This window comes from Solanum lycopersicum, chromosome 7 (assembly GCF_036512215.1).
Source record: "Solanum lycopersicum chromosome 7, SLM_r2.1".
Classification (NCBI taxonomy): domain Eukaryota; kingdom Viridiplantae; phylum Streptophyta; class Magnoliopsida; order Solanales; family Solanaceae; genus Solanum; species Solanum lycopersicum.
Genome location: NC_090806.1, coordinates 62,237,757 through 62,352,509, shown reverse-complemented (window position 1 = coordinate 62,352,509; position 114,753 = coordinate 62,237,757). Strand labels below are relative to the sequence as shown.

The following is a 114,753-nucleotide window of genomic DNA, read 5'->3' as shown; positions in this document are numbered from 1 at the left end:
TATAAAAAGAATTCGCATATACTATTCATCTAATAAAAGTAAAAAATTAGTTCTAGATTTATAATTTTTTACTTTTAATTTTTTTAAATAGGGGTATATGTGATTCTTCTAGCAAAGTTCAATGTATATTTTAATATTTTTCATATATTTTTGATTTCTTTGATTATCATATTTTTGAGTTTCTTATTGGTTTTTTTTTCATTATTTAATGTAAAGGAAAAAAATTAAAATTATATTTTTTGTGGCTATATTAAATTTAAGACTATTTTTTTGTATATTTAAAATACAATTGGGGCATTTAAAATAAATTTCACAATAATATTAGTGAAACACAAACAAATTTGATCATCAAAATAATAAATTTAAATTGATAATTAAAACAAAAAAGTCAAAACAAAGATACGTGTGTGAAGAGAATCAAATATAGCCCATATGCATTATATCTTTTTTTCTAAAAAAATATTAAGATTAACTTTTTTCACCTCCATTAGAGAAAAAAAGTACATATAAGCTATTTGTGTAATAGTAAGGATATATTTTAGTCACTTTCATAGCGAGAGCTAATATCAAAGTTAATGGATATATCATGCCATTTTTCCTTATTAAAAAATATATTCATTACTATCGTTAGGAGAGATATTTTTCTTATTAGTACGATATTTATTTTGAGAAAATACTTTTCACCACATCAACACACTCTTAATTAAGACTTATTTATCATGTGTTGTTTTTCTACTATCCTTTGGTCTTTCCCAATTCATCCAAGGCGTTTGATGGCGGATTACATTACTTAGTAGGCATTTGGCTATATAATTTTGGACCTTAAATTTTAAGTTTGACATGAAATTATTAGTATTATTGATACATTTTAATAGAACTTCAATTTTATGTTTGTGTGAATTGTAGTTTATAAATTAACTCATAAGTTTATATTTTTTGATGTCCTTACGACACGACAAGAAATTACCAAATTCAATACACTATGTTTAATGGGTTATAGATCTAATTTTGGATAATTTTATTGAAGAAAATGAAGGAATTAAAATAATCACCTATCCGCAACATGATATGAAATTGAGAAAAGACGATTTCTTAAAATTGTCCGTAAAATTCACTTAGACACTTCAACTAGAACTTGTATCTATTGGACACCTTTACTAATTCGGATTTGAACTTTTTGAATATTTTTGTGACAATCAGCTAAAACTATGAAATGTGTGTAATACACTCGCGATGATGTGAAAAATTGACAAATCAATTACATACATGTGGCATTTTGATGGAAGAAAAAAAAGAAAAAAGAAAAAATTGAAGTGTTGTCATCACTTTGAAATCCTATTCTTCACCATATCCCCCTCCTCCACCATAGTTGTCATCACCTTGAAATCCGCTTAACCTACTATTCTGTTTTCAGATCTGTTTTTTTTTTAAAAAAAAAAAGTTGAAAATAGCAAATTGCATCTACATAAAAATTAGTCAATACATGAACCTACAAAATATGAACCATTTATAATTTGAGATATCAATAAAATCATTGACTACATAATCATCTAAGTAGATTCGTTTTTTAATTTTAAATCTAATTTGTTAGATATATTTTCTATAAGAAAAAAATGGAAGAAGAAATAGAATAGTCATTGTATGAGTCTATATTTTTTTCCTGCAAATAAGATCACAATATCAAACAAATTTAAAGAAAATGGAGAAAAAAATTATAATGGTATTTCGATAGTTGAATATGATAGAGGTGATGGGGAGGGAGGAAGAGGAGGCAGGAGAAAAGAAAAGGGTGGAAGGTGTTGGTGGCAACATCATCGGCGGAGATGGTATTGGTTTTAGAAGAAATGGCTAAGGAAGAAGGAAGAAGAAAGAGATTTAAAAAAAAATACGTTCTGACGCGCTGAATGGATGTGTATTACAATTTCCTTGTCATGTCAGCGAAAAGTGTCAAATAGGTACTTATTCTGAACAATAAAAGTATTTAATAGATATTAGTTTTAATTAAAATATCTAAATGAACTATATAGACAATTTTAAGGTGCCGCATATAACTTTAGCCTATGAAAAAATAACTAAAGATTGGATAATAACTAAAGCCAACAAAGTAAAACTAAAATATATAAAAAGTAACAACAATTAATGTTCATGGGAGAATAGATGGTAGGAAATGGAAAAAGGGTTTCGTTACTTATTTGCACATGCAACAAGAATTAATGCTACTTAGAAAATAGTGTTGGTAGGATATGCAAAAATATCAAAAATTTTGAAAATTATAAAAAATAATATAAAATACGATGAGTCATATTTGGGTACCTTTGAGATTGTTTAAATCATAGTTAGCAATTTTAATGTAGTAAAATATAATAACAAAATTAAAAGGTGGCAGGGAGACCAGCTTCTTTTGTGTTCAAACTTCATGGTACAATGTGCAAAAAATTATTTTGGGTTCAAACTTCAGAATAATGTGCATTGAGGTTCAGTATATTTGATTAAAATTTTAATACACTTTATCATAAAGATCACTGTGTTTGTTTTTTTATGGCTCACAAGTTAAGGGTATTGGAGGAAAAAAAGAAAGGAGAATAGAAAGAAGCAATAATAGTAATGACTAATTTAATGTAATTTTCTTATGGTTTGATGATCAAAACAATGCATATATATTCCTAAAATAGTTGTGTTTCAACGTGAACATAATTTCAGTTTTAATTTTAAATAGCACAATAAGAGAGAGTTGTTTGGTGGTTAGCGCTCCTCATATTCGTAAAATGTTAATATAATTTTAACTTTAATTTCAAATCGCATGACAAGAGAGAATTACACAGATGGTAAAGGTTCCTCACTTTCAACCAGCAAAAAGGTTAGAGTCCTAGTGAGGAAATTAAAAATAAAATTCAAAATAAATAATTTTAAAAAGATTCAGATCACATTTAAAATTTAAAATTCTCCTAAAAGTATTATTATAAATTCCAAATTGTGATTTTTGTTTTTATATATATATAAAACTTGGCTCATAAGTTTATAATTTACAAAAAAAACTATCTATTATTTTAACCACTCTATAACAAAAAAATGGCTCACATGATTAAATTGTTGAAACATGTAAAAAATTATATTAAAATATAATAATTACTTCTACTGTTGACTTTTTGGATAAGTGAATATTTGTAAAATTATATGCATTTGAAAATTTATAATATAAAATTTGTTAATGGAACGCCGATAATTTAGTGCTTTGTGTATTGTATTTGGTGAGATTATATAAGACTGAAAATTATAATAGCTTACATAAATTGAAAAAAAATGACATATTCAAAATTACATATTTAACTAACATTTTAATTTTAAATCAATTCGATTTCAAATCATCACGTTCAAACCGGGCATTAGGATGAATTAATTTGGATCATATCGAATTGATTAATTAATTGTTGTTGGATATATTATAGTTTTGTGTATGTGTTGACTCTTTACGTAAAATCACACTTTGCACTTTCAGATCAGTAAATTTGTTCAATTCAATTATTGCGGTGTATCTCTTGCACTTAATTATTGCACAGATCACAAGCATATGCATGTGGTTAAGAATTTATTGAATATACTAGTGCCTCCGTTTCTATTTACTTCTATGTCTCTATTTATTTGTTTATTTTGATATATTATGAAAGAACAAAAAAATTTATATTCTCATTTAAATTTTTTGAAAATTTTCAAATTTTAATTCATCCTTTTCGAAATCATAATTAATAGAGGTGAAATTGTAACTTTACTATATTAATTATTGCTATCTTAATGTGCGTATCATTTTTAAAATGGACAACTAAATAGGGACAGGGGAAGTAAGTTTTAGATTCATTAGTTAATAAAGAAACGTGGAAGATTTCATTGGAATCTACAACGACCTTTTCTTGAATTATATCAATTCAATAAATTTTTGGCTTAATACATAAATACATTTTAAAGTTAGATCGCTAGATATTTCTTTCTTTCAATTTTGACGATATATAATAAGATACTAAACTTGTATAGAATTGTATGTGTAGACACATGTGTCTTACATGTGTTGTATATGGCAATTTCGCGTCCTAAATGGTGTTTCGTACATATTGTTATGCACGATATGTGTTTACTAATTTAATTTTATACAAATTTAAGTGTCTATGTTGAAAAATATAAATTTCAATTGAGATTAAATTAAAAATAATATTTATATATTATAGATTAAAAAAAACGTGTTAAGACGTGTTAGGCTTGTGTTTCCAAATCGATACGTACACGACAGTCTTTTATTTCGATTGAAGAGTTGGACTCACATTTTTTCCTTTAGATGCGTTTGTTTTCATAGGCATCATGCATAAATGACTGATGAACCTAATACAAGTTTGGTTTAATACATAGACAATTTCTTAAATTCGTTGAGAACTTTCATTTAGATATTTGAATTATATTTACTTCAATTGAGCACATGATAAAATATTGATATGATACACTTTTAATCTAATTTTTTTATAATAAAAAAAACTTTTTCTATGTGTTCTCAAACTTCTATAGTTGTTAAATTAGTCATACAAAATATGTGTTTCCCTCTATTTATACACATCAGTCTCAATTTTAAGTAATTTACTTATGTAATAAACATTCCTTCAAAGACCGGATAGATCTAAGTCATGGTAAGTAATCTCTTGCAAAACCTTTTTATAAGGCAGGTTGCAATACGTCCCATAGTTCTCTATCTAAGATAGATAGTCCAAGTAGGTTTCTAAGGATAAGAATTAAGGAATGTCGGTGTCAGTTCAAATGTGATAATATATACAGAAAACGTCTAACAAAAATATGTTCAACTGTTCAGTTCAAAAAAACCCATAATTTAAGTGTCAATGGCTTCATCAACCGCTTTGTAATACTTGCTCTATTTGGGCCTATAAAAAATCATATCAAAAGCTCAACAGAAGTTCAACTAAATTTTGCTATATCCACATTGAAAAGATTCAGTTATTTTATTTAGCGTACAGAAAGGCATAAGCACAAATACATGGCTGCGTCAATCTAATTAGCAAAATAAATGTAGTAAGTACAATATCAGCAAAAGCCTGAAAATTGACAACAATTCAAAAGCCAACTGTTGACAATATCTGATAATTTACACGAATTAACTAACCTATAAAGCACTACAGAAGAAAGGATCCACCACAAGCAGCATATGCTTGAATGGCCAATCTACAAGTGATATACATTACAGTAAGAAATCCAAAAGCTGAAAGAATAAATGACTTAGGCCACAGCATTAGGAAGACCGTTCGTGAGTTTCAAGTTGTATACTGAGATCATCCAAGCCGTGACAACCTTGTATCCGTAATCCATGTTCATTAGCAAGATGCAGTAAGCAAATGAAGCATAAATGAGGAGATATTGCATCGACGGATGTTGATGCTTTGCATTCGTTTGGAAAAGCAGCCAAGATGTGCTTGAAAGATACACCTTCTTCCTGCACATTACCATGTGAATCATTCAGGATATAGATGTCTGACAAACATGCTAAAAGGTAAATGGATAAAGCCCCGTCAATTAGAATGTTATGCTGATCAATGATAAGAGAACAACCCTGGAGGAACTGCTTAACAAAGGGAGTCTTGAACCGCATTAATTAAATAAAATTGGCTAAAGAAATTGTCATAAAGTCAGCCAATTTAGTAGTTCATTTATAATCTCATTAATGACTATGCAGTTATATTCATTTGCTTTACAGCTTCCCACCCTTTTGAGGGATTTAAGTTGAATACTGGAGTAAATCAAGTATGTAAATTTTCTAGATATTTCATCAATCAAATTCAGACCTTAACAGACTATCGTACAATTGCTCTGGCACACCCTTTTATTGTTTAAATGATAAACAAGTCTAACTAATATCGGATGTTTAGCTTCCAATTGATTGCTTCCATATTAGATGTAATCAATTAGTTCAAAACTGCATATCCAACTAAGATAAATGAATATCCACTTGTCAACTATATTATACTACAGAATGGAGAAAAAAAATGGATCACTTGCTCATCTCCTTAGAACTATTTTCACTTGCTACTATTTAAGAAGAGCCAATATCAAACGTTTGACCTTAACAATCCCTGGTAAACACTAAGTAGGTGTTTGGACATGATCTGATTGAGATATAAGAAAAGTTGTATTTGAAGTTGAAGAAGGGGTATTTGGAAGTTAGAAATTGTGATTGGACATGAAAACAAGTTTAAGTTTCATATGTACAAGTTGAATGAAAACATGAAAAACTCAAACTTCAAATTTGAAGTTAAATAGCCGGTCAATTTGATAAACAAACAGTTGCTTGAAATAATCTACAAATACCATTTCAAATTTCCGAACCAAAATCTATGGCAAAATAATAATAATACTCTCCTTATCAGTTGATGTGGCACTATCACTCGGCATGGTGATGAGAACGAATACTAAATTTGTTGTATATAAGAGGATATTCTACATGGGAAAAATGCATAAATTCACTAGCAAGAAGTAGAACACACTACCAGTGAAGTAAGAAGTTTGAACTCACCTCAACTGATGTTTGATTCAATTGGTCCCAAAGTGTTTCCTTAAGTGCTTGAACATCTACTTGTTTGGATGTTTTATCATACTGAACTTCAATCTTGTTTACCTGTTAATTCAGACAAGGTCACTAGATGTTTCAGTTTGCTTCAAAAGAAGCCCTCCATCTAGCAAATTCTACAGAGGAACAACATCCCCTAGTAACTGTGCAACGAAAGATTTCTGTCGGAATAAGTTTCCATTTAGCAAGCAACATGAACATTTTGACATTTTTCCTCCCACATATTAAGTGACAGATAACACAATTTGACGTTTCTTCTCTTACGTTTGCCTAAAGAATAAAGGAACTAATGCTTATTAATGCTGCAAATGTCCTTGATGAAGTATATTTTCTTTTCAACATAAACAATGACTTATTAACGATAGTACCAAAGAGCCACAAGAAAAAAGAAAGAAAGAAACAGGTACAGCAAAACCTTAATAGAACAGCTAAGGTGCAAATTTCTTAAAAGCAAAAATCAGTGACAGGGTTTGAAGTGCCTGGTACTCATAACATGATATTTGGTAGTAACTGGTTAAGTACAAGTTGATAAATGTTTAAGTCATAGTTTTGCAGGAGATCTCACTCAATTGTATATATCATACTTGATCAATTGTTGGCCTAAGCGTCGAAAGTTACACTAGGAGGAATCGAGATTGCAGAACCACAAACATATATAGTCAAGATTTGCAAACAGGAACAAACCTGGCGGGGTTGAGAGACAAGTGTACTTGATTCCTCCACATCACTAAATGTGTTGCCATCATCAAAAGCCTCAGGAAATCCACCATCATCATCCCAAGATGGCATGGCTCCAAAATCTTCACTTTGTTGACCAGCTTCATCTACACAAAGAACCATGCAACTCAAGTCACATAGTAACAATTTTTTCATCTGCCACAATACGTGACATTCCGATTTTTTATGAAAACTGGTAAATATACAGCAACAGGAGTACGTTAATTCTATAGGCAGTAGAAGACACAACCTATGAAATAGTCAAGAAGCCAATAGAGAGCATTCATATCTAGGAAAGTAGGATTTACAAAAGACATCGCAAGAACTCTTCTAAATTCAACTCAAAAGCAGATGAAATCATTTAAAGCACTTAATTGTCAAAAGCCACAGTAGTGTCACTGCTCTAGTAGGTAAGATGACCTAGCAAAAATGCATTTGAATTCAAATTCAACATTTGCAGTTAAAAATCAACTGCAAAAACAGAATCTATCACTCATTAATGTTATACATATCCATAATTATGTCCATGTACAAAGTTTTAACAGTTGATGGCCATAAAAATTATCTCACCTGGGATTTGCTTTCCTCTCCTTCCAAGGCACTAAGGCAAGAGAATACAAGCAATCAGAATGTATTTTTAAGGTAGTCAGCAAATAACAAACTCATCAAAGTGACGAGACTTACCGTGACATTGGGTCGGAGAAACAGCTTCACAAGATTCTCAGGTTGATAATGACAATCTTCTGGAAGTAATCTGTTACACGGTGTTCTATTTGCTGGAAGGAGTAGTAACTTGGGATTCTTTGGAGGAGCAAAGACATGCAATAGATCAGTGTCCAGTACTTTTGTAAAATCAATTTCAGGTTCTGCTTTTCTGCTCTTCATTTTCTTAGTCTTAACTGGTGATCCATCTTCATTGGAAGGCTCCTCTGAGACTGTCAATGTTGATGACATATCAGACACCAAAGAAACATCAAACCTCTACAGATTTCTTCCATGACTGGAGACAGAAGACGATTGGAAAAGTTAAAGTTCCTCCCAGAAGTCCTATGGAAGCTTACCTTTCACCTTCCGGTACTTCCAATGATCAGGACCAGCCCAGGAATTGTGCTTTGAAGAAAATCCTAAACTTAAAAACAAGTAATCATCAACTCTCTCAGATCTGTCATCATCCTCAGCATCAGGAAAAGTAAATGGCTGACTGTCCTGCAAGACAAAGCACAAAGAAATACCAAGTTTTAATGTTCTCTTTTGAAGGGTATTACAAATAAGAGTTGAAGGCAACAATAATAAAGTGTGTTTGCCACCTCCTGTTGGTTTGATGAAATTTGATCAACATCGTGAGAGCCTTGTTCCGACAAACTTATTCCATCATCATGATCCATCGGCCACGCTCCACAATTGTCAAATGCATCATCATCCACATCTGGGCCAAACGGTTCAGAATTTTGTTCTGGTGAAATCTGGTCAGAAAAATCTGTTTCAGCTGGCACCGGCATCTCTCCACTAAATTGACAAATTATATGCCTCAGACTGGGTGATATCTCGTCCTTCTTCAGCATATTCAACACCATTTCTTCAACACAATCTATACTTACAGAAAAGGTTATACAATCAATTGATAGTTGCTCACATCCAAAAGCTTCCAGCATCTAAAAGGAATAAGAACCCAAAACCACATAATATTCCAAGCCACAAACCTTTAGCAAAAGATACATCAATGGAGTCTGTTCTATCATGCAGAACTGCTTCTGGTACTGACTTCCCAGGTATCTCAAACGAATCAAAAAAGACACGGCAATTACCATAGATTCCTAAATTATTCAGTAAAAGACCCTTTGCACCACCTTCATCAAACTGAGCTGATGTCTGATGATAAAGAGGATCTACAGCAAAAGCAGCTGCAAAATAGACAGTTTAACCGTTTACAAAACCACTAAAGGATAAACTTAGACAAGAGGCAAGTATCAAAGATAGGAAGTGTGTATACCATCAAATTTCTTCACGTTGAGAGAGTCAAATGATGACTCCAGTGTTGATAAAGGTGATAACTGCAATTGCCAACGCAAATTAGTATAGGAACATAAAATTATTCTGCATTTGTTATCACTTAAATAGAGGAAGAGCGTAAACCTTTCTATCTTGCTCTTTTCTTATATGGCCTTCCTGCTGCTCATTTTCAGCATTAGCACCCTCTGCAGCAGGATCTAGCATACAAGTAAAATATTAAAGAGGCAATAAGTATTAAAACATCAAGTCTGTGTGTGGCTCAGGAAACAGTCAGCACACACCCAAGAAGAAGGCAAATAGGAAGTGACGAAAGCAAATAAGGTTGAGAAATATTTGGAATCATAAACTAATTATATTCAAAAAAAAGAAAAAGCTAAAGAGTCATTCCAATATCTTGAATGTCTTGGCTTGACAAAGCACAGAACTTCAAAATAAAAAATAAAAGAGGAAATAAATTCTGATAGAGACCAAGTATTCTTCAGGGATTATTCAAACTAGAAAGAGACGTAATTAATGGATCAAGTGTCTAAATGAATTTAAATAAAGAGAACAAACATAACATCCCAGCAATTAAATTGAAGGAAAGCTGGCAATGACGTGCAATTGTTTTGACAAGGCATTACCTTGCCAGAAATCAAATAAGAGTTCATTGTTTACACAAACTAAAACCTACCTTGTTCATTTGCATTACCAACACGATTGATTCCTCCAAGAACTTTATAAGCCTCTGAATGTACTGAGTCCACCCTCATTGAATAAATCTTAACTCCAGCCTCAAGAGTACAACTTGCCTAAATCATGAAATTACAAGTAGCAACAAATATGTAAGAATAGGATGTTTGTGACTGCAACATCAGAATGAGCTATGATCTTAAGGTTAGCACGGTTTGCAGTTTCTAGGTTACACATGTAATGGGATGACATCACATCAATTGGCCTTCTACTCTTCATGTAGGAGACTCAAGGGAGCAACATAGAAACATGTTTAAGCCAACTTTCATACATAAGTTTGAAGGATAAAACCCAACCTCATGAGTTTCCAATGATAACATTAAGAGACTATGCTTAATTAGAGAAAATGCATCATAGACATGCTTCAATAAATTTCTAAGGCAGTTAAACAGCTGATGAATATCTGTAACCAGAAACTAAAAATTTTACAAGAAATTACCTTCTGGAAGTTGGTCTCGGAATCATTCTCTTGTTCAACTTTAACTATCTCGCATAGATGATCAATTAGACCTAGCTCCCAAGTATTCTTCTGATTAATTTTCTGTATCCAATAGTAGTTCCAAAGTAAATCAAAATCTCACCAACAGCACTCTAAAATCAAATCACACATGAGAAACTAAAAAACAAGTGAAAAACAGCAGAAGTGATACATTTTCACTGGCGAGTTTGATGCAATTCTGGAAGAGTTCGAGAATCTGCTCCTTGTCAAGACAAGGATCTTCAGATGGAGGAGGCGCAACAGGGATGGGCTTACGACGGATGACCGCAGCACGGGCGGCGCGTGCTTGAGCGCGTTCGAGCTTGTCGTCATTGGAGCCCAAGACGAATTTTGTCGGAGAAAATGGACCTGGACCTTTCAGTTTGGGATTAGGGCTTATGATTTCCGCCATTGCAGTCGTCAATTTATAGATCTAGTAGACTTACACGTTACGAGAAGTGAACCTGAGAAGTGGTGCGTGCGCCGGTGGAAGTTTCCGGTTAGAGAGCGGTGAGAAGAATGGGAGCTTCTGGTTGCCGTTCGGATTGGGAAAGTGATTTGTGATTTCCCACCTTTTTCAATTTTGAATTTGCGACGCTGGCGGAAAGCAGTGAGCTCTTTTCATTTTTGTTTATTTACCCGTCAAATAGGGCTTCATGAGCAGGGTGCGCTTTCGGTTATTTAGTTCGATTTAATCAAATTTTAGTTTGATTTTTTGATATTCGATTTAGAAAAATTTACACTATATTTCATATCAAACTGGATTGATTCGATTTGATTTAGTTTCATGTTTTTAAATTGATTTATCGGTGTAAATACAAATAAAAAAATATGATAAAGTGTTAAGAGTTTTATGTATTTAATTTATAATTAAGAAGATATAGCATATATGATTTTTTTAACCGGAAGAATTCAAATTTTATTTCTGTTTCAAGACTTTCGTGGGGGTTGAAACTATAATCTCTATCAAAAGCATATGATATATTATTTATTTATGAAAAAAAAATATGGACATGGAGTTTAGATTTTACACTTAACTGTTTTGTCATTGAGGGGTTGTTTGATACGTGGGATTAATAATGCAGGGATTAGTTTTATCAAATGTTTGGTTCATTGTTTCTTACCTAATATTGTGTGTGATTTAAATGTTTACAAAAAAAATCTTTCCAATTATACAGTAGAGTTATTATGAATTTTTTTATTTCATGTAATTGAGTCAAGGTAGATAATTAACGGAAAATATTATTTTTTATAACATTTTTAACTACATATGAGAATAAAAAAATTTATCGTCATGATCACTATTTTTTCACGTAAAGTATTTGAGAGAAATAATTTTCATCTTAATAAATTGGAGTTAATATCTCAAAAGGTCACACAACTTAATGATTTATAGAGAAAATTTATTGAACTTTGTTTTGTATGAATAAATTTTTTTTTAAAAAAAACTCTTTACCGTAAATAAAATAAAATAAAAATATAAAATAAATATAGCAAAATAAATTAAACTATTTTTATACTTTAGATGTGTGTGTGTATATATGTGTGTGTGTATATATATATATATATATATATATATATATATATATATATGTATGTATGTATATATATATATGTATATTCTTGTTTTAGATTACTTGTGTAATGTTTAATTAACTTTCGTTAAGAGGCAATATTTTACTTATGAATTGTTTTTAAATTCATACATCAACATTAGCATATTATTCGGATTATAATATTTTATATTAATAATAAATAGATTCAAAAAGATAAATAAAATATTAAAAGGGATTTGAGGGGGTATTTTAGTCTTTACTTAGAGTAATCCCATGGTATTAGAGCTAATACCACCAAATGGAAGGTATTAGTTATACACCCTCTAATACCATGTAGGGTGCATAACTAATCCCTAGATTGATAATACATAGACCCAAAATTCCTACCAAACATAGTATTAAATAATACCATACATAATATTTGGACTATTTCTCCTTATACTCCCTACCAAACGACCCTTAGAGTTTTGCTAAAATTTAAAAATTGAAATGGGCTAGGACCCAGGTAAAGTTGAAAATTGATATAGGCCACGTAAATTTTTGAGTTAAAATATACAAGTATCATTAAAAATTTAATTTAAATATTTTTAAATTTATTTAATAAAATTTCGGTTCTTCGGTGCACTAAAATTTTGGGACCCTTACATCGAATTTCGAATCGAAGAATTGAAGTTTCAAAAATAAAGAACTGACATCGAATCGAAATACAGAAGATTCAACACCGAAAAATCAAAATAGTTCGATTCGGTTCAATTTTTCGATATTTATGCCCACCCTTACGGAGCTAAGTAAGGGATTGTGCATCCGGATAAATTAAGTAGCTTTTTTGTAGGCTTTATATTTGTATTAAAAATTAAAATTAATAAATAAAATTCTGATTAGATTGACTAAAAAGTTAGTCAAATTTATTTTAAATTGTTTTTTAAATTTCTATTATATAGAAGAGTGGAGTGGGAGGACGATTAAGGACAAAAATGTAATTTGACGCTAACAAAAATCTATTAAGAAAAATAAGAAATAATTTTGGAAACATCTTTTCATATATGAAGTGAATAATGATCAAAGACAAAAATGTAATTTTACACTAACAAAAATCTGCCAAAAATGATAACAAGAAAATTAAATAGTTTTGCAAAAATCTTATGTTATTGTTATTACCATTAACTTATTTTGTTATTACTTCACTTTTTATTGTGAGTTATTATAATATCTATTTTATTATTACTCTATTTTACTATTACTTTAATTTAATTTTTAATATTTTTTCAAACAATTATGCTTATAAAAAATGTTTACCTTTTATATAAAAAATTATCATGAATTAATTATTTTCATCTTTATTTTTGTTCTAATTAATATATTTGAAAATAAATAAGTGTGATAAAATTAATAAATATTAGATTGAAATTAAAGAAAAAAATGTTAAAAAGTAATTTTACAAATAAAAATGAATAGGATGGTATATTTGTGTTAAAGAAGACCAAAAATAAAAATGTAATTTCATGCAAACAAAAATCTACCAAGAATGATAACAAGAAATTAAGTAGTTCTACATCATCTTTAATTATGAGTTTTTGTGATATCTATTTATTATATAAAAGTAAATAAATTATGATTACACTTAGCTCTTAATAATGATATATCAAGTATAATATTAAGTAAAATCAATCAAAATTAAAACTAAAATTATATTTTAATTTAAATTTTGTGTATTGAAATATTTTTTAATTTTATGATCTTAAATATACTATATAAAAAATTCAAAAATTCAGAAGTTATTTTCTTTTTGAAATGAAATTAAAAAATAAGTTCATCTAAATAAAAAAAGGAGGGAGTCATAAAAAATGAAATATAATAATTTGAAAATTTTAATTCTTCGTTTTAATTTCTAATTTGTTACATATTTAAAAAATTACATAAAATAGAAGTTTAAAAGCACAATGTAATAATTTAAGATATTTCTAGAAAAAAGATAGTTAAATAACATAATGAAATTTGCTTGACTCTTTTTTTTAATCGAAACAAAAAAAAGTAGCATATATTTATTTGAAAATAAACGTAATAACTAAAAAGTACTATAAATCACAGTATAATGGCAAATAAAAATATGTGAGAACTATATATGAAATTTCGTTAATTTTCCTAATATCACTTGTATTACATAAAATGAAACAAATAGAGTAACATATATTATTCAAAAATGACATATATAAAAGGTATATAAATTAACAATTAAAAATATTTTTTTAAAAAAACACATATAAAATATTTAGTTCGCTTTTTCAAATTTCATTTGTGTCACATAAATTAAAAGAAAACAAACTCACATATGTTGGATTTGCGCTAGCGCAAACACCTAATATCTAGTAAATTTTAAATGACTTTACAATTATTATTATTTTTTTTAAAAAGTAGGTTTGCCCTATTTTTATTCTTTTTAATTAAAAGTCACATTTTTTATTTTTTCAACTTAAAAGGTAGTAATATTTTTTTATGAGTCAATCCAAACAGATTCCTCTCCATTATTTTTCTTTCCATTTCTCCAAGTTCCCACTTGAACGGAAGCCATATGTTGTAATTAAAAATCAAAGGTGGCCATTTTAACTATCAAATAAATTTCCATCTTTCATTTCTAATTATGACACATAAATTTTATTCAAATAGAAACATAAAAAAAATGACGAAAAAGTAACGGGAGGAGTCTCAACCTCCCCGTTGAGGGGTGAACCCCACTATCAACAAAGAAAAAGTGTCAAATATATTTCTTTATCATCACAATTTATTTTTTATATTTTTTTGTTCAAATATACTCCTCACAATATACTTAGTACAAACATTGTTTTCAGGCTTAAAATTATTCATCATTTATACTATGGTAGAAACATAATTTTCAGGGTATTAAAATAATTCATCATTAACGAATTGCTAGTTGAGCTAAAGCTTTGTTTGGTAGACTGTCAAGCAAATATTCTTCTTCTTTTTATATACAAGGCAAGCAGCAATTGTTGAAACCGTCAAAACCAACCTCATTGCTATTGAGCAAAGCTCTAAAACATGAACATGAACTAAATCGACTCTATGTAACAAGATTTGGATTTTTTAAGACAAAATATATATATATATAGTCTTTAATCGTCTAATTAACAATTCACAACGCAGGTTTGATTATGGCATAATTTGTGTTAACTAATGGATTAACATCGCCTTTCAACATGCGCTCAATCTCTTTGACAAATATTTCCATTGCAAAGGCAGGTAAACACATAGGAACCACAATCCCATTTTCACCATTCTTGTTTCTAAATGGTATGTAAAAACTAGCCATACCAGGAAAAGGTCCTACTCCTCCTTTAGCTGGTCCCCCATACACTGGCTTCCCCCATCCAAAATCTACTTCTCCGAATCCCGCCCGAGTCACGTCTGACACGAGAAAAGTCCGAACCACAGCGGAATGAGGCCTTCCATTAATCACCATCAAATCCGCTACGGATTTCATGTATTCTTCCGTCACGTCCGACTTAGCCTTCTTCACTAGCTCAAGTGCATATCCTAGTGGATTTTTGACCAATTTCTCCGCGGTCGCAACTGCCACAGGGAACGCAAAGGCGTTGCCGTAGAATCCATTAGGCAAAGGTGGATTGAACTTGAAACGCGCATTGACAAGGCAAAGTACGCGAACTTCCTCTGCAGGATCTGGTTTTAGGGAAATTGTTCGACAGCGCCAAATTACTGATGTGAGTAGTTCAAAGGTGGAACATTTGCGCAAATGAGGAGGGAGAAATCGACGAAGTGCTGAGACCTCAGAAGGGCCAAAAAAGAATGATTTGTGAACCATGTCATCTAATGGGATAATTGTACCCTTTGTATCAGGAACTTCATCGTACTCATGGTGTGTGCATGTCACTCGAGGCGGATTTCGCGCATTTAGCAATTCCCTGCTCCAGACCGGGAGTGTAGATGGAGCAGATGCCCCCCGTGCCATTTCGCCAACGGCAGTCATAAATTCAACAAGACCGGTCGCATCACTCATCGTGTGGTTTAATCGCACTGCAAATATGAAACTACCACACTTGAGACGTGTTACCTGCATATAATTCATTGACATATTCATCAATTAACAATCAAATATAGAAAATTAACCCCCCAAAAAAATTGTCTACCTGAATTAGAAGCAGAGGACAGTTAAGAACTCCAGCAGAGCCAGGAACATCATAAAGGAGCTCTTCCAAACACGGAAATGGAGGCTTAAGTTCATCTCCAAATTGTTCAAGCGTAACATCAGCATCCGCCTCCACGAACATAACTCCTTCCCCGGAACAATCCACCATCAGTTTCCGGCCATTTCCTTCCCGGAGCCGACCAGCAAACGGATAGTAAAAAACAAGTGCTTCAGCTATAGCCTTTTTAATAACTTTTACAGGTTCATTATAATTTCCTCCCATGGAAGAATCCAAATCCGAATACGAATCCTTACGATAAAAGTTAATTACCGGAATTTGGAAGCGAAGACCTTCTTGATCATCAATGTCTGATAGAAATTTAGATTCACGTGGAGTTGGCTTTGCTGGAGCAATTAGCTCTGCTTTTTGCCTTCTCACTGTGAATACTAATTGTGATGAGGATTGCTTAATTGAATCCATCGAAGATGATGATTTTGGATAGTGTTTGTGTACATAATTTCCCAAAGAGCATAAGCTCTATATAGAGCAAGTAACACGCTACTTGCATGTTAAAATAAAGGTAGTTTATAATTACTACGTTAATCTTAATTTTATCTGATGGCTCTTAGAGGCATAAATTATTTATAGTTCCACAAACTATTGTGGCTTATTTTAAAATGCGGTGTCAAATCAAGGAGTTATCTAAGAAATAAATCATATACCTATAAATCAATCACAAAACAACACACTAGTAATAGTTCAACAAGGTAAGTTTGAAGAGTGTTGGGGGTAAATAGTTATTTCTAATAGAATCATTGCTTTAGAAAATTATTTTCAAAACAATTTTAAAATATACAAGCGATGAATATCATCATGAAAATATTGAAAAAGAAAAGTACACATATATAGCTAAGCAATAAAAATAACCAAAGTAACAAAAAAAGATAGTAGGTGACTATAAAATATCATATTAAGGTAGAATGATAAGTTAATAAAACTTTTTAGGGTATTAAATACAAAAGATAGTATTTTTTTCGTTTTAATTTATTTATTATATTTTGACATAAATTAAAAATGTGTTAATATATTAAAATATAATTTAATTTTGTACCTTAAATATGTCATTTGGAGTTATAAAACTGAAAAATTGCTAAAAAAAAAAGGAGATATTTTACAAAAATAAATTTTTAAAAAATATAATAAATAAATTAAAACAAGAAAATACTTATTTTTTTGCAACTCGAATTACAAAATAAATTAGAGTAACGCATGAAAATGGTAGTCAAAATCAAATTTCACGGCTGCTGCATTTATTGACTCTATATGAGGATTTGAAATTTGACTAATTAATATAATCATCTCGATTCTAATGTATTAATTAAAAAAAAATTCATACTCAACAACCGATTAATAGTAATGACTTATTTTTAATTATTTTTTTTTTCAAGTTGATTTCTTCAATTGGTTATAGTCCTTTTTCAAGATTTAGAAAAGGTATGTAAATCTAAATTTAGTGTTGACGAAAGTTTAAACTTGTATGGCTTCATTTAATTAATAGGAGCAATAATATTGTTATACTACGTACTATCCTCATTTCAGTTATAAGTCAATTATTTAAAACATGCCCACATGATATAATTAACTAACATATTGCATATAAATTTTCGAACTATTTTCTTGACTACTAGTTTTAAGTCAAGAAGTTATTACGATTTTGAGAGTTAAATAATTTTTATTGATTTTATTTGTAATGGTAATACTTATTGTAATTTTTCAAGTATTAGATATTATGTTAAATACATAAGTGGACTTCTGAATTTGCATATATTTTAATTCTATTTAGACACTTAAATGACCGTCTTCTTTCCGAATATTTTACCCACTCAAAAAATATTTCTATCAAACGTTGGACTAATTTGTTGTGTAATTTACCTTTTCTAAGCGCATGCACATAACAAACTGTATGGCCTTTAATTTGCCAAGACATTTTGGATCCATCCTATCTTGTTTGTGAAAATTATAAGATGACAAATTATAATTGAAATAAAGTGAAGAAGTTAAAATATCTTCCGATGCGTATATTTCGCTTTATGAAGGATATTTGAGTTTACTATATTAAATATTTTTCACCGATTCAATAATAATTTTCTTGACTTGTCCCCTTTAGGAGACAACAACTTAATCACAAAATATAACTCAATAAATTCTAAACAAGAGTTAAATCTAAAGCTTTACAATTAATCAGAACTTTTTTTCGACTAACTTTTATATACTCTATTTCTCGTCTTTAAAATAAATAAAGATAATAAAATACGTAAATAGTGAAAAATAAATGACATAGAAAAAACGAAAAATGGAAAAGTAATATAGAGATAGTAACATTAATAGTTGACCACTGCACATTCTGCCAGGGAACACAACGGAGGACCATTACATTCACTTCACAAAGATGTCATCAACTGACAAAAGAAAGTAATGCATCGAAAAAAAAAATGTAATTACGCAGGGAAGGAATTGGTAAAAGCACTCTTAACATAAATTAAGGATATTAAAATGCTTTACAAAACCAAGTTAAAAAGAAATATTGCATACGATTAACATGTCAAAGTGCGGGTTTGATGATGGCATAGTTTGTGTATTTGCCTAATGGATCTTCTTCACTTTTCAACATGCCATTGAGTTCCCTAACGAATATTTCCATTGCAAAAGCAGGCAAACATACAGGCACCACAATTCCATTTTCACCATTTTTGTTTTTAAATGGTATGTAAAAACTCGCCACACCAGGGATTGCTCCTACTCCTCCTTTAGCCGGTCCACCATACGCTGCTTTCCCCCATCCAAAATCTACTTCTCCGAATCCCGCTCGAGTCACGTCTGACACCAGATAAGTCCGCACCACTGTGAAATGAGGCCTTCCTTTCATCACCATCAAATCCGCTACGGATTTCATGTATTCTTCCGTCACGTCCGACTTAGCCTTCTTCACTAGCTCAAGAGCATATCCTAATGGATTTTTACACAATTTAGCTGCGGTTGTGACTGCTACGGGGAACGCAAAGGCGTTCCCGTAGAAGCCGTTAGGTAAGGGTGGATTGAACTTGGAACGTGCATTGACAAGGCAAAGCACGCGAACTTCCTCTTCAGGATCTGGTTTTAGGGAAATTGTGCGGCAGCGCCAGAGGACTGATGTGAGCAATTCAAAAGTGGAAGATTTGCGCAAATGAGGAGGGATGAATCGACGAAGAGCTGAGACTTGAGAAGGGCCAAAAAAGAATGATTTGTGTACCATATCATCTAATGGGATAATTGTACCCTTTGTATCAGGAACTTCATCGTATTCATGGTGGGTGCAAGTCACTCGAGGTGGATCACGGGAGTTGAGCAATTCTCTGGACCAGACAGGGAGTGTAGACGGAACAGAGGCCCCGCGTGCCATTTCACCAACAGCAGTCATGAATTGGACAAGACCGGCTGCATCACTCATTGTGTGGTTTAATCGCACTGCGAAAATGAAACCACCACACTTGAGACGAGTGACCTACATATATATATATATATATTCGTTAATTAAACATTCAAGTATTGTAAGTTAACAAAAACTTTTAACTATTGGCAGATGGATTCACTATTTAAATTTTGATGGATTCAAAATTCTTAGTACCTGAATAAGAAGCAGAGGAGAATTAAGAACTTCAGCAGAGCCAGGAACATCATAAAGGAGTTCTTCCAAACACGGAAATGGAGGCTGAAGTTCATCTCCAAATTGTTCAAGGGTCACATCAGCATCCGCTTCCACGAACATAACTCCTTCCCCGGTACAATCCACCATCAGTTTCCGGCCATTTCCTTCCCGGAGCCGACCAGCAAACGGATAGTAAAAATCAAGTGTTTCAGCTATTGCCTTTTTAATCACTTTTACAGGGTCATGATTTCCTCCCGTAGAAATATCCGAATCTTTACGATAAAAATTAATAACGGGGATTTGAAATCGAAGACCTTCTTGATCATCAATGTCTGAGAGAAATTTAGTTTCACGTGGAGTTGGCTTTGCTGGAGCAATTAGCTCTGCATTTTGCCTTCTCACCGTGAATACTAATTGTGATGAGGATGGCTTAATTGAATCCATTATTGAATAAAAATGGAGATATGAAGAAGATTTTGGATTAGTGTTTGTGTACATAATTTTTCAAAACACAAAAGCTATATATAGAGGTAATAACAGGGGTACAATAATGTATGGCAATTTTCAGGAAATTGTGCGACACTGTGGAAGTAAGTGGTTTTGTTTGTGGTTAGAAACTTTTTGTTAATTATTTAAAATATAAATTAGTAGCTAACATGGTAACGGTTGTTATGGTACAAAAAATTTTAAAAAAATGTGTCACGAAAACTTTATCTTAGTAAAAATGATTTGATTAATTTCATTGTGATAAGTAGCTAACATGGTAATGGTTGTTACAAAATAAAGATTAAAAAGAAAAGTGTATCGCGAAAAATAAAATATCTTATTAAAAATGATTTGATCAATTTTATTGTAATTTCTAGTAGCTAACATGATAATGGTTGTTACAAAATAAAGATTAAAAGAAAAGTGTCTCACGAAAAATAAAATATCTCATTAAAAATGATTTGGTCAATTTTATTTTAATTTCTAGTAGCTAACATGATAATGGTTGTTATCGGATATATGTGTGTGAATTTCAAACATTATTCATGGTAATGGCTGCGGACTACATTGACTTGAAATAGACTTGCCACTTTGTGTGGAAATGATTCATTTATTTGTGGAAGTGTTCATATTATACTAGGCAGGGATGCACGGGCCCAATGTTAAAAAGATTATTGCGTGTCTAATACTACACATAGATATATATATGCAGATGGATATGCAAATTAACAAACAAGAGGTGCACATCCATGTAGAAGAGTAACCATATTAGCAGTAATGATAGTTGTTTTATGGATAATTTAGAACTAATCCATTTGGAAAGAACATTCAAAAATATATGAATAAATGACACTCCATTAGATCAAAACTGAAACTTTTAAGTTGTGATAGCTCATTGATTATGCAAGATGATAGCAAATAGAGTCACTGATGTCTAAAGTACACTAATATTTTTACAATTTGATTACCAAAGGATGAAATCTTTTTATAATATCCAGTTGCAGGTCATACCCTATATCTTTGCACACAAGATAGAAAAATAAAAAATCCAGAGAGTTCGTTGACAACCTTCCCTGCTCTCGCTTTGGTTGCGAGAGAAAGGAAGGGGCTGATTTGATAGTGCGTACTGGTGTCGATGCAATACTCCTTGCTTTCAGAGCTGAAAAGAGAGTGTGAAATAAATGAAACCAATTGAATAAAAGATACGTATATTGGCCTAATCGCCACGTTCTCTAGATGGTGCTTGAATTTTGGTAAGTGTGTGCACATGCACTATTCATCCGATGTTTTTCCAAAGGCCAAGAGATCAACATAAACTACTTCAATGTGCACATTCATGTGAACCAACGTTGTTGGCTTGTGCATATAATTTATCGACAAGAGAATATTAAAACACACAAAATATACTCTTTAGGCATAATAACTAAAAACAGAACAATCATTAGTGCAATAGATAATACATTAACAATTTCATTAGTACTCTTCATTGAACAAGTGACTAAAGAGGGAGGATAGTAAATTAATAATAGATTGAAGCATGCAAGATCTAAGTACATGGTGAACGTTTTAGGTTGTACTTGATATCAATTTCTCAAAAATAGTCAGTAAAAGTGTACGCCATCAACAACATAAGTGTATGCCATCAACATCTTCAAAAACATATAATATATTTTACTGGTAACAAAAATAAAAATGATAGGTGGGGAAATAGAGTCTTGACAAATGCATGTAGTTTAGTTAATAAGTTCATGTGTGACTTATAGATCACGAGTTTGAGTCGTGAAAGCAATCAGTAATGCTTTGATTAGGATAAACCATTTACACCACACCATAAAACCGTGCACAGATACTTTATGCATGGAACTACTAATTAATATTCAAATATATATACTGCATACTGCATACTAATCAATAGGCACTAATTTAAGTTGCAAATATAGAAACAACTTCTAAAATGTGTTGCGACTCCAATCAATTACTACTGAATTTATTCAATGTTTGTGAGAGATGGGAGGGTTTGAGAACTATACAAGATGAGCTGAATTTCATTATTTACATATTAATTAGAAGCATATATGATTAGAGCTGATATAAGTGTTAAAATTCATACATAATTATTAACTCACATCGAAGCATTAGATAATACACTACTCATGCACTACTGAATTAGGAAGAGAGTGAGTGCTACAACAAGCAGTGTCACATAATCTCAACTTGCCACTTTTACTCTAACCTTGTTTCACACGATTATATAAGCTATTATCATATTTAGAGATTTAATATTAGATATAATTTGTGGATGCATATTATTTATATTGAAGTGGAAAAGTCCTGTAGTCTTATTGACATAACTATAAACTACAGAGAAATATTAGCAATAGGTAACAAAAATGAACCCTTTCCACAATCATAGTCACCCCCTACACCATATCCTTAGAAGATAGACTTAAAAATAATAGAATATCTCACCAAAACAACTGAAATTCAGTTCAAAACAAATATGCTATAAGAACAACAACTATGTAACAACATCTCCACTGTATTTCCTATACAAGTTGGTATTATCTTGGTGCATTAAAAAAATATAAAGTATTGGAAGCTCTCCCATTTCATTGAGGTCTCAGTTATCATTAACATATCTATTTGCATATCACAATATCATATATCAAGTAAAATAAATAAGATACAGAGCTTTAGGAGACAAAGATTTAGAGCTCATAATCTAGTGCCAACACCTAGATTATGTAACTTTGATTTATTTAGAAGATTTTACCGTCTACAAAACTCAAAACATTAGAAATAATAACAAGTAGTTCACTAAATGCCAATTTGTTAATCTCAAAATGAATTATTGTTCTTGATCTTACCTTTCTTGTCACCTTTCAACAATGATATATTCACGATGAGGTTATGATTCCACCATAATTTCTCCACAAATTAGTGAAATGATGAAATATGCAAGGATTATAATTATTCTAGAGTCCTCCCTTATATTAGTTGTAGCAAAGATCAGACTCGATCCAACTTCTCAATCAATTGTGACTACTTCGTGTATGCGCCTATTTCTCGTAGCTCTGCTCCTATCCCAAAACCATTCACCCTCATATGATCCTATTGTTTCTGTAAGTTCATTTTTCTTTTTGTAATTATAATTTTACAGTTATACTAAGTACTTACATTTAAGGATGCAAAAATATATTCTCTTATATCTATCCGTGGATGGAACACAACATACAAATAGTATACAATACCAACCGTAATTTTCTTGAGTAGTCCCCATAGCTATAGACTATAGTCATATTTCCTTGCTTTAATTCAAATTTATTGTGACCTTGCACCAAATGATTGCTAAATAATAAATTTTATGTTGTTTAACTGGTAAAGATGCTTATACAATTCAACAAGTACTTGGCTAGCGATGGAATGAGAAAAAAGACGTTGGTTGTGGCGATTGAAGAACTACATAGAGATGCAGGTGCGCCTGTTAACATGCCCAAATTTTGTATGAAATGTTGTTTATGCCCTTCATATATATTTTATTTGTTTTGCTTTTTCCTAATTTTGCTTTTGATTATTAAATAAAAAGCTCAAGAATCTATGAGAACTTGCAAGATAGGTGATAGGGCCAGGTCAGTGCCTTATGGTGAAAGATATTTGGTGACATGACATGTTTGTTGTCAATCAAATACTCAAAGTGGATCTGAAAACTATGGTTTGCTAATATTCTCTACTGAACTCAATGAAGATAGAGAAAACTAATACACAACGAAAAGGGAGATCAAAATAAAAGACGGAAGAAAACATTAACGGACATACCCGTAAATGACATTCTCGTAGAGTAGTTGTATATCCTTAACTTCACACTGCAAGTGAAAATAATTTCAAAACTTTAATGCAATGAGATGAAGAAACTCCAAGCTAAACCCATAACAATGAAAGATTAAAATTTATAAACCTAGAAAGTTGATTCACTTGGAATCAAATCCTTAGTAAAAAAATTTTCAGTTAATTACACCATAAACCCATATGAACAAAAAAAAATTAAAAAAGAATAACGAAGAAAGAGGAACAAATTAATTACTGCAAGTGATAAAAAAAGCTTTGAAATGCAACATGGACGAATAAAAATATCAATTAACAAAACAAGAATTGAAATTGGGTACTGACGAAATAGTATCCTGAAAATGAATGTTTAACCAGAAAGAACAAAACTTAATGCTTTACCTACTAATTTTATCCCTCCAAAACAAAGACTACTGGAAATTAAAAACTTGTATAAACAACTTGTATAAATGACTTTTCAATGGAGATGCAACTACAAAAATTTTTCGCCTTTCAGTTGTTAATATGATCTCTTATTTTAAAGATGGCAATGGAGACCAAAAAAAAATTGTTGACCACACCTTTCACTACTTCTCAAATTGCTCTAGTACTGGTGTGAAAAGGCACAATGAGTTCATCTGCATCCTGCAAATCAACTATCAAGAAGAAAGCACACCACCAAAAATCAAAACCTAACAACAAAAACAGAAATTCTAGCACTGAATAATTCAACATGTTCAGTTTACATAATTCATAGCAAAATCGACCAACTACATGAAGTTGAAATGGAATTAAATTAAATCCTAATGCAACTATGCAAGTACCGAACAACAACAAAAAAGTACTATACTATATAAGCTTATGTTTTATTAGCAGCTAACGTTGAAGCTAAGACTATGTTGCAGTCTATTTGCTTGGCATCTCTACTTCACTCTCCAAAACTCCAAGACTCCATTAACGGCAATTCAAAAATCCACAACACTACCCTACTCCATTCGAGCTCAAACAAGTTGTTGTCTTTCTCATCAAAACCAATAAATCTCTCACTACTCTTACTTTATTGGTTTATATCTTGTTCAATGTTCACCTAATGAATATAATTTGTGTCTCAGAATTCTAGGTGCGTTGTTGAAAGTGTAGAGTTGGGTGAATCTGTTGTTGTACCTGAGATGACGGTAGACACTGCTCCATTAGTCTCTGTGAACGTGATGTCCAACGAGAGTATTAAGGAAGAAGAAAACAATGGCATGATCCATGCTCAATCTGCTGATGCTGTTGAAGAAGAAAACAATGGTCTGTCCCCTCAATCATCAAATGAACTTCCAAAGCAAAATGCTGCATCTGCTGAAAAAATTGGATTATCAGACTCCAATGAAACAGGAACAGTTTATCCATCCAACCCCAACGAATTACTGGATGTGCCCCAAGTAACAGTTCCAAGAGAAACTGAGGATCAAGTTTATTTTGCTTGTCCTAAGGTACATTTGCTTTTTTTGTGTGTTTTATTTGGTAGCAGCTTTTTGATAGAATTGTTAGTTGTACTTGAGAATAGTCTTGTTATACTAATATTCGGTTAATTTTGCAGCACTGCAATGCTGAGTGCAGTTTTTCTCAGTTGTTAAGAGATGAATTGTTGGAAAATGTGGAGGAGCTTAAGGTAGCAATTCTAAGTCTTAAAGAAGATATTGAGAAGACACTGGATAAGCTGGAATCTATTTCATATTGAGCAAGCTGATGATCAAGATGTTAATTTTCATGTTCTAGTCTTATTTTGCTGTTAATCTTATTGTTATTCTTCTGTTAAGTTCCTTTAACACATTCATTTCAGAGTAGGAACAAGTTAAACACCTTGTTGAAAATAGAAATTCCAAAATATCCTTAATAATAGCAAGAAAGCTCATAGAGGTATCTAATGTAGGACAAAGAGCAAAATCGGAATAAAGGGCGTAAGAAACCATCAACGAACATACCTGTGTTCAAATTCGTATAAGTAGTTCCAGATCCTTGAATTTGCTAAGAAGACACATCGATAGTTCAAATTCTGGCATAAGTAGTTGCAGATCTTTAAATTTTCACACTGTAAATGAAAATAATTTCAAAAAGTTAATGCAATGATGTATGAAAAAAATTCAAAGCGAAACCCACAACAGTATACGACTAAAATGAAGAAACCCAAAAAGTTAATTCCAATGGAAAACCAACATATACAAACAGAGGAAGTCCAGAAGAAGTATGATGGAAAAAACAACTAAAATTAAGGAACCCAAAAAGTTAATTTCGACAAAGAACCATCTATGAACATATAAGATTTAAAAGAATTATGATGAAGACAGACTAAATTAATTGTTGCATGTAATAAACAAAGCAAAAATCAGTAACGAAACAGAAAAAACACAACCACATAACAAAAACTGAACATCAACACTAAAACCAACTGAAAAAGAAGAAAAAATCATCAATTTTGGGGAAAACAAAGAAGATCACAAAAAAGCCAAAGAAACAATATTAAGAAGCTTACCTCAACAGATTGCTGGAGAAAGGAGAACTTTTGGTGTGCATAAACCGTAGTCCGCATTGATGTATACACTGAAAGCACAACAACAGGACACGTAGCCAAAATGGAGTACTAAAAAGACTAAAATACCCTCAAACCTATGAAGCAAAAACGTCAATTCAATAAGGGGAAGAAACTCGAAGCCAAACACACAAGAACCCAACAAATTGATTCCGATGAAAACCCCATACATGAACGGAGGAAGTTCAAAAGAACTCTGAGAAAGAAAATTCAAAGCCCAAATTAATTACTGTATGTGACAAAACACAACAAAAATCTGAAACAGAAATCCAAAATAAAACACGGAAATCATAATCACCCAGCCAAAATTGAACGCATACAGATGAAAATTATTGGGACTTCCAAAACACAAGGAAAATTGGACATCAATAACATGGAAAAGAAGCAAATTTTCACACACCTAGATCAAATTTGATATATTCACACACCTAAATTTGATTGTCGAACTTCAATTTTGAGGAAAAGAAAGATGATAAAAAAAAACTCAATGAAAATATGGAAGAGTCATACCTGGATGAAATGCTAAAGAAGAATCTTGCTATGCACTGAATTGATGAAGACAGACACAAAGTGAGGTGCAAATTGATGGTACATGAGGAAGACACGTAGTTTTAATAGGCAAGTGAAGAGACAGAAATACCCTTGACAGCAATGAAACAGGCATGTTGAACAAGCCTTTTCTAATATAAGAGAAATTCAAGGACGAAATTTCTCTTGAGAATTAATATTTGTATTTAACTATCTTAATTATAAATATATTGCTATTTTGATTTGTTTATGAGCTATATATATGTTTTATTTGAAAATAATAAAAGTTCGATTCTTTGATGATTAAAGTTTGAGATCCTTACACTAAACACCAAATAAAAGAACTGAATTGTTGACAAACAAACACTAATGTTTTGTGACACTCATTTCTCTTTAGTCCTTTCTAAAAAAAGAATATTTTCTTACTATAGTTAGAAACAATTAATATTAAAATTTTCACTTATTTTTAATCAAATAATTTATAATCACAAAAATATCTTAAATTGTTTTAATCAAAGTTAAAAAGATATATAATTTTAAATATTGTATCAAATGAAATAATGATCCATAAAGTAACATAAGAAAAGTACTTAATTACTAGCTGACAGGGAAATGGTTGTTAGAAACTTAGAATCTATTGTCTTGAAATTGACTTGTTACTTTATATGAGGATTATTTGAGAAATATGTGTTAGTGTTTTCATACTCTAACAACCAATTAGTAGTATTGGTTTGTTTTTTATTTTAATTTTGTGTTGATTTCTTCCAATTGGTTAAACTCCCTTTTCAAGTTCTTGAGAAGGTAGTTATATGGAAGTGTATGGAAATTTCTCTGTGTCGAAGAAAGTTTAAGCTTGTAACTTTAATTAGGTAATGATTAACTTGTGAGTAACTTACCTAAATCCTATTAGTTTAGGAGTTAATTACTTATATACACACTAATTTGTAATATTATGTATTCTATCAGATTTTGGTGTCTCCATATACATGATCTCGAATGCATACATGAGTCAAATTTAGATGTATTTGTTTTACATACATTGTATCCAAGTGCATTCACATGCATCTGGATACATAGCAAATCTAGCTCGCCTCCCTCGTCTCTCTCCCATCTCACTCGTCACTCTCTCATGTATCTTGTATCTCATATATATGTGAATCACTCCAGATACATAGTATATATACACGTATTTAGTGCGTATCTAATGATATTTGCATGTATCTGGGATACATATAAATTTCACTCGCCTTCCTCCCAATCTCGCTAGCCTCTCTCCCTATTTTTGTGTATTATAACAAAAATACATGTATCTAAACGTAATATATGTAGAAAACTCTAAAATAGTAAGATATGTAATTATTTAAAAATATAGATAATAATAATATATATGATACGATATAGTAATTTTTCCCTAACTTATATTGGAGTAATATTTGTATACTTAGTATTCTTACTTCACTTGGAAGTCAATTATTTAAGGCTAAACGCATGTTATAATGGCTAAAAAAACATCATTTCAAAATAAAAAAAAAAAAATCAACTCATGATTCGTGTGAAGACATTGTTCGTATTAACTATCATATAAAAATATTATATTAAAGAATAACTAGTTATTACTTGTTGATTAATAAATATTTATAAAATTATGTGTATTTAAAAGTCCATAATCACATAGACTTATTTATAAAAGAAACATGAAGACGTGAGATTTATCAATGCGGACCCTGTCAATATGGATTGACCCACCCATCCTGGCTAATTCATACAGGTTTTGCAATTTGACGGGTCAGGTCGGGTTAACTCATTTTTCTGTGAGCCAAAAAATGATTGGCCCAATCCGTAAGTGTGTAGGCTACGGACTTGTCGGGCCAGCCTCTTTTCTTAAAAGTATATTTTTTATAAGTTTTAAAATTAAATTATAAATTAAAATTATTATCATAAATATCGACAAAACAATATTACATGAGGTTAGTATTACTATTTGTTAAATATACAAATTAAATTATCTATATAATATTTATTAAATTTGATTTCAAGTAAATAGATAAATAGAAATATTAACCTAATTGTTTTCTGATGATGATAATAAAACATAAAAACTATGATAATGTTTCATAGGCTATTGACCTATGTAATGATTCTCTAGAAATTTTAGGAATTTTTATTTTATGTTGTACATATTATTTGTATTTAAATTCTGATATTTCAAACTTTAAACATATTTTGACTGTAGACTCCTGTTATTTTTAATACTCTATTTTTATTTTTTTAATTAATTTAAGTTGGTCGACGAGTCGGTTCTATCCATATTTGTCAAGCTCCACAAATTGACAGACTTATTCAGGCTAGACTAAAAGATTATTTTCTTAAATGAGTTCAAAAAATCGTAGCTCACCCATATTAACTCACAGGTTAAGCAAGGCCGACCCAACTAGCTTGACATTGACGGCTCTATTTATGAACTATGATTTTGCTTATTTAGTAAGATTGTATAAAAAATTATGAATTTTAATTGTTTCACAATTTTGAGGAGCTTTTGTGTTTATAATAAAACATACAACTTAAAAATTTAATTTAACATATCTAAATATAACTTTAACTCCATATCAATTTAATTTCATATTATAATTTTATATCGAAAGCAAACCCTTAGATAGCTGAACATACTATATGCAGAGTGTGCACTTTATTTTCCCAGGAATATAACTTGTCTGCCTATTGTTTGAGTCTTGAGACAATTATTAATTGTAACTCTGACTACAGTCTACAAACATCAATAACTTAGATGGTGTTTTCCTTTTGCTAATACATCAAATCTTTAAAGCATGGTTAGATTAAGTTATATAAGTATTAGTAATCTAAGATTATCTTCTGTTTTATATAAAATAATACATAAATTTTTTCATAAATTATATATATATTAGTTACTTAAGTTTTTAAATAATCAACTAAATACCGTATTAATTTTACATATGAAAAAAGAAAACTTACTTTTTAACTAGTTATCAAACGTGACATTATTTATGCATAATTCAATATATGTATAACGCTTATGCGAGTTTTGTATGTTAGTTTTATTTTATATTTTAAAAATGGCTAATTGTAATTTTAATAACTAGTAATTGATATGGTAAATGGTTGCTATACTTGCTAGGAACTCTCTTGTGAATTTCATATTACATTGACTGGAAATATATTTGATACTTGAGGACTTGGAAAAAGAAATACAAGTATTTTCATTCTCAACAACCAAATTATCTTTAATTAGTGGCGCATGAAACCAAAACAAGGCTAAATGTTTTCTTCTTTTACAAAATTTTACACATTTTATTCATTAAACTCTAGCAAATCTTCTACGAACAATAATTATATATTCAATGTAATCTGATAAATAAAACTTGAAAATGATAAAATATACACATATTTTACCTTTAGGCTCTACCATTACATAAAAATAACATTTCTAATAGATATATCTTCGACTTAAAGGACTGTAGATTTTCTGACTCAAAGGAATATAACTAATTCATCATTCTTAACACACACACACACATATATATAAAATAAGACCAAAGACCCAAAGCTTTCCAAAAACTTGACCATAATGAAAAATAAGAAAAAATAATAAATCAATAATAACACCATGCAACATATATATATATATATATATATATATATATATATATATATATATATATATATATATATATATATATATATATGTTGCATGGTGTTATTATTGATTTATTATTTTTTCTTATTTTTCATTATGGTCAAGTTTTTGGAAAGCTTTGGGTCTTTGGTCTTATTATAAAAAATGCTGTCATCTATTCAAAGTATTTTCGTTGCAACTATATGTTGGTTGACTTCTGTTCTTTTAATTGACTCTTGAATTCCCAAAGCCAATTGAGATAAGGGTATAATATACCTCAAAATTTTGTTATTTGGAGTTGATATACTCCATGTTATAAAAGTGACTCATATATACCCTATAAACGGCTCACATATATTCCTGTCCTTGCAAAATAAGCTCACATATACGCTTTCTTTAACAGGAAGTATAAAATTAGTTTTAGATTTATATTTTTTACTTTTAATTTCTTTAGAAAATTATTTAGGGGTATATATGATTTTTCTATCAAAGTTCAAGGTATATTTTAATTTTTTCATACATAAATTATTTTTTGACTTCTTTTATTATAATTATTTGAGTTTCTTATTCTTATTTTTTTCTTTCATTTCTTAGTGTAAAGAAAAAATATTTAAAACTATTTTTTTTGTCTATATTGTAATTTAATTTTTGTATTCGAAAAAAATAATTTGGTCATCTACAATAAGTTTTACAAGAATATTAGTGAAACATAAATAAATTTGATTATCAAAATAATAATTCTAAATTAGTCATTGAAACAAAAAAAAAGTAAAAAAAATAAATTGACGAGAATTAAATTTATTCGTTTGAGATTATATTGTTTAGAAAAAAAAATAAAAAATTAGATTAATTTTTTTTTCATTTCCGTTAGAGGAAAAGGGTATATGTGAGTCATTTGTTTATATGTAGGGATATATATGAGTCATTTTCATAATGAGAGATATATCAACTCCAAATGACAAAGTTTAAGGGTATAAATATTATACCCTTTTCCCAAGCCAATTCGGTAAAGTAAGCATGAGTGAAAAGGCCATCACATTAATAAAAATTAGTTCTCTTCCAGTTTCAAAATATTTGTCATATTTTATCTTCCAAAAGTTAATTATTTTCTGATTGAAAAATTAAATATATGTTTCTGAAAATTACATTAAAATACTATAAATTTTAAATATTTTTTGTTACATCAGTATAAGAAAAAGTATACCTAGATAAAACTTATACAGTTTGATTTAAAAAATTATATTTTAAAATATTAGATAAAATTATATAGTTTGATTAAAAAAATTAAATATAATAAGTAAATTGAGACGGAGCAGGTACTAGTCTACTAGTTCTAAATTCCTGGAAACTTAACCGAATCTTCCAAAAAATAATAATAGAATTTAAGTTATATATATATTTACGTTGCAAACTTTTCTTTGTACCATCAATAAAATTTTAGTTTGTGATGTTATTTTTTTTAATCAAGTTATAAACTATTAATGTTCATCATAAAAGAAATTCTTATAGTTACACAATAAGTAACCAAATTATCACTATAATAAAAATGATTATTAGCAATAATTAATTTTTAATTACTATTAAATATGTATTTTTAGTGATAATTATCACTCTTTGTATATGTTCCTAAAACTTTTAGCGATATTGGTTCTAATGACACTCAATTAATACCAACAAAGGCTTTAACACTCCTTATTAATGTCAATATTTGATATCACTACAAGAAAATTATGAATTATATGGAGATTTTCTTGAAAATTAGTATGAAAATTTGCAGGAAAAAAATTTTCAGCGAATTTTCATACTAAACCGTAAGAAAATCCCCATATAATTTACTTTATTTTTATAGTGTATTGCTAAAATTATTTTTTTATATAATATATATAAATATTTTTACAATAACATTAATTCAATATCTATTTTGTTATACTTCTTCAAGGAAACAAATTCTTTTCTCCCTTTACTGTTCTTGAACTTCGTAAAGTAATAATTATCTTATCTTATCTACTTATCATCATATATCAGATGTCATTCTGACAACCAAAATAACTTCATACCTGAATTGCTTTAATACAAAATGTTCCACTTCGAATCAAGATTTTCTTTATTTGGATTAAAATTAATCGAGTCTCGAAATAAATATGTCAAAAATATTTCTTTTTGCTATTGTGCCATGTCCACTTACCACTGTCTAAGCTCTGTTATTCGTGGACATAATTATTGTGGGGGCATAATTGGGATGCAAGACTTTTTGAAATATGGGTTGAGCCCACTAGAAAAGATTTAAAAAGCAGCTTTATTAATGTGGGAATGTTTGTTGCTTACGTATTTTATAGAAAGAAATTTATTTTATTTTTAATTAGAAGTTTTGATTTCGAATTTTAGGTTAATCAACATTCTATTGAGAGTGTTAGCATATTCAGTGAGACTTTAATACTTTGCTCTAAAACTATGTAAGGAACACAAAAAATAACCAAAAAATTGTGAGTGTTATGAAAGTATATAAATTTAGAAGAAGAAGAAGAAAGTAGGGAGAAGAGAAAAGACTTTTTATTTCTCTTGAAGTATATTCAGGATTCATAGATCTTCCTCAAATCTCTTTACAATGAAGGAAAACCCTTTATTTATAGGGAAAACCTTACTTGGTCCCCAAGTAGGATTCCTAACCATATCCTACAAGGACTCTACATAATTAGACATTCACTATAATACAAATTGTTTATAACACTCCCCCTTGAATGTCGGTAGATTATGTCCCTCGTTAAAACCTTACTAGATAAAACCAGTGGAAAAAAAATCTAGTGAAGGAAAAAGAGTACATATATCTAATAATACGCATTATGGATGCCTCATTAAAAACCTTACAAGGAAAACCCAGTGGGACAAAACCTTAAAAGGGAAAAAGAGTACATCGCGTATTAACTCCCCCTTATGAGAACATCAATTCAGAGATTAGAATCTTCGTTTTCCAAGCTTGTACACCATCTTCTTGAAAGTTGTAGTTGGTAGAAACTTGGTGAATAAATCAACAATAATATTACTTGAACATATCTTTTGCATGTTGATATCACCATTCTTGAGAGATTATGAGTGTAGAAAAACCTTGATGAAATAAGTTTTCTTCTATTTGCTTTTATGAATCTTTCCTTCAGGGTCAAAGATTTCTGCAAGTTCCTTACTTCAACTTCTTTAAACAAATAATCTATTGCCAAGAGTTTCAATTCTAGTCATCAACTTGCAATATGCATTTTGAATCTATTTAATCCTTATGAGGATGATAAACAAGTTTTCCAAAAACTTGTATATGCGTTAGATTTTGAACCCATTGAATATCTTCATATTAATTTTGTCAAGTAATGACATTCAATATTAGATGTATGATATCTTCTAGTGCCTAGATTGCAAGTCAAATAAGCTTTACGCTTACCAAGATGCATCATTCCACTTTTCACTTGATAATTATTTCTACACAAGCATACTTTAATAGATGTAGAATTTATATCCTCATTATATTTTACAATATTGCGCGCTATTGTATCAAAGATATCGTCAACGATATATCATTTTGTATCAATTCACAGTATGACAAAACTTATTGAGATCTCATCACTTCATTATTTTTAGGTAGCTACCCCTGTCATGAGGTTTTATAAAGTGTTGTGTCTTAGGCTCTCCAAGAGCACATTATCTTCTTATTATGATCATTTTGATTCTTTGATCCTCCACCTTTTCAAGGATTATTTTATTTAGAATTGATTAATCTATCATGCTTCATGTATGTCATAGACTTTATCCTTAAGGGACATTCAATAGGAGTATTTACAACTTTTGTGTTGCTTCTAATCTCCCCCTTATGTTAGACAATCTAACATATATCTCAATCTTTTGGAGAATCTATCTTTGTGCATCATAGTATATTCATAAATCATATATTGCACATCAAAATTATAAGATGAAAACTATTTGGTCCCTGACCATAAACCAATTAACAGAAAATTTGATCATAACTTATTGGTTTGATTCATACAATTATGTTTGTATGTAATATTATATTTCAGATCAACACGTGAAACTTTATTTTCATAAGCAATGATTCACTATGTGAGACATTTAGTGTCACATCATCTTGAGTATTTATCAATATTACCAAGATAAATTGTCTTGATTACATATTTTGAAATTGTGCTCTTAACTCAATTATTTTTGCACAAACAATTTTGTGAATGTCAAACTACTGGTTGACAACAAAGGCACATGTGATTATCTTATTGATGCATCTTTTTATCATATCACATGATAGGTAAATAGACCCATATTCACCTTTTATACTTTTCAGAATTTAGGGATTTAGTCCTAACTTTAGTTGATCCAATCAACTTTATCACGAGAACAAGCAACGTAAAGAATTCTTGAAGAATCTTCTAGTTTTTCAATGTATGTCCATTACTCAGTATGCACATCTTTGGGATGAACAAATTATTCATGCCATCTAATAAAATTAATAGTACTCGTAAACTCCAAGTTTACTACGTCATGTGCCTTTTGCTTTAGTAAATTTCTAATTTACTATTATATGAGTAAATTTTAATTTTAATCCAAGAGTAATTTTCAGATTTATTTCTTTTCAATTAATTCACCCTTTAGGTGAGTCATGATCCCATCATTGAATGAACTAATCTGAAGAAAATTGTGCATGTGACATATTATTTGTGCCAACATTTTTGCAAACATCAAGTTGCGAGATGATAATAGGCACACATGAGACCATATAGAAGAAGTATTTATTAGGACCATTAAATGTCTAAACAATCCACTAGGTGGATGACTAGGTCCACAAATATTTGTAAATGTTCCTAGAACGCAGAGAATTCAATCTCAACTTTCGTTTATGATGGTCTCACAATTAGCTTGCCTTGCTAACAATCATTATAAGAAGACTCACCATTTAAAAGAATTTTTAGGTTCTTCCATGAAGGTCCATTTTAATTTTTCATAATTAGCCTAAACATTATAGACTAACGATGTCCCAGACAATCGTGTCAAACTAAGAAAGTATAGGAATAAGTAAATTTCTCATTTACCATAGAATGTGCCTCAATTGTACTATTTTTTATCCAATACATGCTTGAAGATAAAGTATGAAACTTTTCTATAATATATGTTCTTAGAGACATTCTCGATGATACCACGTCATTGATCAAAGATCGCAATCTTTCACATGCCTAGCATGGTGGCTTACACCTCATTCTCTTTAGAGAATGGATCAATATTTTAGCATTTATCAGAAGTTCTCATTCTTCATGAATGGAACACAAACACGTGAGCTTATCAAATTATGATAGCTTTAGTACCTCATTCCATATTTATGTGCATTATTCAATCACTTGTCTTCTTTCAGACATATTATGCCTAATATTACATTCACTTTTGTAATGGAGTAAATTCAGTAAATTTCATGACTCTTCATCTAAAACACATTAGTTTTTCTTTAGTCATTATTATATCATCAATATGGTGCATTAAGACTTAAATTCAATGTCTTATCCATATAAAAGTGTCTTAGGTCATAAATTGATGGATCTTGAACCCAATATCTTATCATCATGGTGCATCAGGACTTTAACCCAATGTCTTACCCTCTTTTTGCGATTGGACATAAATCATATTCTTTTGGTGCGATAAAACTTTAAATCTACTGTCTTACGCATAATGAGGCTCAACCTCAAGCCTTCAAAATAATTATAATTTTATCACTTTTGATGATAATTAATATGATCGTACAGTATAATTACACACAAAATTGAGATTATTGATTTATTATAATCAACATTAGTAGTTAATAAATATAGCTTAATAGATCACATACCTCATATAAAGGTTGAAAACTTCACTAAATTGTGCTTATTTAATTAAGAAAATAAATTAAGGAATTCTTTTTCGAGTCGATTAAAATTAGACGTATAGAAAGTCGACAAGTCCCTTTAAATACTTACTTTAGATAGTACCTCCAAATCTGTTACATAAATAATATTAACCTTAAGATAAATCATACCTTGAAGATATAAGAACCTTATTGCATAACTTATGCAAGCTCCCTTTTGCACTTTTCTCATCTTCTTCATCATTCTTTAAGAATAGAACAATCGTGTTGATAACCTGTTATGAAACAATATAAATTTAGAAGAAGAAGAAAGTAGGGAGAAGAGAAAAGACTTCTTATTTCTCTTGAAGTATATTCAGTATTAATAGATCTTCCTCAAATCTCTTTACAATGAAGGAAAACTCTTTATTTATAGGGAAAACCTTACTTGGTCCCCAAGTAGAATTCCTAACCATATCCTACAAGGACTCCACATGTCACGACCCAAATCGGGCCGCGACTGGAACCCACACTTACCCTCTTGTGTGAGCGAACCAACCAAATCTAAACCTTAACATTTCAATGTACTATCAACATAAAGTAATGCGGAAGACTTAAACTCATTAATAAAAACCAATTCAATAACTATTATTTCCCAAAATCTGGAAGTCATCATCACAAGAACATCTACTTCAAATTACTAAATCTAAGAGTTTCTAAGAAGCTAAAAATACATAAAAGCTAGTCCATGCCGGAACTTCAAGGCATCAAGACATGAAGAGGAAGATCCAGTCCAAGCTAGAAGCATTAGCTCACCCTGATATCCGGAGTAATGAAGACTGGCTAAAGTTACTGTTGAGTCGAAGATGACGGCACGTTTGCTGCACTCCACAATTAAACAAGAAGAAAACATAAAAGTAGGGGTTAGTACAAAACACGGGTACTGAGTAGATATCATCGGCCAACTCAAAATAGAAATCAATATATACCAAGTAATATCATAAAATCAACTATGATACTCAACATGTAGCAACAACAAGTACGATGTCATAATCAATTATCGTCAAGTTCACACATGAGGACTCAAGCCTCAATACCATACTCATTTGGGAATTATGTTCATTAGATTGAGTATATTAACATCTTTCAAGATTTATTATCTTTATTTTGTCTTGTGTCGGTACGTGACACTCCGCTCCCTCATATTCATTAGTCCTCTTGTGTCGGTACGTGACACTCCGATCCCCTACATCTACGTGTCGGTTCGTGACTCCCGATCCACTAATTCTATGTGTCGGTTCGTGACACCCGTCCCACTAATTCTACGTGTCGGTTCGTGACACCCGATCCACTAATTCTATGTGTCGGTTCGTGACACCCGTCCCACTAATTTTACGTGTCGGTTCGTGACACCCGATCCACTAATTCTATGTGTCGGTTCGTGACACCCGATCCACTAATTCTATGTGTCAGTTCGTGACACCCGATCCACTAATTCTATGTGTCGGTTCGTGACACCCGTCCCACTAATTCTACGTGTCGGTTCGTGACACCCGTTCCACTAATTCTATGTGTCGGTTCGTGACACCCGTCCCACTAATTCTACGTGTCGGTTCGTGACACCCGTCCCACTAATTCTATATGTCGGTTCGTGACACCCAATCCACTAATTCTATCCTGGTATCGGAACATGGCACCCGATCCCCTAATCTCCTTCTATAAATTCATCAAGCCTTCTTTCTTACCAAGGCATCATCAATCTCATTATTTTAGTTCATCACGTCTTCTTTTACACCAAGGCCTCATTATTAACAAAGAGATTAGGGTTTTTCAAGATTTGGGATTCAATAACTTCATCATGCTTATATAATCACAATTATATAATTACATTCATGCAAGCATACAATTAAGCACATAGCAGGGTTTACAATATCAATACATATCATTCACTATTAAGAGTTTACTACGAATATCGTAAGAGAAACCATAACCTACCTCCACCGAAGATTTTGTGATCAAGCAAGCAATTCCTCAAGATCTTTGCTATCCTCTTCGTTTCCCTTTTCTCTCGTTCGATCCCCTCTCTTTTCTTTTTGTTCTTTCTATTTTTCTTATTCAAACCCTTTTTCTTTTACCCTAATTAACATGTAATTAAATGTAAAAGATGACAATAATAACCCACAATTTAACTCAAGGTTACCACTTTTATCCCCCAAGAAATTGAGTTATTAATATAAACCCACGAAATATATAATTATAGCAGGAATAGTCCAAAACGCCCCTTTAAAACTTAACCAGAAATCCGACTCCGACTGGGATTACGCAACCTGTGACGGCCCGTCGCGCCTGCGATGGTCCGTCATGCAGGTTCGTCAGAGACTCGATTTCCTTAAGGAGTCTGTGACGGCCCGTCGTACCTATGACGGTCCGTCCTGCACTTCCGTCACGACATTCAGAGAATCGTTCCCTGTACCAAATTCTCAAGAGTTGAAGTGTTTTGAAACGGCGAATCACGACGGTTCGTCGTGCCTGTGACGGTCCATCCTGCAGGTCCGTCACAGAGTTCAGAGAGTCAATTTCAGCCCTTAAATTTCAGAATTCCCAAGTGTTTTGGAACGAGACACCCTCGACGGTCCGTCGTACCCATGACGGTCCATCGTGAGGTCCGTCGTCTCAGCCAGTTTTCCAGAAATAAAATCTGATGCTCAAAACGACTAAACAGATCGTTACATTAGATACCAATTTACCCATCGTTCGTCCCCGAATGATCACAAGAAGATAAACAAGGGTGAAAAGGAGTACCTGAATCTGTAAACAGGTGTGGGTATCTTTCTCGCATATTAGCCTCTTTCTCCCAAGTGGCTTCTTCGACTGGTCGATTCTTCCATTGAACTTTGATGGATGCAATCTCCCTTGATCTCAACTTGCGAATTTCTCTATCTAAAATAGCAACAGGCTCCTCCTCATAAGACAAATTCTCATCAAGCAAAACGGAATCCCAACGGATGATGTAGTTTCCATCCCCATGGTATCTTTTCAACATCGACACATGGAATACTGGATGTACTCCGAACAGCCCTGGAGGCAAGGCTAACTCATAAGCCACCTCCCCTACTCACTTAAGTACTTCAAAGGGACCAATATACCTTGGACTTAGTTTACCTCTTTTACCAAACCACATTACCCCTTTTATGGGTGAAACCTTCAGCAAGACTTGCTCACTCTCCATGAACTCTAAGTCTCTAACCTTTCGATCTGCATATTCTTTTTGCCTACTTTGCGCCGCTAGAAGCTTTTCTTAAACAGATTTCACTTTATCTAACGATTCCCTCAGAAGGTCAGTACCCCAAGGTCTAACCTCGAATGCATCAAACCAACCAATGGGGGACCTACATCTCCTACCATACAATGCTTCAAATGGAGCCATATCAATGCTTAAGTGATAGCTATTATTGTATGAAAACTCCGCTAAGGGTAAGAAGTTATCCCAATGGCCACCAAATTCTATCACACACGCATGAAGCATATCCTCCAACACTTGAATCGTTCGCTCAGACTGACCATCGGTCTGAGGATGGAACGCGGTACTAAGGTCCAACCTAGTACCCAATTCCACATGCAATGTTTTCCAAAACTTAGAAGTAAACTGCGTACCTCTATCTGATATGATGGATAGTGGAACCCCATGCAATCGAACGATTTCTGAGATATAGATCTTGGCTAACTTCTCGGCATTGTAAGTCACCTCAACCGGAATAAAATGAGCAAACTTAGTTAACCTATCAACAATCACCCAAATAGAGTCATACTTACCCATTGTCTTTGGAAGACCAACCACAAAATCCATTGCAATCCTTTCCCACTTCCATTCCGGAATGGGCATTCTCTGAAGTGTTCCTCCGGGCCTTTGGTGGTCATACTTTACTTGTTGACAGTTTGGACATTTGGCAATAAAATCCACAATTTCACGCTTCATTCTACTCCACCAAAAGTGTTGCTTTAGGTCACGGTACATCTTGGTTGCACCCGGATGTATCGAATACCTTGAACTATGAGCCTCTGTATGAATAGTGTTGATCAAATCATCGACGCGGGGTACACATACCCTTCCCTTAATTCTCAGAACACCTTCCTCATCAATTTGTGCTTCCTTAGCCTCTCCTCGCAATACTTTATCTCGGATCCGGATCAATTTCTCATCATTAAACTGCTTTCCCTTAATCTTGTCAAGAAAAGAAGATCTTGCCTCCACACAAGCCAACAATCCTCCCTTGTCATTTACTTCTAACCTCATAAGGTCGTTAGCCAGAGTCTGAACCTCTCTAGCCAATGGACGTCTAGAAGCTTGCAAGTGAGCTAGACTTCCCATGCTTCCCGCCTTTCTACTTAAAGCATCCGCTACAACATTCGCCTTCCCTGGATGATACAAAATAGTGATGTCATAGTCCTTCAGTAGTTCCATCCATCTCCTCTGTCTCAAGTTCAAATCTTTCTGAGTAAAGACATACTGTAGGCTACGATGATCCGTGTATACTTCACACTTAACTCCATATAGATAGTGTCTCCATTGCTTTAATGCAAACACACTACCGCGGCCAATTCCAAATCATGAGTTGGATAGTTATGTTCATGCACTTTTAATTGTCTTGAAACATAAGCAATCACATTCTTCTCTTGCATTAGCACTGCACCCAAACCCGAATAGGATGCATCACAATAGACAATGAAATTTTTACCTTCCACTGGCAAGGTGAGAATTGGTGCAGTAGTCAACAGAGTCTTGAGCTTCTGAAAGCTTTCCTCACACTCATCCGACCATACAAATGGGACATTTTGCTTAGTCAAGTTCGTCAGTTGGGAAGCAATGGAAGAGAATCACTTGACAAATCGGCGGTAATAGCTAGCTAAACCAACAAAGCTCCTTATTTCTGACACATTAGTAGGTCTTACCCAATTCTTCACTGTCTCAATCTTAGAAGGATCCACCATCACTCCATCCTTAGAAACCACGTGCCCCAAGAAGGACACTGCATCTAGCAAAAACTCACACTTAGAGAACTTGGCATAAAGCTTTTTCTCCCTCAACATTTCCAATACCATTCTCAAATGCTCCTCATGTTCCTTCTTACTTTTAGAGTATATCAGTATGCCATCAATAAATACGATCACAAAGAGATCCAAATATGGCTTAAAAATCCCGTTCATCAAACTCATGAACGCAGCAGGGGCATTCGTAAGACCAAAAGACATCACTTCAAATTCGTAATGCCCATACCTGGTTCTACAAGCAGTCTTTGGCACATCCGTTGCCCGTATTTTCAATTGATGATAACCGGATCTCAAGTCAATCTTAGAGAAGACACAAGCACCTTGTAACTGATCGAACAAGTCATCAATGCGAGGAAGAGGATACTTGTTCTTTATGGTTACCTTGTTCAACTGCCGGTAGTCTATGCACATCCGAAAACTCCCATCCTTCTTCTTCACAAACAAAACCGGAGCACCCCAAGGAGATGCACTTGGTCTAATGAAGCCTTTGCTCAACAACTCTTGAAGTTGGGCTTTTAACTCTCTTAACTCCGCGGGAGCCATTCTATAAGGGGGTATAGAAATGGGGCGAGTACCCGGTTCAAGATCAATACAGAAGTCAATATCCCTATCTGGTGGCATACCAGGAAGATCTGCAGGGAACACATCCAGAAACTCACGGACCACGGAAATCGACTCAATCGAAGGTACTTGGGTAGTGTCATCCTTGAGATGTGCCAAGAAAGCTAAACACCCTTTACTAACCATTTTCTTAGCACGAAGAAAGGAGATGATACGCACCGGATTGGAAGTGTAGTCACCCTCCTACACTAACGGATCTGTCCCAGGCTTGGCTAACGTCACCGTTTTAGCATTACAATCCAAGATCGCAAATTGCGGAGAAAGCCAAGTCATACCCAGAATTACATCAAAATCAACCATTTCTAAGATAACCAAATCTACATAAGTGTTGCTCCCCATAAAGTTCACCAAACAAGACCTATATACCTTTTCAACTACCACAGACTCACCCACCGGAGTAGAAACACGAATAGGCATGTCAAGCAATTCACAATGTAAATCAAGAACATTAGCAAATGCGGAAGATACATATGAAAATGTAGAGCCAGGGTCAAACAATACAAAATCCATGCAAACACAAACTGAAAGATTACCTGTGATGACAGCATCTGATGTCTCCGCTTCTGACCGCCCAAGGAAAGCGTAACAATGGGCCCTCTCACCTGTCTGTCCGTTGCCCCTACCATGTTGTGATGTAGTGGCTCCAGTTTGCCCATCACCCCGACCGTTTTGGTGACCACCATTACCTCGACCACTGCGTCCTCCAGAATGACGACCTCTTCCATGACCACCTCTACCTCTAACATTTGGAGGTCTGTAACTCTGTTTTGGACAATACCTCTTAATGTGTCCAGTCTCCCCACATCCATAACACTCTCTGGATTCAATCATAGGTCTTTCAGAGAAGTGTTGACCGGTCTGAGGTGGTCCTCCAACTACAGTCTGTAGTGAAGACTGAATTGGTCGGACTGAGTAACCTCCTGAACCCTGTCCTCTAGAGTAAGAACCATTAAACTCACCTCCCTTTCGAAACCTTTTTGATGTAGTTGCCATGGTGAAGTCATCTGGCTTCACTCCCTCTACCTCTATCACGAAGTCTACCACTTCTTGAAAAGATTTCGCTGTAGCCGCTACCTGTAAGGCTGAAATCCGCAACTCTGATCTCAACCCCTTCACAAAACGGCGAATCCGCTCTTGTGGACTGAAACATAGTTGGGTGGCATACCGGGATAATGCACGAAACTTAGCCTCATATGCAGTAACCGACATCCTACCTTGCTCTAGGCTCAAAAATTCATCTCTTTTCCTATCCCTCAAAGTTCGGGGGATATACTTCTCCATAAACAAGCTAGAGAATGATGCCCAAGTCATAGGTGGTGCCTCTGTTGGTTGACACTCAACATGTGACCGTCACCATATTTTGGCGTTTCCTTGGAACTGATAAGTCATAAACTCAACACCAAACCGTTCTACTATACCCATCTTGTGTAGTAGATCATGACAGTCAACCAAAAAATCGTAAGCATCCTCAGATTCAGCACCCTTGAAGACTGGAGGTTTCAATTTCAAGAACTTACTGAAAAGTTCATGCTGATCATTTGTCATTATAGGCCCAGTAGTCAGACGAGGAAACGTGCCTATTTCCAATGGAACATTCATGCGGGGAGCCATAGTGGCTGTATGTTGTACCTCTGAAACCGGAGGTGTTGGTGCAGGAAACACTGGAGGTGCCTGACCCTGATCAGACAACCCACTAAGATAAGCGAGAACCTGATTGATCATCTCTGGGGTAGGTTGGGGTGGTAGTTCCTCATTCTGCACTTGCTCAATTTCCCCTTCCTCACCCTCTCTTACTACTTCTTCAGTCGGTGGAGGAGTCACCGCCCTAGCATCAGATGGTCTAGGTGTTTGTCCTCTTCCTCTAGAGGACGTCCTCCCACGACCTCTACCACGGCCTCTTGCCGCTACTCTTCCTCGAGCTACAGCCCCAGTGGCTGGCTCAGACGCATCTTGTCTTGCCGATGTTGGTGTTGGCGCAGTCGTTGCTCTAGTTCTAACCATCCGCGAAATAGAGTGAAGATGGTCAGATACCAATTTGTATCACCTAGATACCAATTGGATCCAAGTAATAGCACGAACAAAAGAAAGAAAGAATGAAATTTTCCTAAAGTCTTATAGCCTCTCAAAGAAAAGTAAAGGCGTCCCCCTACCGTTCCTTAAGACTCTACTAGACTCGTTCTTGTGTGATGAGACCAACGGACCTAATGCTCTGATACCAAGTTTGTCACGACCCAAATCGGGCCGCGACTGGCACCCACACTTACCCTCCTGTGTGAGCGAACCAACCAAATCTAAACCTTAACATTTCAATGTACTATCAACATAAAGTAATGCGGAAGACTTAAACTCATTAATAAAAACCAATTCAATAACTATTATTTCCCAAAACCTGGAAGTCATTATCACAAGAACATCTACTTCAAATTACTAAATCTAAGAGTTTCTAAGAAGCTAAAAATACATAAAAGCTAGTCCATGCCGAAACTTCAAGGAATCAAGACATGAAGAGGAAGATCCAGTCCAAGCTAGAAGCATTAGCTCACCCTGATATCCGGAGTAATGAAGACTGGCTAGAGTTACTGTTGAGTCGAAGATGACGACACGTTTGCTGCACTCCACAATTAAACAAGAAGAAAATATAAAAGTAGGGGTCAGTACAAAACACGGGTACTGAGTAGATATCATCGGCCAACTCAAAATAGAAATCAATATATACCAAGTAATATCATAAAATCAACTATGATACTCAACATGTAGCAACAACAAGTACGATGTCATAATCAATTACCGTCAAGTTCACACATGAGGACCCAAGCCTCAATACCATACTCATTTGGGAATTATGTTCATTAGATTGAGTATATTAACATCTTTCAAGATTCATTATCTTTATTTCTCTTATGTCGGTACGTGACACTCCGTTCCCTCATATTCATTAGTCCTCTTGTGTCGGTACGGACACTCCGATCCCCTACATCTACGTGTCGATTCGTGACACCCGATCCACTAATTCTATGTGTCGGTTCGTGACACTCGTCCCACTAATTCTACGTGTCAGTTCGTGACACCCGATCCACTAATTTTATGTGTCGGTTCGTGACACCCGTCCCACTAATTTTACGTGTCGGTTCGTGACACCCGATCCACTAATTCTATGTGTCGGTTTGTGACACCCGATCCACTAATTCTATGTGTCGATTCGTGACACCCGATCCACTAATTCTATGTGTCGGTTCGTGACACCCGTTCCACTAATTCTACGTGTTGGTTCGTGACACCCGATCCACTAATTTTATGTGTCGGTTCGTGACACCCGTCCCACTAATTCTACGTGTCGGTTCGTGACACCCGTCCCACTAATTCTACGTGTCGGTTCGTGACACCCGTCCCACTAATTCTACGTGTCGATTCGTGACACCCGATCCACTAATTCTATCCTGGTACCGGAACGTGGCACCCGATCCCCTAATCTCCTTCTATCAATTCATCAAGCCTTCTTTCTTACCAAGGCATCATCAATCTCATTATTTTAGTTCATCACGCCTTCTTTTACACCAAAGCCTCATTATTAACAAAGAGATTAGGGTTTTTCAAGATTTGGGATTCAATAACTTCATCATGCTTATATAATCACAATTATATAATTACATTCATGCAAGCATACAATTAAGCACATAGCAGGGTTTACAATATTATCAATACATATCATTCGCTATTAAGAGTTTACTACGAATATCGTAAGAGAAACCATAACCTACCTCCACCGAAGATTTCGTGATCAAGCAAGCAATTCCTCAAGATCTTTGCTATCCTCTTCGTTTCCCTTTTCTCTCATTCGATCCCCTCTTTTTTTTTGTTCTTTCTATTTTTCTTATTCAAACCCTCTTTCTTTTACCCTAATTAACATGTAATTAAGTGTAAAATATGACAATAATAACCCACAATTTAACTCAAGATTACCTCTTTTATCCCCCAAGAAATTGAGTTATTAATATAAACCCACGAAATATATAATTATAGCAGGAATAGTCCAAAACGCCCCTTTAAAACTTAACCAGAAATCCGAATCCGACTGGGATTACGCAACCTGTGACGGTCCGTCGTACCCATGACGGTCCGTCGTCTCAGTCAGTTTTCCAGAAATAAAATCTGCTGCTCAAAACGACTAAACAGGTCGTTACACCACATAATTAGACATTTATTATCAAAACGACTAAACAGGTCGTTACACCACATAATTAGACATTCACTATAATATAAATTGTTTATAACAGTGAGATGTTTGTGATGAAAAGTTTTTACTTTTAACAAGTAAAATGTTTTTTATTAAAGATAATTTTATATTCAAAGTTAAAATTTAAAATTTAACTACCATCCTGAGAGTTCAATAGTACAAACAACAAGTTATTTTTTTTAGGTTAATTTTTAATACACTTTTGCCTGTTACCCAAAATCTCATCAACCACCTCATCATTAGGTTACAAGAGGGTTCATCAACCCCCTTTGACGGAAAATTATACTATTTGTATATGGTTAAAATAATATTTTGTGTATATATAGTAGATGTTGAACCCTCTTTAACTATTTAGTGTGTCTATTTTTACGAACTTTGAACCCCTTTACTGAAAATTTTGGCTCCGCCACTGCACATGATCCTCTTATAATAAATGTTAACACCATGTTAAAAGTTTTCTTCAATTGAGTTCAATCCATCTCTAGGAGTTACAAAGTAGACCTTGAAAATGACAAATAACCTATTTATTTAGGTTTTGACACGAGTTAATACTATACATATGTTCAATCGATCTCTAGGAGTCAAGTAAGTGTCATACTACGACTTTCCTAACACTCTAAAAAGAGATATCAACCACTAAATAGGAGAATGAATGCAGCAAGGTATAACGATCCAAAACGGATAAGTATGAATGTAGCTAGGTATCACGTTCAAAAAGTGGAAGTGATGACACTTGACTATTTCTATCAAGACAAGACAACCTCAACCCAACGAAAATAAAAGAAATACAAAAAATATAAAGCAAGAATAAGATAAAGAGGAAAAACTTAATCTTTATATTAAACCCCCAAAATCTGATAGCTACATGTACTAAGTCATTAAATACATAAAGTGCGAAAATAAGAAATAAGTACATGTCTCAGTCTTTGTTTTTCAAATAAAACAAAGTATGAAGAAGCGGAAAAAGAAGGTCACCGAAGTGACTAGCAAGTAGCAACTACATCTCCAAATCCTTGACAAGCCTCGAAATAAGAAGAAGGAGAAGGAAATCACACGGGTTCAAATTCGAAACCTACACAAGTTTAGAAGCAAAGGGTGAATACCAACTACAAGATACCCAATAAGCAACCCAATAAAACAATCATCTAACTAGAAATTGAGTACCCCTTACATTCCAATAGAACCTCTTCAAATTACAACCTAGACTGAAATCAGCCCAACCTAACAGTTCTAAAATACACAACTCACGAGGTCCAATATCCACAGTTCATTAGTCACAAATCAACCATCAAACAAATCAAGTACATCAATCTCAGTGTCAAGTAGATCAATCACACATAGTAGATACATCAATCATAATTAACAAGTAAGTCACACTTAAGCATCAAATGCATAAAGTCACAATAATCAGACTCTCGCTGAAACAATTTCCATTAGCAAAATATCACTACCTGAAACCATTACCCATCGACGTTATATCAAATGACTAAACGAAATCATTTTCCATCAAATTTATATTAAATCACTAGTCAGAACCATTTTCATTGACTTTATATCAAATCACTAGTTTAAACCATTTCTCATCGGCTATATCAAATATCTAGCCGAAATCATTTCCCATAGGCTTTATATCACTTGCCGGCAATGACCTCCGTATCATAAATGCTCGTCGAATATAACCTCGACATCAAACTATCACATGTCTCATTATAATTTTCAATAATCAATGCACACAAGCAATGTCATGCTACTTGAGCAATTCATGCAATTTAAGTCCACATTCATGTTATCAAGTGTTTCATCAATCAATCAATAAGGGTCACAACAAGGCAATTCATATCATCATGTTTATCACATAATCTTTTCAATTTAAGCCATTTTTATTCATTAAGATTTACCAGGTGAACAGTTAACCCTTCACCTCATTTTCATACTCCCAACATGCAAACAACAAAGAGAATGCACGAACTTTACTAGAATACAAAGTTTAAGAGATCACTTGTCTTGAATCAATCAATATTCGCTACAAGTGTTGAGTCTTCCACTCCGAATCACTTTCAAAGTCACACAATCTATATACAAGCAAGTATTCACAATCACTTTTCAGAAACCACAACACCTACATCAATTCTTTTGAAAAATGGATCAATCAACACAAAAAATCAACTCAAATAATAAGATTTGAATTCGAAACTTAATACTTGAATACATTACTCAAGACTTTAAAAACTCATTTGGGAAAATCATTTTGAAAAGGGACTAAAAATAGTTTACAATCACAATTTTACTAAGTTCTTAGGTTCTTGAAGATAACCCCAAATTTCTCATTTCTAAAGCTTGATTTGAACAGTTAATTCCATAAATTAATGGGTAATAGAAGATTTAGATTTGAGAATCATTATCCATAAGTTTTTCCTCGAAAAACGGATTCAAATCACCACCTCAAAGCACCCAAAAGTAAAAGATGGTGAAATGGATTGAAACTCTAATTTTAGAAAAGTATTCTGCCCACGTCTCAAATGCTCATCTCGATGTTGACCTAGAGTCACACGATCGCGATGAGTAAGACAATCACTCACTAAAGTTGATCATCGGCAAGATCCATATGATCGAGATGCACCTCTAAATGATGCTACTCAATTGCGATCACCAAAATGGTCATGCACCATAACTTGAAACCAACCAAACTCTTGACATGACCCTTCATATTCATTCGGAACTCCTTATACACAAACTACATATGAAAATCAAATTTATTCTACATTCTGGACTCAATGGAACTGTTACAACACGAATTCGCTGTCTCGTTGACCCAACATCTGTGAAAATTACAAGAAACTAACTCAACGCCCAAATATGCTAAAAACAAGCTCGAGGTCTCTCAAAAATCAACCAAGACCTCACCTAATCCTAAAATCATCCCTCCAATCTAATGGAACTCTCAAAATTTTGATCCGAGCATCCAAACCTTGAATGTTGATGAAAGTCAACACAAAGCCTAACTTATCACATTTTACAACTTAGGATCTCAAATCCTCAAAAAGACTCTAAATATGAAACTCCAATTAGGTTTCACATTTTTAGATTGATAAAATTGACGAATTTTCGTTCTGACACTCAAACTCCAAAATACACCAAAAATCACTTTCTTAACAATTTAGTCTTTCAAACTCAAAACGACAAAACTCTCTACTATAAACTCCAAGTTCAAAATCAACTTTTCAAAAGTTAATCATAAAAGACTCAAGGTCATGATCGATAGGAGCAAAACAATAATTTTATGGAACATTTTAAAAAATGACCGGTCGAGTCATTAAACTAGGAGAGATACTACAATCAAATATTTCATCATGGGCATAGTGTAAATATACTTAAATATGTCCGGTTCCTTTATGAAAGATCGAATTCTCAATACTATGCAATGTTGCTTGACTGTCACAATAACCGAATCAAACTAATATTTATCTATGTAAATTATGAATTTCATTTTTGATAGTCATTTAGAATTAAGGAAAATAAAAAAAAAACAAGTGTAATTTGAATGTTTATTAAAATTTTGTAGAAAAATATTATGTTGTTGATGTTGGTCTTCGAAACATAAAAGAATATCTAGCTCCATATAAAGGAATGTGATATCACTTGCTAGAATGCAGGGGAAGTGAAAGAGAGCTTAATAATGGCAAAGAGTTATTTGACTATATACGTGCCCACTTTTCGTAATGTAATTAAAAGACGTCAAGAACATTTGGTGCGTAGATTTAGAGTGCTATGAAAAGGCATGCAGAACTATGAATTAGACATGAATGTGAAAATAGTAGTTGCTTATGCCGTATTACATAATTTTTTACAAGAAAATTAAAATAGTGACAAAATATTCAACGAATATGAACGTGATAATATGATTACCGATGAAAATAATAATATTATTTCGTCTTTTGAGTCATCTTATCTAGAAAAAAAACTTATCGAAAAGAGATTATTTATAAAATGTGAGAAGATTCTTAGAACTTGGAGCCAAATGCTAGCTTCAATTCAGAGTCATTGCCATCAATTTGTATTCCGGTTTAATCCATACTTATTCAGGATAATTAACAATTTGGCAAACTAACGATATGATGCATGTTTCAATCCCTACAAAGAGTTTTCGATGCCTACACGAAAATTATATATACACATACATTACAATACAAGTAATCAATTAATTGCAAAACAAATTTGCAATTTTAAGATGGAACGTAAAGAATATTTCATTTAATTTCATTGAACCTTTTTTAGTAAAATTCGAAGTCTAAAGTGCAAAAAAGTTTGATAAAAATTTCAAAAGAGTAAATTAATATTTTTTTTTAACTAAAGGGGTAAAATCACTACAGATAGTAGCGACTTTGTTTTCACATTGTTACTCCCGTTAAAATTAAGATTGCTGATCCACGAGCGATTTTCTCCAAAATATTTTTTCAGTTTTTTAAAGAATATCGCTACAAGTGCAACGATTTTGGCCAAATTTTTTTTTTAATATAGTCGCTGCCTTAGGCAGCGATTTTGATGTTTTTTTTATTTTTTTTATAAAACAATTCACATAGTACTACTAATTAACTCCACTTCACCTCTTCCTATTTTCATGGTGATAAAAAAAAAACCACCAAAAGTGCTGCCAATGCAGCCAATTTTTTATTTTTTTTTAAAAAACCACCACTTTATAAAATAAAAATAATGTTTTCACCAAATGCAGCGATTTTTTAACCTTTTAAAGACATTTTCTGGCAAAAATACCGCAGTGCAATAATATTTTTTTTAAAAAAATTGAAAATATTTTAGAGAAAATTGCTCATGGGTCAGCAATTTTTAATTTACGTGCGATATGATCGATGATCTGAATGTCAATAATTCAACATATAATTTTAATTTTACCTTCTATTGTACTTGATATTTTAAACTTCAACACCTTGATATTGAATTGAAAATTTAATATCCAAACTTGGAAAATTCTAAGTCTTTGAAGTCATTTGAAGAAATTAACACCAAATTTCCTTTTAGAAAATAAATACTTTTGATAGTAATTTCGTTGTTGAATATGAACACTTCCACAAATAAATAAATCATTTCCACACACAAAGTGGCAAGTCTATTTCAAGTCAATGTACCATGAAAAATGTTGAAATTCACGCACATATTTTCTATAACAACCATTATCATGTTAGCTACTAGAAATTAAAATAAAATTGACCAAATCATTTTTAATAAGATATTTTATTTTTCGTAGTATACTTTTCTTTTTAATTTTTATTTTGTATTAACTATTATAAAAAGATATTTTATTTTTCGCGATACACTTTTCTTTTTAATCTTTATTTTGTAACAACCATTACCATGTTAGCTACTTATCACAATGAAATTAATCAAATCATTTTTACTAAGATAAAGTTTTCGTGACACATTTTTTTAAAATTTTTTGTACCATAACAACCGTTACCATGTTAGCTACTAATTTATATTTTAAATAATTAACAAAAAGTTTCTAACCACAAACAAAACCACTTACTTCCACAGTGTCGCACAATTTCCTGAAAATTGCCATACATTATTGTACCCCTGTTATTACCTCTATATATAGCTTTTGTGTTTTGAAAAATTATGTACACAAACACTAATCCAAAATCTTCTTCATATCTCCATTTTTATTCAATAATGGATTCAATTAAGCCATCCTCATCACAATTAGTATTCACGGTGAGAAGGCAAAATGCAGAGCTAATTGCTCCAGCAAAGCCAACTCCACGTGAAACTAAATTTCTCTCAGACATTGATGATCAAGAAGGTCTTCGATTTCAAATCCCCGTTATTAATTTTTATCGTAAAGATTCGGATATTTCTACGGGAGGAAATCATGACCCTGTAAAAGTGATTAAAAAGGCAATAGCTGAAACACTTGATTTTTACTATCCGTTTGCTGGTCGGCTCCGGGAAGGAAATGGCCGGAAACTGATGGTGGATTGTACCGGGGAAGGAGTTATGTTCGTGGAAGCGGATGCTGATGTGACCCTTGAACAATTTGGAGATGAACTTCAGCCTCCATTTCCGTGTTTGGAAGAACTCCTTTATGATGTTCCTGGCTCTGCTGAAGTTCTTAATTCTCCTCTGCTTCTTATTCAGGTACTAAGAATTTTGAATCCATCAAAATTTAAATAGTGAATCCATCTGCCAATAGTTAAAAGTTTTTGTTAACTTACAATACTTGAATGTTTAATTAACGAATATATATATATATATATGTAGGTCACTCGTCTCAAGTGTGGTGGTTTCATTTTCGCAGTGCGATTAAACCACACAATGAGTGATGCAGCCGGTCTTGTCCAATTCATGACTGCTGTTGGTGAAATGGCACGCGGGGCCTCTGTTCCGTCTACACTCCCTGTCTGGTCCAGAGAATTGCTCAACTCCCGTGATCCACCTCGAGTGACTTGCACCCACCATGAATACGATGAAGTTCCTGATACAAAGGGTACAATTATCCCATTAGATGATATGGTACACAAATCATTCTTTTTTGGCCCTTCTCAAGTCTCAGCTCTTCGTCGATTCATCCCTCCTCATTTGCGCAAATCTTCCACTTTTGAATTGCTCACATCAGTCCTCTGGCGCTGCCGCACAATTTCCCTAAAACCAGATCCTGAAGAGGAAGTTCGCGTGCTTTGCCTTGTCAATGCACGTTCCAAGTTCAATCCACCCTTACCTAACGGCTTCTACGGGAACGCCTTTGCGTTCCCCGTAGCAGTCACAACCGCAGCTAAATTGTGTAAAAATCCATTAGGATATGCTCTTGAGCTAGTGAAGAAGGCTAAGTCGGACGTGACGGAAGAATACATGAAATCCGTAGCGGATTTGATGGTGATGAAAGGAAGGCCTCATTTCACAGTGGTGCGGACTTATCTGGTGTCAGACGTGACTCGAGCGGGATTCGGAGAAGTAGATTTTGGATGGGGGAAAGCAGCGTATGGTGGACCGGCTAAAGGAGGAGTAGGAGCAATCCCTGGTGTGGCGAGTTTTTACATACCATTTAAAAACAAAAATGGTGAAAATGGAATTGTGGTGCCTGTATGTTTGCCTGCTTTTGCAATGGAAATATTCGTTAGGGAACTCAATGGCATGTTGAAAAGTGAAGAAGATCCATTAGGCAAATACACAAACTATGCCATCATCAAACCCGCACTTTGAAAAGTTACTACTATATGAGTTTGTTTTATGTGCCAAATTTTACATATAGCTTTGGTATAATTTATTTTTTGTTTGGTGGGTTTGGATGTAACATATTTGTAAGTTTGCTTCTTTATCGTATGATCCTCTTTTAATAGTCAATTTGATTGAAAATGTTTATCAGCAAATAAAGCCACTTATTACTAATGAATGCCCCTAACAACAGATGATAACGTACAAAAGTTAAATTTTTCAATATTAGCAAGAGTTTGTTTATTTCAAAACATGTATACTTACTTGAAATACGTCTAACATGCATTGACATGTACATGGTATACACACAAGCATACACTTGTATACATAATTATTGGATGTTGTATATCGTGTGTAAATTGTATGTACAACGATGCATAGGGTATACAATAAACAATGCCAAATGTGGATAATGTGTATCACTTGTGTATCACGTGTATGCCACAGTATATATAATGATACAAGTGCCATCAAGTGACTTATTTCGCTACATATAAGATCGATCCTTACACATAACACATCGACATATTATTTTTATATCATTTTTTCGTGTATATGTTAATATATGTACATTGGTACCCACGATATACCATCGATTAAGTTCATCATACGATCGTTTCACCACTACCACCACCGCGAAAAATAACGAGAAGAGTTTCATCGGGAATTAATCTGTCCAAAATTTTGATCTCTCTTCTTCATACTCTATTTTTAATCAAACACTTCATTAATTACTTCCTCCGTCTTATTTTATATGGCATTTTTCGCATTTCGAGATTTAAAAATAAGTGTATCTTTGACCGTAAATTTTTCATAAATCATTTTAACATTTTGAATTATCAATTATTGTGACTTATAGTGATCTTTACGTAGTTTACAAATATATAAATTTCATTTCAAAAAATTTGAAGATTATATACACAAATGTCAGGTCAAAGTTAAACTGTTTGATTCTCGAAAAATGAAAAGTGCCACATAAAATAGGAAAAAAAGAATATTTATTTTCGTGTCCGATCCATTAATAGTGTATTAGTGAGTGTGTATCTAAAATTTAAATTAGAAGGGCTTGAAGCTTGACTTAATTTTATGGATTAGATTCTGACTTTGATTGATGAGTTGAAACAATTGTGGGTTCAAGGGGTTGAAACATTTGATGTGTCTCTTAAGCAGAATTTTAATTTGCGGGCTGCCTTAATGTGGACTATTAATGATTTTCCAGCATATGGAATGTTGTTAGGGTGGATGACAGCGGGAAAGTTAGCTTGTCCTTATTGTATGGAAAATACTAAATCATTCACTTTGAAACATGGTCGTAAAAATTCTTGGTTTGACTGTCATCGACAGTTCTTGCCAATGGATCATGAGTTTAGGAGTATGAAAAATGCATTCAGAAAGAATTCTGTTGAACAAGGTTATCCTCCTCCAATCTTAACTGGAGTCAAGTTTGGGAGAGGGTTCAAAACTTTCCAAAGGTCGCAAAAGAACAACCCTATAAATTTGATGGATATGGTGTTGCACATAATTGGACAAAACAAAGCATATTCTGGGAGTTACCGTATTGGAAGGACAATCTTCTTTGACATAATCTTGATGTCATGCATATTGAAAAAAATTGCTTTGATAATTTATTTAACACAGTAATGGATGTCACTGGCAAGACAAAAGATAGTGTTAAAGCTAGAATGGACTTACCTGAATATTGCAGGCGAAAAGAGTTATGGTTGCAAGAGAAACAGAACAACAAGTTCTTCAAGCCTAAGGCTAGTTATTCATTTACAAGGGATCAAAAGCGTAAAATTTGTGAATGGGTCGAGCAACTTAAGATGCCTGCTGGACATGCTTCAAATTTAGGAAAATGTGTTGATATGGAGCATGGAAAATTACATTGTATGAAAACTCATGATTGTCATGTCTTCATGGAAACATTACTCCCCGTTGCATTTAGTGGCTTGCCTGATAGAATTTGGAAACCTATGACTGAAATCAGTTTGTTCTTCAAGGACTTGTGTTCTAATACGTTAAGGGAAGACAACCTAGTTCAGATGGATCAGAATATTCCTGTAATTACGAACAAGTTGGAGAAGATTCTTCCACCTGGATTTTTCGATGTGATGGAGCATCTTCCTGTACATCTAGTGCATGAAGCACGCCTTGGAGGTCCGGTTCAATATAGATGGATGTATCCTTTTGAGAGGTAAATATTTAACTATTAATATTTTTGTATTAATATGTTGTTTAAATCAATGATAACAATTTATAATATAGGACTATTGGAAAGTCTAAACGGGGCATGAAACAAAATCATAGAGTTGAAGGCTCAATGGTTCAATTCCATCTTGGTAGGGAGATAACTAATTTTGGTTCTTATTATTTTAAAGGAAGTGTGTCATGCTTTCAAAATAGACCCAATTTCCATGACGATGGTGGTGAGACTATGAAGCCACTATCAATCTTCAATCAACCAGGCAAAGGTTCAAAAAAACGCACAAGGAGGAATCTTAGTGCCATTGAGTTGCAGTCTGCATCTGCACATGTCTTATTGAATTGCCCACAAGTTAAACCATTTGTTGAGTAAGTTTTTTTTCTCACTAAAATATGTAATTACAAGACAACAATTAACTCAATATCCATCTTCTTTGACAGTTACTTTGTGCATTTATATGGCAATGAAAGAGTATTTGAGAATTCCTCAAAGTGGTTTCAAGATTACGTAAGCCTTATAATATTTTCATAATACTATTATTATTAAATAAATTTAATAATAATTGATGCTAATTTCTTACTTTTTAAATATTTATAGATTTATGACACAAAAAATGGTCAATTTGACCAATTTTTGAAGGACATTTTTTGGGGACCCATCAAGACTTATTCAATGAATAAGTATGTTGTTAATGGTTTTAAATTCACTACTGAAGAATACTCCAAATATAAAAAAACTAACAATAGTGGAGTTTGGGTAAAAGGTGGTGATGGAAATCTAGATGGAGTTGATTATTATGGGGTACTCAAGGAGGTTTTGGAAATGGAGTATTCCGGTTGGCCTACAAAAAAAATTATATTATTTAGATGCAAGTGGTTTGATCCAACACCCAAAAGAGGTACGAGAGAAATCAAACAAGATAATATCATTGAAGTAAAGCACACAAGGGAATATGAATCTTATGATCCTTTTATTATTGCACAAAATGTTAAGCAAGTGTACTATGTTCCTTATCCCTTGCGTCCAGATAAAGCTGATTGGTGGGTGGTTATTAAAACCAAACCCATGGGCCGTGTGGAAGTTGAATATGTGTTGGATGTTGCATACCAAAATGATGATTCATCAATTGTTCACCACACCGTCGATATTGAATTAGAAAATGATTTAGAGCATCCTGAACACATATTAGAAGAGGTTGATATGGAAGAAATAACAAATGAAGGGGCAAATGCAACAATTCATGAGGATGAGTTTGAGTATGATGATGAGGATGAAGATGAATATGAGGACGATGATGATGACGAGGATGAGGATGAGGATGAGGATGAGGATGAGAATGAGGACGAGGATGAGGATGAGTTTGAGGAGGATTAGTAATTACCATTGTATCTCTGTATTGATTGCTTTATAGATTTATTAATGATACAGAGAGTAATTTATTAATCTATATATCCTTGTGTGCCTTTTGTTTTAATTTCAATAACTTCAACTTCATATATTCTCGTGTGCCTTTTGTTGGATGTTGTTTTCGATATTATTTTGTACTTGTGGCTGTGACTTTATTTTATTTTAAAAAGTGATGAACTGCTAGATAAGCTACTGAATGATGTTTGTCTCTCATATCTTCAATATCTAACAACCTTTGACTTGAATGTTTTTGTTACTAATTAGATGACAGGTAAATGTAAGAATAAAGATATTGATAATGGCCCCAAAAAGAAAAAAAAGAAAGAAGGTATGGTTAGTAGACAACAAACAGGTATACATATAAGATCAGACAACACAACATCTCTCCCACCAAAAGACACTCAGCCACATTGCTATTCTAGGCGGACCGTGCCTCCACGTATTAATCCTCCTTCGACCTATATGCATCTACCACTGGAATATACTCAGCCTCCCCCTTAGGTACCTTTGATGATGACCTTATCAGGGAATGCTACCCCACAGGGATACGGTGTTTTGCCTCCAAAGGATAATCGACCAACGTCTAGTGTCTCTCGCACTAATACTCACAACCCTGCAGACTCACAGCCATCATCATCATCTGCTTCACAACTTATGATGTCGAGTCTTCGCATTCAAGGTAATAGTTCTGAGCCTAACACTCCTACCACAAATCAGTCAGATACACCTGGTCATGACAATACACAAGTTGGCATGAGGGACATGCATAATAGACTTGTCATTGAGCCTGAAGGCTACACGTAAGTTTTTTTTAAAAAAATATGGTATGTTTATTATTATATGATTTAATTCTATTTGTTTTAACTTGTAAATGTTAAAACTTTGTATTACAGTTTCAATCCAGATGATGTTGTGGGGATCATTTCTCAGACAATCAAAGAACTCTATAGAGATGCTTATCCTACATGGGGCAAGTTCCCTAGCAATCTCAAGAGACAAATATTTTTGGAGTTCAGGGTATATTCGAATTTATTTGTTTAACACTATTAAAATACTTGTCTTCATTAATACTTATCAAATAAAATAATTTATGCTTTGATTGTAGAAAAAATATGTTTGGCGTCCGGAACATGAGGCCAAAATTTGTGCAAACTTTCACAAGAAAGCTACGCATACTCTAGCTAGTTTGTTTAATAAAGCTCGTAGAGATAATAGCAAACCTAGCTGGGTTCTACCGGAGGATTGGGAAAAATTACTCGTGCATTGGAAATATGATCCAAGATTTAAGCAGATGAGTGAGATCGGTAAAAAGGCAAGATCATCTACTAAGGGTGGTTCTCTACGCACAAGTGGGGCTCAAAGTCAAGGAAGTGTGAGGAGGAAATTGGTGTGTATCATTTTTCTTTGTGTTTATATATTTTATGTATTAATATTTAATTACTCTTGATTATAACTTTATTATTTTATGTAGGAAAAGGAATTAGGAAGACCGATAACTCAAGCTGAGGCATTTAAGGCAATACACATTAGAAAGAAGAAAAATCCTGAAGATCCAGACGTGTGGGTTGAACCGCGAGCTGAAGTGACCTATGTAAGCCTCTAATTTTAAAAAATAATTACTTATTTTCTAAATTTATATTCTCATATGATAACATTCAATTTAGAATCGATATCTTCAAGCTTTGAAGGATTTACAACAAACTCTGCCGGAAGAAAATCGAGGTATGTCACTTACTCAAGAACAGGATGAGAGAGTTTGGTTAGACTTGACTTGTGGGCCGAGTAGATATGGGTATGCATATGGAATGCCGCATAAAACCTTCCGTGAATTTTCTTCTGAGTTTGAAGGCCTAAATAGTTCAAATCATGATGAATCAATGAAGAAAAATTTGGCTATGGAGAAAAAGATTGTTGAGCTATCTAGCCAAGCCGAAGAATCACGGGCTAGGGAAAGGCGATTGAAATTACAGTTTGCGGGTCTTAAGGCTCAATTCGATGCATTACTTGCCTCAGGAGGGATTCCCCCTTGTTCTGGTGATGTCACTTTCCCTCCCCGACCTCCTCAATCTCAACCTACTCAATATCCAATGTATGGTCAACAAAGAAATATGACCCATGAGACTAGTAGTGATGAAGAAAGTGATGATTATGTGGCAAACACACTACCACATTAGTGTAGTTTAGACTTGTGATAGTTAACTTATGGATCATTTTGTTAACTTTATAATTTTGTGATGGGAATCATTTGTTTTGTGAATACATGATAACGTTGGAATGTATTATATAACTTATGGATATCATGGTTTTTGTTTAATATATAATTATGTTGAAGTGAGTTGCAATTGAGTTGATAAGAGAATATTTAGTAAATGTATTGCTTCAATTGAGTTTTTGAAGCTCTTTGAGTTTGATTTGGGTACTGACTTAAAATGACAGGTGATGAGAAGCCGCAGAAATAATAATTTTCTGCCAGTTTTTTACCAGAAAAAGAGACCTCATGAGGTCTCTTTTTTGCATTAATTTTCCAGATAATTCATAATAGAGACCTCATAAGGTCTCTTTTTTGCATTAATTTTTCCAGATATTTCATAATAGAGATCTCATGAGGTCTCTAATTACCATTTTCTATTTTATAAATGCAGAAAAGAGACCTCATGAGGTCTCTTTATTAAAATATAAAATTAAAATTAAATAATATCTTAGCGACCTAATGAGGTCTCTTTATTAAAATATAAAATTAAATAATATAATAAAATTTTATATTATTTGAAATAATATAAAATTAAATTAAATAATATCTTAGCGACCTAATGAGGTCTCTTTATTAAAATATAAAATTAAATAATATAATAAAATTGTGACCTCATGAGGTCTCTATATAAAAAATATAAAATTAAATTAAATAATACAATAGTGACCTCATGAGGTCTCTTTTTTGTAAAAAATCAGATAATTTGTTGGTGACCTCGTGAGGTCTCCGTTTGGCGACCTCATGAGGTGTCTGTAAATAAGTGACCTGCATTTTACTGACCTAGCGTTGAGGTCTCTTTTTCGATCTCTTTTTTCCGAAAATAGACCTCGTGAGGTCTCTTTTCTAGGTCTCTTTTTGGCCTTTTTTTAGTAGTGGTGTTTGAATTCAATGGCTTGAAAATTTTCGTTTTGATCTCTAAAACTTGTAAAGATCAGATACTTGAATGTTTGTATTTGTAGAGAAATTTAGTACTTTTGATCCACAAGTTATCTCTGACTTCTTATTAGAATTTAAGTGTTTTTTTCTGAATTATAAATACCCATATTTCAATTAGTTAGATTTAAGTTGACATGAGGATATCCAATTGGTTGGAACCACTACATGAAAGATGAGCTTTAGCGTCGCTAAATATGTATTTATAGCGGTAATTAATATTCTTGTATATGTCCCTAAAGGTTTTAGCGATATTGGATCTAATGACACTCTTTATTAATGTATTTATTTAGTAAGGCTAAAAGTTATTTTTGTTGTAGTGAACATGTCATTTGTATATATGACCTTTAATCTCCTTTCAGGATTCTCGTAAAGTTCTTCACAAAATATTTCATAATTTAGGTTTATAACTTCTATTTTAATTATTTGTAGACGAATTCTGTATCAAATGATGGATCCATATCCTCGAATCTATAAAATTAGATCATGAAAAATCCAACTTCAAAATTTGTACTCGTATCGTACACATCCGCACCCGAATTCGAACAACTTTACATTTTAACTATTATGATTTTGTTGGTAAAACGTTTTAATTCCTGAATAACTTTGTTTATACATGATAAATATAAGTGACTTTAGCAATTAATTTAGAACTATACCTTGGATGACCATGCATATAATTGTCCTAATTTATTGGAGTTTTTGCCCGGATATTAAATTTTAATTCAAGCCGTCTTTTGCCCAATTCATTTGTTATAAGGAAAAATAACTTAAATACACAACTATAATTTTTATATTCTTCAATTTTCCCTACTTTGTTTAAATATTACATAATTCCCTATTTTTTTTATTTTAGTGTAAGTTTTTAGATACATTACACTCTCTCCTATAATACACATTTACCAATTTTAATGCCTATTTTTTCTCCATTAAAACACTCAACCTCTTAAATCAGTTTTTGAATTTTAAATTTTTTCCATTTAAACACTCAACCTTTTAATCAGCTTTTTAATTTTGAATTATTAAATTTAAATAAAAGAACAAATTTTGAAATTTTGAATTTCAAAATTCAAAAATTATGGAAGCAGGGTAACTTCCACTGCATTCTACCGTTTTGTTCTTACCAAAGTCACCTTTCACTTCTTTTTTTTCCTTAATCGTCTTCATCCCACTATTTCTTCATAACTTTGAATCTTCTCAACCCAGCAGATTTTTCTATTTTCTTCTTTTTATTCTTAATCCATATTCGACTATTTCTTCCTAATATTGAATCGTAAGAACCCAGACCCTTTTTATAGTTAATTCATCATCAATTCGTATATTCTTCTCTTTTTCGTTTTTGTTAATTGTTCTATTACTTCATAGTAATATAAGTGTAGTAAAGTATAATCTGTGCTTGATGATACATGTTGAATCTGTGTGTACATTGTTTAGTCAATGTAATGATACATGTAGTAGCTATGTATCACATGTTCTGCATGTAGTATGAATTCCTGTATGATATCATGTATCAGTAAGGTATTAGTTGTTTAGTTGATTTACTCATACATGTTTTGAAATTTGTTATAATGTATCATTCATTAAGTTTAATAAATGCTTCATCAGATATAGTTGATGATACATATAGATTCTTTGTGTATGTTGTTTAGTCGCTGTTTATGATACATGTATTAGACATGTATCACATGTTATAATGTTTTATTTAATTCAATGATACATGTTATAGACATGTATCACATGTTTTTCATATAGTATGAAATTCTGAAAACTGAAACCATGTATCATTAAGCTATTTTCAACTATTGCCAAAGCCTGTGTATCATTTGTTGTGCCTTCTACACACGTTATTTCTCCACTTCTTCCATCAAAGTTATGTACAGTACCACTATTCTTCTCAATTGTGTCAAGACATAATGGATATATTGAAAATCCAGGCTCGTTTTTTTTCAGTTCAAAATATAGTTTAATACTCATATCGTTCTTAAGTTTCATCGGACAGAGTTACCTTCTACAATGTATCGAATTTCAATTTCTTTCCTTGATACATCAATGTCCAACTCGGCCGCAATTGCTGCTTTGAGATTAGAAAACGAAATTGAATCACCAACAACGATTCCATCAATTTTGTAATTTTCATACTGCAATTCGTTCACCCAAATTCCGGAATATCTCATCAAAATCGAAGTATTCATCTTTAAAAACCCACTGCAACAACAAAAAAATTTCGGCAGCTCCAATTGTTTTCTAAATAACTGATACAATCTTTGATTTTCAAATTATGAAATTAATATCCAATTAAGTGCTGATTTAATGCTGATTAATGATCTGTTACCACAAATTAAGCTGTTTTAGTAACAGCTTTAAATTTACCATTTTTATCCCCTATTTTTTCTTAACAGTTTTAAGTTACTATGTATCATTTACCATGTATCATAACTTTCTAAAGTATCACGGCTCAGCAATTTTAAGGGATTTTTTGTAATTATTAAACTTATCGGGACAGAATGTAATTATTGAATTACACTATGGGATTCCTTAAATTTATACTTGTTATAATCTAAGCCTCTTTCATTACTAATATAAAATATGGAAAAATTAAATTAATTATTATATATGTTATATTAGCTCATTTTTATCTTGTACAAAATCGATTCTTATTTTTTGATTTTTATTTGCTATAGTTGAACTTGAACCTTTGTGAAATCTATAATTAAAGAGATGATGGAATATTTTGTTTTTGTTTCTTGGGGAATAACTTTATTATATATATATATATATATATATATATGGAGTATGACTCAGTGTAAGAATCTTATAAAAGTAATTGTGACTGCATTATATTCTATATGGGAAAAAAAAAGAATTAAGTAGTCCCTCATTAATTTACAGCAAAGATTCACTACAAAAAATGGTCCACACAAGCATATAATGGTTTGATCTGTTACATAGAAAGTAAGATGAAATAAATAAAAATTTGTACACGTGTATATATAGCTACTCACTATTTTTGGAAATAAAGGGAGAAATAGATTATTTTATCCTTTATGTAATACCATTTAATAATAAAAAATAAAAGCTTATAAATTTATGGTCGATACTATTTTTCATTATTTATATAATTATAATTTATTTCATTAAAAATAAATAAAATTATTTATTATTATAAAAATATGACAATTTTTTAGGCATGCTAAAAGAAAGATATACCACTTAAAGTTATAAAGTGGGACGAATCTAGTAGATCTTACCATGAAAAGTAACTGAAAATATCCCTAAATTAAAGATATCCACGTAAAGCAAGTATTTTTTTAGAATGACAAAGAAAGACCATAATGAATTTGCGAAAAAAAAAACAAAAAAATTGACTTTAGGTTGTGTTCTGTACGAAAGTTATACCACTTTTTTAAAAAGAATGATTGTTTTTTTTTAATATGATTCAAAAAGAAGGGAGAAAGGTCTGATATACTTCTCAACTTTGTTATTTAGAGCTGATATACCCCTCGTTATAAAATTGGCTCATATATACCGCTACTTGTAAATAAATGGCCCACATATACCCTTTTCCTCTAACGGAAATGGAAAAAAAAAATAATTTTAATCTAAATTTTTATTATTTTTTTCTAAAAAATATAATCCCATAGGAGTAAATTTAATCTTTGTCAAACATATTTTTTTTTGACTTTTTTTGTTTTAATGACTAATTTGTAATTATTATTTTGATAATCAAATTTATTTATGTTTTACTAATATTATTGTAAAACTTATTATAGATGACCAAATTTTTTCTTCAAATACGAAATTAAATTACAATACACACAAAAAAACAGTTTAAATTTTTTTTCTTTAAACTAAGGAATGAAAGAAAAAATAAAATAAGAATAAGAAACTCAAATAATTATAATAAAAGAAGTCAAAAAATAATTTATGTATGAAAAAAATTAAAATATATCTTGAACTTTGATAAAAAAATCATATATACCCCTAAATAATTTTTTTAAAAAAATTAGAAGTAACAAATATAAATTTAAAATTAATTTTTTAATTTCCGTTAAATAAAGAGTATATGTGAGCCATTTTGTAACGGCAGGGGTATATGTGAGCCGTTTGTATAACGGTAAGGGCATATATGAGCCACTTTTATTACGAGGGGTATATCAGCTCTAAATGACAAAGTTGAGGGGTATATCAGACCCACTTTTAAGTAATAATTTTTCAAGTGGCGAGTTTAAGATTACAAGATTAAAGGATAATTTTATACATTTAATATAATATTAAGGCCTTATTTGTTGCTCCTAATGGAGGTCTGAATCTTAATCATTCAGATTCAGCGTTTGGTTTTTAAATCTGAATCTGAATCATTCAATTTAATCCATTAAATTTATTTATTTTATTTTTAAAAAAAAACTCTTAATGGGTCTGAAGATATCTGAACGAATCAGATCTGTAGGAGACTCTTTAACAACATTCATACTCATTTAATAAGTTATCAAATAATAAATCATCGATTCTCTACTTTAAGCATATCTTTTTATCTCATAACTAAAAATTTTCTTTTTCTCTTTTCTCAATCAAACACCATTTTCCCCCCTCTTAAACTGGTAAGTTTCCATAAATCCTTTCAAGTTTTTTTTTTTATATTAATAATTTTCTTGTATTGACTGCGCCAAGAACACTTTTGGTGTATTGGTGTAATGGTGTTTATCAAAGTTTTTGAAGAAAGAAATTATACTCCAAATCATGATTATTAAAACTTTTATACCTTTTTTTTTTATAATAAAAAATAGGGGTGGACATAAATGTCGAAAAACCAAAAATCGAACCGAACAAAAAAAAATTATTTTTTTGATGTCTGTTCTTCGGTGTTTCGGTTCGTTATCGGGTTTTGTCGAAATTTTGATTCTTCAGTTCAAAATTCGGTATAAGGGTCCTGAAACTACGGTGCACCGAAAAACCGAAGTTTATTTAATAAATTCAAAATATTTAAATTATATTACTTAATTTATAATATTTTATTCATTCACCTTGATCTCTTCTTAGCAATATGGCATCCATTTTTGCCCTCTTTATCGATTGTTTGGTGGGAATCCATCACATGTAAACTTCAAGCAATTGTAGTTGGAATGGAATGTGGAAGTGCTTATGAGATTAAAACAATGGAATTATCATGCAATGGTAGTCGTATAAGTGCTATTTGTTTCGCCAATTTTGATGAAACAGAAGGAAGTTGTGGATCGTTTAGCAAGGGAAATTGTTCAAGTGAGCAAGATGTTGTTACTCTTGTTGAAAAAGAATGTATTGGTATTCCCAGTTTATTTTTATCCACATCGAAAAATCGATTTAAAAATATCGAATTATATCAAATCGAAGTAGAAAAAATCAAATTCAACCGAACTAGTTTGGTATAAACTATGGTGCGCACTTTTCTAAAATTGAATATCGAAAAACCAAATTAAAAATTGATTAAACCAAACCGAAGAACTGAACAGCCACCCTTAATCAAAAGTGATAAATTTTGATGAAATGAAAATTTTATAATATTTTATTAATTTAATGTTAATTTCACATTCACATTCAGATGTTGAAAACAAACAACATTAATTATCTAATGTTCAGATGTAGAGACTACATCTTAATATTCAGATGTGTAATCAGATCTAAACATCTAATGTCTATTTAGATTCAGATCTCTTAATCTTAATTAAAATAAATAAGGCCTAATTTAGAATCACATTATCAAAAGTCTTTTTTATTTTTTTTATAACTCTATTTTAAGTTAAACTAAATCATTTTTCGTGAAACGAAAGAAATATTTTTCATAAGAAAATTTGTTTTTATCTGAGGCGGGAGGAGAGGGGAGGGGTCCCTAAGGGGTGGTGGGGATAGGATAATCAATGGGTAAGGTATTGCGTGGGTGGGAGGATACGGTAAATATACGATTTCATTTTTAATAATTTTTCTGTTTTAATGTAAAAAATTATTTTCTCATTTAAGGAACTTTTATATATATATATATATATATATATATATATATATATATATATTATTTTATAGGAAATATTTTTTAAAATTTTTATCCAATTAAATATGAAAAAAAGATAAGAAAGTAGTTCATATGTTTCTTTTAATTGTCCACTTTTGAATAAACACATCTATTAAGAAAATAATTAATGACATAGTAAGTTTATCATTTTTCCTTTATTAATTATGAAATGGATGTAAATTTCTATATTTTTCAAAATAATTAATTATTTAATTATGGATATAATAGATAAAAAAAATTATCTTTTTTAATTTATCAAAATAAATAAATAATTAGAGCTAAATATAAAAAAATAGATAAATAATTAGAAATAGAGGCACTAATTTTTAAAAAATATTCATTACTCAAATAGAGCAAGTAACTATTTTAGGAATTGAAGTCCAAAGAGAGAGAAAAAAATATCTTACTTTTGAATTGGTATCCTGAGAATGACGAGCACTTCGAGAGACTAAGGGCGTTTATATTCGGATAAAAAATGATTCAAATGGAAAAAAATAAATAAAAATACTTAGATAGATAGATGTATTTGGTTTATTTTCTTATATTTATACATATATAATATATTATTTTTTATAAATAATTTTAAATATCTCTTTCGTTTAGGCTAAAATAGTGAATTTTATTCACAAACAAGTCAGTATTAAAAAGTTTTGTAATGTCATTCATTCTAGCGATTTTCGTTTTGAATGAATTTTTGACTTTTTTCCTATTTCAAATGAATTAATTTTTTTAATTTTTGTGTCAATTATCAAATAGCCAAGCCAAATCAAAATGAAACTTATAATAACTAAATCGATAAATATATAATACATTTAATTTCAAATAATTTAAAAACTAATTAAATTAAGGGTAACTTTCACATATAACAAATAAAAAATTTATATTTATATGTTATAGCAAAGTTTGCATAATTGCGCTCCATAGCAAACATAGAAAATGTATAATTCGCTAGACATATACAGTTGAAGCAAATTGTATAAAACAAAGTGTATAAAACAAGAAAGAGAAAGACACTTGGGCAGAGAACTGTATAAAAACGAAGTGTATAAAACGAATTGTATTATTATAAGTGTATAGATCGATTATATACAATTTGAATTTGTATAAAATGAGAAAGACAAAAGAGACTTGACAAAGAATATACAATTGAATTGAATTGTATAAAATGAGAAAGAAAGAAATTAGATACAATTTGAAAATTGTAAAAACGAGAAAGAGAGAAAGACAAAAGAAACTGGGCAGGGGAGTATTTTTATTGTATAATTATAAGTGTATACGACGAAAATATATGTACTTGCATGTGTATATATAATTTTCTCACGCTTTATACAAACAGAAACATAATTTATACATTTCGCTTCTGTTTGTATAAGTGAAAAAGGCGAGGATGGCGGGCGAGATTTGGGAGAGTTGCGAGCGAGATCTGGAAGAGGGAGAGTGGGGAACAAAAATATATGTATTTATACAATTTTCTCTGCTTTATACAATTAGAAACAATTTTTATATACTTGTGTTTGTATAAAAAGTGAGGAAGCGAGCGAGAGATTGAAAGAGAGTGGCGAGCGAGATATTTGGGAAAGAGGCGCCTGACAATTTTTTGCAAGCGTTTGCTATGGAGCACAATTAAATCAAACCCCAGTTACTCTATTTATTTTAAATTGTTAGTTTGCTATACTCCATTTATTTTAGATTATTAATTTGCTATTATATACAATTTTCCCTTAATCAACCCATAATCATCCCTACCCAAAAGTTATTCCCAAGAGGAAAATGATATAGTTATGGTGGCACTTTTGAAAATGTGAAGCTTTACAAGGTTGAACTTTTTAAAAAACAGAATATATAGTAGTGGTAAGGAGAAGACACTTAAAAAGTTGACACTAATAGAGTTGTTTCGAAATAACATTTGCAAATTCAAAATTTAAAATTTATACGCATATCTCTTTTAACACTAATATAAAATTGCGATACTATGTGAAATATCAAAAATAATTAGATATCCGTCTATTTATTTACCTTCCACGCTTGCATGCAGGGTTCTTTCTCTTAGACAATTTATTTCCAAAATTTCATGCCAAATATCTACACAAGACAAGGTTAGAGTTCGAATTTCCTTTGAGTACACAAAGATAATTATCCAATACTTTACGATTTATCTTTTTGATAAATTTATAATCGATTTCAATATAAATTGCATTGCAGCAATAATCTGCAGATCGAATTATAGTATGACGGAAGGTAGCAGCAAGAAGCAAAGATGTGATAGAGTTGTAGCAAGTCATGACTTGAACAGAAAGCCAAGGTTTAGATGGACAGTGGAACTTCATGAGATGTTTGTTAAAGCTGTTAATGAGCTAGGAGGTCCTTATGGTTCGTCGTTATATATTATATATTTATACAGAATCGAATTCAAAATTTAAATTTTAACGAATATCTATGTCGTTGTTATTGAAAATTGTCATGAGCAGATGCAACACCGAAGAATATTGTGAAACTCATGGATGATGAAGATATCACACCAGAACATATCAAAAGCCATCTTCAAGTAAGTAAACCTCTTTATGCATGTGTTTTCAGTTTTCTTTTTTTAAGTATTAGATTTCTAAGATTAATAGATTATATGGAGCATGAGTGTATTTGAACGGGTTGGTTCGGACTTTTAAATTATCAAATCAAATTATTTGTGTCGGATTTTTGAATTTATAAATCAAATCAATACAGTTCTGATTTTTTGGATTTTTGAGTTTTTTCGGGGGGTTTCCATGAAGAATTCATACAAAAACATATAATTTACTTCTACTTCAAATCTACCAAAGTGCAATTATCTAAGGTGTTTTTTTAAGAAAATAACACAAAATATGATATGATAATGACACTAAAATATCCAACAAAATATGATAATGAAATCGCATAAAACAATTATTGCAAATTAATAAGTCATAATGAGATTGATTGTAATTTAAAATTATTAAATCATGCTAAATAAGTGTGATAAGTATTAATTACATGACTGAATATTAAAAGATAGTAAAATTAGATTATGTCTTTTAATTGTCTAAATCTATATAAAACTCAAAAATCAATATTTATTAATACTGTCATTCTTAGTGTTGAATTGATTTTCTTTCTCCATTTGTATTAGTTTGATTTTGATTTAATCTTTATTATAATTATGGACAATAATTTTTATTGGATCATTAAGAATTCTAAATTCCAAACATGAAATAAATATTAAAAATAAAAACTATGAAAAAATAAAAGAAATATTTTAAAATTATATCAAAGTAAATATTTTTATATATAAAATCAAATTGTAAAATTATATGTATGTAATGTCGGATTAATTTAATGTCGAATTGGTATTTTTTTAGTTGAAACCAAATCAATCCAAATATAATTATTTTCTTTTCTAACCCCAAACCAAACTACTAGTCAATTTTTTTTATTTGATTCGATTTTCGTTTCATTTTGTACACCCTAATATGGAGTGTAAGATTGAAAACATGAACGAGAGGGAGGAATTTTTAGTGTGCTTAGGGGGTTCAATGAGAACGAGGAAAAAATAGTTTTTTTTAACGATTTATGAATTTGAATAAAAGTAGATTGTTATGAAATTATATAAATTTAGAAGAAGAAGAAAGTAGGGAGAAGAGAAAAGACTTCTTATTTCTTTTGAAGTATATTTAGGATTCATAGATCTTTTATCAATCTTCTTTACAATGAAGGAAAACTCTTTATTTATAAGGAAAACCTTACTTGGTCCCCAAGTAGGATTCCTAATCATATCCTACTAGGACTCCACATAATTAGACATTCACTATAATACAAATTGTTTATAACACTCCCCCTTGAATGTCGATAGATTATGTGCCTCGTTAAAACCTTACTAGATAAAACCCAGTGGGAAAAAAATCTAGTGAAGGAAAAAGAGTACACATATCTAATAATACGCATTATGGATGCCTCATTGAAAATCTTACAAGGAAAACCCAATGGGACAAAACCTTGTGAGAAGTACATCGCGTATTAACTCCCCCTTATGAGAACATCAATTCAGAGACTAGAATCTTCGTTTTCCAAGCTTGTGCATCATCTTTTTGAAAGTTGTAGTTGATAGAGACTTGGTGAATAAATCAACAATATTGTTACTTGAATATACCTCTTGCCTGTTGATATCACCATTCTTGGGAGCTCATGAGTAGAAAAATTTTGACGAAATATGTTTTCTTCTATTTACTTTTATTAATCTTTCCTTCAAGATCAAAGATTTCTGCAAGTTCCTTACTTTAACTTCTTTAAACAAATAATCTATTGCCTTTTGAAAACTCTTCAAGAGTTTCAATTCTAGTTATCAACTTGCACAACAATATTTGTATATGCTTCATGCATTTTGAATCGATTTAATTCTTATAAAGATTATAAACAAGTTCTCCAAAAACTTGCACATACTTTAAATTTTGAATCCTTCATGACTTTTCATATTAATTTTGTCAAGTGAGAACATTCAATATTAAATGTATGATATGTTCTAGTGACTAGATTGCAAGTCAAATAAGCTTTACTGCTTACCAAGATGCATCATTCCACTTTTCACTTGATAATTATTTCTATACAAGTATGTTTTAATAGATGTAGAATTCATATCCTCATAATCTTTTACAATATTGCGCGCTATTGTATCAAAGATATCGTCAACGATACATCATTTTGTATCGATTCACAATACGACAAAACTTATTGAGATCTCATCACTTCATTATTTTTAGGTAGCTAACCCTCTCATGAGGTTTCATAAAGTGTTATGTCGTAGGCTCTCCAAGAGCACATTGTCTCCTTACTATGATCATTTTGATTCTTTGATCCTCCCCTTTTTTCAAGGATTATTTTATTCAGAATTGATAAGTCTATCATGCTTCATGTATGTCATAGACTTTATCCTTAAGGGACATTCAATAGGAGTATTTACAACTTTTGTGTTGCTTCTAATCTCCGCCTTATGTTAGACAACCTAACATATATCTCAATCTTTTGAAGAATCTATCTTTGTGCATCGTAGTATATTCATTAATCATATATTGCACATCAAAATTATCAGAAGAAAACTATTTGGTCCCTTACCATAAACCAATTAACAGAAAAATTGATCATAACTTATTGGTTTGATTCATACAATTATGTTTGTATATAATATCATATTTCAGATCAACACATGAAACTTTATTTTCATAAGCAATGATTCACTATGTGAGACATTTAGTGTCACATCATCTTGAGTATTTATCAATATTACCAAGATAAATTGTCTTGATTACATATTTTGAAATTGTGCTCTTAACTCAATTATTTTTGCACAAACAATTTTGTGAACGTCAAACTACTGGTTGACAACAAAGGCACATGTGATTATCTTATTGATGCATCTTTTTATCATATCACATGATAGGTAAATGGACTCATATTCACCTTTTATATTTTTCAGAATTTAGGGATTTAGTCCTAACTTTAGTTGATCCAATCAACTTTATCACGAGAACAAGCAGCGTAAAGAATTCTGAAAGAATCTTCATTTTTTCAATATATGTCCATTACTCAGTATGCACATCTTTGGGATGACCAAATTATTCATGCCAACTAATAGAATTAGTAGTACTCGTAAACTCCAAGTTTACTATGCCATGTGCCTTTTGCTTTAGTAAATTTATGATTTACTATTTTATGAGTAAATTTCAATTTATTTCTCCAAGAGTAATTTTTAGATTTATTACTTCACAATTACTTTACCCTTTAGGTGAGTCGTGATTCCATTATTGAATGAACTAACTGAAGAAAATTGTGCATGTAAAATATTATTTGTGCCAACATTTTTACAAACATCAAGTTGCGAGATAATAATAGGCACACATGAGACCATTGTCACGCCACTTTTTTTTCTCTTAAATTTTATTTTTTAATTTTTTATTTTCATTTTAATTGTTTGAAAGAAAAAGAGTTTTTCCAATTAAAATGACGTTTTGAAAAGGGATAATTATTATTTAGAGTCGCCACTTGGAATTGAGTTTTGGTGTTCCAAGACACCTTATTTAAATCCCTAATCAAAAGGAAATTTGACTCTATTTTTATTGGTTTGCGAACTAGAAATCCGGGTAAGGAATTCTGTTGACCGAGGGGAAGGTGTTAGGCACCCCTCGAATTCCGTGGTTCTAGCACGGTCGCTTTATTAACTTTAGTATGACTTAACTTAATTTTTTGGACATTATATTATTTAATTAATAATAAAATTGTTATTACCCTTAAATTTATTTTAAACTTATTAGAAATTGACTTATTTATTTTAAATTGTTTTAAATTTATTTTTTTATGCGTCCATTAATTTTAAACATGAAACATCCGTATATATATACATTTTTTTTTATATTTGTATGTTTTTATTTTTTTTAATGTTATTATAGAATTTTTTACAAATTAGAGTTCGTGTGGAAAAAAGATTTTTGAGTTCAAGATAATTTAGGAATATATATTTATTTATTTATTCGATAAAACAAATAAGAAAAATAAATAAATTTTATAAGATTTGAAATTAGTTTTTATCAAAAAATCCTAAATAGATTAGGAATGTTATTTCTTTTTAATGAAACAAAATTTTCCTCTTTTTTTTAAATCTTTTTTTTTCTTTTTTTTTCTTCTGCACGTTTTTGTTTATTTTAAATTTTATATATTTGTTTTTTTTTTGTTTCTCTGAAAATCCGTTCTCTCTTCTTCTTCTTCTTTTTTTTTTTTATCATTATTTTTATTTTATTATTATTTATAGTTTTTGTCTTTCTTTTTTTTTTCAAATTATTTTGTACTAATTTTGTTACTCTTTTATTTATATTTTTTAAATTGTGTTGTTATTTATTTATTTTTTATAATATTTGTTTTACTTTCTTTTAGAAAGTTTATTTAAATCTTTCTTTTTACGTTTTTTTTTAATCCTTTCTTTACTAATTATATATTTTTATAATTTTTTTATTCCACTTTTGTCTTCTCTTTTTTTTCGATATCTTTTTTTCCCACTTTTTTCGTGTTTTTTTTTACTTTCTTTATTTTTATTTTCTGTTTCTTTTTTTTTTAAAATAAAAGAATCTGTTATTTTTCCTCTTTTTTTTTTGTTTGTTTTATGCTTGTTTTTTATTTTATTATTATTTATTATTTTTTATTCCTTTGTTCTCTTTACAATTTCTCAAGTTTTACTTTTTTGTTTTTAATTATAATTAATAATAATAATTATCACTATTTTATCATGAACCTCTAGATGAAATTTACAATATAAAAGAAATTACTAATTATTTATATCCTAATCTAACAAGTCTACAATAAATTCAACAAAATCTTCTAAAGTGAAAATAGACGGAAAGATATATTAATCTATTTAAATTCAACAATTCAGTATCATGAAGCGACATAAATTGCAAAATCTATCTAAAAAACATAATAATAATAATAATAACAATAATAACGTAACAATAATCAATATAATACATGTGATTTGAAGTATTTCATGCTATTAGAATCAACTTTTCATAGAAGTAATATTATTTAAATCATGCGAGAATTTATAGTTACCTCGCTGCAAAAATTGATACCACAAAAGCGAGCTGTTATCCACGAATTCGGAATCACGATCAAATCTCTAACTCTAACCTAATTCTCAAAAGAAATAACTTGTCTTTTTTCTCTTTGTGTTTGCTTGTCTATCAATCTCAGTTTCTGTGTGTTCTCTATATTTCTCTCTGTATATTTTTTTTACATCTCTCTGTATCTGTATTTTTCTGTGTATTTGTGTATCTGTGTTTCTTCTCAACTGAACGTGTTTTTATAATAATTTTGGCTAAGAGTTTGATGCTAAATAAAAAGAAAGTAATAGAGTTGGATTAGGATTTAATTTGAAATATTGTTGAGGGAATTGGGGTTGAGATAAGGATATAAAATAAATAAATAATAATAATAGAAAATTAACAAAAAATTAAAAAAAAATATGTAAATTAAACGTCCAAATGAGAGAGACAAAAAAATATAAAAAATAAAAATAAATGGGATGGGATTTTTTAGCAAAATAACTTAGGAAGTTGGGAATAATTAGGATAAGGGGAAGGTAATTTGAATATTTAGGACTCCCCTTTTTCGTCTTCTACCATTATTTTTAAACTAATTAAAAGTTGAAGATTTAAAACAAATACCATAAATTCATAATTTTTTATTATTAAAGTAATTTACACAATTTATTTATTTTTTATTTATTTTAAATATAATCTTTTTTTAAAATTGGTGTTAAATCTTTATATTTTGGTAAAAAATTAGGTGTTCACAACCATATAGAAGAAACATTTATTAGGACCATTAAATATTTAAACAATCCACTAGGTGGATGACTAGGTCCACAAATATCTGTATACGTTCCTAGAACGCAGAGAATTCAATCTGAACTTTCATTTATGATGGTCTCACAATTAACTTGCCTTGTTAACAAGGAGTACAAGAAAATTCACGTCTAGCATGATGGCTTATCACCTTATTCACTCTAAAGAATGGATCTGTATTTTTACCATTAATCAAAGGCTCGCATTCTTCATGAATGGAACACAATCATCTAAGTACATCAAATTCTGATAACTTAGTATCTCATTCAATATTCATGTGCATTATCCAATCAATTGTTTTCTTTTAGACATTTATGCACTGCTATTCACTTTAGGGAATGGATCTGTTTAACGAGATATATTTTATGACTGATTTTATCAAAAACTCATTATTTCCCTTAGTCATCATAATATCATCAATATGGTGCATTGAGACTCAAACTCAACGTCTTATGCCATAAATCAATGAGGGATTTGAATCCAACATCTTTCATTACAAAGCATCAAGAATTTCGATGTCTTACCCTCTTGGTGCGATTAGACATGAATTTATCGTCTTACCATCTTGGTGCAATTGGACTTGAATCCATCGTCTTATCTTTTTTTGGTGCGATAAAACTTAAATTTATCGTCTTACCCATAATGAGGCTCAACCTCAAGCCTTTAAAATAATTGCAAATTTATCACTTTTGATGATCATTAATATGATCACATATTATAATTACACACAAAATTGATAATATTGATTTCTTATAATCAACACTAGCAGTTAATAGATATAGTTTAATAGATCACGTACCTCATATAAAAATTGAAAACATATATTTCACTAAATTGTGCTTATTTAATTATTAAAATAAATTAAAGAATTTTCTTCCCAGTCGATTAAAATTAAATGTATAGAAAGTTAACAAGTCTCTTAAATACTTACTTTATGGTACCTCCAGATCTGTTACATAAATAATTAGAACATAAAGATAAACCATACCTTAAAGATATAAGAACCTTATTGCATAACTTATGCAAGATGTCTTTTGCACTTTTTCCGCTTCTTCATCATTCTTAAAGAATAGAACAATCGTGTTGATAACGTGTTATGAAACTATATAAATTTAGAAGAAGAAGAAAGTAGGGAGAAAAGAAAAGACTTCTTATTTCTTTTGAAGTATATTCAGGATTCATAGATCTTTTATCAATCTTCTTTACAATGAAGGAAAATTCTTTATTTATAGGGAAAACCTTACTTGGTCCCAAAGTAGGATTCCTAACAATATCCTACTAGGACTCCACATAATTAGACATTCACTATAATACAAATGGTTTATAACATATATGACTTTTTCAAATTATTATATTTATTGACATGAGATTTTTTTTTTATAATTTCTAGCTCGTATTGAATCTCCTTTTGACATAAGATTTTTTAAAATTCTATTATTTAAATTTCTACATCCCACACTGCTGAACACATATAGAGAGGAGATTGTTAAATCTCATTACATCAAAAATGTTCTTACCAACAATTAATTAATGATACTAATTTAAGTTCTACTCCATTAAATATACCTTTTTAGTGATAACTAACATTATTTATAATTGTCCCTTAAACCTATAGTAAGATTGGACCTAATACCAATTAATTAATATTAGTTAAAAGATTAACATTCTATGTTGATGTTTACATTTATTTGTAGAAAAAAAATTATTCTTGTTATAATGTCTTTTTGTTATAACAATTTTTTTGAATTTCGATATTTGAATTTCTGAAATTATAAATATATATATTACTGAATCTCCTTGACATGGAATTTATAAGAGAATGTAATATAAGAATGAGCTAAAGAAGAAGAAAGAAGAGAAAGATCTTATTGATTTGATCTGAAAACTCTAACTTTCTGTTTACAATGAACTATACTATATATACAATCTACACAATATTAGTATGTACTAACTACTAACAACCTTGTGAACCCTACTAGCTAACTAACCTTTCTACTAATCAACTTAATTAATTAACTAATTACATAAGGAACTATTTAACCAATTCCTACACTCCCCCTCAAGATTGATCTATTGAACAAGTTCAAGAATCCAAGCTTGATAACAAGTGCTTCATGTTGTGATCTTCCAAGTGCTTTTGTTAATAAATTTGCTTGTTGTTCCTTAGTATGGAAGTAATTTGTCTTGATCAATCTTGCTTGAATCTTCTCTCGGATGAAATGACAGTCTATTTCAATATGTTTAGTACGCTTATGGAATACAGGATTAGCAGCAATTTGTATAGCTGCTTTATTGTCACAATAAAGTTGGTTGGTCATAACAATTTAACCCCCAATTCTTGAAACAAATTTGTAACCCAAACTATCTCTATAGTCAATGATGCTAGATTTCTATACTCTGCCTCTGCAGAACTTCTGGAAATTGTATTTTATTTTTTAGACTTCCATGAGATCAAGTAATCACCAAACTTCAAAATAGAACCAGTAACAGTTCTTTTTGTATTTGGACAAGCTGCCCAGTCTGCATCACAGAACCCTGTAAGCTGGGGCTTCTGATTTGAACTTAACAATAGCCCCTTACCTGGATCACCTTTAATATATCTTACTACTCTTAAAGCTGCATCCCAATGTGAAACCTTTGGTTGCTGCATAAACTGACTCAAAGATTGTACTGCAAATGTTATATATGGCCTTGTGTTAGTAAGGTATAATAACTTGCCAATCAGTCTATGATTTTTGTTTACAACTTCTAACAAATCATCATGTAAATCAACACTTTGGTCATACTCCACACTAGTCATCTTCATGTCACATTCTAGTGGTGTAGAGCTGGTTTAGCAGCTGCTAATCCTACCTCAGATATCAACTCAAGGGAATATTTTCTTTGATTCATCATTATCCCTTTATTTGATCTAAGAAATTCAATGCCCAAGAAATACTTAAGCTCTCCTAAGTCTTTGATCTTGAAGTGACTATGTAATATATATTTGGTCTCTTCTATCAATTTAACAGCATTTTCTGTTATAACAGGTCATCTAGATATACTAAAATAATAACCAGCTTAGATCCTCTCCTTTAAGTATATAAGGAGTAATCTAGATGACTCTGAGTATATTCAGAATCACAAAGTGCAGTTGTGAGCTTTTCATTCCATTGTCTAGAAGCTTGTTTGAGTTCATAAATAGACTTAATCAACTTGCAAACAACATTCTTCCTCTGTGGTTGAAATCCTTTACGCAATTCCATACACACTTCTTCAAACATATCACCTTGTAAGAAAGCGTTGTAAACATCCATTTGGTAAATAATCCAATGTTCAGCAGCAGCTAATGAGATTATAGATCTAACTGTAACCATCTTCAGCACTGGTGAAAATGTCTCTTGATAATCAATTCCCTCAGTCTGATTATATCCTTTAGCTACCAGTCGTGCCTTAAATCTGTCAATCTGCCCATCATCTTGATACTTGATCTTAAAAAACCATTTACATCCAATAACATGCTTGTGTGTTGGCATGTTTACTAAATTCCAAGTCCCATTATCCTCTAGTGCCTTGATTTCTACTTTCATTGCATCCACCCACCTTTGATCCTTAATTGCATCTTCATAGCGCCTTGGTTCAACCTCTGTGGAAAATTTGGACAAATATGTAGCATGAGATGGAGAAATATGATGATATGAGACATAATTTCCAATAGTATAAAGCTGGTTCGAATCTGATACTTGCTTCACCTAGTCCTTCATCCATATAGGTGGATGTGATATTCAAAGTGACTGTCTAATCCGTCCTTCTGCATTGACTCCTTCTGCATTAATATTATGATCAACACGATCATTTCCTTCAACTGAATTCCTTCCTTCTGCTGCAACATTGTGATCAACCTGATCATTCCCTTCAACTATGTTCATGTCCTGTAAGATATTAGGCAATATCTCCTTATGTGGGAACTGATGAGTTGTTTCATGGAACTCATCCTCATGAAGTGTCTGATCATTAATTGGAAATAGGGGTAACTGCTTGTTACTGATCTGTTCATAAGGAAATATACCTTCCTTAAAGACAACATCTCGACTAACCAACATCCTTTTCTGACTCAAATTATATAATATGTATCCTTTCTGAGCAGTTGCATAGCCCAAGAAAATACAAGCATCTGCTCTTGGGGAAAATTTGTCAACTTTAGGCAATCTTGTTGCAAAACACAAACAACCTAAGATCTTCAAATGATTTAGCTTAGCTTTCACCTTATGAAAAACTTCATAAGGTATCTTTCCCTTCAGTATTGTTGTTGGCAATCTAAATATCAAATACACAACTGCAAAAACACATTCTCCCCAGAACCTAAGAGGAATGTGTCCATGAAATCTGAGTGCTCTAGATACTTCAAGAACATGTCAATGTTTCCTCTCTGCCACTCCATTTTGTTGTGGAGTGTATGGACAACTACTTTCATGAACTATCCCTTGTTTACTAAACAATTAACTGCATTCTTTGTTAAAAAATTCAGTTCCATTATCAGATCGGACCCTTTTTACTTGTTTCTTAAATTGAGTTTGAACCAATGAAAAAAATAATTGTAAGATCTGAAACACATCACTTTTCAACTTAAGCAAATATACACATGTCATTCGAGAATTATCATCAACAATTGTCAAGAAGAACCTATAACCATTGTGAGTCATCACTTAGTATGGTCCCCAAACATCTAAGTGAATCAAATAAAAAATAGAAGCACTTCTAGAAGAGCTTAAGCTGAAAGGAAATCTGGTTTGTTTTGCTAATGGACACACAGGACATTTATTACAAGCATCATCTAAATCAATTGAAGATAATGACAATTGTTTCAAAGTTTTCCATCTTGTGCAATCAGTAACATCTCATTTGCTGTGTTTTCTCGATGTGTTGGTTGATCTAAAAAGTAATACAATCCATCCAATTCCTTACTAATCCCCTTCACCCTCCCATTTAAGAGGTCCTGAAAAATAACAAACTCAAGGAAAAAATTTACTGAGCAATTTAATTGTTTGGTTATTTGAGATACAGAGAGTAGATCACAATTAAAGTCTGGAAGCACCAAGACATTTTTAGTGTTTCACCAGTGTTTATGTCACAACCCCCAGTATGTGTTACTGTACTAGTCTCTTCATTTGGTAGATATACTTTTCTACCTATGTAATTTTTACTATGAGTTAATCTTTCTAGCTTAGAAGTCATGTGACACGTAGCTCCTGAGTCAATTATCCAGCTTCTTTTTCATCATTCATAGAAAAAATTTGAGTAATTGAACTCATACCTGCCATAGCTACATTTGCCACAGTGTTATCAGTTGCTTGTCCTTCTTCTTTCTCCAACATATGCATAATTCTTTGGTATTGCCTTTGAGTGAAATTAGGATGAGTTCCCCAGACTCCTGATCCAGATGCATTATTATTAGGATCCTGCTCATATCTTGCATTACCCAAGGCTCTTGAACCAGATACATCAGAATCCTTCTCATATCTAACTTGGTTAGCTAGAGGTTTGTCATTGATCTGTGATCCCTGCATCTGACTAATTTCTCCCTGATCAACTCCTGATCCATTCTTCTTCTTAAACTTCTAATCGGGTGGATATCCATTCAATTTGTAACAATTCAATTTAACATGTCCCTGTAACTTGCAATAATCACAAAATTGATCTCAATTCTTCTTCTTCTGCTGAACTTATGTCTCTTTGATAGGGTCCTTTTCCTGCATATAAGGCTACTGAATCTAATGATTCTCTACTAGAATGAGTACCTGCAGTTTTACGCTGACTTTCATCTACCATTATCATAGCATAAGCTTTGCTCACACTTGGCAGTGGATTCATCATTAAAATCTAACTTCTCGCTTGACTATATACTTCATTCACTCCCATGAGAAATGCAAATAACCTCAAGTATGCTGTGTGATCTACATATGTCCTTGATTTATCACAGTTACATGATGGTGGAGGGACAAATGTATCAAACTCATCCCATAGTAATCTCGATTTTGTAAAATAGTTGGAAACAGTTGAATTGCCTTGATGAATTGTACAGATCTCTGTGTGAAGTTGATAGATCCTTGATCTATCGATTTTGTCAAATCGCTCTTTAAGATCCTTCCATACAATTGTTGCATCATCTGCATACATAATCCCACTAAGTAATTCCTTGGAGACTGTATTCATAATCCAGACAAGTACAAAACAATTGCATTTTTCCCACTGCTCTTCCAATTCCAGTTGATAATCACTACGTTTACATGTTCCCAATACAAACCCTAACTTGCTCTTAGCTTGAAGATTGATTAGCATGAATCTGCTCCATATAGAGTAATTTTCTGTTCATGTGAGCTGCACTATGGTAAGAACACATCCAGGAGTGTCTGAAGGATGAAAATACAGGGGATGATTGCGTTTTTCCTCGATTTCGTCTAGCGTCTCTGTTCTGATTGCAGTTGCAGTAATTGATTCTCCGTTGTTCACCATTACTTCTGCTTCCACCATAAGTTTTCAATAGCAGAAATACATGATCTTACTTCACACAATTGAATCGAACTCGATTCACTGCTCTGATACCATAAAGAGAATGTAATCTAAGAATGAGCTAAAGAAGAAGAAAGAAGAGAAAGATCTTATTGATTTGATACGAAAACTGTAACTTTTTATTTACTATGAACTATACTATATAAACAATCTACACAATATTAATATGTACTAACTAACTAACAACCTTGTGGACCCTACTAGCTAACTAACCTTTCTACTAATCAACTTAATTAATTAACTAATTACATAAGGAACTATTTAACCAATTTCTACAAATTTTTTTAGAATACCATTATTTGAGTTCTGACTCTGTGAGAAATATAATTATATAAATTTTTTTAATCTTCCAACTATTTGAACTGACTTGAAAAAATACTCCCTCCTCCCTCTCTCCCCCTTCGGGGTCAATAATATGAAGTTTATAAAAATAAATAAGAATTTTTAATTTTATAGAATTAAAATATATCAAAATGTCTTTTACTTTTGTGACATTTAAATAGAATATTATAAATGTAAAAATCACTCTTTTCAAAATAGATTTGAAATTAAAGATAATCATTCTTTTTGTAAAAAACCAAGTATATATAAGATGCATACATTTTTTATTTTTGAATTCCCAACTCTGCCACATCCTAGCTCTTCTCAAATCCTATCATGTGATGCAAATTTAAAAGTTTCAACACTTGCATTTTGTTATTTGTTATATGAAATTATTCAAACACTTACATACTAATATATATTTGAGTTCGTTCTATTTTTTCAGAAGTATAGACAGAGTAAAGACATCAGCAGCACCACTAGAAGTAGTAGTAAAGGCAAGTGTTATGCTACTATTACATTATATATTTTTGGCAAAATCAACTGATTTTGAGCAGCTTATAAATCTTTAATACAATGTGGAAAAACATGCAGGATCAGCGAAGAAGTAGGCTCGCGGATTTCTAGAATGACATGATCAAAGAGAGAGCGGCTCAACAAATTTAATAATCTTAAAGTCAAATTTTAATACAAAACTTTTTTTAAAAAATTAAGAAGAGAACTTATGCCCCCTGATCCTTATGTATATATATACTATTTATGCAAAGTATTCTTTTTATGTCCTTCCTTCTCAATTGCTAATATATATAGTTAATTCATTTCACTTTTCTTTAGATAATGTAGGTAAAACAAGTGTGTGTATATATAATTAGAATATAAATTAGTTGTGAAGCAAAAATATAAAAATACTAATTAAATCTCAGATTGAAAAAAGATTAAAAAGACAGAATATAGAATTCGTCAATTTGATAACTTTATTAATAAAAAATATTAATAAATGATTAGAAGAAGATTGAGAGAGAAAAAATAAGATAGCAAGATGATTAGTACATCAAATGGATCATTAATTACATAAAATTTTACGTCATTACCTAACAACGAATTAATCATACAATTTAATGAATTTTTTTAAAAAATAATATATATATATATATATATATATATATAAATAAAATGAACATATATTTGAAGTAACAATACAAGATAATAAATAGTTGTTGGGTATATAAATTTTTGTTATAAGTAGTATTGATTTAAAATACAGATTCATAACAATAGTAACAATCATTCATTTCTTTGAGAATATTCGATGAAACTGAAACGATAAAAAAAGATTAACATGACCTTTGTACAAGAATGGCATACACTAAGAATGACACAACAAATTAAGAAATGATACAATAATAACAACCATTCCGTCAGTTAGTGATGATAATAGGGCGGGGCGGATGAGGGCAAAATATCTTAAAGCAATGCGGATGAGGCGAATTTAAGGTTGTACAGAGCAGATAAAAGTAAAAATTTTTAAATTTATGCAGGACAGGATAATCGTTGTCTTGCTAGTATATGTAATTTTATGTTGGTTGATCTTAGTTTTAACTGTTTACATGGTAGAAGAGTAATAGAACATTATTTATAAAGATAATACCTTTAAAACCTACTAAAATTAAAAAAAATATTCTATGAAGATGGGCGGAGCGAATTAAGACTTTCACAAATTAAGTTCAACCATCCTGCCTCCTCCCATTGCCATCCTTACCGTCATTAGGAATTTGTGTTGGTAAATTTTTCGGTTTGACCATAAATTTCCCATAATATTTTGGAAAAAAATTGACAAAATGTGTTTGTCCAAAAAATTTGTCATTATTTGATAAATATTTTTGGTAAATATTCCAAATACTAATTTTTTGTAGTATTTGGATCAAATCTCATTATTTGGGCATTATTTAAAATTGAAATTTTACCACAAATTTTTAACTTTTTCAAAGACACCCTCTGTAGTAGTTGTTTGCGTTATATTACATAATTTTTTTACGTGAACATCAAAATAATTATGAAATGTTCAGTGAACATGAAATCTGATCAGGGTGACAAAGTCATGTGTTTTCTCTACCTCACGATGTATGAATTTATGTTTGTTGTACTCACTCCAAACTATCACATCGTCCTAGTGTCATGGATAGCTGAATATTATTTGTGGTTGTTGCAACGAATATCCAATTGACTTCTAGCACAAGTTTATGATTAATTTTGATAGCTTTTAAAATTTTGAGTACAAATTATATTTTTCTATAAAATAAATTAAAATATATTTTTCAAATACTATGACCAAACACATAATGAAATTTCACCAAATAACGCGTATAACCAAACGCTAACTCAAAATGTGAGACTTGTACTTACTAATAATTGCCCACTTATATATATCCAGAAGCGACTAATGGCGTGTTGAATTCAACTTTTGTGATTTTTATTGCATAATAGTAATTGAATTGTTTCTATTGAAAAAGCACTTTTGTTATTAATTTTTATATTTCCAAACGCAGTTTTGACAGTCTAAATTAATCAATAACTTACTTAATTTACGTAATTACTACTCTCTCGAAATTTTTTTATTACGTGCCTCATATATACCCGATGCGGTTAAGTTTTTTCCTGTCGGTGGACTAATCAAGCAGTAAAATCTTCAACACTAATCTATTTTTGGGTTCAGTTTCACATTATTAAACAGGAATATGAAAAACGATTAACATGTACAAGAATACAAAGCCAATTTGCTAATTCTATAAACTCAATGAACACCATGAAATAAATACTGCTAATTTCTCTTAAACATTCTTGCATATTTTTTAGGAACAAAACATTAATGGAAATAAAGGACTAATCTACTTGAATCTCAGAACAAAAATTGAAAAATTTACACTTAAACTTGGATCTAAAATCACACCATAGCAAAAAAAAAAAAAAAAATTGAAAACAGATATCGAGATCTAAGTCTGCTAATTGGAGAATTAGATATCAGAGAAGCAGTTATACCTAGCTGTAGTTTCTCCGGTACAACTTCCGACGACTTTAGAAACTCTTCTATCACGTCCGATGACTATTTGATTAATCGTCGCAGCTGTACAAAGACACTCTTTCAGATCGTAGTGTCGGTCGGATTCCGATGAAGAGATCACAGATTTGACAAGCTCACAGCATAGATCTTCGGATTCTACTGGAGATTCTTCCATCGGAAAACAAGCAGAAGCAAGGTGCATGAGCTCCGACGGTAAACAGTTCAAAACTTTTTTCGCCGGAGTTTTAGCAGATGCAGCGGTGGTAGCTTGTAGAGTGAAGAAAATAAGGGTAAATGAAAGTAAAATAGGTAGAAAATTTGGGGATTTTTGGGAAGCCATATTTGTTGAAAGAGTGTAGACTCAGTAGAGAAAATGAGGAAGAAGAGATGTGGGAGAAAAAGGTAGAGGGTAGGGGTGCAAAGAAAAAAGTTAATTTTCAGTTTCAGTCCTTCATTTATAACTGTATTCCTACTTTAGTCTACTTAATTTAATACAATGTACATTTGACCTTTTAATTTATATGTAAAAAAACGTCAAATTTCTAGCTGTATAATTATTATTCTTTCGCTGTTCGAAATTTATATTAGAGGTCCAATTAAAATTTAAATTATACATTGTACGATTCTTAATGAGAATACATCAATAATTTTTACATTTATTGGTAACTCTATTTAGATATTCGAATTATGAAGATATTTTAATATATAATAAAATTTCTATGTTGGATACTTTCCATTCAAATACATATAAATTTTTTTTGTACATATTCACAACATCTTAGATAGATATATCAATAGGAAGTATGTTACAGTAATTTTAGTTATATGCATTAATCTTAATAATTCTAATTTAGTAAGTAATAACGTGAGTGTTCGAAAATACAATAACTTTTATAAATTTTGAGCCAAAAAATAGCTAATAAAGATATTACCATACTTGATCTAACAAACTGAGCAAAGTTGAAAGTCTAAAGATAATTTAGTGATAACTTTTAAAAATTATAGAAATATTTTAAAATTTTACATTAGTAGCTTCATGAAAATGTGTCACAAAACTTTCTCTAGTATCTTCTAACTATTTTTTCTAATTAATATTTCTTCGATGCGTATAAATAAGACTGGACAAGTTGTCCCCTAATTAATACTTTAACGTGCTGTCATGTTTACATGGTCGAACTTTCTCGACAACTTCCACGTTCTTATGCTAAAGTTTTGTATTATTTAATTGATTACTGGAATGGCTTAGTTTACACTTGTTAACCTTAGCTAATTCCTAGTTAAGAGAATTATTTTATATCCGGAAACAAAATCAAAAAGAAAAATAAATAAATAAATAACAGAAATTTCACTTTCAAATTCTCTTATTATTCCCTATTAATTTTTTCTAATTTTTAAAATCTCTCATTTTCACACATTAGATTAATGTATTAGCGCATCAAATTAATATATTTTGATTAGTGTATCATGTGTAAAATATAATGTATCTTACTGAATGATTAATATCTCTCACACATCAGAGTAATATATCAGCGCTTATATTATTGTATCAGTTTGAGGGATTTCTGTAATTATAAACTTATAAGGAACAAATAACAATTTTGTCTTAACATTATGTGATTATTGTCCTTTTTAAGAGAAATCTGATTATATTTTGTCATATGATAACGAAGTTAAAATTTTATTAAGGATATTCAAGAATAATAGTGTGTGATTGTCAAAATAAAATAAAAGTATTGTGTTATTTGGGATTAGGATACTTATTATTACTACACCAAAGTATATAGTTATAGATAAACCCCTGCGGCATAGATGAGGTTGTTGCTTTCTCGATCAGAGTGCTAGATTAGAGTAATAAATTGAAAAAATATTCTTTTATAAAATGTTATTTCAAATAAAATTTTACTAGAATCTAAATTAATTAAACTAAAATTAAAAAAATTAAACAATTTTGTTAGTATTTTGACAGGTATCATCACTCCATTCTCTCCCTCTCTCTTTTGAGATGCACCGATTAATACTCCGTTGATTGGATTTGGAGACTATATAGAACTCCCTCCTGTCTCAAAATGGATAAATTCCTTTTTTTTTAGTCAATTTTTTAAAAAATAAGCATTTTTTAATAATAATTTAATTTTAATTTACGTAGCATATTTAAAATTATAAAATTTAATTTTTTATATATTTCACTTAATTATAATTTAAAATTTCAATATTCAAAAATTTATTTACTTTTTTATATTTTATATCAAATTAAACTAGATTATTTTTTAATACCGAAAAAACGAAGAGAGTAATAAATTATCACAAGATTGATTAACATAATTGAGAAAGTTGAAACAGAGAAAGTATATGTAAGACAATAGCCAATTAAATGAGCACACCTACTTTTTCGAAAGTACTGTTGTGTTACTTTAATTTTCCTCTATTCACCTACTACATGGCCCAAAAAAAAAGGATTAAATTAGAAGAAAGAGTAATGAGGGGGACGGATGTATTCACAGAAGAGATAGGGCATTGGGAGACATACGGAAGGAGTGTATTCGAAAGCGAAGGGATAAGACATTTTGATGCATAAGAGAGGGATGTATTTGAGAGTGATGGATATTCGAGAGGGGATAGAGAAGTATTAATGAGAGAGAACAAGAGGATGTTGCTCAGATAGTAAACACACTTCACTTACAGCCCTGAAGATTTTGAGTTCAAGTTCTTGTTGCTAAAGAAGCAAAAAATTATAAAGGAATGAGAAAAAACAAAACAAAAATTAATTATCCTTTGACCTAATTACTGTCCAGCTCAATAACAAGAACGCAATAGATATGCATATTAGTAAAAAATATCAAAACATTTTTGTTAGTATTAATTAATTATCATTGGAATATCGCCGGTCGCTACTAAAGATTATTTTTTGGTGTAGTGTTCATTGAATGTAATAATTGACAGAAAACTATACCTCAAGAAGTTTGAAGTCAATAAATTAAAAGTAGCCCCTGCCTAGTGCCTGGATGTTTAATGATTCTTCCTCCTTCAAAGGGTTTAAACTAGTTAGCACATAGAAAGTATATTTGCGATGTCTAAATACGTATGGAGGAGATTGAAGGAGACTTTATACATAATACATTTCACACAAGATCATAGATAAATCAGTATATAGACAATATAGTGATGTTTTTTTTTTTTTGACAAATTACAGCTTTTCCTTGTTTTGCCATTTGTTGACAATAAATACCTATGAAACAATATTTTACACTAACAACACAAATAAACGTGCAAAAGGACATAATTCAAGTAACATAATTATATGAGTACTAAGTCTAAAAGCAAAAGATATTATTGAAAATTTCAAAGAGGTATATTAATTTTTTTTTAACTAAAAAGACGAAAACGCTTCTTATGTAGCAATTTTTTTCTGGCGGTGTTACTTTGTTAGAATCAAAATCGCTGGTAGGTTTTGTCCAAAATGTTTTTCCCCTTTTCTGTGAATATCGCTGTCTGAGCAACATTTTTCGCGAAAAAGCTCTTAAAAAATTAAATGGCTGCTATGGCAGCGTTAATTCTATCAGAAAGTATTTTAAAAAAAAAAGAAATCGCTCCATATACAGCGATTTCAGTAGAAAAAATTTCCCACATGAGTTATTTAATATTTTTTCATTGTATACTTTTTAATTGTTAGCAGGGATTTAAAAATTGAAAAACAATTCTAACAGAAATCGCTGTCTTGATAGCGATTATTTTTAAAACTAAAATCGCTATCTTTGGAGCGATTTTCAATTATTATTTTATGGACAAAATCGCAGATAGGTTTTGATCGTAAACGAAGTAACAGAAGAAAATCGCTACTTGATGAGTATTTTTACCCTTTTGATTAAGAAAAAAATTGACATACCCTTTTGAAATTTTTGACAATAATTTTTGTCCTTTAGGCATCGGATTCGTACATATATATATACATTTCTCAAGTCAGGCACAACCTTAAGTTGTGCCCTATAAAGATTATTCGTACGTATCCATCAAATCTTTGAAGTAAGGAAGCGAGTTTGTCTCCGACTTAACTAGAGAACACGATATTGAGAATGAGTCCATAGGTCGACAAAAGGCTTCTAATGCAATAAATCAGGATCTGAAGTTCATCCGTCTTTGAAATAAATAAACCTTGTTAATAACTGTTAATTTCTAAGGATTCAACTTTCTCTCCAACAAAATAACATGACAATTTTAACGTATAAAATTAGCTCTAGCATAACATACACACAAAATGTTATCTAGTGATCTAGGGTTATATTTTACTTTAAGGATATCAAATTTTCATTCTATTACTCTCAAAATTGCAAATCAAGATCTTGCTTTAATTTCCTAATACAATGCATTCTGTATAAAATTGAATTTCCAAAAAAAAAAAATCAATAATTATTCTAAGTCACGGGATGAATAACAAAATTGTGATGAGTGAGTTAGAGGGTAGGCCCTATCTAAAGAAATTAGTGGTGGAGGAATATTGCCACATTGCAAATATGCATAGGCTTATCTCTAAAAATTACAGAGCTCGTTGGTTCAATGCATAGGCCGTAGGATGTGACCATTACTATTATTATTATTTACAATCTATTTAAGGACGTGAAATCCACTCATATTTCCCATCCGTTCATTTCAATATCTTCATCGATGATTTTAGTTAGATATTCACTTTCTAGAAAATAACGAAGCATTTTATTATTTTAATCTTGATTAAATGTCTTAAAGTCAAAAAGAAAATATAAAATTGTATGGATTAAGTTTTTACTTTTTTTTAATAAAAAAATCTTGTATAGACATCATGCTAATTTTTTGAGTGTCATTTTAGTTTTATCCGATGTCTTTAGACTATTAAGTTTTTACTCGTTAGTTATTAGGCAAAGAAAAAAAAAAGTACAATTTAGTTGTCTCCATTCATGTTCCAACATAGATATATATAAACTCAGTTTTATTTTATGTGATAATAGTTTGAGTTGGCCAACGTTTAAAAAGAAAATGAAGATTTTAAAATTTGTGATTCGAAATGAATAATAGAAATTTGTATAATTAATTTTACTAAGGATAATATAAATTTTTTATACTTATATTGTTACGTGTCTTTTTTCTTTAACGAACTAATAAGAAAAGTAGTAACGTAAATTGAGACAGAGAGAGTACCACTTAGGGCATCTCCAACACTACCTTATATTTTACTCTACAAATACTTATTTTTTTGTTTTTTTCACACAATCAATTTCAATCAAATTCTCATTTAATATTTAAAAGAATTTTAAATATTAAATATTTAATTAATACATTTACATAAAAAATAATATGTCAATTATAAAATAATATTATAATATTAAAAAATAAAATAGAGATTATAAATAATAATTTTTTAAATTTAGAGAATCATTATTCAAACTCTTTCTAATTTCTATTTTACTCTTCTAATATATAGTTATTAGAAGGTAGAGAATAAAATAGGGAGGAGTTGAGATGCCATTACCTTTCTTCCTAGAAAATGGCAAAAAAGAAGAAGTAAATATAACAATAAAATGAATATATCTTCCAGAAATTACACATTTTTTTTTTAAAAAAAAGAGAGACATTGTGAAACTGTGTTTGCCTCTAGGGATGTGCTCATCTGAACCCTTTAAAATAAGATGAGATTTACTATTCCATGTGATAATATATGGTTCACTAAAAGAAAAAAGAAAAAAAAAATAACAGCTATTTACTGGTTGCTTATCTGTCTTTCTGAAATTTTGTCCAATTGCTACTGAGGCCCGTTTGGCCATAAATTTTCTAAATAATATTTGAGAAAAATTTGGCAAATAATGTTTGTCCATACAATTTGTCATTATTTGATAAATATTTTTGGTAAATATCCCAAATTTCCAAATACTAGTTTTTTCTAATATTTGGGCAAAATCTCATTATTTGGGATATTTTAAAAATTAAAATTTTACCCCAATTTTTTATCTCTTACAAAAACACCCTCTCTAGTAGTTGCTTGCGTTGTATTACATCATTTTTTACGTAAACACCAAAATAGTGATAAAATATGTAGTGAATATTAAATAATTGTTGATGAAAAATATTAAAAATTGACTTTAGGTAACAAAGTTATGTACTTTGTCTACTTCATGATGTATAGAATAATTCTTGTTGCACTCACTCCAAATTGCCACATTGCTTTAGTGTCATAGACATTATTTGTTATTGTTGTAACGAACATTCAATTGACTCGTAATACAAACTTTTAGTTAGTTTTGATAGTTTTTAAAACTTGTGTGTATAAATCATATTTTTCTAAAAAGGTAAAATATATTTCCCAAATTTTATGACCAAACACATGGTGAAATTTCACCCAGATTTTCACTCAAATAATATTTGCCAAAAATATTTAAAAATTTATGGTCAAACGCTAACTAATATACGTCTAATAAACCGCGTTTTAATACTAAACAAAAATCTTGATGTCATTTTCCAACTTACTGCACTTGCTTTATGCCTTCTAGATAAAGGGTCACCCATTGAAACTATAGTATAATATTATTATTACCTTTAGGGCACCATCCACAATAATGTTGTCATTTCTGAATTTTATAACTAATTTTTAGTATCGAAAATAACTATTTTACGTTCTAAAAATAAAATAATTAAAATTTATATATACATCACCTTTACACTAAGCATGTTGTCTTTGTTGAGCTTAGGTTTTACTAGTACAAAATACTCATCAAGATAGATCAAATTCTTACTTCCTTCCTTTTAATTTATATAATTCATTATTTTTGTCAGCTTTAAAAAAATAACATATATTTATTATTTAATTAAATAATTTTACCTATACAAATATTTACTTCATCAATTATTTTAAATCATAAATTTTAATTTTTTTAACTCTATATCAAATTAAAATACGTCATTTAAAATGATACTTATGGAGTAAAAAACAATTAAAATATGGTATATATATAGGTAAACGTATGGGATTTCTTATGTGAAAAGTTTCATAAACTATATAATCAATGTTAATAATTTTTTAAACTATTTAATAAAATACTCCAATGTAAAAAAATTTTACGTTTACCTCTCGACATTCAAACCCACAAAAAGACATACAATGACATGAGTCAAATACATTCAAAATTATTCACAGAGACACAAAAGGAGAAACATTGAGCTTATTTTTTTTTTTCAGGTTTAATAATCGACCTAACTGAGGTAGCTAGTTATAAACATATTGTACTACTTCTTAGCTCCTTTTTAAAACACAAATCTTAAGCTTACTCTCTTTCACAGTTCAAAACATTTGTCATCGTTGTGGTTATCATCTTAAGCATCATCTCCATCGTCACTACGATGCTGCAGCTGAATCTCTCGAAGAGATCCAGCAACAGTAACGAACATCATCATGATTCTTCTAAGAAATCCAAACTAACCTTTGAGCTCAAACACGCTTTCCACAGCGTCAAATCTCAAATCCCTTTAACTCACTGTGTATGGCTTCTCATTACCATATTACTCCAGATCTTAATCCTGTTCTTCCTCATCCGCTCCTCTCCACCTCATCCACCGCCCTCCAACTCACAACAGCTGCTAGCACTCAACCCGGACTGTCAATCCGGTTATGTTTACGTCTACGACCTACCTGCTACTTTTAACACGGAGTTTATTGACAAATGTGAGGAACTAGACCCGTGGAAATCGCGTTGTAAAGCGGTTTCCAACGGTGGGTTCGGGCCCAGTGCTACTGGGCTCGAACGCGTTGTACCGGAAGATATCACTCCAGCTTGGTACTGGACTGACATGTATGCTGCGGAGGTTATTTATCATAACAGAATGTTGAGTCATAAGTGCAGGATTATGGATCCGGAAAAAGCAACAGGCTTTTATATTCCGTTTTACGCCGGACTTGATATTGGGAAGTTTTTATGGTTTAATTATACGGCGAAAGATCGAGATCGGAAAAGTGAAATGGTTCTCGATTGGCTTAAAGAGCAGCCGACTTTCACTAGAGCTAACGGAGTAGATCACTTCATTATGCTTGGTCGATTAACTTGGGATTTCAGACGATTAACTGCGAACGATTCAGAATGGGGATCGAGTTTGCTCTACATGCCATCGATGAAGAATGTGTTCCGTTTATCAGTTGAAAAGCATCAAAACGATGATTTAGAAGAAAGCGTACCTTATCCAACAGCTTTTCACCCGAGATCTGAATCCGATATAGTTCAATGGCAGAATTACATCCGGAACTACGACCGTACAAAACTCTTCTCCTTCGTCGGAGCTAAGCGTGAGAAAATCAAAAACGATTTCCGAGGAGTACTAATGGATTACTGTAAATCCGAAGAAAACTGCCTCGCCGTCGACTGCGCCACCACCGTCTGTTCCGACGGAGCACCAGCGATTATGGAAGCGTTTCTAGATTCCGATTTCTGCTTACAGCCACGAGGAGATGGGTTAACTAGACGATCTACTTTTGACTGTATGTTAGCTGGTTCAATCCCGGTTTATTTCTGGAGAGGAACATTTAAAGGTCAGTATGAATGGCATCTGCCATGGATGGCGGAGAGCTACACAGTATTCATCGATCATGATAATGTGAGAGATACAAATGGAAGTTTGATTTTGCAAGTTTTGCAACAGATTCATAAAGATAAAGTGAAGGAAATGAGAGAGACATTGATTAATCTTCTTCCTAAATTTGTTTACGCAACTCCAGGTAAAGATTTAGGAAGTGTTAAAGATGCATTTGATATCACCATTGATAGAGTATTGAAGAGATTGAAATCTCGCAGAGATCAGTATTTTGATTCGTAAGCATTATTGCCATGCCAGAGGTTCGCTTCTTCATTTTTTTTAATTTTTTTTTTTTGCAGTTTTTATTTAAATTTTAATTGGTGGATAAAAATAGTTAAATTCAGAAGGTGGTGATATTTTTTTTATTTTTTTTTGGCTTTTGTAAAAATTCTCACTTCTGAAATATAGTGAGACCACATGATCAGATATAGAATTATCACTTTTGAAATACAGTACTGAAATCATGTCCTACAATTTTGTTTCAAAACCAAATTCAAAATTGTTCTTAAAAACAGACATTCAAATCAAATGCCTTCTGAATAGAGCCTGATTAATAAAATTTGTCTGTGTAATTTATATTGCTTTTATGATTTACAGATTATTATTGATTGAGAGTTATGATAGCTTTTGTAGCGGCCCAGGTTATCCTTAGGTTCCATATAGACAAATTTACATCAAATTAACAAATTACGTAAAAATTAAGTTATAATTCAATTGATTAAATTACAAAATTATTCCTGTGGTAGCTCTACCCACTTTGGTCTTTGCCCTATCTTTTTCAGATTTAATATTCCATAACCCAAAGGTCCACTATTTTTTTTTGTATTTTCTTTATCTAGATCATAGCAATAAAAACATTGTGGTCCCATTTTTTGAAAACCTAAATCAGCCAATGGATTTGCAGATCTATTTCCCTAATTTATGGCTCAGAATAGAGTTTAATCTACTCTAAATTAATACATAACTACTTAAATCATAGACTATGTACACATAGTCCCTTGTCTTATGCTCTTTCGATTATCAAAAGTCAATTTACATCATTTTTAAAATTTTGATTTAATTAAATTAACTTAATAAATGAAAGTTATGTTATAATTCTTAATTTCTTTATACGATTTTTGATTGTCAAAAAAATATATACCTTAAAATCGATCAAAATTAATATAGTTTAACACTAAAAAAAATAACAAGTGTTATTAGTGAGAGGTAGTATATATTAAGGGAAAAACTTATTTGTACCGCGTGTTTATATCTTAATTCATTATTATGCGGTCAATTAATTAAAATTGAGTAATTAGCAGCTTTTCTCTTCCATTGCTACTAAACCCAAGCAAACTCTCCTATAAAGTTTTAGGCATGTTAAACCTATCCTATGTTGAATTTTGTGTATATGTTTACATGTTTTCTCATCCACCAAGAGGGGCACGACACTGAAAAGAAGAATAAAACAAAATAAATAGAAGAAAAATGGTTGAAGATTATAAGGAAAGTATTCGATTATATTGGTCTTATATATTTTTCATACCTTAGTATATAAGTATGGTAGTATATGATAGAATAGACAGTTATTCCGTTATATGTATGAAATAATTTATTCGATTGTTGTTGTATATATGATGGGATAATGATCTCGAAATTAACTATAACCAAATATGTTAATTTATAAGTATGGTATATGATACAATAGATAAAGTTATCTCATCGTATGTATTGAGATAATTTATTCAATTGTTATAGCATATATATTGGGATAATAACTTTGGAATTGACTATGATACTTCTAACTCTCTCTCTATATATAGAGAGAGTGAGAGCGAGAGAACCCAAAAAGTGTGCCTTGTGGTCAATTAAATGGTGGAAAGCCAAGAGGTCTCAACATCGAATATGTTTTTACACTTTTGATGATTCATATAACCTCAAGATTGAAGGTAAAATATCGAAGGTAAATGGTGTTTATTTAATGTTTAAACTAGACCTTTTTGACTAAATGGTGGTACATAATGTTACTTGATCACATGCTAGTATATAACTAAAGACCATGTATCATCCAAGAAGAAAATATTTATCACTTGAAATGTCCGTACGATTATTTTTAATAGCATAATGAATTGAGAATCTGAATTTTTATTTGTGAATGAAAGTTTGATCTTATAATTTCTTCCTTACTACTAGTAATAAAGAAATATATTATTTGAACCAAGACTAAGACATAAAGAAAAGAAACAATGATGATACTCTTTTTCTTTCAATGAACTATGTTCCCAAATAATATTAGGGTATTTGTAAATATTTGAGTTCAACCATTAATATTTATATTTCAGTATTGTTTAAATTATCTGTGACATAAATTATATAATCTCTCTGAGGGTCTTTTCCAAGTGGTATATTATTGCAAATTTACAATTTGTGTTGGGCCACAATAGGGGAGTGATAATAAATACTATGACATGACATTAAATTAAATTAAAATAAAATAAAAAGGAAACAAGACTATACCAAATTATTATTTTATTGAAAGATACATATTGACACGTTGTAGTAAGAGCAGCCCATGCTTTGACTCGTATTATATGCCTTTTAAGTTCAATAAATTTTGTTTAGACATTTTAATAGTAATTTCTTCTAATTAAGGACAAAACACATAATGTGTTTTTATATGACATGTTTAATTCAAATTTTAGAAATATTTTTGTATATGTCTTCAAATTAAATAAATTTTGTTTAGTCATTTAAATCGTAATTTCTTCCTATTAAGGAAAAAACACATGAAGTGTTTATATGATGATTTTTATTCAATTTTTAGAAATACTTTTGTATGTGTTCTCAAGTTAAGTATATATTAGATAGTCAAGTTAATTATACATAAACTATATCATTTTCTAAATATATATATTAATTTCAGTTAAAATAAATTTGAGGCATAATATATTGATTAAAGGAGATAACATATTTTAAGTAATTAATTTATTTATGTAACATTTACTTGAAACTAGGGGCTACTCAGATAAACACTAATGACTATCGACCTTCATTTCCAAAATTGTAGAGTTGTGTTATCAAGGTAAGTTGTGAACAAATTGGATACATATTTTTTTTTAATTGATAATTTTATAATTAATTACATATAATTATTAATATAAAAAATTTATAGAAATAGGATACTTGTTAAATATGTCTTTTGAATTTTTATCATAATTAAGGCCTGAAGTGGTATTTGTGTTCTACGCTGACAACTTTAGTTTATGAGGCTAAATATCGATTTCTTAGTTTTTTTAAAAAAATCAAAAAGGAAAAATGGAAATGTTCTGGTAATATAATTGAGTCCTTTTTCTTTGTGTGTGTTTTTATTCATCAATCATATATTCGTACCATCTCCTATTCAATATATACTCTCAGAGGGAAGTAGGAGAGAAGACTCGAACATATCGTATCGAATATCCGATAGAATCTAATAATTCAAAAGGACTATTGATAAATTTAATTTTGAATCCGTCTTAATATATACCTAATACTTCCAGCTTTAATCTATATATATGAATTTTATTTTCCTTTAGAAAAATATGTACATACAGATTCATCAACTAGAATGAGATTTCTTTTATAATATCATTAATTTCAAAGGGATAATGTTTCGTGCTGGACCTACTGACTAGCAACAATGACGGATCCAAAACTCATAAAACAATAAACAACGGAATTAATTTATTTTTCTTAAAAAAAGATTTTTTTTTTTATATTAATTGCTTCATTTTCAAGAAGAAGCTAAATCTGGACTTTAAATACAGTTTACTAATGCGTATAAAATGCTCGCCGTATATCGAAAGATAAAGATGTGACAAAAATTGTGAGACTATAGATTATTCTGAAGCTTTAAAATTAGCTTATAATAATAATAATAATAGATACTATATTTCATTTTAAAAAAAATTCAAAAGTGGATTACAATTGCGTTAAATAAAATAGTCAACTTATAATGATTACTTTGAGCAATGAATTTGCTTTTTTTAGGCACCAATGAAGTTTGTCTTGGTTTGATTTTTTTTCCCCCTATTTTATATACCAACATTACCTTCTTACACTTAAATACTAATTATTGTCTTGATTTGTCTTAATTTCATTGTTTTAAATTTTTTACCCCACCACACAACGGTGATTATGACATTTTGATATTATTATTATTTTTGCAATGGGACCTGTGTAGTGTTTTGTGGGGTGGTTAAACTTCACCGACACTTTCTTAGCATTTGATTTTGGCCTATACCAAATTAACAATGCGTAGCATAGAAAAGTTAGAATTATACTTAAATATATCATCGAATCTAGGAAAAAAAATTATTTATGTCATTCGTTAAGAGTTTGATTTATCTATGATAGTATTGTTAAAGAAAAGATTTATTCATATCATGTTTTATCTCTGATTTTACAAAATCATTTTTTACACCTCAAACAACTTTAACACTATTTAATTGAAGTTTTTGGATCAAATGTACTATTTTTGTTTTTCTTCTCTAAGAATATCAAGAATACATGAAGAACAAAAACAATTCTCAAATTTTCAACATTTTCAATTTGTCAAGAAATCATCTCAAATTTCAACTACATCATTAATTTCTTTTTTTTAAAAAAATAAAAAAATTCTAAAATCATTTATTTATATTTGATTGAAAAAAATTACAGAATAATTTAAGGGGTAAATATGCTATGATTTAGAGTTGACAAAAGAATATTTTTTCCCGATAAACCTCGTTTGGTATGAATAATAAGAGATAATTAATTTTTAAATAAATTTTATTTATATTTAATTGAGAAAAGATTACAGAATAAATTATTTCAAAATTATTATTTTAAGTTTATAAAATTATTTTTATTCCATAGTAATCCCATATTGGAGGTCGAATAACAATTTTGGAATAACTATTTTTGGAATAATTAATTTCTAACTTATTCTACAACCAGACTAAGTGTGTGTTCAATATCCGGGCTTGGGGATATTTTTTAACAAATTGTTTCAATTTTTTGAAGTTTGGTTAGTTAAAAAAGAAAGGTATAACTTCCACAAATTCCATAGTATAAAATCTAAATTATATTCGATCCCTATTTTTTTCTATTTTACAAAAAAATCTTAAAATAAAAGTCATTTGGATACATAAATTTCATGCGGACACATTATGTGTGATACATTGTAAAAGTTGTGAGTTACACCTAATTAGAAAAATAATTGGTTGTTGAGCTTTATTAGGAAAATTAACTTAAAATTGATTCTGAATCCCAAGAATCAAACATAAGTGATTATTATCAATCCATCCCAATCTGTATTAGATTGAATTCTCTCAAAATTCCAATTTCCATCATTTTCATCAAGCCGCCATTGCAGCCCAATGAAGAGTTCTTATTACTCGACAAAGTTGAGTGATTTAATATGAGCATATACAAATTTTTTTGAGAGATTCAGAAACTAAGGTAAGCGAGATGATTTTTGAAGGTTACAAAAATGATGAAATGTTGTTGGAGAATTGTTTTCATTTATGAATCTGAAAAGTTGTCATCTCAGTCGAGTTGGAGATCGATGAGATCAACTAAAACTTGAAAATCAAATCCATTGAAGAAGTGATGTGAATGAGTAAGCGAGATGAGTTTTAAAGGTTACGAAAATGAATGGATTGTTGTTGGACAATCAATTTCATTTATGAATCTCAAAAGCTGTCATTTCAATCGAATAGAAGATCGATAAGATTAAGTAAAACTTGAAAAATAAGATATGTCGTAGAAGTGTTGTGAATGGATAAGCGAGATGAGTTATGAATAATTTATTTTTGTGTATCAGCAAAGTGTTGTGATTTTGAAACGTAAGAGTCATATTAATTAGTTGTTTTAGTAGTTAATATGATATATATTGTGTATCATGAAGGTGTTTTGATTTTGAAACAAAGAGTCATATTAATTAGTTGTTTTAGTAGTTAATATGATCTATATTTTATGTATATTATAATATTTTGATTTTGATACATAAAACAACAATTAATTAGTCATTTTATTCGTTAATATTTGTATGATAATTTATATCTATCAATGTAATGATTGACGCTTAACTAATTTTACGATACATTAATTAGATGATATCGACAATATATGCATGATGCATCAGATGAAACATACATTGATTGTAAACTATTAGAGTGTTTGATAGGATTTATCAGTTTTTAGTATAAAAAAGATACATGCAACTAAGTATATATATAATTACATGTATCAGATATATTCTAAATTTATAATTTGAGTGTATGCCTCACTGTGCTTTGAATAGCCCTACTTTCGAACCTCTCCTGGGGGCAATGATAAATCACCTAAGACCGCTAATGTTCCATCTAATTCAAGTGAGCTATAATCTTGGGGAGAAGAGTATTGATTGTAAACTCATCTAAATGTTCAATGATGAAAGTATGTATCATATTTCATAATTATATGTTTATGCAACTAATTTATTGTATCATTTGGTTGTTTGATCAATATTTATTTGAGGAAAAAATGTATCACTAACTTTTTATGTATGCAGGTTGTTCCGTAATTTGAATTTATTTTCTCGATTTAAGAAGTTACATTGTTTGCCTTGAGCAGAAAATATATCCTTTCAATTTTGATTCAAGATTATAAAAAAAAATGGAGATTCAAGATTCATTCTTCTTCCAGTTCAACGAAGATACTTTCAATTTTAATTCAAAATTGTTGAAAATTTTGAGATTCAAAATTCTTTTCCAGTTTATTGAAGATCCGAGAAGATACATCGTAATATCTTTGTTATTTAACATTTTACTATTTATGTATCTTATTTAAATTGATAAGTATTATATTTATACTTGATACATTAAATAAATAAATGTTGTCCATATGATGTTATATTTGAGATCGATACAACACTGTGTGGTAATTGCTATGTAACTCATACATTAATTATAAATTCGAATTTACGTATCATATCTAAAAAATTAGTGCATGATACATTACTATTTCTGTATCTCATTTAAATTAATAAGTATTGTATTTAAACTAGATATATTAAATAAGTAATTGTTGCCCATAAGATGTTAGATTTGAGATCGATACAATATCGTGTGGTAGTTGCTATGTAATTGATACATTTAGTATAAATTCGAATCTACGTATCATATCTAAAAAAATAGTACATGATACATTACTATCTATGTATCTCGTTCAAATTGATAAGTATCATACTGTTTGCCTTGAAAGATATGTATGCTTGCATAATATGTCTTTTTATAGTTGATAATAATATATTTGATACAATAAGGTTGTGAAAGAAGATTGTACCTATCTGAAATAAAATGTATCTATACATGTATCACAATAAATTAGAATTAAGTTATCAATTAGATATATAAACAAACATAATTCATTAAAAAAAAATTGTTTATGAAAAACACTAGGATAAAGAGAAAAATATTAAACCGTATGAAATTTTGGTGAAACTAAAACTAATATTATTATGAAACAATGAGAAGATTAATAGTTGTTAGAGTCCATAATCAACTCAAATTATGAAAATTTACAAGTAATATATGTATATATATTTTTATCAAAATACGAGGTGAGTTTTATTAACAATAATAAAGAAACCAAATACAAATATCAAAATCAACAGTGAATTGGAAATAATAGGGGGAAAAAACAACTATTAAACCAAAAAAAGAAAAAGAAAGAAAAAAACAAAATTAAAAAAACAACAATAGAAAAGGCAAGAACTTCTACAAATATTATATTAATTATTACTAAATGATAATTAATACCTACTGAAAATCAAAATGAATTCAAAATTTGTAATTGCTAAAGAAGTGAAGAGAATTTAGGGATAAAATGAAGGAATAAAATGGGGAATGAAAAAAGTGGATATAGGCTAATAATAAGAATATTATATTTATGTATCTGAAAAATTTTATGTATTAAAAGAATTAAGAAATTTTTGAATTTTTTTTAAAAATACGGACGAATGAATACTAAGGTAGGATCCTCAAGAAAAGTAAGTTTATTTTTTGAAAGACTTTCTAGTGAAGGTGGTAAAAGCAAACATCGCGAGGGTTATTCCATATTCGTTGTGTTCTCCTTATCTTTCAATGTGTTTCATATTTACCTCTACTCTTTTAGTATTTTTCTGAAATAGTTATACATTTCGTGGGTCTCATATAAGATGATCACTTTTTATTTTGATATTTAAAAAAACATAAATAAAAAAGATAATTTTACTAATTCGTCGCTCCTTAAAAAATTTCTTAGAATTTTATAAATAACGTGAACACTTTAAAAAGAATTATTTGCAAGGTAATACAGAAAATATTTAATTTATGTTTTCTTGATTTAGTAAGGTGAATAACAAATATGAAACAATTATTTTTAATATAATTGTCAACTAATAATAAATGTATTAGATTAATGCTCCCTCAATTCACTTTTACTTATCAACTATTCAAAAAATTAAGGGATAATGCACAAGTATTTCCTCAACCTATGTCGGAAATCTCAGAGACACACTTATACTATACTAAAGTCCTATTACCTTCCTGAACTTATTTTAGTAATAATTTTCTACCCCTTTTCGGCCTATGTGACACTATCTTGTGGACCCAACAATGGTTGACTTTTTTCTTCAAGCTAGTATCACGTAGGCCGAAAAGGGGTATAAAATTACTTATAAAATAAGTTCAGGGGGGTAATAGGACCTTAGTATGGTATAAGTGTGTCTCTGAGATTTCGAGCATAGGTACTTCTGCATTATCCCAAAAATTAATTATCATTTTTACTTGTTACTTTTAACATCTCAAGAATTATTTTTTCATGTTTTACCCTTAGTATAATTACATATTCCCCAAATCATTTTCAAAACTTAATACTAAACATCAATTAATAGAATTGGTATGAGAAAATAGTCATGTCATTTATTATTTACTCAATGGACGTGCCAATATAAATGTACAACGGATGATGTATTTTTTGAAATTAATTTTTCGTCATATCAAACACATCCTAAAGAATAGAATAGAGAAATCCAATTTTTAAAGGAAAATATGCAACCAAGCTAATCAAATACTCATTCCGTTCACTTTTTATTTGTCATATTTGGAGTTACTGGCACACTCAACAAGAGGTTAATAATTGACATGACTATTTTATTACTATTTCTATTAATTGATGTTTAATATTGATTGGACGGAGAACATATCCAAAAGACTACACGACCCATTGAAAGAAGAAGAATGATGGTACTTCATCTTAAAAAATCTAGGTTCCTAACCCCCCCCCCCCCCTAAAAAAAAGGGTCAAAAAGTTGCTCCTGCAATTTTTCGACCTACATTACCCGAGGTTAGTTTTTAGTTCTTCTTCTTTCGAATGTTGTGATTTTATTTGTTAGTTATTCAATTGATGATACAAAAATGAACAAATTGAGATCTCATATTTAATGTATCGGCATTCTCTTTAGTCAAGTTATAATGTATTTTGTATCAAGTTTTATAACATGCATCATTTCCTAGATTTCAGTCACTAATGTATTCGTCCGTATTTTTTTTATGGAACTGTATATTTATCTGGTATTTTCAAGTTTCATAGTAAATGTTGTATCAGTTACATATAATGTATCTTTTCATAGTAAATGTTGTATCATTTACATATAATGTGTTTTATTTATGGGTCTGTATGTGTGTATGGTATTTCAATAGTAAATGTTGTATCATTTACATATAATGTATCTTTTCATAGTAAATGTTGTATCATTTACATATAATGTGTTTTGTTTATGGGTTTGTACGTTTATCTGATATTTCAATTGTAAATGTTGTATCAGCTACATATGATGTATCTTTCATAGTAAATGGTGTATCAGTTACATATAATGTGTTTTGTTTATGGTCTGTGTGTATGTCGTTCGTGTTTTGTTTATGGTTTGTATGGTGTATATGTTATTTTTTGGATCTGAGTCATTAATGTGTCTTTCATAACAATGTGTTGTATTTTGTATGACCTACAAACATGTTGTTATTTTTGCATTATATTCTGCTTTATTTTTTGTATCATTACATTCTTTGAGCTATGTTATCAAACAAGTCCCAACACACTATTTTGAAGTCCTCTTTGTTGAAACATAGAATAAGATGAACACGGTTGGAATTTTTTAATTTTGATTTGATTTGTTGAAACAGAGAAGAAGATGAAGATTGAGAATGTTAGCGAAATTGATTGGCTTGATTTAAGGGATTCATTTTTTTATTTTTCGTTTTTATATCTAGACTTTAATTAATAATGTATCCGCTCCATCTTTTTTAATGTATCAGGCCCTATGACTATGTATCCGTGTTTTTTATTTTTGAGAAATTTTTGTCATTAAGAACTTATAAGAGACAAATGGTCATTTTGCTCTAAAAGTTTGTTATTTTTGTCATTTGCCCTTATATTAATAAATGAAATTATAACTAATAGTTGAGCGTCAAGTATTTTTAAAAATATTTAAATAGTTTAATTTTAAAATAGTTAAATATGTGGACAATTTTGAACTCAAATGTGGATGAGAAGTATATTGGAGTTAATAGGTATATAAGATGGTCATTTTGGAGCCAATAGGTGGATGAAAGTGTAATTTTGTACTATTTCTAATACTTCGAGGTATTTAGGCTTTTTTTGGTTATATTATTTTTTTTAAAAAGGAAGTTTTTTGTTTTGATTATTTGTATAGTCTATAGTCCCCTTATATTTCGCGGGTCCGGTAGGTAAAACGAATTTTTCTCCTTCCATTTTCCTACTGGGAACCAAGATTTGTCCATTTTCTTTCCCTAAAACATTTACTTTATTTATCAAATGCCCACAAATCTTCTAACTAAATAATGATCATGTATCATGTGATCATCACACTACATAAAATGCACCTCTAATTTCATTTATTCTTTGCAAATTTCTATGGTTCTATAATCTCAATTTATTAATAAAATCATTTGGCATTGATTTTGTGAATTGATTTGCAATTTTAAGGAGAATGTCTGGTTTTGTTGGTGTTGTTGTTTCTGATCAATGGCTTCATAGCCAATTCACACAAGTCGAACTCCGTGGCCTTCATTCCAATGTATGTCTAATATTCGTTTCATAACGTATTGTATTGTATTGTATTGTTTTGATGAATACTGACATTATTTAGATGATATCATTTTTTTTTGTCAATTTTTAATGCAACTTACTAGTAATATGGTCGAATAAACTTACAATTATAAAGAATAAATAAGGCACGGGCGGGGATGGATTTGTTATAAAAAGATGGTGGATAAAGGGTGAAAGTAGCAGGTATCTCGTGAAATTAGTCGAGGTACGTGCAGATACACCATAGGTATCAAAAAAAGTATGGTGAAATAGGATTAGAAAATGGTAACAATGCTGTCACACCAAACTTGTGGTTACATAACAATGGATTTCTGTATTTGTTGCTGGTGAAAGGTATCTGGTTGAATTAGTCAAGGTGTGCACAAGCTGGTCGGGACACTACAGTCAAAATAGAAAGGGTGAAATAGGGTTAGAAAATGGTAACAATGCTATCACACCAATCTTGTCGTTACATAACAATGGATTTAACGATACAATACGATAAATACTTAAAGTAACAATCAAAGCGAACATGGTATTTAAAGTAACAATACAATACAATACAATACAATGTGTAACAACAACCATCCACACAAGTTGTTAATTGAGTTTGTTGATACTTTTTGTTGTCCTGGAAAATTTTCTTCTTGTTGTTAAGCTGAAATTTGGTTACAGTTTGTTTCTGCATCGAATGAATCTGGGAAGGCCACACTGGGCAATCTACCACCTGTTATGTGCAAGCTTAAGGCCTTGAAGGATATTCTCTCTGCAGATGACATTAGCCGCATATTAAGCGAGTCAGCTACTGATGCGACTCAAGAGATTGATTTTGAATCCTTTCTTCGGGTGAGTGCCACACATTTTCGTCGTGCTTTTGTTTATTTCCCTGTTATCTTAGTTTTATTGACCAGTATTTATGTTTGGGATTCAAAACAAATGAACTACAACTCTGGCTTTTATACAGAAATTCCAAATGTCATAAAGTTTGTGGTTGTCTAATTTACTCTTTACATGTTTGGCTTTCATATTCGTCATATCGTTATTGCTGTGATGAGTGAAACCACTGAACTTATCAACCTGCCTTAAGCTGGAATTCTCTCATACCTTTACTGGTTATCCTGTTACTTTCTTATCTTTATTTCTTATGTATGTGTCATAAGTTCTGTCTATCGGGAACAACCTCTCTACTTGCCAAGGTAAGGGTAAGGTTTGCGTAAACTCTACCATTTCCAGACTCCACTTGTGGGACTATACATAGTCAGTTGTTGTTGTTGTTGTTGTCGTGTCATAAGTTCCCTGTGTTAACTAAAGTGTGGTTTGTTTCTGGCTGGCTAGTTATATCTAGATTTACAAGGACGAGCAACTGCTAAATTGGGGAATACAAAATTAAAAACGTCGTCCTCTTTCCTCAAGGCCAGAACAACTACAATTCGTCACAATATTAGTGAATCAGAAAAGACATCATATGTTGCACACATCAATAACTTTCTCAGAGAAGACAAGTTTTTGAAGGATTTTCTTCCTATAGATCCATCTGGCAATGCACTCTTTGAACTCGTGAAAGGTGGCGTTGTTCTGTGGTAAGTGTTACTCCCTCTGTCCCAATTTAAGTATCTTAGTTTGACTGGATACGGAGTTTAAGAAATAAAGAGAAACTTTTGAATCTTTTTGTTTTTAACTAAAGCTATGTAGAATGTACCAAAATGTCATTTAATCTTGTCGTTTTAAACATGGAAAGTTAGAAAGCAAAGAGTTTCCAAAAAAGGCAAGAGACATTCTCTTTTGAAATGTACTGGAAAAGGAAAGTAAGACAAACAAATTGAAACAGAGTGAATTATTAGGATAAACAGGATGATTTTATCCGAGAGATTCTTGTTTCACTTAATCATTTGATTGCTTGCATGTTTGTTGGGTCATTAACTAAATCATGTAATGCAGTAAGCTTATCAATGTTGCCGTCCCTGGTACTATAGATGAGCGTGCTATCAATACGAAAAAGGTTCTTAATCCATGGGAGACAAATGAGAATCACACTCTTTGCCTCAATTCTGCAAAAGCAATCGGTTGCACAGTCGTCAATATTGGCACACAGGATTTAGTCGAAGCAAGAGTAAGTAATATCTCCTATATATGAATTACTTAATCATCAGTATTATAGCTGCTGAAGTTTCTTATGTTTTTCATTCTCTTAGCCTCATCTGGTTGTTGGGCTGATTTCTCAAATTATCAAGGTATTTTTCTACTACTATACTTGTTCCATATGTTCGTCGTGCAGCTGGAAATGTTACTCATATCATATCTGATCTTCTTGTTTTGAAAAAAAAAAACAGATACAACTATTAGCTGATCTCAATTTGAAGAAAACTCCGCAACTTGTGGAACTGGTGGAGGACAGCAAGGTTTGCTAATAGTTGATTGGTTTCTCCTGTTTTTGGCTACCGCGGAGTAATACTTGTAGAAGTTCTAATGCACCTTGATAGGGAAAATAACAGTAGTAAAATTTGCAGGATGTGGAGGAGCTCATAGGTTTATCTCCAGAAAAGGTTTTATTGAAATGGATGAACTTCCATCTAAAGAAGGCAGGCTATACGAAGCAAGTCAATAATTTTTCGTCTGATTTAAAGGTGAGATAGTGTTACAAGTTCAATATCAAATGACCTTTTCAGGAATTGGTAGCACTATATTTGTAAGGATTAACAACTTGAATTTGTCATAACACACAAAGCTCAGGTGAAACGAGGCTTAGTAAACTGGTTATCGTGTTATGTCCATCTCTATCTGTCTATCATCCGCTCCTGATTCTAGTTTGAGACGAAGTAGACATACAAAGCAGGAAAATTTAATTAGTCTGCACTTTACTTCTGATGTTTAATCTCTGTTCGCTGCAGGACGGAGAGGCCTATGCTCATTTACTCAATGCTCTTGCACCTGAGCATGGTACAACCAACACACTAGATACTAAAGATCCAACTGAAAGAGCAAATTTGATTATTGAGCAAGCAGAGAAACTCGATTGCAAAAGATATGTTACTCCACAGGATATTGTTGAGGGATCCCCAAACTTAAATCTTGCATTTGTTGCACAAATATTCCAACACAGGTCAGATTAACACGTAGACCAATTACCTACTTTCATTTTCTTGTTCGTTAAGTTATAATTCAATTTCATAGCAAATATTATAGACCAAAAATCCTCAAGCTGAAAGGTGACCTGAATTAAGCCAACTCTCAAGGTTAACTTAGTTTTGTTTAAGATCAGCATTCTTCAATAATCTTTGTCTTTGATTGAGAGATATCGCGACTAGAATGCTAATAACCAACGTGTAAGCTGCTGCTTCTTTCAGCAGTCGATGTTTCCACTTGTAACTGATTTGATATCATTTGGTAAAAGATTAACTAATTGATTGTATGAACCCTCGTCTACTATTCAAGTAATGATTTTGAATGAATAGTAAGATAATCTATTAAGGAGTTTATGCTTATGATATGTGGAGTTCACAATGTACTTTTTCGTCTACTAAAGAGTTCCCTTTTTCATGTCTAGGAATGGATTGTCAGTGGACACCAAGAAAATATCTTTTGCTGAGATGATGGAAGATGATGATCAAACATCTCGAGAAGAAAGATGCTTCCGGTTGTGGATTAACAGCCTTGGAACTGATACCTACATAAATAATCTATTTGACAGTGTCCGGACTGGGTGGGTACATTGCTTCTTTGTTCAACATTATTTAGACATTATAAACACGAGTTAATGATAATCCTCTTGAGATACAGATGGGTGCTTCTCGAGGTACTCGATAAAATTGCACCTGGATCAGTCAACTGGAAGCAGGCAACAAAACCCCCAATTAAGATGCCTTTTAGAAAAGTTGAGAACTGCAACCAAGTCATACGGATTGGAAAAGAACTAAATTTCTCCCTTGTGAATGTAGCTGGAAACGATATTGTACAAGGAAACAAGAAGCTCATATTAGGTATTGATACTCTCTGTTGAATCTCCATTTTGGCATTATTTCTTCATTTTCATGCCAAAAAGTCTGAAGAGATTTACGTTGTTAACGTGCAAAGTCAATTCTTTATGGTGAATATGATGGATATAGCAAACATTTGGCGATGTGACTTTAGGTATGATTTAGTTGTTATAAATTGTTCTATCGTTAGAGAAGTAAAAGTTTCGTTTTCTTTTCTCAGCCTTTTTGTGGCAGCTAATGAGGTTCACAATGCTGCAACTGTTAAAAAACTTGAGGTTTCATGCCCAAGGAAAGGAAATAACAGATGCTGACATCCTAAATTGGGCAAACAAAAAAGTGAAGAGTGCAGGCAGAAAATCTCAAATAGATAGCTTCAAGGTGATTAAAAAAACTTCAACTTTGATATATCGGGTTTCTGTTTCACGGTATCTGAGTTCTTTGTTTTGTTCTGTTAGGACAAAAGTCTATCAAATGGGATGTTTTTCCTAGACCTTCTTAGTGCAGTGGAGCCAAGGGTCGTGAATTGGAGCGTTGTAACCAAGGGGGAAACAGGTATAGACTTATAATGTAACAATTCATTTATACATGTAAATACAGAAGATTTAGATTACTTAGATGATCACTCAACTAATAGTTATTATCTCGGGAAGCCATTTTCTTTGTTGAAGAAACTTGGAATTAAGAAGAAAGGTGACTTCCTGAGATAATAACAATTGATTGAGTGATCATATGAGAAATTGACAACTTGGAAGAAAAGATTTTCTTCTCTACATGACTTTGATTAAACTTGTTTCTTTGGGTATCATGAAAAATACTGATGATTCTGAATGCAACTGCAGACGAGGATAAGAAGCTTAATGCAACTTACACAATCAGTGTTGCACGGAAACTTGGATGCTCCATCTTCTTATTGCCAGAGGATATAATAGAGGTAACATGCTTTTTTGTGCCCGCATTTTGTACACCATACTAGAGTGTTGTTATATATTTAGACATGCCATATCGCGCAGACTAAAAGTTTTACATGCTGCAGTCCCGATTCATTCAGAAAAAACTTCCAATGAACACCATAAAAGCTAATTTAGCTGTACCATTAGTGTTCTGCTTCATGTAATAGCACCAAAATGTATCTTTGCTTCATAGCTAGTAGCAATTTCCTTGTTCATGACTACTGACCATAAAACTTCATGATGTTTGCATCCTGACAATCTTATTTATGAAATCTTATCCTCGAGTCTTAAACTGACTTTGCCAAACAGGTAAACCAGAAGATGATCCTTACTCTCACAGCAAGCATCATGTATTGGAGCTTGCAACATAAAGCTGATACTCCAGAGACCATCCCTGAAGAAGACATTGCTGCTTCTGATGAATCTCCGGCTGCACCCAATGATGGTGAGAATGCTTCTTCCTAAGTCACAGAAGAGGAGCAGCAACAAGACAGATAGAGATATTCATGAAAATAAGTATAGATAATATCGTTCGTATTGTCACTGATGGATTGGTGGGAATGCTTCTTCTGATTTGATCCTCAACTCTTGTTTTGAAGAGGACAAATCTCATATAGTTGGTCAATATGTTAATTAACTAAAAATTCGTTAGTCGCGCTTCTTTATCGCCACAAAGTGGTTAGGGTGGTACAAGGCAAGAAAAAAAAGTAACTTGTATATTTTTAAAGAATGTTTAGGTTCTCTGGACTTATAGATTACCAGGGGTTTCAAATAGACAGCTATCTTGTTTTCTTCATGAAACTGATATGAGATTTGAATGAAAACCTGCAGGATACTTTGCCTCATCATTTCTTGAAGCAGTATCCTACTAGTTATATTTATACTAGTTTCTGGACACGTGCCTTGCACGTGTATTCCATCTTTTTTTTAATAAATTCGTTAGAATGATTGAAATTTTATGAAGACGTGTGTAATGATTAGTACAAAAATGCAACAATCTCAAAAAAGTGTTACGATAATATAATCTTTTCATAGAAAAATAAATTAAAGAAGAATGATAGAGAGAAAATATAAAAAATAAACATAGAAGGAAAAGACAACACACAATAATCTTTGCCTATCAAATTTATTTTGTATAACCATACTTTAACTCCAAAAAATCGATGAACTAAATTTTAGAAAAATGTCAAACGATACATAATTATATAAAAGATGAGTTGCATACTAAGTTTATTTTGGACAATCATACCTCAACTCCAAAATGAAAAAGAAAAACTTAAGTCATAAGCTAACATAAAAAAGTTCCAAAGAAATATATATGTCGTATCTTATACTACTAAACTTAACACTTGAACTATATTGTAAGAAAACTTCTCCCTTTAATTTCATAATGAAGCTATCTGTTTTTTTTTTTTGGTTAGTTTTTGACGATATGTATCTGTATCATTATCTAGGAAGAAGAAAAGAGACCAGTAGATGATGGAAAATACATGAATATGATGATATCAGAAATAATTTACTGATATTTAGTTGTCTTTTCACATATCAAACTAATAGAGCACATTGAATCATAATACATAAAATCTATTTTGGTTTCAAAATTCAAAGAGTCACTAAATTGGAAGACTCATTTATTATTAAAGTGAAGTTGTTGAACTTCATATTCCATCATTATGTAATTAAAATATTAGTATTTAATAAATTAATTAATTTTATTTTTATTTAGTGAAAGGGCAAAATGGTAATCCAACTTTGAATATTTGAGTTTCCCACTTATAATAATACTAGATGACCGTTGTCCGTGCTAAGCATGGGCTCAACGTTTAATATTTTATACATTTGTTATTATTTTATTTTACGACACATGCTTTATTTTATAATACGTTATCAGTTGAGTCTCGTCATTTACTTTTATTTGATTTACCATTTCACCAAGATTTCTTAAGCAAGGTGAAAATCCCCTTCAATACTAAAACTTCAATTGGGAATTACTTTTATACATACGAATACATGTTAGCCATAAAACATTGTGGTCACTTCCCTTGTACATTTTGATTTGAAACAATAAGATATAAAAATGATAATTTCGTCTTTGAATTAAGGACACTATATATCAAAGTGCAGGTATCAGCTCTGCTTGACTGTTTTGTATTGGACTATTACCATACTTCACAACATTAGATGACTGTTTTGTATTGAACTATTAGCATACTTTACAACATTACATGGTTAAATAGCATTTTGTTCACAAAACAAATGCACTGTTTATTAAGCAAATTGACAGTATGAAGAAACTGAACATCAAGAGTAGTTGAATGTTAACAAATTAGGAACTAACATTTAGGAGTTGCTGAATCTATATGCATAATACTGCTCCGTGCTTGTAGACATGCTTTCAGCTAATGCTGTAGTTGGGAGCATTATAGGTATTTATAATGGACCTAAATTTAATGTGTTGCATATTAAACAAACAAAATTAATATTTCAATGAGAAAAATTAGTAATTCGAACATATTTTAGCTGCCAAATTTGTTCATAATATATTCACGTGAATATCATACTACTGAATGTTGAAGTGAGATACTTACGTAGTTTAACATTTCTATATGTGAGAATACTAATTACATATATTTACATACCGTATAAAATTTGATAAAAACAAATGCATCTATCACGCTTGGATCTTCTGGATCATCATCGATGTATTTTCATCCAACCTTTAAATAACTCTTCATTTTTCTTTTCTCTTCTCACCATAGAAGATATTTCATTATGTGTTAAATATTCAACCACGTGATAAAAAAATAATGGGTAGGTAAATATTGAATCCCCTTATAATAAAATAATAATAATAATAAAATTATATATAAAATAAAAAAAAGAAAGAACAGTCTTGCTAAAAGCCTAAAAATGATAACAGTAGCCTACACCATTGCTAAAAGCCTAAAAATGAAAGCTGGCAGGAGCCTACACCACTCCATTTGTTATTGTGTAAAGCAATATATATTTTCTTTATGACACGTCTTCCTTTTACTGATGTATTCTATCTCATATAATTATTATAACCACTTCCTCTATCTTCCCTTTTTTTAATTTTAAATTTAAATATTAATTCAGAAAGAAAAAAAATTATAAACACTTCTTGTACATATACATCTCTATGTTTCATATTTATTTATTTATTAATTATAATAATTATAATTATAAATTATTATTCATATTGTTTTTCGTTAGAGATTTTGAGATTCAGGCAAAATGAATGGATATATCAGAAATTAAAATTCAATTTAAAAAAATCTTAAGATATATATAAAATAAAAAAAGGAGAAACAATCTTTGCTAAAAGCCTGAAAAATAAAAATAGTAGTCTACACCACTGCTAAAAGCCTAAAAAGCAGGAGCCTACACCACTCCATTTGTAATTGTGTAAAACAATGTATATTTTCTTTAAGACATGTATCCCTTTTACTGTTGTAGTCCATCTCATATAATTATTAACCACTTCCCCTATCTTTTTTCTTTTAATTTAAATATTAATCTAGAAAGAAAAAAAATTATAAACATTTCTTGTACATATACATCTCTATGTTTCATATTTATTTATTTATTATAATAATTATACTTAAAATTATTATTCAAATTTCTTTTGTTAGAGATTTTGAGATTCAGACAAAATGAAAGAACATATCAGAAATTAAAATTCAGTTCAAGAAGATCAAGCAAGAAGTTTGTAGATATAAAAAATTTTATGAACAATTTTTCTCTTAAAATGTGTTTCATATCTGCAGATCAATAAACATTTAATTTTATAAAACTCATTGAAGCAAGAAGTTTGTTGATATAAAAAATTTTATCAATAATTTTTATCTTAAGATGGGTTTCATATCTGCAGATCAATAGCTATTTAATTTTACTAAAATCATTTGTATTCATATATAAGAATATATAGCTTATTTTAAATCGCACATTGAATTCAAAGAAGGAACTAACGTGGTAGTGTCTTCGCCACCTCCTTGAGAGCTAGTACTGAAGAAAATGCCTGTTGGTTTGCCTGTCGTTCTCTAGAATACTCTAGTAGAATCAAGAAACGCCTTAAATTAAGCACACATCATTCCTACCTCATCTTTTCTCTTAGAAGGTACATATTATATTTGAAGCTGATGAAACTGGAAAAAATATAAAGCAGAAAAGTCAAAAATCTAGAACTTTAACGATACTTCTACTAAACTAGCTACATTCTCGAGTATTCTACACTCTTGACTTGCATATCTACAGAAATCTATCTTAAAATCGCAAATGGGTTTGAGACCATTTTTTACCAATGAAAGAAAACATACCTGAAGTTTTGAATTGCAAATCGATTAATGGTTGTTGAAAGAAGAGAGTTGGAAGAAATTATGCTTTAGAATCATGTTTGAGTAAGTCTTTGTGCTAGGAATGAATTGAACTTTTTTGTTTGAATAAAGACCGATGTTCTGCAAAGGTGGAAGAGGAATGGATCTATAAAATCTTACTATTGAAATTAAAATTTGTCCTTTTTAAATGTGAAATTACATATTTGCCCTTCTTCTTTTGGAAATGAAATTTGTTCATTTGTTATTAATGTAAAATGACAAGTATACCTTGGTCGTCCTCTCACCACTCTTGTATATAGTAATATGATTGTTCTTTTTTAAATGATGGATCATATCATATCATATATCATATATTACTATAAATGGGACAAAAAAAAGTTAAAAGTTGAATAACGATTTTGCCCCGACTATCTATCTATCTATCTATCTATATAAATTATCTTTATTATAAATTAAAATGTTATAAAAATATTTAACCATTTAATTTAAATATTAAATTACATTATTTTAATAAAAATGTTAATGACTTTTGCACTTCTTTAGAATAATTCATAATTAAAATATCTAATTTAATTTATTTTTTTGAAATTATTTAAAATAT

At 30.9% G+C, this 114,753-nt stretch overlaps 7 protein-coding genes and 2 long non-coding RNA genes across 12 annotated transcripts; 4 read left to right on the top strand and 5 right to left on the bottom strand.

Annotated features, from left to right (window-relative positions):
* Positions 1-5,016: 5,016 nt before the first annotated feature.
* LOC101261635 (condensin complex subunit 2) lies at positions 5,017-11,168 on the bottom strand. Its single transcript, XM_004243446.4, has 13 exons — positions 10,723-11,168; positions 10,512-10,613; positions 10,014-10,131; positions 9,464-9,537; positions 9,321-9,381; positions 9,031-9,231; positions 8,638-8,918; positions 8,392-8,536; positions 8,015-8,265; positions 7,901-7,931; positions 7,298-7,437; positions 6,560-6,661; positions 5,017-5,482 (listed from the first exon to the last, which is right to left on the bottom strand). The coding sequence occupies exons 1-13, from the start codon at positions 10,960-10,962 to the stop codon at positions 5,282-5,284; spliced, it is 1,947 nt and encodes a 648-aa protein (XP_004243494.2). The 5' UTR covers positions 10,963-11,168; the 3' UTR covers positions 5,017-5,281.
* A 4,013-nt stretch (positions 11,169-15,181) lies between these two features.
* LOC101261933 (benzyl alcohol O-benzoyltransferase) lies at positions 15,182-20,510 on the bottom strand. 3 transcript variants are annotated; one of them, XM_069287024.1, is made up of 3 exons: positions 19,931-20,503; positions 18,928-19,807; positions 15,182-15,310 (listed from the first exon to the last, which is right to left on the bottom strand). In XM_069287024.1, the coding sequence occupies exons 1-3, from the start codon at positions 20,447-20,449 to the stop codon at positions 15,255-15,257; spliced, it is 1,455 nt and encodes a 484-aa protein (XP_069143125.1). In that variant the 5' UTR covers positions 20,450-20,503; the 3' UTR covers positions 15,182-15,254. The 3 variants fall into 3 exon arrangements, with proteins under 3 accessions (XP_069143125.1, XP_004243495.2, XP_069143124.1); XM_004243447.5 differs by lacking the exons at positions 18,928-19,807; positions 19,931-20,503 and adding an exon at positions 16,267-16,851 and having other exon boundaries at positions 15,182-16,190; XM_069287023.1 differs by lacking the exon at positions 15,182-15,310 and having other exon boundaries at positions 18,604-19,807; positions 19,931-20,510.
* Positions 20,511-21,272: 762 nt separating this feature from the next.
* Positions 21,273-27,475, bottom strand: LOC104648406 (uncharacterized). 2 transcript variants are annotated; one of them, XR_011210798.1, is made up of 7 exons: positions 27,345-27,475; positions 26,778-26,845; positions 26,230-26,336; positions 25,424-25,603; positions 24,841-24,915; positions 24,254-24,300; positions 21,273-21,596 (listed from the first exon to the last, which is right to left on the bottom strand). It is a non-coding gene; the product is annotated as an uncharacterized lncRNA (long non-coding RNA). The 2 variants fall into 2 exon arrangements; XR_011210797.1 differs by lacking the exon at positions 27,345-27,475 and having other exon boundaries at positions 26,778-26,913.
* Positions 27,476-52,249: 24,774 nt separating this feature from the next.
* Positions 52,250-54,161, top strand: LOC101262227 (benzyl alcohol O-benzoyltransferase). Its single transcript, XM_069287022.1, has 2 exons — positions 52,250-52,928; positions 53,052-54,161. Exons 1-2 carry the CDS (start codon positions 52,410-52,412, stop codon positions 53,988-53,990), a joined length of 1,458 nt encoding a protein of 485 aa, XP_069143123.1. The 5' UTR covers positions 52,250-52,409; the 3' UTR covers positions 53,991-54,161.
* A 3,964-nt stretch (positions 54,162-58,125) lies between these two features.
* On the top strand, positions 58,126-59,786 carry LOC138337550 (uncharacterized). Its single transcript, XM_069287467.1, has 5 exons — positions 58,126-58,412; positions 58,506-58,629; positions 58,718-58,999; positions 59,084-59,203; positions 59,277-59,786. Exons 1-5 carry the CDS (start codon positions 58,126-58,128, stop codon positions 59,784-59,786), a joined length of 1,323 nt encoding a protein of 440 aa, XP_069143568.1.
* Positions 59,787-78,996: 19,210 nt separating this feature from the next.
* On the bottom strand, positions 78,997-81,724 carry LOC138337549 (uncharacterized). The gene is made up of 4 exons (XM_069287466.1): positions 81,639-81,724; positions 81,116-81,554; positions 80,526-80,829; positions 78,997-79,547 (listed from the first exon to the last, which is right to left on the bottom strand). Exons 1-4 carry the CDS (start codon positions 81,722-81,724, stop codon positions 78,997-78,999), a joined length of 1,380 nt encoding a protein of 459 aa, XP_069143567.1.
* Positions 81,725-91,947: 10,223 nt separating this feature from the next.
* Positions 91,948-94,193, top strand: LOC101263331 (xyloglucan galactosyltransferase XLT2). Its single transcript, XM_004243451.5, has one exon. It carries the CDS (start codon positions 92,520-92,522, stop codon positions 93,981-93,983), a length of 1,464 nt encoding a protein of 487 aa, XP_004243499.1. The 5' UTR covers positions 91,948-92,519; the 3' UTR covers positions 93,984-94,193.
* Positions 94,194-104,602: 10,409 nt separating this feature from the next.
* On the top strand, positions 104,603-110,678 carry LOC101258169 (fimbrin-5). The gene is made up of 14 exons (XM_004243812.5): positions 104,603-104,862; positions 105,549-105,719; positions 106,209-106,453; positions 106,812-106,983; positions 107,066-107,104; positions 107,204-107,272; positions 107,381-107,497; positions 107,762-107,973; positions 108,418-108,573; positions 108,651-108,850; positions 109,068-109,225; positions 109,303-109,399; positions 109,687-109,778; positions 110,107-110,678. The coding sequence occupies exons 1-14, from the start codon at positions 104,776-104,778 to the stop codon at positions 110,260-110,262; spliced, it is 1,971 nt and encodes a 656-aa protein (XP_004243860.1). The 5' UTR covers positions 104,603-104,775; the 3' UTR covers positions 110,263-110,678.
* A 1,616-nt stretch (positions 110,679-112,294) lies between these two features.
* LOC112941792 (uncharacterized) lies at positions 112,295-114,406 on the bottom strand. The gene is made up of 2 exons (XR_003247361.2): positions 114,135-114,406; positions 112,295-113,963 (listed from the first exon to the last, which is right to left on the bottom strand). It is a non-coding gene; the product is annotated as an uncharacterized lncRNA (long non-coding RNA).
* Positions 114,407-114,753: the final 347 nt, after the last annotated feature.

Excerpts from the sequence above, each read along its gene's own strand:
- LOC101261635 (XM_004243446.4), bottom strand. The coding sequence starts at position 10,962 with ATGGCGGAAATCATAAGCCCTAATCCCAAACTGAAAGGTCCAGGTCCA. Across the intron at positions 9,382-9,463 it reads GAAAAGAGCAAGATAGAAAG|TTATCACCTTTATCAACACT; the intron begins GTTTACGCTCTT and ends TGGCAATTGCAG. Across the intron at positions 6,662-7,297 it reads TTGTCTCTCAACCCCGCCAG|GTAAACAAGATTGAAGTTCA; the intron begins GTTTGTTCCTGT and ends CTGAATTAACAG.
- LOC101261933 (XM_069287023.1), bottom strand. The coding sequence starts at position 20,449 with ATGTACACAAACACTAATCCAAAATCTTCTTCATATCTCCATTTTTAT. Across the intron at positions 19,808-19,930 it reads CTCCTCTGCTTCTTATTCAG|GTCACTCGTCTCAAGTGTGG; the intron begins GTACTAAGAATT and ends ATATATATGTAG.
- LOC101262227 (XM_069287022.1), top strand. The coding sequence starts at position 52,410 with ATGTACACAAACACTAATCCAAAATCTTCTTCATATCTCCATTTTTAT. Across the intron at positions 52,929-53,051 it reads CTCCTCTGCTTCTTATTCAG|GTCACTCGTCTCAAGTGTGG; the intron begins GTACTAAGAATT and ends ATATATATGTAG.
- LOC138337550 (XM_069287467.1), top strand. The coding sequence starts at position 58,126 with ATGACCTTATCAGGGAATGCTACCCCACAGGGATACGGTGTTTTGCCT. Across the intron at positions 58,413-58,505 it reads ATTGAGCCTGAAGGCTACAC|TTTCAATCCAGATGATGTTG; the intron begins GTAAGTTTTTTT and ends TTTGTATTACAG. Across the intron at positions 59,204-59,276 it reads CGCGAGCTGAAGTGACCTAT|AATCGATATCTTCAAGCTTT; the intron begins GTAAGCCTCTAA and ends CATTCAATTTAG.
- LOC138337549 (XM_069287466.1), bottom strand. The coding sequence starts at position 81,724 with ATGGTGAACAACGGAGAATCAATTACTGCAACTGCAATCAGAACAGAG. Across the intron at positions 81,555-81,638 it reads GAAAAACGCAATCATCCCCT|ATTCATGCTAATCAATCTTC; the intron begins GTATTTTCATCC and ends TATATGGAGCAG. Across the intron at positions 79,548-80,525 it reads GGCAAATGTAGCTATGGCAG|TTGTGTATTTGATATTTAGA; the intron begins GTATGAGTTCAA and ends GTGTTTTTGCAG.
- LOC101263331 (XM_004243451.5), top strand. The coding sequence starts at position 92,520 with ATGCTGCAGCTGAATCTCTCGAAGAGATCCAGCAACAGTAACGAACAT.
- LOC101258169 (XM_004243812.5), top strand. The coding sequence starts at position 104,776 with ATGTCTGGTTTTGTTGGTGTTGTTGTTTCTGATCAATGGCTTCATAGC. Across the intron at positions 104,863-105,548 it reads TCCGTGGCCTTCATTCCAAT|TTTGTTTCTGCATCGAATGA; the intron begins GTATGTCTAATA and ends ATTTGGTTACAG. Across the intron at positions 109,779-110,106 it reads TGCCAGAGGATATAATAGAG|GTAAACCAGAAGATGATCCT; the intron begins GTAACATGCTTT and ends TTTGCCAAACAG.